The sequence below is a fragment of the Mytilus trossulus genome, chromosome 9 (assembly GCF_036588685.1).
Source record: "Mytilus trossulus isolate FHL-02 chromosome 9, PNRI_Mtr1.1.1.hap1, whole genome shotgun sequence".
Lineage (NCBI taxonomy): Eukaryota > Metazoa > Mollusca > Bivalvia > Mytilida > Mytilidae > Mytilus > Mytilus trossulus.
This window is the reverse complement of record NC_086381.1, coordinates 73,893,392-74,037,570: the sequence shown is the minus strand read 5'-3', so window position 1 is coordinate 74,037,570 and position 144,179 is coordinate 73,893,392. Positions and strand designations below refer to the sequence as shown.

The following is a 144,179-nucleotide window of genomic DNA, read 5'->3' as shown; positions in this document are numbered from 1 at the left end:
CCTCGGGATGTCAGGATTGTTCAAAGAAAGACCTCCCTCCGGTCGGTCTTTCATTTGATCAATCCTGACACCCCTCGGTGTGTTCTACGGCAAGAAAAACCTTAAAATATGCATTATCTATAACAGATTCTTACATAGTTACGGTGTCAATGTAAGAATCTATATTTATGTATTGTCATAGCATTTTATTTGTGCTTTCGCAAATAAAATATTCATTCATGCATTGAATGTATTTTCGATCTAAGAGTTTGAATATTCTTTTTGTAATATTTATTTAGATATTGCATATTGATGTTGCTTTTTGTTTCTATAATGTCACGTGCAATAGCTGTAGTTTTATGAAAATAAAGAATGAACTTTGAGGTTTGCAATCACCAAACTAATGTTTAACTGGATTATCCAGTATTCTTAATCAAATATTTAAAAATTATAAACAAATATTTGTGGATAGTAACTTTTTTATTCATATTAATTGAGACTTTTTCATATGCAGAAAGTCTGCACATTTTTAATACATGTATTAAATTATAAAACACAAACTCTATTGAGCTTTTATTAAAACAAATATAATACATACAACAATCATTCAAACAAGCATTTAAAGATCTTGTTCATCAAAAGCAATTTATGACTTTAGTTAGCACAATGAACGCTGACTTGGGACACACGTATACGATCATATAAGCTTCGGGGTTAAAAAAAAAAAGCGTTAGAAATATACTATACAGCAGGTCAGCAATATTGGGCAAGAAAAAGGCGAAAAATTAAAACACATCATCGAGGAGCATGCCAAACAAGATCATAAAAGCATCAAGGTTAGGTAATTTAAGAATTAGAAATGGTATTTAAAGCAGCAAGAACATTTGACAGGACTAAGTCGAAAACTTGAAACACATGAAACAAATAAACTTTCAAAATAATTGAAATACACAATGAGCAAAATAAAAGAGTTTTCAAGTTGGTGAAAAAAAATTATCATGCTGGTCGTACACATGCGTTTAACATGTTTAAAATATATCCTACGCATATATAAACTGAAAAATCAAAAGCAGCCAAATGCAAAGCATTAAAACATTTCAGATCAATGACATTCCACCGATTTCCAGTACTGTATATAGAACTTTTATTGGCGTATCGACATATTGATATCACGTTTCTAGCGTATATTCTGGATACTAAAACAATCAAGTACTATCGTCTGTATAAACTGTATAAAAAAATAGATCCATAATTTAATGAACAAAAATATATCGTTGGTTATACCAATATGAAAAGGGTGGTCCCCAAATTGGACCCAGTTGTGCGTTTTTGTAGGTGTAAACTTAACTACTCAGAATGCTACTTTCTTTCATTGATTGTCAATCAAAATGTAATGCCTGTACCAAGTCAGGAATATGACAGTTTTTGTCCATTCGTTTTTGATGCGTTTTGTTATTTGATTTTGCCATGTGATTATGGATTTTCCGAATTGATTTTCCTCTAAGTTCAGTATTTTTGTGATTTTACTTTTTACAATGTGACACTTTACAAGACAGAAGACAATATCTAGATTAATCATTAAAAAAATAAAAGATGTCACGGGTACGATTACCAATGAGACAACTCTCCACAAGAGAACAAATGACACAGAAATGAACAACTATAGGTAACTGTACGACCTTCGACAATGAGCCTGCCCATACCGCAAAGTCAGCTATAAAAGGCCCCGAAATGGCAATGAAAAACAATCAAAACGAGAAAACTGTCTAATGTATGTTAACAATGAGATCTCAACCCTCCTCCTATACCTCTAGCCAATGTAGTTATTAAACGCATAACAATACGCACATTAAAATACAGTTCAAGAGAAGTCCGAGTCTGATGTCAGAACATGTAACAAAAGAAAATAAAAAAATGATTATAATACATAAATAACAACAGAATACTAGCAGTTAACCGACATGCCAGCTCCAGACCTCAATTAAACTGATTGAAAGATCATGTCTTCATTATATGAATATCAGGCTCAATCCCTCCCGTTAGGGGTTTAGTATCATGCTATCATAAAATATATGAGAAGAACATAACCCGTTTGAGTTATGCATCAATGAATACATTATCTGTTTAAATGCACACCAGATGCAGTAAAAAAAAATGGTCATGAGGACCACTTGCTATATACAAACTGCTGCTGGAATTTTCCAAGGTTGAAAAATCAGAAATATATACAAATGTATATGATAACATCAATTAAGTTCCCAATACTTGTTATATATAGTGAGCTCTGTAATTTTTTAACTTTCAAGTCTCACTGTGACATAACATTGAATAAAGAATCTGAGGTGAATTTTTGTGGAATTTTCTCGGAATGTGGGAAAATCAATGGTTACATTTTTTTCCCTCTGTAAAATATATGAAAAGGGGTGTTCATTTAAAAAATTGCAATTTATTGTAGATTCTGTTTATATGATTATTTTTGCTTGTATCATTAAAGGACAATATCTTCAATAAGCTCAGTGTTGGTTGGTTAGAAGAGCTTAAATAGTGGTAAATTTCATCATTAAGGGTCAAAACTCCAATTGGAAGTCATATGTTTTGATGTAATTAACAGCAGATAGATGTCTGTATTAATAAAAGGTTTGCCCTGTCAGATTTTTATGCTACTGCAACTTAACATTAGGGGGGGGGGGGCATATTGATTTACCCCTGTTTATCTGTCCATCCATACCAATATGGGATATTCCACATAACTCCTACAGCTTGAATCCTAGGAAGTTTTTACTTTGCTGTCTGTTTGTACATATATTGAAGGTGTGCATATAGTCAAGAGTTTTTGATTTTTAATATTTTCTCTTTTTGGAGACACAATAATATCTAAAAGAAAGTCCCAGATTGACTGATGTTTTAATACAGTTACTCAGAGTCGATTGCAGGGGCATCACTTTGTCTAGTTTTCGATCTACAGCAGTTTTCAAAATAAAAGACTCAACTGGCATTTCCCCCCTACATTCTATCTTAAACAATATCAGCCATGTTGGTTTGAAGGCAAGATCAATGGACTCAATTGTCAAACATGAGAGGGACGAAAACTACCAGAGGGGCAAGACACACCAATGATGATTGTGGTCAATTTTTGGACAAATTGGTCAGGTAAATTCAAGAGAAGATTTTTATAAAGTTAACAGACCAAGATGTGCGACAGATTATGGACCCCCAGTGATTAGAAAAGCTGACAAGATATAACCAGATGCTCCGCAGGGCGTAGCTTTATACGACCGCAGAGGTTGAACCCTGAACGGTTGGGGCAAGTATGGACACAACATTCAAGCTGGATTCCGCTCTAAATTTGGATTGTGATTAAATAGTTGACACAGCATAGGTTTCTGACACAGAATGAATGTATTCAAATGAACTTATTTTTTTTGTTTTCTCTTAGAGCAATTCACTATGCTGTTGAATATTAATCCTCTCAAAAAAATGTTTGAAGAAATTTTCTTTTTATTTATGAAATTTCAAATGAGAACCAGATGCTCCGCAGGGCGTAGCTTTATAAGACCGCAGAGGTTGAACCCTGAACGGTTGGGGCAAGTATGGACACAACATTCAAGCTGGATTCAGCTCTAAATTTGGATTGTGATTAAATAGTTGACACAGCATAGGTTTCTGACACAGAATGAATGTGTTCTAATGAACTTAAAATTTTTGTTTTCTCTTAGAGCAATTCACTTTGCTGTTGAATATTAATCCTCTCAAAAAAATGTTTGAAGAAATTTTCTTTTTATTTATGAAATTTCAAATGAGAAAAATTGAACCCAATTTTTTAATCACATCCCCCTTTCCCTTATTCCAAAACTAATCTCAATTAAAATATTCTAATGGAGTTTGCAACAATAACTACTCATTTAAATACATCATAAAATATTAAGATGTAAAAAAACTGCTTGTTATCACTGAATGGTAAAGATCATTTAAATTTATCAGTTGGTAGTAAAAGGTGAATATACATTGTATATTGTATATAACAAAGATTTAAGTTGATTCTGGACAAAGAAAGATAACTCCAATTAAAAAAAAATCTTGCAATAAGATATTTCTTGCTTACTATTCTGGACAAAGAAAGATAACTCTAATTAAAAAAAAAATTTGCAATTTCACAATATTGTGAAATTAGATATTTCTTGCCATTGCACAATACTGTGCAATTGAAAAGACTTGATATTGCACAATACTTAATATAATAATTTTAGATCCTGATTTGGACCAACTTGAAAACTGGGCCCATAATCAAAAATCTAAGTACATGTTTAGATTCAACATATCAAAGAGGCCCAAGAATTTATTTTTTGTTAAAATCAAACTTAGTTTAATTATGGACCCTTTGGACCTTAATGTAGGCCAATTTGAAAACATGACTAAAAGTTAAAAATCTACATACACAGTTAGATTCGGCATATCAAAGAACACCAATTATTCAATTTTGATGAAATCAAACAAAGTTTAATTTTGGACCCTTTGGGCCCCTTTTTCCTAAACTGTTGGGACCAAAACTCCCAAAATCAATACCAACCTTCCTTTTATAGTCATAAACCTTGTGTTTAAATTTCATAGATTTCTATTTACTTATACTAACGCTATGGTGCGAAAACCAAGAAAAATGCTTATTTGGGTCCCTTTTTGGCCCCTAATTCCTAAACTGTTGGGACCGAAACTCCCAAAATCAATACCAACCTTCCTTTTGTGGTCATAAACATTGTGTTTAAATTTCATTGATTTCTATTTACTTTAACTAAAGTTATTGTGCGAAAACCAAGAATAATGCTTATTTGGGCCCTTTTTTGGCCCCTAATTCCTAAACTGTTGAAACCAAAACTCCCAAAATCAATCCCAACCTTTCTTTTGTGGTCATAAACCTTGTGTCAAAATTTCATAGATTTCAATTAACTTAAACTAAAGTTATAGTGCGAAAAACCAAGAAAATGCTTATTTGGGCCCTTTTTGGCCCCTAATTCCTAAAATGTTGGGACCAAAACTCCCAAAATCAATACCAGTCTTCCTTTTATGGTCATAAACCTAAATTTCATAGATTTCTATTCACTTTTACTTAAGTTAGAGTGCAAAAACTAAAAGTATTCGGACGACGACGACGACGACAACGACGACGACGACGCAGACGACGACGCCAACGTGATAGCAATATACGACGAAAATTTTTTCAAAATTTGCGGTCGTATAAAAAAGAAGATGAGGTATGATTGCCAATGAGACAATTCTCCATAAGAGACCAAATGGCACAGAAATTAACAACTATAGGTAACTGTACAATCTTCAACAATGAGCAAACCCATACCGCATAGTCAGCTATAAAAGGCCCCAAAATGACAATGTAAAACAATTCAAACAAGAAAACTAATGGCCTTATTTATTATATATATATAAAATTATTTTCTGTGACTGTATCTTACATTAATTTGTAGGATCTTTACTAAAGATGCCTTATATATCATGTACTGTAGTACGATGCTTGATTAAAACCGACGAGGAAAGGTAACACACGGCCACCGAAAGCTTTATTTTTGTGAAGCCCAGGTGGTTGTGTGGTCTAGTGGGACGGCTGCAGTTTAGGCGATTTGGTGTCAAAGTATCTAAGTAGCATGGGTTTGAATCCCGGCAAGGGAGGAACAAAAAATTTGCGAAAGCAAATTTACAGATCTTACATTGTTGGGTTGATGTTAAGACGAGTTGTATATATTAAAAAATGAATGAAAAACAAATAAGACTTGTTGGTGACCTTCTGCTGTTGTTTTTTCTATGGTTCGGTTGTTGTCTCTTTGATACATTCCTTATTTCCATTCTCAATTTTATGTAACACATAAACAAACGCCAACAATAAACCAGTAGGTAGAACTACATTGTATGGTGGTAATTAAGTTAGTGTGTACACAAAAATATAAATATGAAGTTGGGGTATAATTTTAAAAACATCTGGCTTTTCATTCATCGAAAAAGAAAACAACATATAATACACAAATATCTGTTTTATTATAACAGTTTTCAACATATGACAAATATGTAAGTTCTCTTATGTACATAATTATAAAAGTATTACAACACATTTTTTTCCAACCCCCCCAAAAAACAAAAAGAAAAATTCTACCTTAGCCTCACTGAATCAAGACATTTTACCTTCATCATTACAATCATTACATGATTTAAAATGAAACGAAACATAATTTAGCAACATATATCAATATATATATTTACAAATAATATGAATCAGTTATATTTCATGTGTAAGACATAAATGTTTTTGAAAGATGAAATACATGACAGTTCTGATAAATTTTAAGACAAGCACAATCAAATCAAGTGTGTCAAACCCTGTTAAATGTGATAAGTGTGGGCCAGTAAAAGTGATTAGAATTATTTTGTGTGGACTGATACATATATATCATAACAAAATGTTTGTTTTTTAGAATCTGACAATTTCATTTCTTTCGAAAAGAGATCCACCTAAATTCCATATCAATTTATGATTTTTTTCAAACCCATTATTTTTATTTCAAAAACATCACTTTGATTTGACTTAATGCCTAAAATACTTAAAATTTCTGTATTAAAAAATGGACCAGTGAGTTACAACTCATATGGTTGTTTGTAATACATTTAAATTTGTATTAACTCAAAGAATAGAAAGCCCAAATCAATGGTGTAATAACAAGGCTAAACTCAATGAATTCCTAAATATGATTCAAATATATTTTTTTTTAAAAACCTGTTGTTTAGGTAATAAAAAAATGATGATATACTCTCGATCCATTTATCTCATTTAAATAAGAGAAGATACTTAAGCTTGTATAAAATTATTTTAAAAAGTTAAAAGTAAAAATTGGGACACAATATTTTCTGTTTATTTGCTATAATACAACAACTAGGAATATATTCTACATTTTAATTTGTAAAATTAATTATATTAGTTATCTCCCATTATAAGACTGAATTGAACAAAATTTAATTCAATACAAAAATATTGTGTATTGTGAAAGTTTAAAGAAGAAATCACATAATATGTTCATGCTTACAAAAGAATTGCACAGATCTTTACAGATTCAAATCATAAAAAAATACATTTATTAAAATAAATCTGATGTTACGTATTCCATTTAAAATGCTAACATTAAAATATCAGACATCCTGACTAAAAGGATAACAACAATCTGGTTGTATCTGCTGACCGTCTAACAATATTTCTGTCCATGTTATCTTGATATTCACCAGTCCTTCCTGAAATAAAAAGAAATCATTCCCTCATTAACTGTAGTTTGTCCCTGAGTTCTAGACATAATATTATGCATTTTATTGTTGTGATTTTTTGTGTTTTGACCTGTATTTGTAAAAACATTGTTAAATATTTCATTAACAGTGTATGGTTGGCTTGGAATTTTTGTTGTCATTGTAATATCATAACAATCTGATGTTGAACAAGTTATTGTTTCAGAATCAAATGCATTCTGGGTACTGTTTCAAAATCAAATGCATTCTGGGTAATGTTTCAGAATCAAATGCATTCCGGGTATTGTTTCAGAATCAAATGCATTCTGGGTATTCTTTTAAAAAGTGTGCAGTATATTTTCATTTTTGTGTACAAATGACAAAATTCATCGCTATCAGTTTGACTTTAAAATGTTGAATTAAGCTAAGAAGACAACAGAACAAACATGGATATCCTAAAAGCAAGACATAAAAAGCAATTCTTGTGCCAGTGCTACAATGAATCAAATTAGAACCGGCTATTAATATTTCAACTTGGAATCATTTTAATTATGGAATTTGCATAAACTCTTGTGCTTGAAATTTTTAATAAATTCCATGTTTATTTTGTATCATAATGTTTTGAGCAGTGCTATACACTTATTCCAACAGCAATATTAACTTTTTAGTAATTTGATACCATAGCTACTGCAAGACATGACAAAAATTGGCTTTTTTTTCAAGAGTTACAAAACTTTAACTGTTCGATTTTCACATGCAGTACCATAACTTTCTGATGCTTACATTATTTTACATTTTTGTTTGAATTTGTGAAAGAAAGATACCTTTTGAAAGAATTAAGACCATATTTATTGACCAGAATCATTCTTCTTTCCAATAAATAACTAAAAGTTTACATTTTAACAATTTTGTAAAATTGCTATATTTTAGGGCCAAAAAGGGGTGTTACTTTTCCAATTTTTCAATTTGTCATTCTAGAGTTGTTGGTGAAACAAGGTCACGAAACTTCCATGGAATTGATGGATTTACAGAAGTACAAGCAGATATACAGGGTCAAATAATAACATGTATGAATTATGCACATTGTTGAAGGCAGCAAAGTGACCTTTAATTGTTAATTACTGTCATTTGGCCACTTGTGCTTAGTTGTGCAAAGTTGTCTCGTTGGAAATTATAGCACATCTTCTTATTCTAATATTTTATGTGTATGTGTAATGTGAACTAAATCTTTTCCTTATTTCCATTACTCCATGATGTCTACAAAATATCACTTACTTTCTGTCCACTGGTGACCTTGACCTCCTTCTGTAAGGTGAATTTGACCTACAAATAAAGAGAACAATATAAAGTCTGCTTTTATATTTTGTACTTTTGTCTTACAAGCTAATTGTGTTTCAATAGATTATGTCAAATCAAACTTCATTATAATATATTTTTAATGAAATATAATGTGAATAATCCTACCACATTTGAAAGCTTTTTGCCAGACAGACAAATACTATAACTATGTAAACAACACAGAAGAGGTTACATAATTTATGTGTGTGTTTACATTTACTGTACATGGATTCATTTGTTTTTGTAAATATTTGATTTTGTTGTTTTGCCAAAGGTCTGCGTAGAAAATGAGTTTGTTGTTTTATATTTAATATTGTGGTTCATCTTTCCAGTGAAATCCAAAAATTGGCATCACACAAAAATAAAATCTACAGTAGCTGTCTGACATGTTTTTTACAGACGGAGATTGATTACTGGTTTAAATTTCAGTTCCTGATTTTTAATATACCAACTATCTTGTGTTCAGGTTGCCGATAGATATGAGTGTAAATCCATAGAAGTTAACATAATGATGTGATACAGGGGTGGGTCCAGCAATTTTAAAAAGGGGGGGGGGGGGGGGGTTCCAGCTATATGTCCCCATTTGAATACATTGATTGTCTAAAAAAAGGGGGAGTTTCAACCCCCAGAACCCCCCCCCCTCCTGGGTCCGTCAGTGTGATAGGAGTGTAAAACCATCTTTGTACAAAAACGACATGCAATCTGAACTTGCTAGTCCACAAGGTAACAATTCACAGAAATACATGTAACAATATCAGCATACATTATTCAGACTCAGAGCCGACTAATCCTCTGCTCTTACTGTTGTACCCTTGCCTGAAAAGGGCAACATACTTTTTAAAATGCTTTGTTTGTTCTTCAGATGTATAAGCTTGAATGTAAGGACTGGAGGGGAGCATGATACCAACATGCAACCGAGAATTTCCTGATTAGTAAAATTTCAAAACATTCCAATGAATAATTATCAAACCCACCTGCTACGACTATCACTTCGTCCTCGTCTCCTTGGTGATGGTGAGTCCCTGCGTCTTGGAGGAGGAGACCTGAAAAAATATCAAACACAGCATCAATACATTATATTCATCAAGATTTAGTAGGGGAAGCTTCCTCATGAAAAAGCATTTTATTATCCCTAAAAAACACTTACCACTAAAAGGGTATTTTTAAAGGTATTTTTCTAAAATATAATTATTTAACTTTGCAAATATAGCATTGTATAGTTTAAAAGTCTATGTTCGATGTGTCAATGAGTATTCATTGTACTGTTAACCAGATAAAAATTCTTTGAATAATTTTATAACAAATATATATAAATATATGGTATAATAACAAGTTTATTTTTATGTTTGGATTCTGTTTTCCCTTTAGATATGATCATTTAATTTTCATTTGTATACATCGATGGCAATGGAGATTATTTTGTCTTACATTTATAGAGCTTTCTATGTATATTGTTACTTTCCAATTAAAAAATGGTACCTATGATGTCTTCTGTCTCCTATTATGTGGACGTGTTGGACTTCCCTTAACCAACAGTTGTGAAAAAGCAAATCTATTAACCCTCTACCTACAGGTTAAATCTGCCTGATATTACTGCACAAAACTTAACACACACTTAAACCCCTTAATTTTTTGTTTAATTTTCTTGATTATCTTGTAAACGCTCTGGATTTGAATTGAAAATTTTGAAACTCTTATTTTACTTTTTCCCTCTACTATCCATTTTGATACCCTCTGGTTTTTACAAGTTTTCCAATTGAAACAATTTATTAACTCTCTGGCTTTTTCCTCAATTAAAACATTTTAAAACTCATCTGTTCTTTTTAGCCTATCCATTGAAACATTATTGCCAACCAAAATTTATGTTTCTTAATACATTTTTTTTCCTCAAAAACAAACATGTCATATGTTTTTCATATGAAAAACAAGAGACACTGTTTTGCCTAATTTCTAATATACTCTTTAACAGTGAAAATTTACAATTTCTGGTTATTTATTTTATATTTTATACAGTTAATTCAGTCCATGTATTGCAAATAATTACATTAGATGTAAGTTTCATTATAATACGCTATTCTGATTGGCTAACATGTTATTCCGTAAACAATTGCATCAGACAATAACATTTATCATGCATGATGACACGAGGTCCCACAAAAAAGTGCACAGGTGAATTAAATAAAAATGGATAAAAATCGTGTTTTCACGATTTTAGCTAAAAAAATGTAATTATAAGTATTGAATACTTCTTTTTGAAACTTTATAGGGTTGTAAAAGCGTTGACCGTGCGTACATTTTTAGAATGAAGCGCTTCCGCGCTTCATACAAAATGTACTTCGGTCAACGCTTTTACCACCCAATAAATTTACAAAAAGAAGCATTCAATTCTTAATAATAAATTCCCCCTTTCCCATCCTTAAGTCTTTTTAAATAATTGAAGAAGAAAATATTTTTATACTGAACAGTAAAATATAGGAATCACTGAACTTAAAAAAATAATTAAAAAAGGGTATTAATTAGATAGCAAGTTAGATGTAATTCATGTGCATGTATAAATGATAGAATATTTATTAATATGAATATCAGAATATCCATAATTATCAGTATCATCTTGATCACAGATACCTTGATAATTTTCATCCAAAATACTTACAGCAAATGTACTTCAGTACAACTGCCAATATATTTAGATACACTCATGTATCCTGAATATGCCTAACTGTGAAACAAAATCATTACCCAAGCTACCAATTAATTAAGAACAAAAAAAAAGAACTGGAAAAATACTTTTTAAAAAACATAAGAATGAGACTGCCATAAATTAACTTGATGCAGATACATTGTTATAGACAAAATCCAATAGGCTACAAATAAGGTGCCATTTGACATTTTTTTTTTTTTTTAATTTGGCACATATACTGTATATTAAAATAGCTATATATAGTCTATCTTTAATATAAGTACATTACTTACATGACTTACAAATGTAATAAATTTAAAGCTTTTTGTTTTTAAGAATTTGGTAGATCTTTGAATCATTCACAAAATGTGTCAACAGGTGAATTCAAAATCTTTTAAGGTAATAAGATGTGGTATGATTGCCAATGAGACAACTTACCACGAGAGACTAAAGGACGAGAATGTATAAATTGACAGCTCACAAATGACCTTCAACATAAATATGTAAATTTATGTTGATATTTAATTATACTGTCTATTGCTAACTCCCTGACCTCTTCTTTAATTCTTTTTTTTTTTGTAAATTCTAATATATTTTTGAATAAACACTGTTTTCCTGACAAAAAATTACAATTATATTTTTTTTTATCTCTAATGTTAGCACATGGACCTATTTTATTTTAAAAAACTGACAATTTTCAATTAAAATGTACATTAAGTAAAATTGAAATCATATATTGAAATGATCTTTCACCAAACCTGCTGAAATGTTGTTTATTTTGTCCACAGAGTCAACAAATGATTCTGCATCAAGTTAATTTTAGATGGCAAATGAGTGTTAGTAAGGCAACCAAAACAGGACTAACTTTGTTAGAACACACTAAAACTTTCTTCTGCTGAAAAAATTACAATTTAAATGAACTTGGTACCCTATTCCATGATGATAATGTCAGATGACGTGACAATTTGTCGATGTTTAACCCCATGCTTAAGAGATGAAGCTGAGAGTTGATATTAGAGGTGCTTGTTGAAAAAGCGTTGGCTGAGGAGTCAGTTGTTACATGGTCTTGTTGATAGCGTTGACTCAGAGCTACGGTTGATTAGATGTCAACGTTGAGACCTGAGGAAGTTGTTTTTTGATGTGATGCCTGATGACTTGTTTGAAGACAAAGAGGGAGGCCCTGTAAAGGGTGCAGTCATCATATTAATAAATACAAAATACACATAAATTTCTACACAATTCAAGTCATGCACAGTGGTGTCAGAAAACATAAAATGTAATAGTATATTATAATTAATCAATGTGCTGAAAGAAGAGATATTACAGATTTATTACATAATATAAATTTGTTACATAATATAAATTGAATATTACAGTAGGTAGTCTGGTTTTACTGCATTTGCTTGAAAAGGGTATGAAAAGAACCTTTTTTTATGTATACATGAACTAATTTTGTAGAAAAAGATGCTCAAATAAAGAATAGATAACCGAAAATTAATGACTTCTTTTATCAATAATCGAGATAATGATAACTTCAGTCGCTGTAAAATATCAAATATTTGCTGTTTATGCCTTGATAAGAAACATTTGTTTTAAGAGTTTTACTAACAGTAAACCAGTTTGGCGGGTAATAGTTGAGTTACTGCCCCTGTTCAAGAAATGCAATCTGTAGAAATTAAATCCAATTTAATTGTGAAATTTGTTAAAGTCTTTTAAAAACTTAAACAAAATTATAAAAACCAACATAGAAATAATTCACTTTGAAGTCATGTAATAGAATTACTGTGATACAAGTAAAATAAAATATATGAAACAGTTCTAACACATATGAGTATTTAAAAAAACAAACAAGTTGAACAAAATTTTGAAATGTTATTTTGATCTGAAACAGGTTTAGGCTTCACATAAACCATTGTAAACAGTCAGTACTCAGAATTAACAAGATAAACAAATTAATTTACAAATATTTTCAATCCTATAATTCATTGACAGGAAATTTCGTTTTATCTTTGTTTGTTAATTTTAAGTACTGATTACATAAGGAATGCCGATTGGAGACCCTGACCATTTACATATATAGTATAAAAACCAAACATTTTTCGATAAAATTTCCTAAATCGTTCAAAATTTTAGTCAAAAAGTATACTTGATGTAATATTTATACAAGTAAATTTATAAATTATTATTCATAATTCCAATGTTGTATACTAAGACCATTACATCAGAATCTTTTCTTTCGTCATATTTTTTATATGAGAGGTCTCAAGATTAATGTAATTTTTTGGAACAAATATATATTTTTATTACATTTTGATGTTTGGTTTAAATACTTTCACACTTTTACATCAACAGTTCAGCAGCATGCATTCATTTAGCCCTGCAGGATATCTAAACATTGTGATGAGGCGTGTCAGATAGTATTGTTTTTTAGTTGATTTCATCAAAAAAAAATCCTTAAAATAAAGTCTAGCCTACAGGTACATTTGTGTCAGAATTTTCTGTTTAACATGACATTCTGTTATTGTATCAATTAATGAATACAATTATATTTCTGGAGTTATCTACCTTGAACGACCTCTTCCGCCACTATAACCACCTCCTCTACCTCCACCTCTGCTACCACCCTGTCTCCAGTCATCTCTGTATCCTCCTCCACGTTTAGGAGGACCATCTTTACCCCAGCGTGACTTTCCTGATGACATTTCTACTTGTACCCTTCTACCATTTACTCTCCTGTAAAATATCAAACTTGATGCAATACAATGTACATGTAGTATAGTTTCAAGTATGTAATTTAAAAATAAGAATATATGGAAAGATTGCTGATGAGACAGCAATCTACCAAAGTTTAAATGAAGTGGATGATAGCAATTGGTTTGTTTCCTCACATTAGAAAAATAGATTAGCAAAATCTTGAAAAACCACATCTTCCCAATCTGAGCCTGACTGAGTGTTACATACATGTACAATATATACATGTGCTTTTGCTTTTAATATTTGGTAAATAAAAATAGTTTTCTCCTTTGAATTGTTTTACATTAGTCATTTCAGGGCCCTATATAGCCGACTATGCAGTAAGCTTTGTTCATTGTTGAAATGTCCTATAGATGTTCATTTCTGTGTCATTTGTTCTCTTGTGGAGAGTTGTCTCATTGGCAATCGTACCACATCTTCTTTTTTATAACATGACACATATGATAATTAAGGCATTCATAATGTCATCTTTTTAACTCTATTTTTTTATATTTCCAGACATCTCTTTAAAAATTTAAGAAAAGCTTGCTCAGTCTATTGTCAGATATGCACAGTCTGTCTAATTGTGTGTTATCTACATAATTAATGAAATACTGTAAACGTAGAATACAATAATTTAAAACTAAGTTATTAGAATTCAATACACCAAAAATGACACTATTTATCTTATTTTCAAAATTATCTTACTCCAAAAACTAAATGTATCTTCTTTAAATTAACTTTAACAATTCAATCACCAATAATAATCAATCAAACAAATTTCTACCAGAAGATTCAATCAATGCCAATCAAAACTATAAGAACCACTTACGCTCAAACATTTTTTTGTCAAATGGTTGAGCAAAAAACATGTCGTCCAATACTTATCTGCCAACACATTATAAAGTGGTCCAATATGTTAAATGTGCTTAATAAAGTGGTCCATTATCAATGTGCCAATACATGTACAATATTAATGTGCTAACAAAGTGGTCCAATACTTAAATATAAATGCATAATAATACAGAACGGGTAGGGACTTATTTTTATGGATGTCTTAATCCGTCTAGTCAGATATCAATAATCGGACATTTTTATGGTAGGTAGTATGGTCATTAATCAACAAATCCAGGTGTGATTGGCAATATATTTGTCCTTTCATCTTAATCCGTGCTGCTAGAATTACGGTATACTGATTTCAGAATCAGGTTACCTGTAATTTTAACCTCTCAGTCACTTTATTGATTACATCGTTTTTGACATAAAATATTTTTACAGGTGAAGTACTGGAGAAAACTTTGTTTTAATAAAAATAGCATATTTTTTTAATTATGTTTTTTGTATTTCAACTGCTATTTATTTTCTAGTTTGTTCCTCAAAATTATTTTTGTTCTATGTTCTTTGTTGTTTATTTTTTTTTTTTTTTTTGTGTATCGGTTTCTTATTTGTTTGCATAAAATTTCAAACATAAATATTTTTACATGTATTCTATTTCTGGAAGCTTACGGTTATTTTTGTTTTACTCGTAAATCCATTAGCAGAATGCTGTCTCCGGGGTTAGTTTGACGCGGCCACATGCAAAATATTTCTATAATATGTATTTAATATTCAATTCAGTCTGTGTTGGGTCAGTTCGGAGATATAAAAAATAATTACAGTGAGCAATACTTGTATATTATTTAGTAGCTTGCTGATTCTTTGTAGTTTTTACTTTTTACTGTAAACAATTTATTGTCCGAAACTTCAAACATTGGAGATGTATCAATAAAATATAACGCAAATAATAACACTATAAGAAGATATTGATTCTTCCCGGACATAAGTTTATTTTAAGATTTCCGTGTTTGTTCATTATGTAAAATTTATATAATTGAATGATCTGCAATTGAATGTAGGGGGTAAATAGGGTCCGGATCTCGAAATCCCGGGCTTAAAAACACGAAGTCCCAAGGTCCCGAATTTAAATAAATCAAAATCCTGACATCGCGAAAAAAGAATTCCCAGATTCCGAAGTGTTAATCCCGAAATCTTGAACTTAAATTAATTGCGTAATATTAATTTACGCACAATCCATGTAAAAAAGGAAACTTGTATGTTATATATTTTTAACAGCAATTTGTTAAGAAAAATTTGCCGTAAAAAGATAATTGCATGATACACATATTAGTGATCAACAGCGTGTGCACGTGGTTGAACTTTAACTTGACTCCACTCACAATATTATTGAAGGCTAATAAAAGATGTTAAAGATCGATTTTGTCCACTGCACGAGATTCTTATATGGCGGGAAATATCGTAACAGTAAACTCAGGTGACCTTACTGAACGACCGTTGGAAAATCCATTCATGATTTAATTTGATGTGGAATGATTGACAGTATTGTGCGTTTGTTTTGAGGCTCTTGATCGATTGACCAGAATAGAAATTTAATCAATTTACATACATGTAAAATCAAAACAAGATTTAGTCTTCTTTAACTATTTTTTTTTTTATTTTTATCAGTCATTTCCCGGATTCCCAATTAAATATTCTACTTTGGAGAACTCCTTTAAACTTCGGACAACATCGATTTAAAAATTCTTACGGACTGCGCGACCTATAGAATGACTAGAAGTACGACGAAAAAGTAAAGACAGCTGATCATGAATAGTATGATTAACCTTCAACCCCATTGGGGTATAAATGTTTATTTATTCAATAAACTATATAAGGTTAAATTTTGATTTTCGTGTATCGATTCGTAAAATATATTTATATTAAAAACTCTGGCGATTTTCATAAAAGAGTCGACTGAGACATGAAAATAGAAAGGCAATATTTCGATTGTCAACTATTTTTTGTTAAATAAAAAATAGGAATCGAAATATGATCACGGCGTTATAAATATTGTATTTAAAGAAACCAATTGTTTGACTTTCAAAGAGATTAACGGGAAATATGTCAAAATAGAAAGCACGAGTGATCTGTCTGACCAAAATGTTTTACTTTCGAGAAATGATTGACAGGTGTGAATTGATGTAGAGGCTCCGACAGGGAAAGTTGTATCAAAAGGAAAATAACTTTATTCACAATGCCTATACATATTTTATAAATACTATATGTTGGCCTTATACTTAAAATTGTGTTTCTAATAATACCATCTAAAGGAACAGGACGTTAAAAGGGGGAAATAATAAAACCATCAATGAAAACTCGTATAATTTACGGGATTGATGTCTCAACAATTTGATTTCAACTTCGATTGAAAACAGTCTTGGTTGTTATTAGGCTTATTATTTTGAATTAGATGAAATATTTACGGTTTACAAATGCAAATGCAAATACAAAATAGTTTATTGGCACAAAACTATTATAATAATTGGCAACACAATATATTGTTAAAAATCGTCTTTATTTCATTTTCAAATTATAAAAAAAAAAAATCCCACATTCATGATATTCAATTTTAATTCTAATTCTAAATATTCAATTTTTAATTTAAATTCTTATATTTAATTTTAATTTCAATTCTTTCTCTTTGAATACAAAACAATATTTTACATTTATCTATTCTCCATAAATACAAATATATCTGTACAGGTAAAATTTAATTCTAATCAAGCTGGTACAGATTGATTTACGACCTTCCACTTGGATATTGCACAGCAGGTGTTTATTAACCTGGGACAACTGTCCGACCAGTCTGACATCTAGACGGATTAAGGCTTCTATAAAAATAAGTCCCTACCTGTACTGTAAGTGGACCAATACTTACGTGCCATCAAGAGCCTTTGTAGCATCTTCAGCGTCCCTGGGATCCTGAAATTCAACAAAAGCAAATCCTGGTGGGTTTCTAGCCACCCATACATTTCTTAATGGACCATATCTCTGGAATACATCTTCTATTTCTTGTTTAGCAGCACCATAACCTAAGTCACCAATATATACTTTACAGTCCAGGCGCCAATCTTTTGTTGCTCTTGCTGCCATGGTAACTACAACAAATAAAGCAATAAAAAATATGTCACTTCTTCCCTTTAGGTTATATACATGTATATTCACAAAGCTGCCAATTTCTTTCATTACTTTTCAAAAATAGAATAAGGATGCATGTGATATTTCTGGAACCAACATTTCATCATGACTGACACATGGACACTTATAAAATTAATATCAGCATGATCAGGGGCAATTAATGATTATATATGTATGTAAATTGTCATGAATTATCTGCTTCACAGCTGGGGAAATTGAACTATTGAAATAAAAAATAAAAAGTCAATTTGATAATGCAATTGATGAAATAGAAATATAAAGTTACCAATAATGTAAAAAAATAAATATATTACTTTAAGGACAGCAAAATAAAGAAAAGTAAGTAATAAGATTATAGAAGAAGATCATGAAGATAAGAATTTCATTGTCACGTTTAAAATTATTTTCTTGAAAGAAAAAAGCCACCATTAAGTATTCTGAAATGCAGTTAAAAAAACAGCTTCCATGTCAATGGGTTTAAAGTCTGTGTAATATACATGCATGGTGGTTTTAATAAAATACAAAAGGTCCCAGCAAGAACTGTTCAAAGTGGATCTTATAGGGGTCTAAGCGTGTTGTGGGATGGCCGATTTTTTGTAAGCGTGACGTGTACCTGAAAGTCAAATTATTGTGCTGTAAAAACGGGAAATGAAGTCTATCGGGACACGGCAAATATAAAAAAATGAGAATTACTTACGTACATAATGTAAGTGGGATAAGGGAATCTGACAAAAGGATAAGCGTCATCAAAGCAGCCACCCATATATTTTTTTTTTCTTCAGGTTTTATCATTTTGTGTGTGCAAGTTATTAATAATTTGACAAAAGCTTTCATTAAACTTTTCACTTTAATTACACGAAGAACAATAGATAAGTAAATTAAGTATGCGTGCCATCTTGAATCCAACACTGAAAAGGCAGTCGACCGGATTCCCAATAATTGAACAATTTCAAGCATTTGATCATTAAAAAAATATTAGCTTTGTGTTTAAAGTAAATGTATTTATTTATTTTGGTTACTTGTATTTAGAAAGATTTGTTATTTTAGTGTTTTTGGCAAAATTATTCGTGGGAATCTCACACCTGAAATATTCCGTTGCGACCTTGACCTGCAAAGAGTCGACACAATAATAAAATCAGAAAGAAAGACGTCAGCGGAAACGTTTAAATTACGGAAATCGCTGATTGAAAACATTTTTATTTTAGAGATTTGAAAAAATCTCTGAAGAGAACTGATATCGCTGATATATTTTTTTTCTAAAAATAATAATCAGAAACGTAACTCTCAATTTGTGATGAATTTGAGTTCTGTGAACTTTTATGCAGATTTTTGTACTTTTTTTTAAACATCCATGATATGGTGTTGCATGTCTGCATTTTTTGTATATCCTATCCTCTCGAGACTTTTCTGTCTTTTTACGAGGACAATGCCTACAAAATTATGCTTGAAGTGTATCATTCTCTAAAATGCCTTCCGTCATAAATGTGCATGACATATCCGTCACTGGACGTTAAGCAAACGACACTTGAAGCAATCACTCCTCATACCGTTTTAGTTCACGTGTTATGAGGCTGATGCCGCAGTCAGACACAGCTATATTCTCAGGCTGACGTATGTGTCATCCATCATGTATAATGATATATATCGATATACATCTATATCATTAAATCTAATGTTGATCAGTCATGCTACATGTAGTTGTAAATATAGCGAATCTGTGTCCGTCAACTGGCAAGAGCTAGCGTTGTTCTAGGCCAATATTTACACTTCATATAGTTATAAGGATCATGTCGGAAAAGCGACCGAAGTGTCTTTGACAAAAAGAGAAAAGTGACTACCTAGACTACCACGGAATTGGTCTGTTTATGTATAGAGAAAAGTGACTACCATGACCACCACGGAATTGCTATGCTTATGTTATAATCATTGCTTCAGCATGTTTGTAGCGTATAATTTGTCATTGAATATTTTGTAGGGATAAGCTGTTGAACTAGGTTGGTCATTTAAAAGTTTTATATTTGTTTTCTTCGATCCTTGCATCTTGCATTGTCTTCCAAAAGATTGCATAATAATGTGTTTTTTTTTTTAAATCCTCCTCGAACTCTTTTTGCTAGCAATATATCTCAGTTTAACTGACCTGATAGTTGTTGTTCAAATACTACACCCTATGAATCATAAGTAGGCTTTTAAATTTCTGTAAATCACCACGTATTTTACCTTTGGATTAAATATACATTTGGTATCATTTTTTTCTGTCGATGTTCTTTTTAAGTTTAAACCGCCAAATAGTTTTTTTCGCTGTGAACTTCAATTTTGCCGGAGGGAGTGGATATTTATTGTGATCGTCGTGCAGTTTCTTTGGATATTCTAAGACACATTCTAATATATACATGATATAACCATTCTCACTGTCATCTGCAATGTCACTTATATGTATGTTCTCCATCTTAAAACTTAAACTGGAAGTGCCTGAGACATGTCCCAATGGTCGTCTAAATTATTTGTGTCTAGGTACACATCACGGCTAGTTGGTTAGGGTTGATTTTCATCGTACTCTGGATCATGTTTATTGCTAGTTTTAGCAAGACGATAGTCATGATCAGTGGTTCCCCTTTTAAATCTTTCAACATTAACGCATCAATATCTTCGTCTCTGAATAATTCCGACTTGGCACTTGTAATTTACAAGGCAGCATATCATGCTAGACCCGGTGACATATAAAAATGTACAGCATCTAAACCATTATAGTTGAGACCGTGATATTTCGCCTAATGCATGGACATCTGATAAAACGTATAGGTCTCGATAGTGTCCTAGATTCTGTATGTTAAGGATGTTTGCTCCTCTACTTTTTGATTTTTTGCCAGATTTTCGGAATCCTCTAGTTTTATCCATGTATTACCGGTGTTGTGTAATTGCCCAGTAGTTCTAGGGGGTTTCCTCTGTCTGGTGTGATCTACTGGTAAAGAGCAGAGAGACCCGAATGGTGACGTGCATGGCCTGGTAGAAGACTGGAGAGCCCCGAATGGAGACATGACACAAGGGTCACGCTTGACCGGATACAGCCTCTTCCTGACCTTGATGATCACGGATAAACCTGAGATATACAATCCTAGATAAATCCCTGTAGAAGACCAAGCCTGAAGGTAAATATCTACACATATTTACACCTGTTATACACATAATCCTAGGGGTATACGTAGAGCCCAGCTAGACAGGCCAAGTAACACTTTACCATTAAAAAAATTGCCCACTAACCCCTACTTTCCTTTAATGTTTTATTACATATTATTTGAAAAGCTTCAAAATCTGATGAAATCCTTGTTATTTTTTTTGTTTTTTTAAACAAAAAACTGAGGTGCCAATGTTAAGTAAAAGACAAATCTAGAGAGTGTTGAACATCCTTAAACAATCATCCTACCCACATTTCAATATGGTTATACCTTATCCCGAGAGTGAACTATAAAAGGCTTCTATCGGTGGCAGTTGAAACAACAAAAGGGTCTATTACCTTTCATACATCACCAATGGACCGAAAAACTCCCCATTCTACTGACCTTATGAGTTCCCAGTCTTGATACTATATATAATATATATATAACGAAATTATTGATATTCAAGAATGTATATTTAAGATTCAGGACAGACAGGACAGTTTAAAAATTATCGAAAGAATGTGGTGATTGAAGTTGTATTTGTCAAATATTACAAGTATAAAAATAATAATTTAATGAAAATTCGCCCGTGTTCTTATTATAAACAGAGAATTTTATATCAAAGGGTTTTATATTAAAAATTCATATTATCAAGGAAATAATAAAATATTTTTTCAAATCATATTTTTTTAAGAATGAATGATATTAAAAAGTTAAACTATTAACAATGTTCCCGTTCTGTAACGAATTTTAAAAAGTAAACAGCTACAGCTTCAAATTTCATCCCTTGTATATTTACATGTAATAAATTATTTTATTCAATTAAATGTTAATATATATTTAATGATTTCCTTGGTACGTATTTAGAAAAATAGTAATGGTAGTGATATTTGAAATATTTTCACCCTTTAACTAATATTGTTGTTGTTTCCCCCCTTGCCCCCTTGGTTGAACCAGCTAATTGACAAGCCGAAACATTGTAACGGCTGTCATTCGGTATATCGAGGAAAATGATCGTGAAAGAATAAGTAATTGTTGTCAAGTATTGCGTTTGTATCTGTGGTTTTTGGATCTAGAATAGGGTCGTACATGAAGGAAATCTTATCAAGAAGACATAATGTCATGCAACTTCAGTAAATAATCTGATTTAAGTGAGAATATTGACAAATATTGTAAAAATAAAACTGTTTGTCAAAATGGTTCAACATTATGATCAGTTATCGTGAAAAATCAAGGTTTATAAGTACAACGATTTAAAAAAATAACACCGATCAAAGCAGATTCCTTAAAGGAATAATAATGTAGAAAAACATGATTTTTTAATGTGTTGATATGCATAAACTTCTTTTCTCTAATACGGTGTACCTGTTAAAAATATCGTTCAATATTATTATTCAAAATGTTAAAGTAAAAGTTGTGACCTACAGAATCACTATTTACCGGGTTTATAATAACATGAACAACACGACGGCTGCCACATGTGGATCAGGATAATTCTGCTTATCCTTCCGGGGCACCTGAGATCAACCCCAGTTTTTGGTGGGGTTCCTGTTGCTTAATCTTTGGCTTTTTATGTTGTTACTTGTTTACTTTTATTTGTCTGTTTGTTTTTTTCCTTTTTATAGCCAAGGTTTTGACAGTTTAGTTTAAACACATCTATTTATAGTGGATTGGGAAAAAAATATTGCAACTTATATTAAACCCTTTCCACATTGCAGGTGCGAGTGCTGCCTTGTAGCGGATATAGTCTGCTCTTTTTCGAAATCTACAAGGGTGCATGTCTTTTACATGTTAGATATGGCGTTGTCAGTTTATTTTCGATTGATGAGTTTGACTATCTCCCTGGTATTTTTCGGCCCTCTGTTATTGAATTTAAAAAAAAATGCGAAAATCGTGAAAACGATAATGGAAGATTTGTTGGCGATTATTCGTAACTGCAAACAATCCATGAAATCGATCAAGCCATTCTTTCAAAAACATGATGTTATCTATTTGTAATTTCCATTACAAAAGGTTGAATTTGTATGACTTTGTCCGCCTCATTTTTGTTTGCAAATAGAGCTATGAAAGTTTAATGCCAATGGATATTATTATTTGATAACACCATTCCGACTAGTTGCTTTATATCAATATATGTACTTTTCAAGTAAGGATTGTAGCATCTGATTTCTATCTTTTATGTACAGTCATATCTATAAAGCAAAGACGCCTTGTTAATTTGAAAAAAAGGTGAGAAAACAGTGTCTAAAATAACTTTTGTTAAGCTGAATGCAAAATCAAAAACAATACTGAACTCCGAGGAAAATTCAAAACGGAAAGTCCCTTATCAACAGCTAAATCATTTTTCTTATATAGAAAATGGTGGATCAAACCTGGTTTTACAGCTAGCTAAACCTCTCACTTGTATGTCAGCCGAATCAAATTCCATTTTATGACAACGATGTGTTAACAAAACAGATAAAATAGGTAACCAAGTCAAAAGTAGGAGCACAGTCAGCATTGTGTTATAATCTTATAATCACTATAAAACAAACAAATATATATTTATGTGTTTCCCTCAGTTTAAGTTTGCAACTCGGATTTGTGTTTTTCTCTATTGATTCATGACTTTTGAACAGCGGTATACTACTGTTGCCTTTATTTACCAGTTGCATACAGAGGGAGGGGGCTTCAGAAAAAGACATAATCACGAATATTTGTCACTGGCAAATTTAACCTATAAATACGGTCAAGTTCTGATTAAATGTGAAAGACTTACATGGACACCTTACACTATCTTACAAAGATTCAATGCACCAACTATACTTTGTACTTTTTAGATTTTGCATATGACAACTGAGAAGCAGACTTTGCCATGAAAATTGAACATTGAGTTACGGATTATTCATGGAATGAGGATAAGGTCATATAAACCAAGCTAGATGGGGATGAACACCGTACAATCATTCCATACTACATCAAATATAGTTGACATATTGCTCAAAGTATCTGAGATATGGACCTCACAACGAAAACTTAACCTTGAAATCTGATCCATCAGATTACAAACTAACCAGAAATCAAAGATTTAAAAGGTTTACAAAATTCATACTTTTCGGAAATAGACGCCATTGTAAAACAGGGTTTTCTCTAGTGACATACAATTAATTCACGAGTAATACACCTATGCTTGTAAAGGGAAATTTTGGGAAAACATGTTTCAGTTTCTTGTGGATAATTTCGTTTCATTTCGTAAATGGAGTCCATATGGAAAATCCTGCAGTCAGACTCCATTAGAGAATAACAAGGATGGGTAGAAATGTGTCTGCTGCAACCTACAAAAGTTGGACGCTATCTATCGTGCTTGTTAATAGTTTTTTTTTCAGTATTGCTGTACTGACGTACATGTATAGACCTTCAAATATCATTTACAAATATCGATATCTATATTAATATTAAATAAGAATGTCGTGTCATGTGAAATTACACAGTTGTAATAAAAAATAGCTTAATTCGAAAGAATGAAATTTACTAGTTGGAAATCAGAGGATTTTTTGAATTAATAAAATGATTCAGTGCATTTAATTGCGGAAATAATAGTTTTGAATATTTTCCTGTTAAAAAAATAAAATACTTCATCAATTGAATTGTTCTCAATCAACATGTGAAAGTCACATGCTTCCTTTGAAGTTCAGGACAAGAGAAATATTTCTTTTCTATGTAATAGTTTCAAATTATTTAACGACGGAATAACTACTTCGTATCTGATGTAAAGCGGGACATGCGTACTTTACAAAGCATAGGAAATAAGGAATATCAACATTTTTTTTATTGTCAAGCCATAGATGTAGTATCCATCCCAAAATTACTATCCCAAGCTTTACTGCCGAAACACTAAAATAGTGTCGGGTCCTCTAGATCTCATGCAATATGGGATGCGTGGTTCCATGGGTGTTTTATAATAACAAAATGGGTATTACATCTATGGTCAAACTAAAGATAATACCATTAAGCTGATAGTTTGATTGCTGGAATGTTCAAATGGTAATTGAATTGAAAATACACCGTTTATACTTTGAACAGAAAGATAATTTATGCAAATGATCTACCATTGGCTAATTTCGATTTAACCGAACTCGATTGTCTCAACACGAGAAGCTTTCAACGTATGAGTTTACTGTGAACCAAAGAATAAAAACGTTTTCACTTTTAACATGTTTAATTTCCTGAAAATCGACAGATTCAAATTCTCTCCTTCTTAAAGTTCTTTATTTTTTTCTCAACATTATATCGATAGCAAACGTACAATAGAAACCACGAATTGCAATTGTGTATGCCAGACACGCGTTTTGATTGAAAAAGACTCATCAGTGACGCTCGAATCAAAATAAATTAAAATGACAAAGAACATTGAGGACACAAACTTCCGAATTGTTTTGTTAAATACAGCTACGGTTATTTATTTCGGTGGTAAATTAGTCTTAGTATTGTAAACAGTACATTTTTTTTATTACTATTAATGAGTCAACACAGTAGTGGTGACTATTGGTCTGCTGATAGCACCGGGAAGAAAATCTCCACCAGCAGTGTCTTCGACCAATCGGTTGTAAATTAATCATGATAGATGCCAGAATTTATATGTTGTACGCCAGCCGCTTATTCCCTGTACAAAAGACGCATGTTGAAGAGCATTAAGGACAAATAACCTAAAAGCTTTACCAAAGAACAGCTGGGTATTCTCTTCCTGTGGTAAATAAGGCGGCTTAGCCTTTGATTTTAAAATTGCAAAGTTTTGTAAACAGTTGATACATGATTAATATTAATGTAATATCATATCGATATTTTTACCACTAAGTTTCGGTTCTTTTATTTTCAAATGAAAAATGTGTACCAATAAATTTCCTGCTTAATTGTTTGGAGAGTGAATACATATTATTACAAGAAGCAAACACTATTAACACGAACATACCTAGGTAAGAACTTAAAGGTTACCTTGTGAACGGAATTCGTTGTTTCTTTCAAAGTGCTGGACTATACAGGCTTTAGTTTTGAAGGTATGTAGAACGTCAAATTTTGTTTAACATATATGCGATGGACAAAATGTTATACAAACCATATTATTCATTTATCATATCTTTATATTTGCATTATTTAGATTATAAGAAATACTAGATCTTATTAGGGTCCACATTTTGAAAAGTCAATCATTTCTATAAAACATTCCAACCTATGCTTATTTAGGGTTAAATATATACTATTCTGAACTATTTCGGTCGAGTTTTTGGAAGACCCATGTAATGTGCATAAAATGTTATACCAATAATGTTATGATATAAAATTTGTGCAAATATTCTATTTATATAACAAAACTTAATAAAATATGTAGTGGTGTAAAAAAAAAAAGGAATACGATTTTGCAAATGACTATTACTAGTACTGTTTGCTCTTACTAAGAACAATATGAAAATCAGTTTACACGAAGAGCCTCCATTTGATCATGGAAATTAAACCGCAGGCGTTTTCTATTTATTCATTTCCAGGTACAGTACTTTTCGATTTAAGAAAAGTCAAACCCTAAGTGTTCTTAATGTTTTGAACTTTCATTGCTTTACAATATATATGAATCTCAGGAAGGAGTAAGGTTCCAATAAAAGCAATCGAAAAAAAACATCAATAAAAAAAAGTATTCGAGAATCACTGATGAGCCTTCTGTAGACCCTGTGGTGCAAATACAAATTTTCAATCCTGGTATCTATGATGAGTTTATATACACCTTCTTCAAAAAATCAAGTGTTAATACGTAAAACAAATTAAATTGTAAATAAAAATTTAACCGTGTATTAGTTTTTGTTTATTATATTAAAGCAGATGAAATAGTTCAAATTAGTAAACAATATTTGATGTTGTTTTGTGAATGATGATGAAAAATTACAATTTCTAACGTATGTCAATTTTTCTCAATTTCAACTGCAGAAACATGATTTTAATGATTTGTGTGCAATTTGTTAGTATAATGATATGGCGGACGTAATTCTGCATAAACTATCTCTCTATAATTACGTCCTGCATGGTGAACTGAACAAACGAACAAAACAATGCAAATGGTATAAATGAGCATGTTTCTACTAATTACTTTGCAAATGATTTTAGATGCTGTTTTTAAACATTAGATAAAAAGTTGATGTTAACACTGAAACTAGACAAAGGTATGGGGATGGTTAACATGGTTAAGATCTAACTAATTATGTTTAACCCCGCCACATTGTTGCGCCTTTCCAAAGTCAGGATCCTCCGCGTGCGGGATTTTCCTGCTGTGTTGACGATACATTGATGGTTTTCGGCTGTTGTCTGGTTTTTTGGTCGGGTTGTCTCTTTGACGAGTTCACCATTTCCATTCTGAATTTTATACGGTCAAATTGTAGTCAAACTTCAGCTGCCAAACGGAAATGCATAGTTCGTATTGGATCCAAGGACCAAACACAAAAATAATTCTTCTTACCAGAAAACTGTGATGCAACAACAGCGTTTCATAATGCATTCACAAAAATTTCTTTCATATAAAAACATTTCAGATATAAGTAGCAGCAATATTATTACGCGATTTTAACGTTTAATGCATTCAATGTTTGACTGTACTTCATTTAAGCCTGAATCATGCACTACATAATCAGTTTCATTCATTTTGTTTTGCATTTTTTTCTTTAATATGTGACAAGTTTGTCAATCTAGCTATTTATAAACTCATCCTAGATACAATGATTAAAGTTTGTATTAACACCTGACGCGCGTTTCGTATATAAAAGACTATTCAGTGACACTGGAATCCAAAAAAAGTTAAAAAGGTCAAATAAAGTACGAAGTTGAAGATCATTGATGACCAAAATTCCAAAACGTTTCGGCAAATTCAGCTAAAGTAATCTTCCGGGGGTTGAAAAGCCTTAGTGTTTCAAAAATTTAAAAGTTTTGTTAAAAGTTAATTTATTAATATGACCATATCAATGATGACTCATGTCAGCAAAGAAGTGCTGACTACTGGGTTGGTAATACTAGATGCTTTCTTTAAATTATACTTTCGGATTGGCTTCTGATCTAATCTGACAATAACCAATATTTTGATGTAAACATTCTAAAGATGTAAGAACTTCTTCCTAACGACAATCATAAATGTCTTCATAAAAAGGTCTTTTTCAAGTTTTTTTCTCACCTTGTTCAAAACCAAATTCATGTACTCTTTCGTTTTTTTTTAAGAAAAACATTACAACTTTCTTTGAGCTTTTTAAACCTAGCCTTCATGTTTGAATTCTTTATGGTTTTCCTGATTGAATTTGGAAATCAAACATACTGACATTGACCTAAGCAATGAAATTTGAAGCTTTATGATCATGCAAGACCGTTTGCATATGTTATTTGAAATTCAAATATTATTGCATAATGATTTCTAGTATCCCCATTGACAAACTTGTGAAAAAAGCTCATGACCAGTAAGTTGTTTGTAGAAAGCTACTGCATAAATTTATCCAGATCCAATAGCGAATAAAGATGCTAGAGTGTTTTACGGGCTTTCCGAATTGATTTTCCTCTAAGTTCAGTATTTTTGTGATTTTACTTTTTTCAATCCAGATGGGTGCTTAGTCAGGCGAACAGTGTTTATATTCCAGTAATTCACTCTGCAACACGATGTGGATGGGTACACCATTACATATATTGGTATATGCAAAGGAAACAGCACTTCGATATTATCTAAACAAAAATAAACATCCAGAGGTCACAACCTGAATATTAATTATTAGGAAAACCCCACACCATGAAGTTATTCCTAAACATGCTAAATGATTGCCACATGACCTAAGTAGCATTTTCATTTTGTATAATGTTCATTAACAATAAAATATAAATCTGCCCTAAACTAATTAATCTCACATTTTGGACGGTCACTGTTCATGAATTGAATATATACGTAATAATATTATTCCAAACATATATATACACAATATTTTAAATACACAATATTTCAAGTTTTAATTTGCGGAATTTACCGAAGTTACTATGTAGAACTGTTTAACTTTTCGTAATACTAAGGATTTGCTCATCCCAGGCACAGATTACATTAGCCGTATTTGGCACAACATTTTGAAATTTTGGGTCTTCAATGCTCTTTAACTTTGTTCTTGTTAGGCTTCATAACTATTTTGATATGAGCGTCACTGGTGAGTGTTATGTAGACTTAACGAGCGTCTGGAGTATTAAATTATAAGCATAGCATAGCTGGTAACTTTGATAACTAGTAAGTAAACTAGCTTAGAAGTCTCTCTAGTAAGAAAAGGCAAAACATCTGTTACTGAAAATGTATAAAAAATGAAATATAAGAATATGTCTTTTAGAAACAGTAAATTCGCTCGACCACGTGAGTTTATTTAAAACCCCGGAAATAAAACCATCGACACTAAGAACATCTTCATTATTATAAGAATAACAAAAAGATTCTTTCTATTTGGCGATCTGCGTGGACGCTAAATGAGAAAGGATTTTCTAGTTTGGTATAAATATATCAGTAATAAGTTGCCTCAATTTCTGGAATCAAGACCTTTGTTAAAATAAGAAAGATGAAGAAAACATAATTTAACCGATGCAGACTGGTCTGATAAGTCTGTAATGGGTTATTTCCGTAATAATGACTGTTAGTTTAAATAAAGGTAAAAAATTTGTCTAGTGTTTCGAAACATAAGTTTTACTTATGATTTCATTTTAAAACTGATAGTGAATTAAGTTGCATGTAAATATGATGCATACTCAACACTGTCTATATCATTGAAAGAAATTCATTAATAGAGACACCATGATAAGTAGGTAATGTATAATAAATAAGTCTATAGTTTTTTCATTTTGTTTTTTGTAGTTTTTACCTGATGAGAAACCAAGATGTCAAACACTCAAAAAAATATTTATACCAATAAGAGTTTCAGTGCAGAGATAATTGACCCAGATTATCTGATAGTGTTTGCGCATGAACATGACGAAGAAACGTACACAAAAATATCATCAGTTCAAAATGAAGACCATTGCAGTGATAAACACGTTACACCACCTTCTTTTCCACCAAGGCCAGCAAAAATTCATGCTTGTCACAAGTGTCAAACCCCATTGTGGTTGTTACTTCTAATCATTATTTGTTCTTTGATTGGATTAGTTATCACAGGTGTTGTCACCTTCTTCATAACAAAGACAGATTTGCAGAGAAGCAGTGTAAGTAGATATATTTTTTTGTTTAATTTTGTTATATGATCGTATGTCCTGCTACAGTTAAAAGTATTTTACTAGTGCACAAGATACGTACACCTGGAATAACTTTCATCAGATACCTTAATACAAAACAAGCATGTGCAAGAATGACCCTGTATTCACAGTTGGTGAATTAATTCAAATATTGATCTTTTAATTGCTGAATAGGCAGTATACTCCTGTTCAATACTCATATATGAATTAAACAATAACAAATTTTAACCACAAACCAAAACAAAATAGTATAGCATTCCAAGTGGGTTTATATGAACATCATGATTATTTGTCATGAACTTTTAGGGTCTTTTTTCCGTTATGCCTACAAACTCCTATTGTAGGGTTTTTCAACCAAGAGTTGTCACTCGAACTTTTCAATTCAAGTTTAAACTAAAACTGAGATGAATATGATTTTTTACCTCTTGATAGATAAATGAAAAGTATCATTCTAATGGATTGAAATTATCTTTTGGACCAAATTTCGGGAACTTAAGTGACATTTCACCCCCTTTTTGCTAATTTTGTTTCAAATAAATGCAGATTGTTGCCATGTTTAAATAAAAAAGCGGTTATATTTCACATATCTAGCTTTTGGAAATCAAATATATTAAAGTTGCTTTTTCCATATATACATGCATAACTCAAACATAAAGCCTTTTTTGTTCGATAGCCAGAGAAAGAGGGTGGTTTAAAATTATGAGTGTCAATTTTAAGTTTTTTTCCTAAATGTGTATATTCACTTCCGGAGAGTTAAAAATACCAAACTCTATAAAATTTTATTGATACGAATTTCCAGAACGTTCGATTTATAATATCTATAAATTTGTATTTGTTTAATTTTACCTAGTTTGATATTTCATACTCTCTTAATCATCAGTCATGAAAATCACGAGGAAATGAAGGCTCAGGCATATTGTTTTAACTGGGCGGTATATACTCTATACGCTTGCACGTCTGGAATGTTGCTAGATACAATTGCAAAATTCACAATTGGAAGCTGAACTCATTTCTTTTGTCGTAAACTTTTCTTCATAACCGACCTGCAAGTCGGAAATAACCAAGCACTTAAGTGAGTTCCCATCGAAGAAATTTTTTTTCTTGAAAACACGTTCTCCACACGTAACAACCATGCTCACTTGGCCCGAAGTGCAAGGTGATCGTTTCTCATCACTTGACGTCTGTCGTCCGTCGTCCAGCGTCCGTAAACTTTAATCTTCTCCTCTGAGACTTCTGGGCCAAATTTAATCAAACTTGGCCACACTCATCCTTGGGATATCTTGTTTTGAAATGTTTCCCATGACCCGGCCGTCTGGAACCAAAGCATTTAAAGCAAATCTGACTGGGTTAAAACTGTTTATCAGGCCAAGATCTATCTGCCCTGATATTTTCAGACAAATCGGACAACCCGTTGTTAAGTTGCTACCCCCGAATAAGTGATTTTAAGAAAATTTTGCTGTTTTTGGTTATTTTCTTGAATATTTCAAAAGATAGAGATGAACTGTAAACAGCAATAATGTTCAACAAAGTAAGATATACAAATAATTCAAGACGACCAAAATTGTCAGTTGACCCATTAAGGAGTTATTGTCCTTTATAGTCAATTTTTAATCATTTTTCTAAAATTTTAGTAATCTTTTTAAAAAATCTTCTCCTCTGATACTTCTCGACCAAATTTAACCAAACTTTGCCACAATCCTCCTAAGGGTATATAGATTAAACAGATGACCTGGCTAACCAACCAAGATGGCCGCCATGGATTCAAATAGAACATAGTGGTAACATGTAGATTTTGGTTTATATCTGTGAAACAATAAAAGTTTAGTGATTTTTTTGAAAAATCTTCCCCTCTGAAACTTCTTAGACAAATTAAACCAAACTTGGCAACCATCATTTTAAGGGGGTGTAGTTTTAATAATGTGACCTCGTGCACGAACCAAGATGGCGGACATGGCTAAAAATGGTACATAGGGGTAAAATGCAATTTTTTGCTTTTATAGATATAAGAAGATGTGGTGTGAGTGCCAATGAGACATTTCTCCATCCAAATAACAATTTAAAAAGTAAACCATTATAGGTTAAGGTCAAGGAACAGTAAATGGGCTATGTCGCAGATTTTGCTAAAAATTTGCATACAACCTTGGCTCGTTGAACTACAACTGAAAAAACATTTATCTCATTTATTATGTAAAAAATTGCAGATTGATTTCTTTTAATATGGCTAAATATTTGTATAGAAAGCACATAAAATCGGCGAAAAACCTTTTAAAATTTGTCTTAAAATAGCCAAATCTTTAATTCCACTCCATAGATTTTTCTTAAAAAACTATATATTGTTGACTCATAAATTTCTGTTTTAATGATATAAAATAATCAAAGGGTCACCGACTTTGTTTTTTGTCTAATAATCAATTTGTTACCTTGTTGGTAGTGAAAAACGTCAAAAATCAACGTTTTATGGCCTGCAACGCGATAACATTACGATTATTTCGGCGTTTTGTTGGATTTTTTCACAAAGAACGCAACTTTAAATGAAGTATACCGTACAAACGAAGTCGGCGACCCCATCTTTATTTTGCATCATTATATCGAAAATTTATGTATCAACAACATATAGTTTTTTAAGAAAAATCTATTGAGTATAATTAGAGATTTGGCGATTTTAAGACAAATTTTAGAAGGGTTTTCGCCGATTTTATGTGCTTTCTATACAAATGTTCACCCATTTTGTAAGAATTCAATCAATAATATTTCAAATGATAATTGAGATAAATGCAATATTTTTTCGATTTTCAGTTGAAGTTAATCGAGCCAGAGTTGTCTGCCAAATCTTACTGAAATCTGTTACATAGCCCATTTACTGTAACTTCGCCTTAAAGTACGGCCTTCAACACGGAGCCTTGGCTCACACCGAACAACAAGCTATGAAGGGCCCCAAAATTACCATTCAAACGGAAAAACCAACGGTTTATCTCTGAATTCAAAACGTTGAGAGAAAATCTCATTTATATTATGACTATTTTATTTATTGTGTCTGTTTATTTAACGCATCAATGTAAATATAACGGTATTTGATGAAACTACAATTAAAGTGATAAATAGTTATCAAAAGTACCAGGATTATAATTTTATACGCCAGACGCGCGTTTCGTCTACATAAGACTCATCAGTGACGCTCAGATCAAAATAGTTAAAAAGCCAAACAAATACAAAGTTGAAGAGCATTGAGGACCCAAAATTCCAAAAAAGTTTTGCCAAATACGGCTAAGGTAATCTACTCCTGGGGTAAAAAAATCCTTAGTTTTTCGAAAAATTCAAAGTTTTATAAACAAAAAAATTATAATATGACCATATAATTGATATTCATGTCAACACCGAAGTGCTGACTACTGGGCTGGTGATACCCTCGGGGACGAAACGTCCACCAGCAGTGGCATCGACCCAGTGGTGTAAATAGTTATCAAAAGTACCAGGATTATAATTTTATACGCCAGACGCGCGTTTCGTCTACATAAGACTCATCAGTGACGCTCAGATCAAAATAGTTAAAAAGCCAAACAAATACAAAGTTGAAGAGCATTGAGGACCCAAAATTCCAAAAAAGTTTTGCCAAATACGGCTAAGGTAATCTACTCCTGGGGTAAGAAAATCCTTAGTTTTTCGAAAAATTCAAAGTTTTATAAACAAAAAAATTATAATATGACCATATAATTGATATTCATGTCAACACCGAAGTGCTGACTACTGGGCTGGTAATACCCTCAGGACGAAACGTCCACCAGCAGTGGCATCGACCCAGTGGTGTAAATAGTTATCAAAAGTACCAGGATTATAATTTTATACGCCAGACGCGCGTTTCGTCTACATAAGACTCATCAGTGACGCTCAGATCAAAATAGTTAAAAAGCCTAACAAATACAAAGTTGAAGAGCATTGAGGACCCAAACCAGATTTAATCCACCATTTTCTACATTTGAAAATGCCTGTACCAAGTCAGGAATATGACAGTTCTTGTCCATTCGTTTTTGATGCGTTTTGTTATTTGATTTTGCCAAGTGATTATGGATTTTCCGAATTGATTTTTCTCAAAGTTCAGTATTTTTGAGATTTTACTTTTTCAGACAAATCAGGCGACCCGTTTTGGGGTTCCTGTCCCTGAATTGGTAAGTTTAAGAAAATTTTTGCAGTTTTTGGTTTTTATTTTCAATTTTATCTTAGATAAAGATAACCTGTAAGCAACACTTATGTATAGCAAAGTAAGATCTACAATAAATCCTTGACCAAAACTTATAATTGACCCCTTAAGGAGTTATTTCTCTTTATAGAAAATTTTAAACAATTTTCGTAAATTTTGGTGAATTTTTATGAACTTTTACAAAATATTTTCCTCTGAAACTACTGAGCCAAGTTCATTATAGATAGAGAAAATTGTAAACAGCAAGAATGTTCAGTAAAGTAAGATTGAAAACACATCGTCATCACCAAAACATAATTTTCTCATAAATTCTATTATCATCTATTATGTATGTCCTTTGTTTAGTATATGATCATAGACCATGGTGAGCGACACAGGCTCTTTAGAGCCTCTAGTTTTAGTTTCCCAAATAGATCCATAAATACCGGAGAGTATATATATATATAAATATCAAAATCCGTAAAGTTTTGCAGACACGAATTTCTAGATAATATAGATGTAACGTTCTAGAAATTCCAACCATCAAATTATCAGGAGTCTGGTATTTCTATTCTCCGGAAATAAAAGTATCTATTGAAATAAAATCTACTAGACTAGTATGTAGATCTTTGCACATATCAATTTTGAATCGACGATTATTTTAACATTACTTAATTCAATCATGATACCTGTTTTACAAAGCTGCAGAAACTGTTCAAACAGAGTGCAAATGGACAAGTTGGAGTCCCTGGACAGAATGTAGTATTACATGTGGTAGAGGTGTGATAATCAGAGTCAAACAACAACTTAACAACTCACAACGTTGTAATGAAACTTTCGAAACTAAGATTTGTTTACAAGAAACATGTCCAGGTATATATGAAGTTATTATATGAAACCGAATTGGAATATGCTTTAATTATGTATTGATATCTGCAAATATGTCAAAACATGGAACGCATAATAGAGACAAACACACAATAACAAAAACAAAAACATTAACAATTAAAGAACCTTAGTGAGCAGGCTCACATACTCCACGTCCCAACATTGTTACTATAGAAATAAAATAACAGTAAGAAAACAAAATTGTATAAGAACAAAATATTGCATCATAATTTCCTGTCGATATGCACATCTACATAGTATGTCCTTATTATCTACAAAGTTTCATGAAATTGTGTTGTGTGATTTCAGAGTAGTTGGGATAACAAACTGTTGCAGATGTATATTGAAGCAAATAAGTCCAAAGGGGCGTAACTCCTAGAAAAAAATTTAATCATACTTTCCTGTCGATATGCACATCTACGTAGTTAGTCCTTATTATCTACAAAGTTTCAGGAAATTCTGTTGTGTGGTTTCAGAGGAGTTGTGATGACAAACTGTTGCAATAGTATAATGAGACAAATACGTTCAAAGGGGCGTAACTCCTAGAAAAAAATTAATCATAATTATTCGCCGATATGCACATCTGCATAGTATGTTTTTATTATCTTAAAAGGTTTCATGACATTCTGTTGTGTGGTTTCATTTTTATAAATTTCCTGTTTACAAAACTTTGAATTTTTCGAAAAACTACGAATTTTCTTATCCCAGGCATAGATAACCTTAGCCGTATTTGGCACAACTTTTTGGAATTTTGATCCTCAATGCTCTTCAACTTTGTACCTGTTTGGCTTAATAATTTTTTTATATGAGCGCCACTGATGAGTCTAATGTAGACGAAACGCGCGGCTGGCGTACTAAATTATAATCCTGGTACCTTTGATAACTATTCAGAGGAGTTGCGATGACAAACTGTTGCAGTAGTATATTGAAGTAAATAAGTTCAAAGGGGCTTCACTCCTAGAAAAAAAAATGAATCGTTATTTTCTGTTGGTATGCACGTTCCCTTTTTACGAATTTGACGAAACCGAATTAGACTTTTCCCCTTTATTTGTGACATTGTTACCTATTGTTTCTGTTCGTTTTGTTCACACATCATTGTCGATCTTATTAAATTTGATGCGACTGTCGTACAAGTGAGAGGTTTAGTGCTATAAAACCAGGTTCAATCCACCATTGAAAATGCCTGTACCAAGTCAGGAATATGACAGTTGTTGCCCATTTGTTTGATGTGTTTTGTCATTTGATTTTGCCATGTGATTAGGGACTTTCCGATTGAATTTTCCTAGGAGCTCATTTGTTTTTATTAAACTTTCTACATAGTATTTCCTTATTATCTAAGAAGGTTTCATAGAATTCTGTTTTGTCGTTTCAGAGGAGTTGCGATGACAAACTGTTGCAGTAGTATATTGAAGCAAATAGGTTAAAAGGGGTGCAACTCCTAGAAAAAATATGAATCGTAATTTCTGTCGATGTACACATCTTCATAGTATGTCCTTATTATCTAAAAAGGTTTCAAGAAATTATGTTGTGTGGTTTGAGAGGAGTTGCGATGACAAGAAACCGGACTGACGGACAGACAGACAGACAGACAGACAGACGGAAAGACAGACAGACAGACAGACAGACAGACAGACAGACAGACAGACAGACAGACAGACAGACAGACAGACAGACAGACAGACAGACAGACAGACAGACAGACAGACAGACAGACAGACAGACAGACAGACAGACAGACAGACAGACAGACAGACAGACAGACAGACAGACAGACAGACAGACAGACAGACAGACAGACAGACAGACAGACAGACAGACAGACAGACAGACAGACAGACAGACAGACAGACAGACAGACAGACAGACAGACAGACAGACAGACAGACAGACAGACAGACAGACAGACAGACAGACAGACAGACAGACAGACAGACGGACGGACGGACGGACGGACGGACGGGTCGAAAACATTATACCCTCCGCAACTTCGTTCTATTTCATCCAGTTATGATTCAGTGATTCCATATATGATCAACCAAATTTTTCCAATAAACGGGGTTGCGGGCACCCTGTCTCCTATCTTAATCCGCATCTGACTACTTATATTGACTGTCTTTACTTAGTCTGATACGTAAGTGATTGATTATCGGATTGTTGTATGTGTACCCTCTATATAAAGAGATAACACATACAAACGAGTTGTGTGTGCAGATAGTGAATATTAGAAATGTAACATTTGTACAAGACCGGCGTATAATTTGTTTGCCTATTCACCAACTATGCGACTGTCTTTTCAAAACTATTTGTAAACAGCTGTCTTTTGAAAAAGCTCCTACCAGATGCCACACAAAATGTTCTCTTTTTGGAGTAGGTAAGAAATCCAACTACAGAAATTTGAAGGATACTCACAGTTATTTCAGTGTTTTGCGGAGCTTCAGGGGTTCTGCCAAAGATGAAGCCCGTGTCTGTGTAAACAAGTTAGATACAATAAAATTGAGAATGGAAATGGGGAATGTGTCAAAGAGACAACAACCCGACCATAGAACAGACAACAGCAGAATGTCACTAACAGGTCTTCTGCAGTCAGAAATTCCCGCACCCGGAGGCGTCCTTCAGCTGGCCCCTAAACAAATATATATACTAGTGCAGTGATAATGAACGCCATACTAAACTCTAAATTGTACAAAAGAAACTAAAATTAAAAATAATACTAGACTTACAAAGGCTAGATGCTCATGTCTTGGGATAGGCGCTAAAATGCGTCGGGGTTAAACATGTTAAACCTTTCTAATCAGATTTTTTTTTATTTCGCCATGATTTGAATAAAATGAACGGAAAGCAGAAAAAACACCTTGGTAAATTATTGTTTGGACCTCTTCGATTGCATTGACTTAATTGTAATTGTTAGCGGGTTATTTACTTGTTTTGCGTTTTATTAATTACATACATGAGCTTTTACCAAATATGCGATAAAGTAACAATTATTAAGGTTTTTTTATACGTTTTTGACATGAATATCAATTATATATGGTCATTTTTATAAATTTTCTGTTTACAAAACTTTGAATTTTTCGAAAAACTAAGGATTTTCTTACCCCAGGAGTAGATTACTTTAGCCGTATTTGGCACAACTTTTTGGAATTTTGGATCCTCAATGCTCTTCAACTTTGTATTTATTTGGCTTTTTAACTATTTTGATCTGAGCGTCACTGATGAGTCTTATGTAGACGAAACGCGCGTCTGGCGTATAAAATTATAATCCTGGTACTTTTGATAACTATTTACACCACTGGGTCGATGCCACTGCTGGTGGACGTTTCGTCCCCGAGGGTATCACCAGCCCAGTAGTCAGCACTTCGGTGTTGACATGAATATCAATTGTATGGTCATTTTTATAAATTTTCTGTTTACAAAACTTTGAATTTTTCGAAAAACTAAGGATTTTCTTACCCCAGGAGTAGATTACCTTAGCCGTATTTGGCACAACTTTTTGGAATTTTGGATCCTCAATGCTCTTCAACTTTGTATTTATTTGGCTTTTTAACTATTTTGATCTGAGCGTCACTGATGAGTCTTATGTAGACGAAACGCGCGTCAGGCGTATAAAATTATAATCCTGGTACTTTTGATAACTATTTACACCACTGGGTCGATGCCACTGCTGGTGGACGTTTCGTCCCCGAGGGTATCACCAGCCCAGTAGTCAGCACTTCGGTGTTGACATGAATATCAATTATATGGTCATTTTTATAAATTTTCTGTTTACAAAACTTTGAATTTTTCGAAAAACTAAGGATTTTCTTACCCCAGGAGTAGATTACCTTAGCCGTATTTGGCACAACTTTTTGGAATTTTGGATCCTCAATGCTCTTCAACTTTGTATTTATTTGGCTTTTTAACTATTTTGATCTGAGCGTCACTGATGAGTCTTATGTAGACGAAACGCGCGTCTGGCGTATAAAATTATAATCCTGGTACTTTTGATAACTATTTACACCACTGGGTCGATGCCACTGCTGGTGGACGTTTAGTCCCCGAGGGTATCACCAGCCCAGTAGTCAGTACTTCGGTGTTGACATGAATATCAATTATATGGTCATTTTTATAAATTTTCTGTTTACAAAACTTTGAATTTTTCGAAAAACTAAGGATTTTCTTACCCCAGGAGTAGATTACCTTAGCCGTATTTGGCACAACTTTTTGGAATTTTGGATCCTCAATGCTCTTCAACTTTGTATTTATTTGGCTTTTTAACTATTTTGATCTGAGCGTCACTGATGAGTCTTATGTAGACGAAACGCGCGTCTGGCGTATAAAATTATAATCCTGGTACTTTTGATAACTATTGTATCTGAAATCTAAAATTAATTGCTTTATTTATCTTTGAACTTAAAAAAATTTTTAGAAGAAAATAATATATATATATATATGCATCTTTGGCCTTATTTTATGCAAAACTGTTGCCTCATTTCCTTTTGACGACATTGATATTTCGAAAGTACTTATTTTGACGAATCCCTTGATATATTATATAGCCATATAGAATGTTTGACGATAACATTTTGAAAATATTGATTCTGGTCACCATACTAATACCGTACAGAGGGTTATTTTCGCGGGTGTAAAATTTCGCGATTATCATTAATTAGGTATACGAAATATTTTGGCGGTTATTATTTTGGCGGATTGAACACTTTTATCAATACCTTTGCATGTACACTTTTAAATTGGCGGAATTTATTTTGGCGGTTTGGTTCTATCTGTGAAAATAAGCGAAAATGTACACCCCGTGAAAATAACCCGCTATACGGTATTCTTTACTGAATTTCCGTAGCACTAGACTGTGCTGCATTAAATACACCGGGCGGCTGAGGAAACAATTTACGCTCTTTATTAACTGAAGCTCTTAACCTAGACATTTATAAATTTTCTAAAACGCAGTTCTCACATTTAATAGATGTGCGTGAAAGACAGAAAGTTTTTTAGAATAAGTAATTCTTGAGAACACTACTATTGGTACTAATTCCACTCATTTGTTTGCCAGTCTTTTTATGTTATTCTGTTGTTTATTATTCAAGTTTGTATATTCACATCTGGTGTCATTCGGCTTTTTGTGCTGTGTGATTACTGTATTTTCATCATCTCACTATACTCGTATTAAACGGTGTAAAACAGTAACTGAATCCCTTAAGTTGATATTTTGCTTGAGGTCGACAAAACAATAAACACAACCTTACTTCAAATTGGTATCGTTAAATTTGGTAGGATTAACCTTAGAATTCAACCATTCCAAATAATTTTGCTTTCTTGGAACAATTTATTTAAAAGTAGTGTCCTTCTATGTATAATGATTTAAGCAACAAGAGAGTACTATTAAATGAAAATACACATCATATTTCAAACTGATTATGTGCCTTATTTCCCAAGTCATCGAATAATTTATTTTTTATTTTTTAGCTGATGCACTGACATTTGATATGAGATTTAACCGATCAGCGTCACATCCCGATGTTTTCATATCAGATGACCTTACAATGCTAAGCAACGTTTACATAAGTGGCACCACAATCATAGATGGTGCAGAGTTAAAGAATTATAAGGGAGTAATTGCAGATACTTGTATTGAAGACAATGATATAGTTTACTATGAAGTGAACTTTTCTTACTCTATCATTAACACATTGCAAAGCTACTGGCTAGTACTAGAAATCGGTCTTGCTGAGCACAATAAAGTAGATAACTACTTTTACGTTTCGCATGAAAATGTTAGTGGGTGGGCTTTCGACATCTATCACCGGGAGTCTCACAATCAAACTTTCTTATGGGCTGACAGTCCAGATTCAAGTATACCCTTAAAAATGTTTAGCGACAACCAAGCAGGGGCCAATGTTAACGGTACACTCCTAGTTCTTGTTAACAGACAAAAACACCATGTTTCTCTCATTCAGAACAACAAGAGTCTTTACACATTTCAAAATGTTTATTCTGACCAGAGCCTTTGTCCGGTTTTTGGTATATATAATCCTAAGGATGTGCATGCACAACTTCAGATTTTGAATCCACGAAACTTTACTCTCCTTCCTCTATGGTAAATTTATAAAAAATAATCGAAAAGATATCTTCAACACTGTGTAGCACCACACCCGGAGACTAAGACTACAATGGGATGCTTTTGATATTTTTCAGGGGGAGGGGTCATTATACAGGTCTTGGGGAGACAATAAGCTTCTGTTTTAGTATTTCCAATATATCTTATGTTCGGCATATGTATATTGGCCGCATACCTTTGAGATCTAACGGATAAGCCGGGGTCATTGGAAACTTTTCAAATTAATATTTTAGAAGGGTGTTCTAAAACACATTTAAATTCATTGCCAGCAATTATTTTTAGGGAGGCAGGGGGATATTAATTTTCGCTTGATTTGTTCAATATTCAGCATCATTAAGTGTAACTTATCATATTAACCTTCATTTTTACTTATATCAGGCGCATGTCCCCTAGACCTGGCGAACGAAACCCCTGCTCAAATGGTTTAAAAGTGTTTTCTAAAATAAAAAAATTTAAAGCATTTACAGCATTATATAGGCCCTACAGAAACAATAAAGCGTAATTTTTATTAAAAGAAATAGGTCCAGTAAAGACCGATTTTGGCCTCAAATTAAGTGGCTATTTCATTTGATTCAATTAGTTTGCGTGAAAGATTTTAACTGATTCAGTCATTAAAAACGATCCGATTCAAGCTCAAATATGAAAAATCTACCAAATATGCCGAAAAATGTCACTTTTCAGATGTTTTTTGATAAATTTATAGAATATGATTATTTCCTCATTTTCGTCTGTTCTTAAAAGAAATGATTATCTTAATTGTAGCATGATTAATTATCTAGATAATCTAAATTAAGAAACTGAATGAGTCTATCAATACCCATGTTTTGTACACCAATCCAAATGTTGCACAACACTTGCCCTACCTCTATGACAAAAAGAGTACATACACAATCTAAGTATTTTTCATCTTTCAATAGTAGTATAACATTTAACTTGTCTACACTATACACAAATATAACCCATTCTAAGCTAAAAGACAAATTGAAAAAAGTTGGTATTGCTTTGTTTCATTTAAAAGAATAGCCAACATAGATAAAAGTATATTGTCTAATGGTTGGGTACTAGTAATTCTTCTTTGTAAAAAACACTCTGCTTCAAACAAATTTTTTCGGAAACTTACATTATTAAGATGCTTGATTTCATGATTGTCAACATATTGTTACGTTTGGAGAACATGTTCTTCAAAACATCGGGATTCCAAAAGAAACCACCTTTGCACTTCTTCTTGCCGTCTCTGTACATTTTTTCTTATGGGGGTGAATTCATACATTCAGTTCTTAAGAGAAAGAAAAAACGTTAGCTTTGTCTCTCAACTTCACTTTACGATATAAAGATGATGTTCTCTCACTAAATAATTCAAAATTTGATGACATTGTTGAACTCATCCATCCTATCGAATTTGCTAATTATGCTAAAATAAAAATAAGTAATAGTATGCTGGCTGTTGAACGTGGTAGATACAACAAAACAGCTTTAGAAAATAAAATATGTCCTTTATGTCATAAAGAGGTGGAAGATGAATTCCATTTTATCATAACATGTTCAGAAATTAATAAAACTAGGATCAAAACGTTTGATGAAATATCTAGAATGGTCCCCTGTTTTAATTCATTGAGTGAAGAAAACAAATTTGATTTTATATTTTTCTGCGAAGAATGTGATATTTTACTTATCATTGTTAACTACATAAGTGAAATGTATAATGAGAGAAACAATTATAATGTCAATATATGAACTGTGTAATTGATGGCTTAACTTATAATGTTATATATATTATAGCATATTTTTTGTAACATAAGCATAATATTTTAATTGATAATTTTAAAGAGGAGGTATGCTGTCAAAAATAGTATTATAATTAATACAAATAATCTAATGTTTTTGTTTTTCTTTCAATGCTACATGTTTGTAGTGTTTAATGACTATCGTTTTGTAATTAATATGCCACTCTCTGTTTGTTAGTTTTTGTTGTGTATTTTAGTAACAATCCCATTGTTTGGATTTTGGACTAATAAAATTCTTATTCTTATTCTTATCGAATTTGAGATAAAGGACACAACAGACACAATTATGTCAGTCTCATATCTTGGCTTACATCTTGAAATTGACAATGAGGGTCGGTTGAACAAACTTTTAAGACAAAAGACAAGATTTCAGCTTCCAAATTGTGAACTTTCCATTTCTATCAGCCACATCTCAGTAGCGCCTGCATACGGAGTATATATCTTCTTATTGATACGATATTCCCGGGCTTGTATTTCCTACCAGTGTACTACATAGAGATTAATACATGGCCTTTTCCATATCAGCCTGGGTATCATCCCGAGACCCCCATATCAGCCCGAGACGGAGTCGAGGCGCTGATATGGGTCGAGGGATGATACCCAGGCTGATATGGAAAAGGCCATGTATTAATCGCTTTATCATATACTTCCGACAATAGTTTTATGTAAGGCAAAAAAAACAAAACAAATGCAACAACTAAAACAGTCAAAAACTTTATAAAGAAGTTAAGTTATAAATGATCCAATATACTATAATTGTCAACCAACAGCATCACTACCTCCATATATATGTACATTGTATGGTAACATTTCCTATAGAGGCATTTTGAAACATTGAATATTTGGAAGAGTTTCATGATCATTATTACTCCATGTTTGTTGTACTATAAAATGATTCATAATTGCCAATGGCATTTGTTAGCAAGTACTAAACTATCCCCACAAAAGTTCCCGTAAATTTTGACGTCGTCATCAATATCTGACGTCACAATGGAAAAATAAACAACCGATACCGGAAACACCGGAAGTAACTTGCACGAGAAGCACTGTTATGGGTTTTTGCACGAGACGCCCCTGATATGGGTTATCAGACCGGGCTGATATGGGTTATCAGCCTGGGTGGGAAATTATGGCTTGTGTACTTCCGTTTGTTACACATATGCAAAAGCTATCATATTAATGCTAAGTATATGATAAATATCTAAAATGGTTTCATAAACTATGAAAGATGAGATACCAAGCGATTATACCACAACAATAAGTGACAGAAAACCAAAATTAAGACATGGCCTAAAAAAGCGAACCCAATGAAAGAATCAAACAACAGAAGACAATAAAACCGGATGCTCTGGAAGCACTATAGTTCAAATCTGCTTCTAAATATGAAGGAGTAGTAAATACTTTATTCATTTGATAATAAGGTAGTGATTAAATACATTATGATAGGAAATACAAGTCCTGAGGTATCGTATTACAGCGGTGATATATACTACGTATGCATGCAGGCGAGGCTGGAATATTTGGAATGCTGCATAAAAATGGAAACTTCACAATTGTGAAACTGAAATTACCTCTTTTTTTCGTAAATGTTGTTTTCAAACAAACTTCGTTATCAATTTCTAGAAATAAGTCAAGATACGAGGCAGATATAATTGTTTATTTTGTATCCTTTATCTAAATGTCGATAGGATAGATGCATTTAACATGATTGTGACATAAACGTGACATAAACGTGACACAAAAGTTCCAGTAAAAGGTTGTATGTACTAAGATATTACAACTGACATTTGTAAGTGTTAGTGTTCTATGATAATGTTGGTTTACTTGTCTTTCATTTTTGGTAATGTGCTATGTCAATATGCCTCTTTGTATTTCTTTGATACATATGACGTGGCTCTGTACTCATACGTGCCGTCATTATCTTATTGTGCTATTGAAAATTTTTGTATTCTTGTCTTTCATTTTTTCTAATAAACTTTGTCTATATGCCTTTTTATATGAGGCGCCGTTTTATTATTTATTACTTATTTTCTGATATCAAAAAATGATTTTCTAGAATTTTTGATATCAGGAATTCGACTTCTTGATATCAAGAAATAAAGCATATTTTCTGATATCAAAAATTCGAATTCCTGATATCAAAAATTCATTTCTTGATATCAGGAAATCGATTTTTTGATATCAGAAATTCGAATTTTTGATATCAGAAAATATAAATTATTTTTTGATATCAAGAAATAGATTTTCTGATATCAAAAAATGATTTTGTGATATCAAAAAATCATTTTCTGAAAATAAGAAATAAGTGAATAAATGATGGTTCCCTGTGCGTCAATAAAAGCATTCAAACTCACCCATGAGCCCTAACATCTGGAAATATTTGAAATAATGTTTCCGGGTATACGAATTATTATGTGGAATGTACCGCTACGCAATATTTGTCATTTTATGTATGGCAAAGAGTCCATTGTTACAAAAAACAAAATACTTATACCTTTCAAGTTTTATAAACATGATTTAGACTTTAAAGTCTCTAGAAAACTTGACAATATTTGAAACTGAGAACAGAATTCGATTCCGATGTACAACAAGACAATATATATTGAAGATTTTTGAAATTATTATTAAATATACCACAATATTTACTTTCGCGTCGAACAATCCCAATCGAAGGAATTAGTCGACCTAAAGTATTAACTAAATACTGGAAAATGTTTAACAAAACTTGACTTATCGAAAACAAATATTGACGTAATACACGATCTTTTCGCCTTATATATCTAATACAATGCATGGACCTACCTAAATTGAACATACTTATATTCTCAAAACGAATTGTGACTTTCTTGACTGTCGTGTAATACAAATTTGATAGACAAACGCTTTCAAAATAAAGGTATTTTAGAAAAGAAAACGTACAGCAAGCCTACATAAATTCTTCAATACTTCACAGAAAAGTCTTTTAAACTTCTTTGTTACATATTTCTAGTGATTAAAATAAGATATCACACAATGCTGACTGCTGTGTTCCTTGTTTTACATTTTTACCTATATGTCTTGTTTTGTTCACACTTCGTTGTTAATATAATGAAACTTGATTCAAATGAGTGGTTAAGCTAGCTATAAAACCAGGTTTAATCCACCATTTTAAATTTTCCTCGGAATTTTTTGTTTACTTCATAAAAACTAAGTAATTCATAAATGTTGTGTGGCATGCTACGTTACTGTTATTAAATTAGTGAGTGTCAAATTTATTCGATACCTTAAAATATTTATGTGTGTTGAAATTTTATGTATATTTTGTGATATGTCTGTAAAAGATTTGAGGAAGAAACCGAATGGACACTCAACTTCATAAGTCGAAAAATAAACTGACACCGGCATGGTTTTAAAAAGATAAGACCAACAGACAAATAAAAAAAAAACGGGGGTGATTTCATGTACTATTGAAGGATAAGCAGATCACCCTCCATATGCTGCACCCGGCGTGGTGCTCACACATGTACAAGTTGAACTGCTTTTTGGAAATAAAGTATTATTATGATTGTTATTAAAAGACAATAGCAATCCAAACCAAGGAGTAAACAAAGACTCACAAAACCAAAGGGTATTTACCTGAACAGTATAAATAATAAATATGAAACAACACGAATAATATACTAGCTATCTCTAGTATGCAGTAAATTCTTAAATATTTCGTGTTGGAAAGATTGTCATGCAGCATGGAACATAAAAAGTATTCTGCGGGTATTGCATGGCAAAACTAACTAGTAAATAGGTTCCCTACCCATTAAAAATTCATAGTACGGGAACAAGATGCGAACTTAATCTATAACTTGTCTTGGTGTAAACTATGTAACAAGGTCAATATATTCAAGCATAACGAAAAAGAGTGTGGAAAACTATTCTTTGAGTGATTTTTTTAAGTCCAAGGACCATAACTCTGCATAAAATCATCAGACCGACCTTGATTTGTATTATGCCATAATAGTATATACCATATATCAAATAAATATTTTCTAGCTTGACCACAAAATAATCAGGGTGTATTTTTTAATATCAAGGACCATAACTCTGTTCAAAATCATCAGATCAAAACTAAAACGTCCTTTTATCTCATTTTTTTTTTTCAATTTCAATTTTAATTTTGGTAGTGATTCTTTTTTATGTGTTAATAAAAAAATTCAATTTTTGATAGGACTAAGTCTTGGTCATGATATATTTGTTCAGTTATGGTATAACCAAATAAAGATGCATATATGTAATTTCATATTATTTATAAGGATTTTTCTAAAAATTATATAACGTTCAAGATTGCATGTTGGTTCTGTAAGTGTATCACTGTTTGGGATGTCCTGTAGTATCTGTCGTTGAAAGAAAATATTGTTGTTGTTCAGCGGTTTGCCTGTTATGTCGACTATTATATATTATTTGTTTGTGCATTTCTCTGTGATGAATAATAAAGGCAACAGTAGTATACCGCTGTTCAAAACTCATAAATCCATGGACAAAAAACAAAATCGGGGCAACAAACCAAAACTAAGGGAAACGCATTAAATATAAGAGGAGAACAACGACACAACACCGAAACGCAACAGCACACAGAAACGGATCAAGCAACAGACAATACACCACGAGAATAACAAATATAACATCAAAACCAAATACATGAATATGGGATAGACAAGTACCGTGCAACGTCTTATCTAAAAAATAAGAGAAAACAGAAACGAACAATATTATAACAATGGCCATCTTCCTGACTTGGTACAGGACACTTTTAAAGGGGAATAAAAGTGGTGGGTTGAACCTGGTTTTAAGGCATGCCAAACCTCGCACTTTAATGGCACAGTTAAATATAAAATTGAAATGAAAACAAAAAATTACAGGACTACAATACAAATAAAAAGCAGAACATATTAGACAAAGAAAAGAATGATTAATAGATAACAAAAAGCATCAGGTTTAAAATTCAATACGCTAAAAACGCGTCTAGTCCACACGAGACTCACCAGTGACGAAAAAAATACAAAATTGTACAGCACTGAAGATCAAAAGATGAAAAGGTTTTGCCAAATACGGCATTGTTTGTATGCCCAGGATAAGAACATTCATATTATATAAAACAATTCACACTATTGCAAACAGTAAATTTTAACAAATGAATATGAAAGAGATATACATAATGAAATTGAAGTAAAAACTAATTACAGAAAACTAAACCCGAATACATAACGCCCAGATATACAAGATCGAAAGTGAAAAAAGTACAAAGTTGTACAGCACTGAAGATCAAAAGTTGAAAAGGTTTTGCTAAATACGGCATTGTATGAATGTTCTTGTGCTGTATTTCGGTCATAAAGTGTTACATTTTAGCGGTATTTTTTAACATTGTCATAAAGCTGGAGGTTTGATAAACAATGAGACAAGGTTCAACCCACAATTTTTCCTTTAGATGTCCTGTACCTATTTGGGAATATGAGTTGTTATGAAATAGTTCGTTTATATGTATGGTAGCATTTGTTTTTGTTGCACTTCAGTGTTTCTGTTGTTCCTTTGTTTTGCTCTTATAGTTTGGTTGTTTCCCTCAGTTTCAGTTTGTCACTCAGATTTAATTTTCTCACTCCATTTAAGACTTTTGAACACTGATATACTACTGCTGTTAGAGATAATGCCATTCAAACAATTATATCAAAAGATATAAGAAACCAATTTGAAATTTGTATCTTTTTGCTGCATCGCTAAAAAACTGAACATTTCTTCCAAGCACTGCAAAGTACTTGATACTATTTAAATGAAACGTGTGAAACTTCCTTAATTACATCGTGCATGACATGAACTTCATTAAGACATGCTTCCAAATGAATTTTTTTTTTATAATTTTCACAAGCATTCTGAGAGTATTGAATGGCAGTTCACAGCCAAAAATTCATTGTAATGGAATGAAATTCTAACTTGATCTTTAACTTATTATGGTGTATCTAAACACAAAAAAAATATCAAGTCAATATCTTCAATCATGACCAAAAAAAAATCTCATCCTAGAATTCAAAGTTCATATGCACTAAAAAAAATCAAAGGTCAAAATATAGGGCTGTGCAGCATATTTTCAACGTTAATATGCCCTGAACTTTTCAGAGTTAAAACTAACACTAGTTTTTCTAACTACCCCTACCTTAAATGAAGGGTTACCACAAATTTCAATTTAAACAATATGCACATGTATATTTACTGGTAACATTTCCAAGTTATGTCCCTCTGACATGGAACACAGAGAGCATAACTGGGAACCAGTATGAAAACAAAATTATTTTTTATGAATGTTCTAAATCTCCCCAAAATAGGTGTGGTTTAAAAAACAGCTGTATTTACAAAGTGCAACCTGCAAGGTTCAACCTCTGAGGTCAAATCAAGCTGTGCCCTGTGGAGAATTTTATTAAAAGATATTTTTATTAATGATAAATGACATTTTGAATTGGTTCCCTTTTCTATGGTAAATTGTTTAAAGAATTTAGTAGTAGGTTTCCCCCAAAGCATTTAATTCTGGAAACAGACTCTTTCACTGTTTTTCAAGGGATATGATATTTTTCTACTCAAAATAAACTAAATTTCAATATAAAATAGGATTTTGAAACCAAACAATAAAAAAATCATAAAATTTTACTCTCACAAGCAAACATGCATATCTTTTTCGTTGTAGTGGGAGAATCTCAAACAACATGAACATGTTAATATTCAAAGGTACAATGCTTTAGTGTATTGTTAAGAGTGTTTATAACCTTTTGCAGAATTGCTGAAAATCAAATTTTAACATATTCTAGTTGGATTTCATTTTATTTTTCTAAGGTAAAGATCTTTCTTCATCATAAACACAATTGTATGCAAATGAAAGTTATAGCACTTTATGATACAGTTTCTTTTGTGAGTTATGTGTAAAATACATTTATAAGACTATAAGCATCCACTCCAAACCTCAAATATTTTCCATTTACTTATCTATACACAATATCAGTTTAAAACAGCTGACATCATTTGTTAATAAATTTACACAATACAGCTGATAACTCTTGTTAATAAATGTATGCTTATATCATTACAGCTAATTTCATAATGCATGTAAAGCAAAACGTCACTTGCTTTGTTTGTATATTGTACAATCATATTAGGATAACACCCAATTAAATTCAAATATAATATATACAGGCTAAACTATGCCTATATATATTGTTTAAAGATGTCAATCTTGTTTACAAAGCTTGTATAAACAATTGTACACACAAAGCAAGCAAGCCAAACAAATTTTACTTTGCAAGCATTAGGAAATCAGCTGTTATACAAAATGACACACAATGTTCTGTCTCTCTCCTTTTAGAAGTTTTTAAACTTTAATCATTTTCTGAAGGTTTGTTGACTGGTTCATTTTCTCCTTGGCTGTCCAAACTTTCAAAGCTTTGATCAGAACTTTGGTCTGTTTGTGCTGACTTATCATCAGATTCTGTTGCTTTAACATTGTCCAAAATTTTTTGTTTTGCTGTAGTGCATACTTCTAATATTTCCCGTAATCCATTATTTTCTAGCTGGAGTTGAGTCAGTTTTTCATGATCATGGGCAGACAACTGATCATCAACAGAAGCAGCTTTCTGCATTACTGCAGCCATTTCACTAATTTTGTCAATAAGTTGTTCAATTTCCTGGAAAAAATATATAAAACATGTTATTCAAAGAGCCTGTAATTCAGATGATTCTGATGTTTTTAGCTAAATTTGGCTGGTTTTTTTGTTTTGTTAAATGTCTCATTTCGTCATTTTTAAAGAGCGAAGCTGCTTACTATATGCATGGTAGTGGTTTTCCTCATTGTTGAAGACCTTTCATTGCCCTTATAGTAGTTTGCATTCTTATCATTATGTCTCTGGTGGATATGCTGTCTCATTTGCAATCATATTACATCTTATATTTTATTGTCTTTACAATATATATACATAAGAGTACAGATAACAAAGGAAGGATGTCCTCAATCTTCATATTTGCTATTAACATCCCACTCTTATAATTACAAACCTGTTAAGATGTTAAGCTACACTCATGCTACAGCAGTTAATCATATTGTAAGCTTAACCACTGTGTGTGAGCTGAGCAGTGGTAAATCATACTGAAACCTTAACAACTATGTGTAAACGACATCTTACCCTATTTTTCTGATCCTGTCTTGTTTTAATTGATTTTTCTACTCTGTTGCTTTGTAATAGTTTCATTATTTGTTCCCGATATTTCTGCATGATAAGTTCTAATGCTGACTGATGTTCTTCTAGTGACAGACATAGTTCTTTGTTCTCTTGTTGTAGTTCTCTGATCTGACGATTCTCTTGTGCTATTCCTAACACTAATGTAGAACGGGGTCTGTGTCGAGCAATCTCATTCAGTTCGTTGATGTCGTCTTGATACTGAGAAAAAAACAAGACAAAGTTTTAAAATAAAGTTTTTTCTTAATGATTTAGAATATGAAGCATACAACTTAAGAAGTAATGATTGATAAAAATTAAGCATACACTACAAAATACTAGCTACATGTATCGTATTACAATCATTAAATGTCTATAAGGTCATAAAACTAGAGGCTCTCAAGAGCCTGTGTCGCTCACCTTGGTTTATTTGCATATTAAACAATGGACACAGATAAATTCATAACAAAATTGTGTTTTGGTGATGGTGATGTGTTTGTAGATCTTACTTTACTGGACATTCTTGTTGCTACAATTATCTCTATCTAGAATGAAGTGACCCAGTAATTACAGTGGAAAATATTTTCTAAAAATCTACCAAAAATTTATGAAAAATGTAAAAAATTGACTATAAAGGGCAATAACTCCAAAAGAGGTCAACTGACCATATCAGTCGTGTTGACTTATTTGTAAATCTTACTTTGCTGAACATTATTGCTGTTTACTGTTTATCTCTATCTATAATATTATTCAAGATAATAACCAAAAACAGCAAAATTTCCTTAAAATTACCATTTCAGAGGCAGCAACCCAACAACGAGTTGTTCTATTCATCTGAAACTTTCAAGGCAGATAGATCTTGATCTGATAAACAATTTAACTCCATGCCAGATTTGCTCTTTATGCTTTGGTTTTTGAGTTATAAGCCAAAAACTACATTTTACCCAAATGTTCTATTTTGAGCCATGGCGGCCATCTTGGTTGGTTGCCTGGTTCAATGGACACAATTTTTAAACTAGATACCCCAATGATGATTATGGGCAAGTTTGGTTTAATTTGGCCCAGTAGTTTCAGAGGAGAAGATTTTTGTAAAAGATTACTAAGATTTACGAAAAATGGTTAAAAATTGACTAAAAAGGGCAATAAATCCTAAAGGGGTCAACTGACCATTTTGGTCATGTTGACTTATTTGTAAATCTTATTTTGCTGAACATTATTGCAGTTTACAGTTTATCTCTATCTATAATATTATTCAAGATAATAACCAAAAACCGCAAAATTCATTTAAAATTACTAATTCAGGGGCAGCAACCCAACAACCAGTTGTTAGATTCATCTGAAACTTTCAGGGCAGATAGATCTTCACCTGATAAACAATTTAAATTCATGCCAGATTTGCTCTATATGCTTTGGTTTTTGAGTTATAAGCCAAAAACTGCATTTTACCCATATGTTCTATTTTTAGCCATGGTGGCCATCTTGGTTGGTTGACCGGGTCAACGGACACAATTTCTTAACTAGATACCCCAATGATGATTGTGGGCAAGTTTGGTTTAATTTGGCCCAGTAGTTTCAGAGGAGAAGATTTTTGGAAAAGATTACTAAGATTTACGAAAAATGGTTAAAACTTGACTATAAAGGGCAATAACTCCTAAAGGGGTCAACTGACCATTTGGTCATGTTGACTTATTTATAAATCTTATTTTGCTGAACATTTTTGCCATCTACAGTTTATCTCTATCTATAATACTATTCAAGATAATAACCAAAAACAGCAAAATTTTCTTAAAATTACCAATTCAGGGGCAGCAACCCAACAACGGTTGTTCGATTCATCTGAAATTTTTACAGCAGTTAGATCTTGACCTGATAAACAATTGTACCCCTTGTCAGATTTGCTCTAATTGCTTTGGTTTTTGAGTTATTAGCCAAAAACTGCATTTTACCCCTATGTTCTATTTTTAGCCATGGCGGCCATCTTGGATGGTTGACTGGGTCACCGGACACAATTTTTAAACAAGATACCCTAATGATGATTGTGGCCAAGTTTGGTTTGATTTGGCCCAGTAGTTTCAGAGGAGAAGATTTTTGTAAAAGTTAACGACGACGCCGGACGACGCCGGACGCAAAGTGATGGGAAAAGCTCACTTGGCCCTTCGGGCCAGGTGAGCTAAAAAGAATAGGTTTGTCTGTTTTAACCCTACCTACCCAGGAAATAGCTGCCTACTCAAAATCTTATATTGTCCTGCTGTGTATTTTTTTTTTCAGAAAGACATGAAAACTAATAAACAACTGATACTTAAATTTCTCTTTGCCAAAAAAAAAAGAAAATGCCTACCTACCTACCCACAGTTTTGATGTTTGGGTAGGGTTTGGGCAAACCAAAATATTTTTAAGTGTGGCCTAATGTATTGCATAAGGAAAATTGTGTATACCTGTTTCATTGAGTCTATTCTGTTATGAAGAGTCTGTGTTTGGGCAATGATGACATCTGCTGAGCTGTCATGGGTCTTCAACCGAGTTACCAAAATCTTGGCATCATTCAGTAACTTCTCAAAATTAAGAGCCATCTACAAAATAAAAATAACTCTGTTGATATTTTAATTTCATTCATTACAGCATTAATATGTTCATCTTACAAATATGCCAGTAATATTAATATTTATGATTATAATGATGTTTTCAGCATTTCTAGCCTTCCTAATTTTGTACTTTACAGAAATGACAGACTGTTTATAATATTCTATATGTTCAATGATTTAATCATAATCATATTTTTTTTTATATTTCTATGGTTCAGTATCATATAGTCATGATAATCATGATAGTGGACAGGTTAGGGAAATTTCATGTAGGAAATCACACTATACATGCTATACATATATACATAGCAGGGTTAAAGAACATCAGTTGTTTAACCTGTTACTCAAATGCGTTTTGTTTAAATATACTTTTTCACTTTTTTGGTCTTTTGGAAAATGTTGTTTGTGCTGTTTTTAGACCCTTCTACAACGAAATTTGTTTCACATGCACACGTATAAAAATTCATTATTGCGGTTTTTATCCAACGCAATCATAGATTTGAACGTAGTTTTCAATTTAGACTCATGTATCATATATATATAAATAAGTATGTCTGAGCCAGTGACAACTCTACAAAAGATTTATCCATCAGATTACCAGCAGTGATGGTGATACATGGCTGTGTACATTAATTTTCTCCCAAGAACAGACATCCAAACCAGTAACCTTTATGCTAGTAGTCAAATGGTCCATCTGATGAGTTAAGCCTTTATCAACTGATTTTAACCCCACCACATTATATATATGTATTTGCCTGTTTCAAGTCAGGAGCCTGTTATTCAGTGGTTGTCGTTTGTTTATGGGTTACATATTTGTATTTTTTTTGTTCATTGTTTGTAGAATAAATATTAAGGTCGTTACTTTTCTCGTTTGAATTGTTTTACATTGTCATTTTGGGGCCATTTATAGCTGACTACATTGTATGTGTTATAGGGTACAAATCAAAACACAGCTGTAAAATGTCATCTTTGCCTTTGGTTAAACTGGCCCTAATTCTATCATGTCTATTTTCACCTTTTTTCTTTCATTTTTATTTGAGAATAATTGTTTGCAAATTTACAAGTGTAGAGGGTCATTTCATCATGTTCATACATTTTTTAAAACTCAGCACATGTACATTATATGTGTAATCAACATGAAGAATGCACATTGACAATTATCAGTTGGCTATCAGTTTGATGTTTTCTTGATAACATGTATAATATTAATATTTTTTAATTGGTTATCCCATTAACTTGTATGAATTTAACTTACATGTATATATGAGTATGTATATATGAGTACGTCTGAGTCAGTGACAACCCTACAACAGATGTATCCATCGGATTGCCATCAATGATGGTGATACATGGCTGTGTACATAAGGCCATAGTTATTATATTTTTAGTTTACGAAATTTTTTGACAAAACCAATGGGTAGGTGGACGAAAAAAAAAACAAAAAAAAAACTGCTGCTGCTGATATACCAACCGTCAATATCAAATTTTTTTTTTTTTATTTCACCAGAAGATTTTCTACTAGTGTAACAACTTTTTTTTTTTCTTGACAAGGTTTGAATTGAAAATCAATGTGCAACAACTTACTAAATCACCAAGAGCATAAATTTAGATTCTTTCATGCAGTTATGAACTAAAATTTATTTTTTTTACATGAAAAAACATTGGGTCGGCGGAGAAAAAAAAATAAAAATCAACATTTTTAATTTTATTTTTTTTCCTATTTGGCAAAAATTAGGGTAGGAGGTTTCCTAAAACTAAAAATAAAAAAACTACGGCCTAATGTATATACAACTCGTCTAAACATCAACCCAACAATGTTAGATCTGTAAATTTGCTTTCGCAAATTTTTGGTTCTTCCCTCGCCGGGATTCGAACCCATGCTACTGTGATATTGTGACACCAAATTGCCTGCACTGCAGCCGTCCCGCTAGACCATTGACAACAATAACATTTTCATGCCTTATATACTATGTATATAGAAAACTTTTATACACATAATTTTTAAATAAAGACTTTAACTTTGAAGCAGTATATTTGGTTTTTAACATATTCCACTATATTTTATAATCCTTTTTTTATAAGCAAGTACATAAAGGTAAAGATATTTTTAGATTGGCTAACAAAAAATAAGAAAATATTTTGACTTATTATTACCACAAATTTAATTTAATTAGTATAAAAGACATTTAAAATTATACACCTGTTTGACACTTAAAATGATACAGTAGACCGGAAATATAATTCTTTATTACTTCAACCTTTACCTGTCAGGTATTCCAATTACCCTATCAGTCGTGTGCCGGTAGAGATCAAAGTAGGATAAGGGCAATTAATTCCTCGGTGTAGAGAGTGAGCTCGCTATCACAATAAACAATTACCTGATTTTGGGAGAGATTACTCCCAAATTCCTCCCAACATTTTGGGAGGATTATCGGAGTTTTTCGGAGTGACTCCTACATTTTCCTTGGTGTAGGGTGTGGGAGAGTTGGTCCTCTTGAATGATACTGTATCATGTACTGTAGTACGCCGCTAGATTAAAACTGACGCGGAAAGGTAACACATGCCCACCGAAAGCTCTTTTTTAGAGAGCCCAGGTGGTCGTGTGGTCTAGCGGGACGGCTGCAGGGCAGGCAATTTGGTGTCACGATATCACAGTAGCATGGGTTCGAATCCAGGCGAGGGAAGAACCAAAAATTTGAGAAAGCAAATTTACAGATCTAACATTGTTGGGTTGATGTTTAGACGAGTTGTATATATATACATGTATATTGTAGTTTGTACATGTACATGATGTATCAATTACAAACAATAACCTCTTTTAGCCTTTGTCATGTTTGTTGCTTTAACAATTTTCAAGTCCATGGGTCACAGATGATGCCCACGCTTGCATGTGAAGTTATAAAGGGACATAACTCAAGAACCGTAAAAGTAGCCAAATTTGTATTCTGCAGTGTTCTCCTTTTTTCACTAAGGTAAGGTGGGTGTTTTGACAAAAACACTTGCAACCGGTTGATTTTTTTTAATATTTTCAACCTGGTTGATTTTTACTGTGGGTTGGGGTCACAAATAGAAGGATAAGAATTGTATTCACATTTAATGGAATTGAACCATTCTTCTGCTATCACTGCTAACCTTTCATTAAAGGATTTGACAAATTAGTTTTGTGCATCTCGAATAGCAGATCATAATGGCTTTGGCAGGACTCCCTCTTCCTACGAAGTCTGCTAATGCATGGCCTATCCAACCAAGTTTCTGTCCTGTTCCTCGCTTTAGTGCGGTATTTTTGGCACACAGAACAGTATTATCCTTCTATGACGATTATACATTTTAAAGTCCTGTTCATATTTATCACCGACCCTCATATGGGGGTAATCTTTCAATGTAATGGCTATCCCTTTTATGAGGGGTTCATTGTACATTTAAAGAGAAACAGATGAGGGGTAACCTCTCAATGTAATGACTATCTCTTTTAAGAGGGGTACATTCAAAGAGACGTTGATAGTGGGTCTTCCAATGGATAGAAACAAGTGCCTGTGTTATGGACAATCTTTTAGAAAAGTTGTATCAAATAAAACGATTTCCCCCTTTTAAGATAATAAATCTAAGTTTTTCTTTATCTTTTCTTAAACAGTTATATGACCCATTGCCTGATGGACAGTCCCTAATTTTAGGGATATCCCCCATTTTGAGATTGTTCCCAACCTGTTTATCTTCGCGATCGCCTGTGTACCTTTTCTGTTGTTTTGATACTTTTTTATTTAAATTTCAACAATTTCAATTCAACTATCCGTTTTAGATGAATTATATGGCTTAGAATTTTCCTTAGCACCATGGTCATCTGCCTTTCCATTCTCCCGATTAATAAAAGAAAACATTGAAATTTGACGATCCGCCATTTTTGTCATTGAAAAACAAACTTCAAGGCGTGATTAGTATTTAAAATTTTACGGTGCGGAACCGGAAAAAAATCCGGAATTTGAAAAAAAAGCCGACCACCTCCTGAAATGGAAAGGTGGTCGGCTTTGAAAAGAAGGTGGTCGGCACACCCGGCTTAAATGGCGAATGGAAAACACTGTTCTGACTAAGTTTTGTTGTACAGTAGTATGCATGATAAGTTTTATAACATTTAGCATGTTTAGTCAAGGCAACTTACTTGACATTACTTAAGTTAGGGAACAGAAACAAAAAAATCAGCATTTTTTCCATTAATAAAGGGCATACAGTCAAAATAACACCTTCAAATTTCAAACTTGATCTTCGCTTTTTGTTAATTAGCATTGTGAATAAGTTTCATAACATTTGGTTGATGCAAATTAAAATTAAAGTTGAAGAACAAAAACAAATATTTCAGCAGACAATGGCAGAGAAATATTTTGGTAGGTGAAAATATAATACACAAGAATATGTTGGAATGTAGCTTGATCCCCTCTCTAAAATGTCCAGTATTTCTTCGAATATACAAATATTAGTAATTACACTGTATTGCTATTTGTCCGCCATTACTGGATATCACACAGGTTCCTGTATAATTTTGATGTCTGTAAATCAAAATATCTGACTCCACAATAAAAAGTGATTGTTGTATGCGTCAAAAGTTCAAGTGGCTGGGTCAGACGGGATTAGCAATAAGGTGTATTGTCAAGCATTTCAATAACTTCCAGGAAACAGTCTAGTTGAAATGCTACTGTAATACACATTCCAAGGCAAGGTCATGAAAGTTAAATACACAAAAGTAGTACAAATGTATGGCAGTTGACAGAGCTATAAAACGATATTTGTTGACAAATGCAGGGCTAGTGATTTCTTTTGGGCTGTCAATGTAAGGAAACCCAAGCCCAAACCTGGGAACAGTATATCTATCTATAATAAACTTGGTTTTTTATATAGGAAAGCGATCGCCATTGACAGTAAAACCTCGTCTGACCCACTAAACAAGAGTTCAACATGAACAAGCTTCTGTGCCCAAACCAATGCAAAATTATGCTATTAAATTATGGCAATAATGACAATTTTGAATAGTGGCCAACTCTAAAATGCAAGTATTTTTGTACAAAAACAAATTTCAGAGATTCGACAAATACCTAAAATGTTGTAAGTAAATTGCGTGAGAGTTGTGATTGAATAAGTTGTTTTCAAAACATCTTTTTTTACCTTCTGTCAAAATAAACAACAGGAAGTTGATCATAGGATATCATAAAACCTTAGTATACGATCCCGATATTATTTTTTTTTAAATGAGATGAGATACACTACATTATACTGATTTCTGTTAAAACACAAATATTTTTAAATACAATAAGCTTCTAGCGGATTATAAAAGTTCCCACTGGAAAATTTAAATAACAGTTTTGTTGGTCATCCTATAATGAATCCGGGTCCGTTCGCGCCCATTCACGTTCGCACCCACTCATATTCGCCCCCTTTCACTTTCGCACCCCACATGTTCGCACCCAAAGTCTGTTCGCACCCTACATGTTCGCGCCCAATTTTAATTGGTTTTGTGTTTTATAACTTTGCAATCAAGTTTTGGCAAGTAGTATTATTAAAAGTATAATTGATTTCATTGTCTCAAAATAAAGCGAGACAGCATTTTTTAAGTGTTGAATAAATCTTAATCATGTTTTTTTAGAGCGTATTGTTAAAAAATAAAAACAGAGACATATAATACATTTATATGTCTCTGATAATAATATTCCTTTCTATAATTAAAGTGGGATTCTGTCAACGTTTTATTTTGTGTTGAATAACACTTAATCATGTTTTGTTTAGTGTATTGCCTATAACTTTGTTTCATTGACTTGTTTCAAAATGAAGTGAGATTCTGACTACGTTTTTTTTTTGTGAGTTGAATAAATTTAATCATGTTTTGGTTTAGATAATAGTGTATTGCTATATTTCATCATTTCATTGTTTCAGATCAAAAGGACCAAGCTGTTATTAAAAACAATTATCTTTTGGGTTTAATTTATCAGTTAAAGATCTTTCTTAAAATATTCAATCTTTTACTCATACCAAGCTATAAATACATTCAGTATTTACGTCAAAGCAATAAAAAACAACAATCCTGATTTTCCAAATATTCAACTGGAATTTGAATTAAAATTGGGCGCGAACGTGTAGAGTGCGAACGGACCTTGGGTGCGAACGTGCGAGGTGCGAACGTGTCGGGTGCGAAAGTATATTGGGCGCGAACGGACCTGACAAAGCCGTTTATTTAGTATGTGCTATCCTGAGACTACTATATGTGTTATAGTAGTCTCAGGCGTATCTAACAAGGTCTTCATGACCGTCTGACAGTTTCCATTTGACCTAGACCTCATTTCATGGATCAGTGACCACTGTTACGTTTTTGTGGTCAAGTCCATATATCCGCACGGATACTTTCAGCAATGGGTCTAATATGTTTGATGTATTGAATGCTTCAGTGGTTGTCGTTTGTTTATGTTTTACATATTTGTTTTTCGTTCATTTATTTTAGATAAACAAGGCCGTTAGTTTTCTCGTTTGAATTGTTTTACATTGTCTTATCGGGGCCTTTTATAGCTGACTATGCGGTATGGGCTGTGCTTATTGTTGAAGGCCGTACGGTGACCTATAGTTGTTAATGTTTGTGTCATTTTAGTCTTTTTGTGGGTAGTTGTCTCATTGGCAATAATACCACATCTTCTTTTATATATTTGTTTAAACGTCCAACTTGTAGGTGTCATCTGTGACATGTACAAATAAAGCAAAAATGAATTTGTATACCTGTTATTTGTACAATAGTAGGCTGATTGCGGGATAAAGCTTTATATTTATGTCTTTCAACGTGAAATCGATGGTGAGTAGAGAAGGCAATAAATTTCAGCGTGTGCACTCTTGTCATTCTTTGCAAATATCACAAAATTAAAAGCAATAACAAAACAAAAACAATCCATAACTTTATCAATTGTTGATTTTCATGAAGATCGAGGTGGAGAAACCAAAGTTATCGCAAAAATGCAAAACAAATTGTGTCAAATCAGCTATGAGAGGCAATAATTCATATACTGAGGCTACTGAAGATTCCGATCACATCAAGTTATTTGTATATCCTATAAATCTAGCGAATGGGTTTTAGGGGTTTGGGAATCTATCAATTGTTTGGATTTTTTTTTTAATTTTAACAAACACCGCAAAAAAAGAAAATAGATCTCTATTCAAGATTTTTCACGATGGTCGATAACATCTGTAAAGGGTATATTTACAATTTCTGTCAATTTGATATACGAGTGAGGTTGTATTAATGATAATCAAATTGTTTTCTTCATAATAGTTTTGAAGAAAACAGCCAAAACATTGCGCAATTCGCTAACTATTGACATCCAAAGAGCGATAACTCAAAAATGCATGGTCATCCGATTTTTCAGAAAAATTAATCGTAATATCATGACTGCTTTTAATTTATAATCTATATTTTTTCCGCTTTCCTCGCTTACAATTTTCAAAACTGCATTAAAATTCATGGAATATAAACATCACCGCGGATCATATTTACAAAGCGTTTCTTTCCGTCGCGAAGTAAGGAGAAAATTAGTGACGACTTCGATTAACGTCGGACGTCATAATATCTTCAGTAGCAACGTTGTTGTCGAGCGAAACAGTTTATATTTATTTTATGTACAGAGAACGAGGAGGAGAAAAGAAAGAATAGCGCACAATCTAGGAGATGAATCAGGAAATTAAAGAATTGAGTAAGTATTAGTTATTCTTATGTTAGAAATTTAATTATTGCATTTGGGATATATCTTGATACTAAATTTATTTAAGACATTTTATTACTGCATGTCAACTGCGTCTTTTTGGAATATATGTTTTTCGACATATGCAATCGAAACTTGTCATGATTGAGAATGTCACAAGATGCATTCAACATTTTTCGATTGTTCGTTATTCAAAATATGTACTTTTATATAATGATTGGTTTCAAATGTATAGTTTGTTTGTGTGCGCTTCAGCTTTGCGCATACGGTAGGAAAATATCAGCGTTAAACTATATATTTATTCATATGGTTGAACAACCTTTCCCCGTTTTCACCTCGGCCGTCTATGCGGCTTTTTACTTAACCCGATACTGTATATGACGATTTAGTTTTGCATTTAATGTTTTATGGATATATGAAAAACCTTTACAATTACTAGTATTATAAATAATCGGCATTAAAAAGAATGTGATCTTTGTTGGTATTTTAGGAAAATTTTGACGTCTAACATAATTAGGGTTTTACTCTGGATTTAAGGCAAAACAAGTTATTAGGCTCAAATTATTTTCATTTTTGATGTTAACAATGAAAAAATAAATTAAAAAAACGGAACTTAGCGGTAAAGTTTGGCGGTTAAGAACTCCTACTCGGCACCATAGAGCAAACACGCTTTCATGGATACTTCTGTATATATATATAAGAATAAATGAAGTGGAAAATTTTCTGATATACTATAACGAAAATGCTGGAAATATGGAATATAAAATTATACTGAAATTTTGTTTGGATAAGCCGACTTGGATAATCGAACCTTGACTATTGACATGGGACAATCAAACCCTTAGTTCAAGTTGTGTTTTATTATGTTGGGCTTTTTTTTGCCGTCAGTATGGCCTTTAATATATCGTTGTGCCATTTTCAGGTATGGATGAAGATAACGCGATCTTTGAACGCAACTTGAGCGGATTTATCTTATCTGTATTACATGCTGCTTGCAGCGAAACGGAATCAGATGCAGTGTCAGTTCAACAAGCATTGGACACAGACACAGCGAGTGAAGAGGAAAGAGAAGCTTTCTTTGGAAATGCCAGAACCAAAGAGATTGAGAGACTTACTGCAACAATGACAGAACAAAATGCTGAAGCAGAGAACACAGAAACAGCGAGTGAAGAGGAAAGAAATGCTTTCTTTGGAAATGCCAGAACCAAAGAGTTTGAGAGACTTACTGCAACAATGAAAGAACAAAACAATGAAGCAGAGAACACAGAAACAGCGAGTGAAGAGGAAATAATTGCTTTCTTTGGAAATGCCAGAACCAAAGAGTTTGATAGACTTACTGCAACAATGAAAGAACAAAACACTAGAGCAGAGAACACAGAAACAGCGAGTGAAGAGGAAAGAATTGCTTTCTTTGGAGATGCCAGAACCAAAGAGTTTGATAGACTAACTGCAACCACAAATAAACAAAACGCTGAAGCAGAGAACACAGAAACGGAGAGTGAAGAGGAAACAATCGCTTTCTTTGGAGAAGCCAGACGTAAAGAGCTTGATAGACTTACTGCAACACTGAACACACAAGTCGACGAAGTAATGTCAGCACTGAACACACAAGTCTACAAAGTAGACAATCAGAACATTCAAGCTAAACCAAAAATTATTACACAGGAGATTTCTTACAATCAGGTCGAAACAGAGGCACTAACAGAAGAAACAGCTAGTGAAAAGGACCGTGTAGCGTTCTTCCAATCGGTTAGGGATGCAGAGCGACAAAAACTTGTTGAAGCATTCGAAAGAGAGAAAAAATGGAAAGAAGAAAGAGAGGAGAGACGAGAGAAAAAAATACAGGAACAGATCAGAAAGATGTTTGAAGATTTTCATAGTCCAGCAGTGTGTCCTTTATCGGCCTCATGTGAACCAGGTGGATCAAAAGAGCAGTACCATCTGGTAATTAAAAAATATACTATAATTTTGAATCCTTTTTAAAAAATATAAATAAATAACGAAATTAATAAATCAGTATGTATTGGTACGAAGTCCTAAATTTGAATCATTAATAATTGTTCCATGAGCTCGTATCCGTGAGGCGAGTCATTGTTGGTGTTGGTAATGTCAAGTTTTTAGATTTTATAATACATGTACAAAATGTTTGTAAATTGTTAAAAAGTTAATTCATGATGACTAGGTATATTCACTTGATTTGTCGAAAGTTTGTTTCGATTTTGTAGAAAAGAAAAGTGACTAGTGTATTACACAATATCAATGCTAAATTATTGGTTTGTTTATTTTAAAGTATCCAAGTAGTAGCAATACTGAATACAACATAATGCTGAAATCCTCAGTCTCAAAACTTCACGAGAGAGTGAAAGCTTTCACCGAAGAACAAAAAGATCTCCAGCGAAAACTTGAACTATCACATGCCATAAAACATAGAGCTGATACAGATGAAAATAAAGAAAATAGTAAGTTTATAATAAATATTGATTGATTATGCGTTATACTATATATTATTATCATTTATGATAAGAAAACCGAAAAGCTTAGCTAACTATAAGCAGACGAGATGAGTCCCCGGGAAACTTAATACAAATTTAAAAGTTGTTTGAACAAACAAATTCATCAACTCCCTATATACGTATCAACAAAGGGTACTAAGTAAAAGCAAAAGGAGATTCGACCGAAAAAATATGAATTCGACCAGATCCTCTCTTGATTTTAATTTCTCTCTTTTAAACCATGTAACTAATATTATGCTTTAAGATCCTTTCAGAACATGTGACCAAAAATGCCAAGGCTGAAGTACTTTAAAAACTATAACAATATATTTAATAGGACACAACAGCATAAGAGCAAGAAGTGATGCAGAAATACTAAAGGCCGACAGAACAAATGACGTAAAGAAAACAGGCTCTGTCAGACGCTTTGTAAGCAGGATATTCAAGGTAAAGATATTTGCATTCTCAATTTTATTATTATATTTCTAGTTATATTATATTGTTTTGTAGCTTTTTTTTTATTGTTGTATACCCCCCGTATCTCATTTTATTGTCGTTCATATCCCGTATCTCATTTCACTGCTTTAATTATCCCGTATCTCAGTTCACTACGTATCTCTGTTCACTATTGCATACACTCCGTATCTCTGTTCACTATTGCATACACTCCGTATCTCTGTTCACTACTGTATACACTCCGTATCTCTGTTCACTACTGTATATATCCCGTATCTCTGTTCACTACTGTATATATCCCGTATCTCTGTTCACTATTACATACACTCCGTATCTCTGTTCACTACTGTATATATCCCGTATCTCTATTCACTATTGCATACACTCCGTATCTCTGTTCACTATTGCATACACTCCGTATCTCTGTTCACTACTGTATATACCCAGTACCTCTGTTCACTATTGCATACACTCCGTATCTCTGTTCACTACTGTATATACCCCGTGTCTCTGTTCACTACTGCATATATCCCGTATCGCTGTTCACTACTGTATATTTCCCGTATCTTTGTTCACTATTGCATACACTCCGTATCTCTTTTCACTATTGTATATACCCTGTATCTCTGTTCACTACGTACTATATATGCATCGTATACGTCTTCTGTATATGCAACGTATCTCAGTTCACTACTGTATATTTCCCGTATCTCTGTTCACTATTGCCTACACTCCGTATCTCTGTTTATTCATATGATTTACATCTTCTTACCTTGGCATTGACAATTCACCTTTTTTTTACATTCAAAACACTATTGATATTTTTTTTGATGAAAAATAGTATTTAAATTGATTTTTTTTTATTTCCAGAGAAGCAAATCGACGACAGCTGATTTAAGTGCTAAGCAGATAGACCCAGAAGAATTGAAGCTAGATTTGACATTTTTGAACGATAAAAAAGAGGATGACCATGAACATGACGAAGATGAAGGTAATAACCTCAGTCAAACTACAATTATTTCACTTTATAACTTGTCTTTTTCGTCGTTGTTGTTCTTCTTTTTGTTTACGTTATACAGGTTGTCAAGAACACACATTCTCTTGTTTGTTGTTCGTCTTGTTTGTTGTTGTCCTCTTGTTTGTTGTTCTTCTTGTTTGTTATTCCTCTTGTTTGTTGTTCCTCTTGTTGTTGTTGTTGTTGTTGTTGAATCTGATATGGGAATTCGAAAACACAATATACCAATTAATTTGAGGTGCGCAAATTGAATATTTAAAGAAAGGGGGATCCAACTTATCATTTGTCTTCCAAGACTAAAAGATGTAGTTTTTAATAACAACAACAGTGGTTTAACTATTACTTTTCTCAATAAGTTCATTGAGCAAAATAGCAAGATCAGAAAGGAGAACCGTAATTGGCTATTATGATACTAACAATGCTTCAACAGATACGTCAAGCGTATCTGATGAAGCACGCACAGCTATAAACGAAATGTCAGTACATCAGGGTACTCTCCATCCAAAAAGGACGTAATCACTAGTTTTACGACTCGATTAAATCAATATTGCATTTTATGCATGCGTCGTAATAAATCATGGTTGCACTAATATAGATTAAAAAAATAATAATTGTTATGTTGCTCATCTTTTTGAATTTTTTATTTCGCCTGTCAAACTTCTGGTCTTAAGCGTATTATTGTTGATCCAGAAACATTTGCGATGCATGTGGTCTATAAAGGATCGGTAACTTTGTATTAGGCAGCAACCATTTGATTTTCGGGGAGAGGGGGGGGGGGGCTGTGGATTTTTTTCTGGACAAACTTTTTTGTTCGCCTTCGGCGAAAGTCAATCAATTTTTTTGGCGACAAGTCGGAAACATTTTTTTTTAATTGTAGCAGTACATATAGTGGCAGCTGAGGGTGGAACAAACAATTTTTTTTTTCTCAGGGTCAAAAACAAATTATTTTTTTCTCCAAAAACTGGAAACAAACAGTTTTTTCCAAAAAAAATCCATGGTTGCTGCCTTACCGGTAATTAAAATACAACAAAACTTAATGTTAAAACTTTTTCTTCTTATTATTCTTTGATTTAGACCAACTTGATACAGCAAGAACATCAAACAGTGAATGGTTCACACTGAGTGATATCGAGGAACCACCTAGGCCAAGACTTAAGCCATTTTTTACTCCATTAAAAGAAACACATGATGCAACAAAATCAAAGTCTACCAGTCATAAAGCCGCTGAATCAGTCAACACACTTCTGTTAAATGAACCAAACAAACCAGTTCGCAAACACAGTGATTCTACCAATGCAAGCCCTCTAAGTAGATTTCATCGTTTAAGTAAATGGTTCAAACGACTTTGCTGCTGTTGCTGTAGCCAGAATACTGAAGACAGGGATACAGTTTGTTCTTGATTTAATGAGATATGGTTTTTTTTATCACATATTTTTTTGTTTATTTTTTCATTTGTTCACTTTGTTGATTGTTTTTTTTTTTGTTCACTTAGTTATAATTGTTTATAATTTTTGTTATTAAAATTTTGTTTTGTTTTAACCCGGTGTTGTTTTATAGTGTTTATGCATATCTATATTGAAAAATAGTCTCTGTATTTAAAATCAAAATACAACTAAAAAATTACAAATAAGATATACTAAGGGTAGTATTATATTAGAATTAGAAGAATGGTCACATCATTCAGAAAACACATTAGTCTCTTTTTTAAATGTTTTAATCAAGAATGTACGGGTTATTGCGCTAATGTGCGATCGTGATGTACACATTACCCCACAAGAGACAAATCGAAAATGTCCTCATTTAATTAAATGTGATTGAAGTGGATGAATAAAAAAAAAAAAATTGAAAAGTTCCTTCTTAAAAAATTATGATACCTTTTACAAACATATATGGCCTTAAATGTTTGTCCCTAATACTTTATAAACTGTGCATTTGCATTCAAATATTGCAGATCAAATTTATTCGTTAATAGTTTAATAATTTACGCTTTTTTATTGAGTTAAGCCTGCCAATTGATATTTTACCGTGTGTTTTTCTATGTTATGATGTTATGCTATTGTCTCAGAAAAAGGGAGACGGTTTGGATCCATTAAAACGTTTAATCCCGCTGCAAATGTTTGCACCTGTCCTAAGTCAGGAATCTGATGTACAGTAGTTGTCGTTTGTTTATGTAATTTATACGTGTTTCTCTTTTCTCGTTTTTTTTTTATATAGATTAGACCGTTGGTTTTCCCGTTTGAATGGTTAGTACACTCGTAAATTTTGGGGCCCTTTTTTAATATATTGTGGAGAGTTGTCTCATTGGCAAACATACCACATCTTCTTTTTTATATCTACATATAATAAGATTGGTGCAAGAAACCGTCAAGATTAGTTTGTCTGCTTTCAACTTAGCCTAATCATAAAAATAATAGAATGATCTATGAACCATGAAAATGAGGTCAAGTTCAGTTGAGTTCTAACAGACATTTACTTGTATACGTTATTTTTATTTATACATTATTGAAGGCCGTATATATAGTGTCCTACAGTTGCAGACATCTATAGGTAAATTGGTCTCTGGTGGATAGTGGATACCTGACGGACACAGACACAAGTAAATCTTACCTAACGGACACATACACAAGTAAATCCTACCTTTCGGACACATACACAAGTAAATCTTAACTGACGTACACATAATCAAGTAAATCTTACCTGACGGACACATACAGAAGTAAATCCTACCTGACGGACACAGACACAAGTAAATCCTACCTGACGGACAAACACACAATTGAATATTACCTGACGAACACATACACAAGTAAATCCTAAATGACGGACACATACACCAGTAAATCTTACCTGACGGACACACACACTAGTAAATCCTACCTGACGGACACATACACTAGTAAATCTTACCTGACGCACACATACACAAGTAAATCTTACCTGACGGACACGTACACTAGTAAATCCTACCTGACGAACACATTCACAAGTAAATCCTACCTGACGGACAAATACGCTAGACTAAGTAAATCTCATCTGATGGACACATGCACTAGTAAATTCTACCTGAAGGACACATATACTAGTAAGTCCTACCTGACGGACACATTTACAAGTAAGTCCTACCTGACGGACACATACACTAGCAATCATTCTATACAACACACATAGTTCACTTATTACTCATGCATAGTAACTGAGAAACAGACGTAATCACAATTTTTTTTTTTGTAAAAAAACAAAACCATGAATATTAGGTTACAATCAATTGATTTTTGCCAGACGGACATATATATCCTACACTTGATCATTCTTGTTAACCGTCAATCCATCCATCCGTTACATGAACCATGACGATTCGTCGCATCTTTCTCAGAACACCACTATAAGAATTTCTGAAATTTGCTTTCAGGGTTTATATAAGTCAGCTACAGCGTGTTATGCGTTTTCAGAATCATCACTCAGCAACTTCCGGTTTACCGAAATATTAGGCGGGGTAATCAGTGAGCAGACGCTCTCAGTTTCATTTTATTAGTAACTGAGAAATGGACCTAAATATGAACAGAAATCTATATCATTACCTAGATTGAGATATTTCAGATTAGCACGGTACTTCTTATTAAAATCAAATTATATTCCAGCTCGTTCGCAATGCTAGGATCGTGTCTGTACCATGAAGCTATAACATTCGATAAACGTAATATCAGCCATAATTTGATGAAGATGAAGCTATCAAAAAGGGCTTTTTATAGCTGACTATGTGGAATGGGCTTTGCTCATTGTCGAAGGCCGTACGGCGACCTATAGTTGTTAATTTCTGTGTCATTTTAGTCTCTTGTGGAGAGTTGTCTCATTGGCAATCATACCACGTCTATCTTTTTTTTATATGTTATCTATGTATCACGGTTTTATGACTTTGTCAGCGGTTTTGTAACCACCAATTACTTTAGGTACAACCTTTATTTAATTTCTTTATAGATAAAATCTGTTTTTGCAAGACATTTGATTGTATCCGTAGAAAAAAATCTTAGAAACCGAATATCCCAACACAGATTTTAAAGTGATGTTGTTTACAAAGCTCTTACTTTTGGGTATGAACAATGTAAACTCGTTGATCCTGTTTCTCGTTCTAAAATGACATAAATTCAACATCGTATTTTGTTTAAATCGGTATGAACATTAATAACTCAATCACATTAATCAATCCAAATATAACTAATAAATTTTACAGCTATGGACATTATGTGCAATACAGTATGTCAATCCGTATATATGTTGGCATTACACAATATCGTGCATGAATTTTCTAGCTGACTGTTAATGACGATATAATTGCTAACTTGTATGTCATTTTGTCTCTGTTGGAAAGTTCTATCTTTGGCAGTTATATGTATACCACATCTTCTTAATTTCATATTAATTTTATTGAGTAGCAGCAGATAAATTTGTGAATCAGATTCTCAATCGACCATTCGATTAAATAGGAAAATGTTTGTTGTGCGTGAACTTGAAAGAGATGAAAAGTCAAACAGCCAAAGAATTTGTTGCACTCCAAAAATAAAATTGAGAATGGAAATGTGGAATGTGTCAAAGAGACAACAACCCGACCATAGAACAGACAACAGCAGGAGGTCGGCAATAGGTCTTCAATGCAGCGAGAAATTCCCGCATCCGGAGGCGTCCTTTGGCTGTCCCTAACCAAATATATATGCTAGTTCAGTTATAATGAACTCCATAATAAAATCAAAATCATACACAAGAAACTGAAATTAAAAATACATGTAATACAAGACTAACAGAGGCTCCTGACTTTGGACAGGCGCAAAAATGCGGCGGGGTTAAACAAATTTGTGAGATCTCTTCTAATGTCAGAAGGTGTAACAAAAAAAAACCCACAAATGACAATAAACATAAATAACAGCAGACTACTAGCAGTTAACTGACATGTCAGCTCCTTTATTTGATTCCACTATTTCCATATGCTGTATTTTAAGTTCTACTCATTTATTAAAACATTCAAGTCGCCACTTAATCATCGTATGTTTATAGAATGTAAAGACTTGTTGCACAATAAGCACGTGGCAATTGTTTTCAAACAATTTTTACATTCACACGTGATCATGTTATACAGGGGCGGATCCAGTCATTTTAAAAAGGGGGGTCCCAATCCTGGACACAAGGGGTGTCAAACTATATGTCCCCATTTAAATGCATTGAACGTCCAAAAGACGGGTGTTCCAACCCTCGGAACCCTCACCCTGGATCCGCCACTGTTATAGGCGCTTTTTTATTGGATGCAGCGAATTTTGACTGCAACAAATAAAAATCCTTACCTTGTGTCTCCGAAATTGTATCTCAATCCGCCAAGGGTGAAGAGAACGGGAGTGGATTGTAACCCTTGGCTAGCGAAGATGGTAGACGCCATACTTAGCTCAAAATTATACAAAAGAAACTAAAACTGAAAATCAAACAAGACTAACAAAGGCTAGAGGCTCCTGACTTGGGACAGGCGCAAAAATGCGGCGGGGTTAAACATGTTTTTAAGATCTCACCCCCTCATTATACTATAAAGTAAAATAACATTTTTGTGAAACACATTTTTAGCTCACCAATCCCAAAGAGCCAAGTGAAATTTTCTTATCACTTAGCGTCCGGCGTCTTGCTAATAGTTTTCACTTGACCTCAACCTCATTTCATGAATCAGTTTTGGTGTCAAGTCCATAGTAGGCAATAGGTCTAGTATATTTGGTGTATGGAAGGACTTTAAGTTGTACATGTCCAACTGGCATGTGTCCTCTGACCTTGACCTCATTTCCATGGTTCAGTGGTTATAGTGAAGTTATTGTTTTTATGCCCCACCTACGATTGTAGAGGGCATTATGTTTTCTGGTCTTTGCGTCCGTTCGTCCCGTTTCAGATTAAAGTTTAAAAATTTTTGGTCAATGTATTTTTTGATGAAGTTGAAATCCTATCAACTTCAAACTTATGTCACATGTTCCCTATGATATGATCATTCTAAATTTTAATGCCAAATTAGATTTTCACCCCAATTTCACGGTCCACTGCTGACTTATATAAACCCTGAAACCAAATTTTTTGATGTGTTTATATATATATATATATAGTTTTCACTTGACCTCAACCTAATTTCATGGATCAGTTTTGGTGTCAAGTCCATAGTAGGCAATAGGTCTACTATATTTGGTTTTTGGAATGATTGTAAGTCTGACATGGTTCATCTGACCTTGGCCTCATTTTCATGGTTCATTGGTCAATGTTTAGTTTTATTGGTCAATGTGAAGTTTATGTTATAGTTGTAATAAAGCTTTATATTTAGGACTATCAATGTAATATCAATTATTACTACAGAAGGCGAGACATTCCAGCGTGTGCACTCTTGTTTTAAGGAAATTTTGCCGTTCTTTTGCTATTATCTTAAATATTATTATAGATAGAGATAAACTGTTAACAGCAATAACATTCAGCAAAGTAAGATCTACAAATAAGTCAGCATGACTAAAATGGTCATAGACGTTACTCATATATAGTTTCAACTGAAGATTGTTAAAAGAAAAAACATGAACGTACTTGTGAAATAAAACTATTCATACCGGAAATGTTGGATTTCATAGTAATCTACATAAATTTCTAAACACAAGAACATTTATTATTGTGATCTTTATATATATATATATATAAGTAAACTAACAGTCCCCTTTCTTGAGCTCTATTAATGGTTGGTTGTTTAACGTCCAGTGGCAAATATTTGAAGTATGTTTAGGACGAATGTATAAAAAAGATCAATTGGCAGGAAAATATTTTAAAGTATAGATAAGATTTAAACCAAAAAATATAAGATATAGAAGTATAGGAACGATATTCTGACCCCCCCCCCCCTTCTTTTTTGCAAACAAAAATAACCCCCACTCACAGTCGCATATATCATCCGATTTTAGAAAACTAATCGTAAGATTACGCATTAAATGATTTGACTGCTTTAATACTTTATATTTTTTCCGCTTTCCTCACTTAAAATTTTCGAAATTGAATTAAAATTTATTGAAAATATTCATCACCATCGATTTCTTATTCAATATACATTTAGCGTTTCTTTCCGTCGCGAAGTAAGGAGAAAATTAGTGACGACTTTGATTGACGTCGGACGTCATAATATCTTCAGTATAGCAACGTTGTTGTCGAGCGAAACAGTTTATATTTATTTTATGCACAGAGAACGAGGAGTAGAAAACAAAGAATAGCGTACAATCTAGGTGATGAATCGGGAAATTAAAGAGTTGAGTAAGTAGTAGTTATTCTTATTTAAGAAATTTTATTATAGCATGTCAACTGCGTCTTTTTTTTTCGACATATGCAATCGAAACTTGTCATGATTGCGAATGTCACAAGATGTATTCAACAGCTTTCGATTGTTCGTGCTTCAAAATATGTACTTCTATATTACGATTGGTTTCAAATGTATGATTTGTTTGTGTGCTCTTCAGCTTTGCGCATACGGTAGGAAAATATCAGGGGTAAACAAAGAATAACTTGTATAGTTGCACACCTTTTCCCCGTTTACACCTCGGTCGTCTAAGCGGCTTTTAACGTTTAGTGATACGATACTGTATATGATGATTTAGTTTTGCATTAAATGTTTTATGGAGATATGAAAAACCTTTACAATTACTAGTACTATAAATAAGTGGCATTAAAAAGAATATGATCTTTGTTGGTATTTCAGGAACGTTTGAACCCCTAATACTAGTATAATGAAGGCCTTACAAATACTCTTGATTTTAGGGCAATACAAGACAATGTTAGACTTAAATTAAATCCATTTTTAACGTTAACAATGAAAAAAAAATCAATCTAAAAAACGGAACTTAACGGTGGTTTAAAGATCGGCGGTCACAGAATTTCTTTTCGACACCATAGAGCAAACCCGCTTTAGATTGATACTTCTGTATATAAGGAAAATTTTCTGATATTCTATTTAGGAAATGCTGGAAAAATGGAATATAAAACTAAACTGAAATTTTGTTTGGATAAGCCGACTTGGACATCGAACCTCGTCAATTGACATGGGACAATCAAACCCTTAGTTCAAGTTGTGTTATAATACGTTGTTTTTTTTTGCCGTCAGCCTGGCCTTTAATATATCGTTGTGCTGTTTTCAGGTATGGATGAAGATAACGCAACCTTTGAACGCAACTTGAGCGGATTTATCTTATCTGTATTACATGCTGCTTGCAGCGAAACGGAATCAGATGCAGTGTTATTTCAACAAACAATGGACACAGACACAGCGAGTAAAGAGGAAAGAGTAGCTTTCTTTGGAAATGCCAGAGCCAAAGAGTTTGAGAGACTTACTGCAACAATGAAAGAACAAAACGCTGAAGCATTGGACACAGACACAGCGAGTGAAGAGGAAAGAATTGCTTTCTTTGGAGATGCCAGAACCAAAGAGTTGGAGAGACTTACTGCAACAATGAAAGAACAAAACACTAGAACAGAGAACACAGAAACAGCGAGTGAAGAGGAAAGAAATGCTTTCTTTGGAAATGCCAGAACCAAAGAGTTTGAGAGACTTACTGCAACCACAAAAGAACAAAACGCTGAAGCAGAGAACACAGAAACAGCGAGTGAAGAGGACATAATTGCTTTCTTTGGAAATGCCAGAACCAAAGAGTTTGAGAGACTTACTGCAACCACAAAAGAACAAAACGCTGAAGCAGAGAACACAGAAACAGCGAGTGAAGACGAAATAATTGCTTTCTTTGGAAATGCCAGAACCAAAGAGTTTGAGAGACTTACTGACACAATGAAAGAACAAAACGCTGAAGCAGAGAACACAGAAACAGCGAGTGAAGAGGAAAGAATTGCTTTCTTTGGAAATGCCAGAGCCAAAGAGTTTGAGAGACTTACTGCAACAATGAAAGAACAAAACGCTGAAGCATTGGACACAGACACAGCGAGTGAAGAGGAAAGAATTGCTTTCTTTGGAGATGCCAGAACCAAAGAGTTGGAGAGACTAACTGCAACAATGAAAGAACAAAACACTAGAGCAGAGAACACAGAAACAGCGAGTGAAGAGGAAAGAAATGCTTTCTTTGGAAATGCCAGAGCCAAAGAGTTTGAGAGACTTACTGCAACCACAAAAGAACAAAACGCTGAAGCAGAGAACACAGAAACAGCGAGTGAAGAGGAAATAATTGCTTTCTTTGGAAATGCCAGAACCAAAGAGTTTGAGAGACTTACTGCAACCACAAAAGAACAAAACGCTGAAGCAGAGAACACAGAAACAGCGAGTGAAGACGAAATAATTGCTTTCTTTGGAAATGCCAGAACCAAAGAGTTTGAGAGACTTACTGACACAATGAAAGAACAAAACGCTGAAGCAGAGAACACAGAAACAGCGAGTGAAGACGAAATAATTGCTTTCTTTGGAAATGCCAGAACCAAAGAGTTTGAGAGACTTACTGACACAATGAAAGAACAAAACGCTGAAGCAGAGAACACAGAAACAGCGAGTGAAGAGGAAAGAATTGCTTTCTTTGGAGGTGCCAGAACCAAAGAGTTTGATAGACTTACTGCAACCACAAAAGAACAAAACGCTGAAGCAGAGAACATAGAAACGGAGAGTGAAGACGAAATAATCGCTTTCTTTGGAGAAGCCAGACGTAAAGAGCTTGATAGACTTACTGCAACACTGAACACACAAGTCGACGAAGTAATGTCAACACTGAACACACAAGTCTACAAAGTAGACATTCAGAACGGTCAAGCCAAACCAAAGATTATTACACAGGAGATTTCTTACAAGCAGGTCGAAACAGAGACACTAACAGAAGAAACAGCTAGTGAAAAGGACCGTGTAGCGTTCTTCCAATCGGTTAGGGATGCAGAGCGACAAAAACTTGTTGAAGCATTCGAAAGAGAGAAAAAATGGAAAGAAGAAAGAGAGGAGAGACGAGAAAAAAAAAGACAGGAACAGATCAGAAAGATGTTTGAGGATTTTCATAATCCAGCAGTGTGTCCATTATCGGCCTCATGTGAACCAGGTGGATCAATAGAGCAGTACCATCTGGTAATTAAAAAATATACTATAATTTTGCATCCTTTTTGAAAAATATAAATAAATAACGAAAATAATAAATCAGTATGTATTGTTACGAAGTCCTAAATTTGAATCATTAATAATTGTTCCATGAGATCGTATCCAGGCGAGTCATTGTTTGTGTTGGTAATGTCAAGTTTTTAGATTTTATAATACATGTACAAAATGTATGTAAATTGTTAAAAAGTATATTCACTTGATTTGTCGAAAGTTTGTTTCGATTTTGTAGAAAAGAAAATGACAAGTTTATTACACAATATTAATGCTAAATTATTGGTTTGTTTATTTTAAAGTATCCAAGCAGCAGCAATACTGAATATAATATAATGCTGAAATCCTCAGTCTCAAAACTTCACGAGAGAGTGAAAGCTTTCACCGAAGAACAAAAAGAGCTCCAGCGAAAACTTGAACTATCACATGCCATAAAATCCAGAGCTGATACAGATGAAAATAAAGAAAATAGTAAGTTTATAATGAGATATTCTTCGGCAATCCTCGGTAGAATCCGCTACTCTCCTTCTATCGTTAGATGAGGGTACGGAATCAGCCGAGTTGAGACGAATGAAATATGTCTCATTCGGCAATCCTCGGTAGAATCCGCTACTCTCCTTCTATCGTTAGATGAGGGTACGGAATCAGCCGAGTTGAGACGAATGAAATATGTCTCATTCGGCAATCCTCGGTAGAATCCGCTACTCTCCTTCTATCCGTTAGATGAGGGTACGGAATCAGCCGAGTTGAGACGAATGAAATATGTCTCATTCGGCAATCCTCGGTAGAATCCGCTACTCTCCTTCTATCGTTAGATGAGGGTACGGAATCAGCCGAGTTGAGACGAATGAAATATGTCTCATTCGGCAATCCTCGGTAGAATCCGCTACTCTCCTTCTATCCATTAGATGAGGGTACGGAATCAGCCGAGTTGAGACGAATGAAATATGTCTCATTCGGCAATCCTCGGTAGAATCCGCTACTCTCCTTCTTTCGTTAGATGAGGGTACGGAATCAGCCGAGTTGAGACAAATGAAATATGTCTCATTCGGCAATCCTCGGTAGAATCCACTTCTCTCCTTCTATCGTTAGATGAGGGTACGGAATTAGCCGAGTTGAGACGAATGAAATATGTCTCATTCGGCAATCCTCGGTAGAATCCGCTACTCTCCTTCTATCCGTTAGATGAGGGTACGGAATCAGCCGAGTTGAGACGAATGAAATATGTCTCATTCGGCAATCCTCGGTAGAATCCGCTACTCTCCTTCTATCCGTTAGATGAGGGTACGGAATCAGCCGAGTTGAGACGAATGAAATATGTCTCATTCGGCAATCCTCGGTAGAATCCGCTACTCTCCTTCTATCGTTAGATGAGGGTACGGAATCAGCCGAGTTGAGACGAATGAAATATGTCTCATTCGGCAATCCTCGGTAGAATCCGCTACTCTCCTTCTATCCGTTAGATGAGGGTACGGAATCAGCCGAGTTGAGACGAATGAAATATGTCTCATTCGGCAATCCTCGGTAGAATCCGCTACTCTCCTTCTATCGTTAGATAAGGGTACGGAATTAGCCGAGTTGAGACGAATGAAATATGTCTCTTTCGGCAATCCTCGGTAGAATCCGCTACTCTCCTTCTATCCGTTAGATGAGGGTACGGAATCAACCGAGTTGAGACGAATGAAATATGTCTCATTCGGCAATCCTCGGTAGAATCCGCTACTCTCCTTCTATCCGTTAGATGAGGGTACGGAATCAGCCGAGTTGAGACGAATGAAATATGTCTCATTCGGCAATCCTCGGTAGAATCCGCTACTCTCCTTCTATCCGTTAGATGAGGGTACGGAATCAGCCGAGTTGAGACGAATGAAATATGTCTCATTCGGCAATCCTCGGTAGAATCCGCTACTCTCCTTCTATCCGTTAGATGAGGGTACGGAATCAGCCGAGTTGAGACAAATGAAATATGTCTCATTCGGCAATCCTCGGTAGAATCCGCTACTCTCCTTCTATCGTTAGATAAGGGTACGGAATTAGCCGAGTTGAGACGAATGAAATATGTCTCATTCGGCAATCCTCGGTAGAATCCGCTACTCTCCTTCTATCGTTAGATGAGGGTACGGAATCAGCCGAGTTGAGACGAATGAAATATGTCTCATTCGGCAATCCTCGGTAGAATCCGCTACTCTCCTTCTATCGTTAGATGAGGGTACGGAAACAGCCGAGTTGAGACGAATGAAATATGTCTCATTCGGCAATCCTCGGTAGAATCCGCTACTCTCCTTCTATCGTTAGATGAGGGTACGGAAACAGCCGAGTTGAGACGAATGAAATATGTCTCATTCGGCAATCCTCGGTAGAATCTGCTACTCTCCTTCTTTCGTTAGATGAGGGTACGGAATCAGCCGAGTTGAGACAAATGAAATATGTCTCATTCGGCAATCCTCGGTAGAATCCGCTACTCTCCTTCTATCGTTAGATAAGGGTACGGAATTAGCCGAGTTGAGACGAATGAAATATGTCTCTTTCGGCAATCCTCGGTAGAATCCGCTACTCTCCTTCTATCCGTTAGATGAGGGTACGGAATCAACCGAGTTGAGACGAATGAAATATGTCTCATTCGGCAATCCTCGGTAGAATCCGCTACTCTCCTTCTATCCGTTAGATGAGGGTACGGAATCAGCCGAGTTGAGACGAATGAAATATGTCTCATTCGGCAATCCTCGGTAGAATCCGCTACTCTCCTTCTATCCGTTAGATGAGGGTACGGAATCAGCCGAGTTGAGACGAATGAAATATGTCTCATTCGGCAATCCTCGGTAGAATCCGCTACTCTCCTTCTATCCGTTAGATGAGGGTACGGAATCAGCCGAGTTGAGACAAATGAAATATGTCTCATTCGGCAATCCTCGGTAGAATCCGCTACTCTCCTTCTATCGTTAGATAAGGGTACGGAATTAGCCGAGTTGAGACGAATGAAATATGTCTCATTCGGCAATCCTCGGTAGAATCCGCTACTCTCCTTCTATCGTTAGATGAGGGTACGGAATCAGCCGAGTTGAGACGAATGAAATATGTCTCATTCGGCAATCCTCGGTAGAATCCGCTACTCTCCTTCTATCGTTAGATAAGGGTACGGAATTAGCCGAGTTGAGACGAATGAAATATGTCTCTTTCGGCAATCCTCGGTAGAATCCGCTACTCTCCTTCTATCCGTTAGATGAGGGTACGGAATCAACCGAGTTGAGACGAATGAAATATGTCTCATTCGGCAATCCTCGGTAGAATCCGCTACTCTCCTTCTATCCGTTAGATGAGGGTACGGAATCAGCCGAGTTGAGACGAATGAAATATGTCTCATTCGGCAATCCTCGGTAGAATCCGCTACTCTCCTTCTATCCGTTAGATGAGGGTACGGAATCGGCCGAGTTGAGACGAATGAAATATGTCTCATTCGGCAATCCTCGGTAGAATCCGCTACTCTCCTTCTATCCGTTAGATGAGGGTACGGAATCAGCCGAGTTGAGACAAATGAAATATGTCTCATTCGGCAATCCTCGGTAGAATCCGCTACTCTCCTTCTATCGTTAGATAAGGGTACGGAATTAGCCGAGTTGAGACGAATGAAATATGTCTCATTCGGCAATCCTCGGTAGAATCCGCTACTCTCCTTCTATCGTTAGATGAGGGTACGGAATCAGCCGAGTTGAGACGAATGAAATATGTCTCATTCGGCAATCCTCGGTAGAATCCGCTACTCTCCTTCTATCCGTTAGATGAGGGTACGGAATCAGCCGAGTTGAGACGAATGAAATATGTCTCATTCGGCAATCCTCGGTAGAATCCGCTACTCTCCTTCTATCGTTAGATGAGGGTACGGAATAAGCCGAGTTGAGACGAATGAAATATGTCTCATTCGGCAATCCTCGGTAGAATCCGCTACTCTCCTTCTATCGTTAGATGAGGGTACGGAAACAGCCGAGTTGAGACGAATGAAATATGTCTCATTCGGCAATCCTCGGTAGAATCTGCTACTCTCCTTCTTTCGTTAGATGAGGGTACGGAATCAGCCGAGTTGAGACAAATGAAATATGTCTCATTCGGCAATCCTCGGTAGAATCCGCTACTCTCCTTCTATCGTTAGATAAGGGTACGGAATTAGCCGAGTTGAGACGAATGAAATATGTCTCTTTCGGCAATCCTCGGTAGAATCCGCTACTCTCCTTCTATCCGTTAGATGAGGGTACGGAATCAGCCGAGTTGAGACGAATGAAATATGTCTCATTCGGCAATCCTCGGTAGAATCCGCTACTCTCCTTCTATCCGTTAGATGAGGGTACGGAATCAGCCGAGTTGAGACGAATGAAATATGTCTCATTCGGCAATCCTCGGTAGAATCCGCTACTCTCCTTCTATCCGTTAGATGAGGGTACGGAATCAGCCGAGTTGAGACGAATGAAATATGTCTCATTCGGCAATCCTCGGTAGAATCCGCTACTCTCCTTCTATCCGTTAGATGAGGGTACGGAATCAGCCGAGTTGAGACGAATGAAATATGTCTCATTCGGCAATCCTCGGTAGAATCCGCTACTCTCCTTCTATCCGTTAGATGAGGGTACGGAATCAGCCGAGTTGAGACGAATGAAATATGTCTCATTCAGCAATCCTCGGTAGAATCCGCTACTCTCCTTCTATCGTTAGATGAGGGTACGGAATCAGCCGAGTTGAGACGAATGAAATATGTCTCATTCGGCAATCCTCGGTAGAATCCGCTACTCTCCTTCTATCGTTAGATGAGGGTACGGAAACAGCCGAGTTGAGACGAATGAAATATGTCTCATTCGGCAATCCTCGGTAGAATCTGCTACTCTCCTTCTTTCGTTAGATGAGGGTACGGAATCAGCCGAGTTGAGACAAATGAAATATGTCTCATTCGGCAATCCTCGGTAGAATCCGCTACTCTCCTTCTATCGTTAGATAAGGGTACGGAATTAGCCGAGTTGAGACGAATGAAATATGTCTCTTTCGGCAATCCTCGGTAGAATCCTCTACTCTCCTTCTATCCGTTAGATGAGGGTACGGAATCAGCCGAGTTGAGACGAATGAAATATGTCTCATTCGGCAATCCTCGGTAGAATCCGCTACTCTCCTTCTATCCGTTAGATGAGGGTACGGAATCAGCCGAGTTGAGACGAATGAAATATGTCTCATTCGGCAATCCTCGGTAGAATCCGCTACTCTCCTTCTATCGTTAGATGAGGGTACGGAATCGGCCGAGTTGAGACGAATGATAAGATATTTGTGAATAGTAATATTGAAAGTAAAGACGTGTATTATGACACCATGAAAACAAAAGACTAAAGAGGCTGTAAATTGTTTTTATTTTATTTCGGCAACAACTTTAGTTTGAAAATTATGATAATATGTCCATACGCTAAATATTTCAGTAAATTCGAAGACCATTTTATTCTTTTCAGTTGAGATGAAATTCGGAGATTCTGCCGTGTTGAATACTTTCTTTGTTTTTTGTGTTTTGTATTCACCTTTCCTTCACAAGTTGTTTTACTTCTTTATTAACATCGTACTAATCTATCTAATTGTCTCTTTTTCTCGATATATTAAGTAAACTTAATTGTATCTTTATAATTTCATTAATTTAAGCCGTTATAATTAATATAATTACAAGTGCAACTAATACCGTATATTTGTCATTTGGAAAAAAGAAACCTGTTGAGTATTAGAAAAAGAAGGAAACAAACTCAAAATTGAAAAGCAAGCTTATTTAACTGCTTTCAAATCAGCTACCGTCATGCATCAAATAATGTTATTGTATTTCATTGTTTATTTCTATTCATCATGATAACTTGGCAGGAAAATTCTTCTGTGCGATAAACTTGTGAAAAGTTATACGATTTGCTGACTGACTTCCTATATTGACGTATCAATAAAGCCCCGGGGTACTGAGAAAAAGCAAAAGGAGATTCAACTGAAAATATGAATTCGACGAGATCCTCTTTCGATTTTAATTTCCCTCTTTGAACGGCAAGGGGCTAGTCGCAAACCATATAACTAATGTTATGCTTTAAGATCCTTTAACCCGTGACCAAAATACTAAGGCTAAAGAAACTCTTACAATTAATATATTTAATAGGACACATCAGCATAAGAACAAGAAGTGATGCAGAAATACTTAAGGCCGACAGAACCAATGACGTTAAGAGAACAAGCTCTATCAGACGATTTGTAAGCAGGATATTTAAGGTAAAGATATTATTTCACTGTAGTAATTATCCCGTATCTCAGTTCACTACTGTTTATTTGCCGTATCTCTGTTCACTACTGTTATTTGCCGTATCTCTGTTCACTAGTGAATTCATATCTCGTATCTCTGTTCACTACTGTATATATCGGATCCCGTATTCGCATTGCCAATTAGAACTTTTCTAAAAATTAAAACACAATTGACATTTTGTTTTAATGAAGAAATAGTATTCAAATTAAAGTTTTTTTTTTTATTTTCAGAGAAGCAAATCAACGACAGCTGATATAAGTTCTAAGCCAGTAGATCCAAAAGAATTAAAGTTAGATCTAACATTGTTGGACGAGAACAAAGAGAAAGACCGTGAAGAAGAAGGTAATAACCTCAATAATAAACATTTCACTGAACAACTCTTCAATAACATCCATCCGCTCTCGTTTGTTGTTGCTGTCGAAACATTCCATGAGCCTATGGTTGTTTGTACAGTTTGAAAAAGTTACCTTTTGCACAGATACCAATACTGCAAAAAAAGTATTTTCCTTTTTTTCTTTTTAAAGATTATCTAAATAACACACTGCTTTTTTTTGTGTTTTTTTGCAGTTTGAAAAACGTTTATGGTTAAGCTTATTCTTCAAAAGTTTTGTACGTCCATGCAAAACTAACGGAATGGCATTGTCTAGTGCCTTCATGGTACTCTTCATCCAAAAGAAACTTTTGCGTTTAAAGCATGACTTAAGTTTATAAATTATGCGTTGTAATAAAATCATGGTTGCAAGTCCTTACACTAAAGAAAAACTGATGATGCTGTCCATGTTTGGGGATTTGATGATCTGAAAATTTTAATTCCGCCTGTCAAACTTTGGTCTTATTAGTTGTAATAAATAACTTAGCTATTCGTGGCCCTTTAATTGGAATAAAAATATCTTATCTTAACTCATTATTAATCGATTATTCAGAACCATTTGCCATGTGATCTAGGATCGACCAAAAACTTTGTATTGATTCAAATACAAAACAACTTAATATAACTAATTCTTATCATTTTTCTTTAGACCAACCAGATACAGCAAGAACATCGAACAGTGAGTGGTACACACTCAGTGATACTGAAGAACCACCTAGGCCAAGACTTAAGCCATTTTTTACTCCATTAAAAGAAACAAATAAGACAACAATATCAAAGTCTACCAGTCATAAAGTTGCTGAATCAATGAACCAGTTCCTGCTCAATGAACCAACCAAATCAGATCCGACTGAAATACCAGTTCACAATGGTTCTATCGGTAGATTTCAGCGTTTTAGGAAACAGTTCAAACGACTTTTCTGCTGCTGTTGTAACCAGAATGTTAAAGACAGGGATACAGTTTGTTCTTGATTTTTTATGAGATTCGATTTTTTTTTTGTTCACCTATTTATTTGTTCAATTTTCTTTTGTTCACTTTGTTAATTGTTTATTTTTTTCTTTTGTTCACTTAGTTATTGATTATATTTTTTGTTATTAAAATTTTGTTTTGTTTTAACCCGGTGTTGATTTATAGTGTTTATGCATATCTATAGAAATAGTTTCTATATTCAAAAACAAAATGCAACAATTTAAAAAAAAATACAATTAAGGACATATCTTGAAATTAAAATTAGAATTAGGAGAATGATGACATCATGCAGACAAAGTTTTTGTGTCATTTTGTGCTACACAAAGCTCCATTCGCAATTCGAAATATCGGATAAACGGAAGCCAGCAGGAAGCAGGAAGCAGGACATATATTTTAAAACATTTCCTTAATTGACTGTGAAGCAGATGAATAGAAAATAATATTTATTTGAACTACATCAATTTGTAAAAAAAACGGATCCAGAATTTTCATAAGAATATATACTGAGCCACAACAATGACCAAGCCCATACTATTTGGTCAGCTTTTAAAGAACCCGAAATCACCAATGTAAAACAATTCAAACGAGAAAACTATAGTTGTTAATTTCTGTTTCATTTGGTCTCTTATAGAGACTTGTCTCATTGGCAATCATACCACATCTTCTTTTTTTTTTATTTTATATTATTTCAAATCAAATCAAATATTGTATTGTCATATAAACTTTACAGTTTGTAACCAACATATATTAACACAATAAACATACATATTAATTACACAATAATGATCAAACAATGAACGAAAAAACAAAACAAATGTGTAACGCAACAACAAACGACCACCACTGAGATACAGGCTCATGACTTGGGATAGGCACATATATACAGAATGTGGCGGAGTCAAGTTAAACATTTTATGGAGATCCCAACCCTCCTCTAACCTGGGACAGTGGTGTAACAGTACAAAATAGGAACGATCTAGCATAATCAATTGAAAAAGGTTCCACTTAATAGATAGGTACAAATAGAAATACATCTAACAAAAATACAGACTGGACGTGGTCAGTGACATCCAAACAACAAAAAGACACTAAGTAATGATCTGAGAGTAATCGGAGTTATTGACAGCTAGTTCAACGACAATAACAACTATAATAAAGACTAAATAATAAATCAACATCCATCTGGTGCGATGAATTAGTTGTTAATGTCTGTGTCATTTTGGTCTTTTGTGGATAGCTGGCAATCATACCATATCTTCTTTTTTATATTTAATGCAAAAACGTCATAAGCAGTCTAAAAAACATGACAGTAACTTTGTGCGATGCCAAGAGTTAATCTATAATGTCTAGAAATTTTGTCTACTTTCAACTTGACCTTAGCATTAAAAGATAAGCTGATCTATGAACCCTTTAAATTAGGCCAAGGTCAAGGTCATTTACTCCGGCGTTTCTGTGGAAAAAAATTGGTTGATTATATAGGGAATCATTGAAGCATGACCGGAGCGGGTCCCCACATATGAAAATTTCTGGATCCGCCACTGATATTCCTTAATTCCAAATGATTTAAAACAAGTACACGGATGCCCCATCCGCCCTGTCATTTTCTATGTTTAATGAACCGTGAAAATGGGGGGAAATCTCTAATTTGGCATTAAACTTAGAAAGATCATATCAGAAGGAACATCTGTAGAAAGTTTCAAGTTGATTGGACTTCAACTTCATCAAAAACTTTAAGCTAAAGCGAGACGGACGAACGGACGCATGGGCGCACAGGCCAGAAAACAAATGGAAAACATAATGCCCATTTAAATGGAGGCGGGGCAAATGAAGTGAAAGTGAAAGTAGACTCCTTACATCCGTAAAAAAGATATCAGCAAAATGCACAAATATTTAAAAAGAATGTTAAGTGATGAACTTTTATGCAATATTCCATATTAATTTGTTGGTATAGTTCTAAAAGAACAGATAAAAACTCTAAGCGAGTTCCGTAAGGTTTTATTATTATTTTCTATAACGTAAGCGGCTATATTCAGTCAGCAACCAGTTACCATGACCTAAAGATACATTTTCTTTAAAAAAAGGCCTGAAAATGGCTTCAATTTTAAAAAACCAAATTCTTAAGCATCTTTCAAAGTAAGTTTATCTGACAACATAAAAAACCCTGCATAAAAAGACCCAGAATATGACTTTATAAACAGTGGACTGTAGTCCGTATCACAGGAATCAGAAATTGACATATATAAATATTTATTGGAAATTATTCTGAGTTTCCCTTTGATTCGATAAGACTTTTTATCAATTTTTATACTTCATTTTCGTCATTTCTAGTGTAGAATTGAATATATTATCAACGAACACTTAAACATGTACAATTTTTTTTATGTCCACGGTTCTTGTGGTGTGATGATGCACCAATGTCCTAGTTTTGTATCGGTTAAACAGTGTTATCACATTTTGTGTATGTAGACTGTCCGCCAGATTTCAACCTTTTATACTACTTCAAATTCTTGATACAGTAAAACCTGTATAAACTGGTCGGCTACAGGACTATGAAAAAGGGCCGGTTTGGACAGTGAGCCGGTTTATTCAGGTTTCCGTTTTGACCCGAAGTTTATGACTTGTAACGTTCGACATTTTGCATGTACAAGTTCTCTCTGATTGTAAATTATATCTGATAAATTAAAATAATTTCACTTCGTTTTTCAATGTTTGCATTTGCATCATAATGCTGGCGTTGTTTGGATTGCAAGACGAAAGTTTCGATTTACTCCCATGATCAATAATTTGAAATGTTGGAATGGCCGATTAAAAAGCCAGAATATTATCAAACGTAATTTCATCACCATGATCACTTTCGAAACGTTGTCGTACAGTGTACAATATCCATTGATTGTTGTCATCCGGGTGTTTTTCATTATCAAGGTCATTTGTTTAGGAATTCACAACAGGTAACTCAGGATTTCGAAATCACGATGTGTCCTTTAGTTTAATTGACACATTTTTAATGTTTTAATAAATAATACAGCTCACAACTGTACGATTGTAGGTTCACAGTTTGACACCTGACTAATTGATCATCACGAAAAGCCATATTGTATAAAAAAAAATATGTTTTGATTGCATATCAATCATTGAAATTAATTAGACAAACTGGTTTTAACAGGTAATAATTAATGTAATTAAGAGCATTGGGACTTCATAATTAGACCGGAATTCGGAATACACAGGGTCCAGTTTACAAAGGGTGTTTTAACAAAGACTTTGAATGTTAAAATATGGGACTTTCATTTCGGCCGGAATGGACAGGAAACCGGTTTATTCAGGGTCCGGTTTAATCAGGTTTAACTATACAAGATTATAAATCTTGACATGTAAGGCAGACAACTCTTTCGTGTTTATCTATAAGTAGTTTTATGTGAACCTGTTCTACTTTTAATAAATTTACCGGAAAAATGAAGATTCACTTTCTGTGAAGACAGTCTTTGATTAATAGTAGGCTCCTTGAAAATCATACCATCTCCTTAAATGTATATTGTACCTTGATTGCAATTGATATGTTTTGTTTAAAAGTATTGTGGTATGATATACATGTAGATGTAGCTGACATCCGTTTATTGTTTATGTACCTTTACTGTAAAAAATAACCACCAAGAGGGGTTTTAAAATAAGTCACTTTGTGTGTTCTGTAACAATAACATAATGTTTGTTTAAGAATTACAATGTACATGTATTTAGTTTGTAATTGAAAACAATTTTCTTGCATTTTTTAATCACATTGTGACATTAGGCATGAACATGATGATAGGAATTGACAGTTGTATAGAATGACCAACCAGACTTAAGTTACTTAAGTCAAGGGAGACAACCCCATTTATTATTTTACAAACATAGGTTAAACATATTTATTTACAATGGATTCAATGTAAAACAAGCTCTAACAACTAATATTAATCCCTTTCCACTATGTGGGTGCATGTGTTGCTTTGTAGTAGCATTAGCCTGCTCTTTTTTTTAATTTTTAAATCTACAAGGATGTCTTTTATGTGCAAGACATATTGCTCTCTCTTAACACAGGTCAACCATTTATCAGACAGACTGTCATCGTTTCTCAAAACCATACTCACAAATGGTGTCAAGGGCGAGCTGAAAAATCAGACCCTGAAATATTCTCCCTGGAATGGGTATCAAACCAGGAACCTTTGTGTTAGTAATCATATGTGCTAACCACTACATCCATGACATCACGGCTCTCCTAAAAGATGATAAGCTTAAAAAGACTTTATGCATGTTGTTTTTTACAGATTTACAAAGAATTTATCTCCTGACAAGATCAACCTTAGTACACTTAAGGGTGAGGGAGAGTTATCTAACCTTGAATTAGATGAAGCCATTTTAATGGAATTGTTGGATCTTCCAACATGGATGAGATTAAAACGAGCTGTGTGTAATAAAGTGTCAATTAAGGTCAGTACAAAATGCATTTTAAGACATGTACATGTAATGTATGGTTATTTGATGTACATGTCGCTTTTTTATGTTTTACATATTTGTTTTTCGTTCATTTATTTTACAAAATTAAGGCCGTTAGTTTTCTCGTTTGAATTGTTTTACATTGTCTTATCGGGGCCTTTAATAGCTGACTATGCTGTATGACCTTTGCTCATTGTTGAAGGCCGTACAGTGACCTAAAGTTGTTAATGTTTGTGTCATTTTGGTCTTTTGTGGATAGTTGTCTCATTGGCAATCATACCACATCTTCTTTTTTATGTGTATATAACTAATCACTATAAGTGCATTTTGACAAATGGTTCATTAATTAATATGTAAGGTTTATCTGTGCAGCCAGATTTGGATTTAAGATTCTGAAAATTGGAGGCCTTAATTAAACAAAAATGTTAATCCATATGTATATTTTATTAACATGACTAAGGAGAGTGTAATGAGCAATATGGTTGACTATTCCTTTTTAGGGGGTTAATCTGTGAATTTCATGTCTCATCCAAAGCTTTATTACTTGCAAAGCTAGCAAAAATCTTCAAAAGATGTATTAAATCTCTCTTTAGGATTCCTTTTAACTGTTTGGAATTGCTGACATATTATATACAGAAGATAAACATAGATACCACTTTGAAGCTATTGATTGTATATTTTATTTAAAAAAATGCAAAACATAATAAAAATATTATTATCCTAATTGTTAGTAGAAAAAAAAAATATCAAGCTAGCTTTCTTGCTTTTATTGCTAATGACTTTAAATTATATACATCTGTCACATGTCATCTAAATGTACATTTTAAATGAATGAACATACTTTTTTTTTACACATTCATGTATAAAAAATGATATTGTTATATTTTAACATTTCAGATCCAGTGGACAAACTTAAAATCCAAACCAATATGTCTGGTAAGAAAAGTAATTTATATCTGTATGCTAAGTTTTGTTTGAAATTTTATTTATTGAATATACATCATGTTTATATGCAATAAATAAAACAATTCCTTTATAAACAAAATATGTCCTTCTCTTGCAATGATAGTATTTGGGAGACAAAAAATTATACAATACAAGAAATCTGATTAAAAAAAGAAAAGCCAAGGAGTCAACAGTCAAACAACACAAAAGACAACGCTATGACCATTAGTAATAACCACATTTTCTACAAAAGAAAGGTTGAAATCAGCTGTAAATATAAAAAAGAAGATGTGGTATGATTGCCAATGAGACAACTATCCACAAAAGACCAAAATGACACAACATTAACAAGTGTAGGTCTCCATACGACCTTCAACAATGAGCAAAGCCCATACCGAATAGTCAGCTATAAAAGGTAAGAATATCTTATTTTCAAATACATGTACATATAAGTTCAGCTGTCAGAGATGCCTTAAGGGCATACGATACAGTTACAGAGGAGGTTATGACGTTGCTAACATAAAATGTTATTTTCGCGACGTCAAACTGTGACATATAGGGAAAAGATGCATTTTCGACTGATTTTTATCATTCAAACTGATTTAATTTGAAAACGAGTTCATGGACCCTTATTTTTCAAAACAGCAATTTGTTTCATTTTGCAGGGAGATTATGTGACCCAAATTTTATAAAACTGTAAATAGAGGATTTTTTTTTATTTTGATAAACATGCAGCAAAAAATGACGTATTTTCCTCAATTCATGAACATTTGATAAATATGAGTTATTTCTGAATAAAAATTGCAAATTTTTTTAGACTACTTATAAACTACAGAAATTACCGATTATTTAACAAAAAACAATTTGTGTTTATCTTTTATCTTTTCTTTCAAAAAAGAAATTACGGCCACAAATCTGAATTTTGAGCAAATATACAAATTTCAACCTCATTTTACTCAAAAAGTAGCACATGGAGGTTTTTTGTTACATATTTGATTTAATCAGGTTAGAAATAGCCTATATGCAAATTTTCACGAACTTGTAAATACAGGATCTAAACTGTATTGTATGCCCTTAAATGTGAAAACTGGTAATGATAATCAATTTCTAAAATCAACATTTCAAAAAATGGATACAAACTTCAACAAATGTGATTCATATTTCTCATAGACACAAAAAGATGGTAAATATCAATTACATTGTATGAAGCTAATAAATCTAGCATCTTGCTTATTACGATGATGAAGTGTAGAGGATTAATAAAACACAGTTATTTAATGAACAAAGTTTTTTAATTAGCATCTTACTTGTCTGCACTAGTAGCACGATTTCAGTCTGAAACGGTCATTTTGGTCTGATCACATCTTGATTGACTGTATTTACCGCTAGAGGAAATCGTCGAGACTTTTTAGACCGTTTAAGACTCCGTTACGATCGATAGTCACATCAGGTAAATCAGTCCGTTAAGGCATGTCAAGATTATCAAGACTGAATCTCCTAGCGAGCTGTTAAGATCCGTTACGCCAGTGTCAGACCGAAACAGACCATGGATACAAAATTACGTTAAGATGTTGTCAGACCGTGTTTAGTCGTGTTCAGATTTTATTAATTTGGGCAGAAAACGGGTAAAACTTTCCCAGTGTTTATCAGGGGTTGCTCCCCTTTTAAGAATAAAATTAAAATTAAAAAGAAGACGGTTTATGTTAACTAAAAGTCTGCCATGTTTTAATTTAATAAAGAAAATAATCAATTCTAATTCATACCTCTTCCTATTTAATTATTTAACATTTTCTATATTAAAAAAAACATAAGTGGTTCAAAGTCATACTGCTGCGCAAACCGTGGTTGCCGAAATTATATTTAATAATTATTCATTGAATATACACATCAAAAACTTTATATTTAATGGTTTACAAGTGATTGTAAATAAATATTTATGCAATTACAGACTGGTGCCGTGGGGGAAAATGTGTCAACTTGACGTTACAGATAATTTGTATACCCTTAAAAATTACGGATGTCGGGATTAACACTTGAAAACGTAATCTAAATATGTTTATCTAAATATGTTTAATTTATTAAATTGTTGATGTTACTTTTCTTTAATATTGTAAATAATATGCATTATCATTTAACTTTTCATGTTTTCTATATAAATTTCATTTAAGTTATTGTAAATTTAAGACAGGGAAAAACTATAACAGTACTATGTATGTCTTTTGTCGTTTTCTGTTTATTGTCATAGCATTGTCCGTTCATTTTTGTCAGACTTGTGAATTTGATTTCCATATTTTTTTTATTGTGTCTATAATCCAAAAATCATTTATAACTTTCATACATACCAGATTTAGAGGCGTTCGTTAAAAAATAAAGGTTAAATATTATTGCAAAAGTCTGTGAATTATTGAAAATATGACGTTCCGAAAACACAAGTCGCTATATCAAATGCTTGTAAATCTCCATTACATGTGGTGCGCTTTTATTCAAATACCTTTCTGTTACATAAAAAAAGTGTAAAAACAGTTATTGAAATCCAGCTGAAAAAAAGGGAAAACGAATAGTGTCTATCTAACTTATTTTTCAAATATATCGAATACACAAATAAATCTCTAACCATCAACGCTTGCAATTTTTTACAAAGTTTTTACTGACAGGTGTCTGCTGGCATTCGATTGGATATCAGTTTTATGTAGGCGTAACAATTCATCACACTTATCCAATCAGCTGTCTTGTGTGCGATCACATAAGGTCAACATAGTTTAGTTTTTTATACATGTAATGGTAGCGATAAAAAATATTCGTGCAGAATATACATATACTATGAAACAAACAATATCCTGTCCAAAAATGACTTACGTGACACCATATTATACCAAATAACTATTTAAAAACTGAGACAGCATACATACATGTATAAACTATTATCATTCATAACAATTACTATTTAAAAGTGAAATATTTTACTATTAGTATCATGGTCCTAGCAATTTAAAAAAAAATATCATAAAAGGACGTTGTTGCAATGGTGTGACAGGGACTTAACGGTGCGTCTAAAAACAACCTTGGCCGCCGTGGTGCACTAAGGTCTCGAAACTGCACTAAGACCATGATGGAACACTATAGCGAACTTTCTATACTTATGAAATGTCCATGTGTGGAAAAGAGATCTTACTATACACTGTACGGACATTTAGACTTATTCACTAGCTGTGTACAGCAAAAGATTTAGCAAGGATAGCAAGGATACAAAAATTACGATTTTAATAATGCTAGAAATTAAAAGGAAAGTGTACGGAATTCGCAAAAAAAAACGTATTTTAGAATCACGAAATAATTGAAATCGAATTTAGATTAGATTTGTGATCGTTGGAATTTATTAAGACTGTTTAAAATATCGATCTCTTTATAATTATCTTGTTTAGATCGAAATTAATGAGGTTCATAATATCATATATATATATATAAGTATATATTAGTATTGAATTGGTCTATACTCATGCAAATAACCCTTTCAATAAAAATACTTATAAACTGATTTTAAAGTAATCAAACGGAACATATACTACAGGAGATGTGGGATATATTTCAATTTGACAGCAACCAAACGACAAAAAACATAGATGAATCAAGAGCGCATGTTTATTCTTCAACAAGAAACAGGTGTCTATGCAAAAGGTCACGGTCTGAATGATCAATCGTCATAAGTTTGTATAAAATTTGTAAATACAATAAATAAAAACAATTATATGAAATAGTCTTAACAACTTAATATCCATTATTTACACAAGTTCGAATGATCTAAATAATCTACATTGTTTTTATCGTTAGAGACACGTTTGTAAAGCTCATTTTCTGTTCTCTTAATTTTTTTTACGGTCTTCTCTTTTTTCATTTATAACCCACAAAAGTTGCTCAACCTTTCATTCTGACAGCGTGAAAGACCAGAACCAAGGTAACACACTAATATAAGTTTTCACAAACCAGTAATTTCTTCGCCCAGGGATATGAATTTGACATTTAAAGTCCCTCAACAGCTTTACAATACCCGGCCGTGTCACTTCCGCGTATATTGTAGATGGAACGGATAATATACACAATGAATTTCATACACCAGAAATACTAATACAGGGGAATTTTACCTTTTTGGAGGACTCCGAAGAGGTGGTGCATTGCATGTGCGCTAATTTTGAACAAAAATCCAAATTTTTATTTGGGGTACGTCTAAACACCGGTAATGACCTCCTTAGTGCACTCAGGACTTACAATGTGCACTCAGGATCCTTCATATTCATCCTATTTGCACACGGGACGGGATGGGTGAATATATTCATTACACGCTGCTTATTTAAGAGTATAATAGATTTTTTTTTATATAAGATGACCGATAGTGCTGTCTCAATTCAGAGATTGAACATTAAAAAACATGATTAAGTATATATATAGTACAGAATAGTATAGAACGTGAAAGCGATTCATTTGATATAAAATTTGCAGCAATTATCCAGTATAAAATGTCTGTCTATCTATAGCTACATCCAACGCTTTACATGTCATGATATAATGATATTCGTCAACTCTCAATCATTTTTTACAGCCTTTTTTATCATAATATAACTTATATAATAACTTTATGGAATTATACTGAATATAAAAGGGAATTTAACGTATGAATTTTTCAAATTGTTGAAGGCCGTACGTGGCTATAGATGTTAATTTCTGTTTCAGTAAAGTTAATCTCTTTTCGTGCTTTTAGAGAGTTGTCTCTTTGGCAATCGTACCACATCTCGATCTTTTTTTTTATATATATATTTAAAGTGAGACTTCAACCCCCCCCCCCCCATTTTTCATGAAACTCCTCATAGATTTATAATAGATAGCTTACATGATTCGAAGTGATCAGACTATCGCTAGGCCATTTCAACTCAAAATATATAAAAATATCGTTGCATCGGTAAAACTTTGAATCTATTTTGACAAAACTATTAGAATTTAAGGCTGCCCTGCTTTTATAATAACTGTTATCTTGTATTCATTTCAATGAATATCAAGTTATATTTGTCGATGAACGGTTGTTGAGTTAATGCACGGTATTGTGATTTTTTTTCACAATTGAATTTATAGAACCTTTTGTTAAGATTCATTGTCCTATGTATCAAATTAAAATAGATTTCTATTATCAGTTCTTTGGCGTTGCAACACCACTGCATGGTCATCCAATGAAAAAAGGAAAGTCATAATATTTATTTTATTAATAATATAAAACTTTTATTTGTAAGCAATACAACTTACAGAAAATAATTATTACAAATATTCAATTACATCAGTGAAATATATTTATATTAGTCAAATATTCATATAAGTAAGTATACCCATTTATATAACAGTACAGCACAGTATATTCAAATATAACACATTTTCAAATGAATTTAATTTTGTGCCTTCACAGTCAAAAATAAAAATTTCCCTTTAATTGTTAAGTTGCTTTACATAATGAACAGATACTGGTGAGCATCCAGCTACTTTAAAACGGGGTCACAACCGAGCATCAAAAAAAGGGACGAACTATATGTCCCTATTCAAATGTATTGATCGTCTAAAAAGTCTAAGATTCGACGGTTTTCTTCAACAATATGGTTTGATAAATTTCTTTAGAAAACTCATTATACTTTTCACATACTAAAATAAAATGATATTCATCTCCAAATACTTGTTTAATCACACATATTACAAAATTTTTGATATCTCTCAATATTTTAAAATCGACAAGTTTCTATATTCAAACGGTGAGCAGATGTATGCGGTATTTTCAAATAAATGATTCTATAAATATAATTTTAATACAGCATGACCTAAATAAAATTGTTGGGGTCAAATACATCTATGCAACAAACATTTAGGCGAGTCTTCAAAAAATTAGTTCTTTTCACTATTAAGGCTACCGTTTAATCTATCTTTTAATTCAATTAATAACAAATTCACATTTTTTTACACCCTGATGTAACCGTACTTTTAAAGCGTAGTCATCCGTATCAATAAATTGTTTAATATAAATTGAAGTGCATGAGTATTATTAACGTCTGGGATGAGTGTGAGAAATCTCTGTTGATGGGAATAAACAAAATTTAGCTGAATTTGTATTATTCAAATTAATGAAAAGGCAAGCTAGTGTGTGTTTAAAATGATATTGTTGGAATGGATTTATAACATGAAAAATATGTGTAACCGATTTAACGTTGACTTGGACTGCGAATTTGAAAATAATAAATTTGTGAAATCACATTCTACAAGATGACATATTTTGTAAGTACTTTAACCTTTGATTCTAATAATTCTAATACTAGTATCTTTGACATGCATTTTATAGCTGACTATGCGGTATGGGCTTTGCTCAATGTTGACGGCCGTACGGTGACATATAGTTGTAAATGTCTGTGTCATTTTGGTCTCTTGTGGACAGTTGTCTCATTCGCAATCATACCACATCTTCTCTTTTATATTTATATAGCTATTACTTAAAACTGTCACATGTACATGTTCCAGGCTCGTGCCGCTGAAAGAGGTCTCCTTTCAAGTTTGAAAATATGTTAATAGGTCGGAAAAACTATCAGAAATATATATGATAAAAAAAATCAGTAAAGTTCCCAATACTCTTTTTGTGAACTTTCTTGCTATTCCCGAGTGTGTTTTAATCGAAGAATTTTCTCTCTAATGACACGATGGTTATGTTAACCAGGATTTCAATTTAATATTTACGGAAGACTTGCGTTTCGTCTTAAAAAAAGGCTCATTAGACTAGTGCGCTCGAATCAAAAAATTAAAAAAAGGCAAAATAAAGTACGAAGTTGAAGAGAATTGAGGACCAACATACCTAAAAGTTTTCCCAATTTCATCCTCCGTAAGGTTATCTATTCCTGAGATAAAAAGCCTTAGTGTTTCAAAAATACAAAATTTTGTTAACTATAAATTTATAATTATGAACATATCAATGATAACTCTTCCATCCTTCAATTGCAAACCACATAAAACCTAAACAATTCAAGTGCACTTATAAATTAAATGATGAAATGATGTAAAGCAAGGCTTAAGTTAGCGTGCTTGCTTTGGTTTTTTTTTTATTGTACAATCATTATGATAACACCAAATTTAATTCAAATATAATAATTATATAAATACAGGTTAAACTATGCCGATACATATTGTTTAAAGATGTCAATCTTATTAACAAAATTTGTATAAACAATTATACAAACAAAGCAAGCAAATAAACCAAAGTTTTGCTTTACATCCATTAGGAAACTAGCTGTAACGCCTTAATTTAGCCGACTTGCTCAAACAATAGATTAAGTAAGAGACGGATTTGATAAAATTTAACACATGGAGGAAAGTTTGGGTTTAAAACACTCTAAATAAATTCAATAGAAATTTCATTTATTTCAAATGTATTCCATTTAATTTCTTATAAATCGTATAGGGATCTTTATCCTTGTTTTTTTTTATCCATTTCCATATCCTTGTATTTTTTTTATCCATTTCCATATCCTTGTATTTTTTTTATCCATTTCCATGACACTTCACCACTAATTACGTACATCTTGATATAGATTGAATCGTTGGTTTTCCCGTTTAAAAGGTTTTACACTGGGGCCCTTTATAATTTGCTGTTCGGTGTCAGCCAAGACTCCATGTTGAAGACCGTATTTTGACTTATTTTTATTATATACTATTATAAATTGTGACTCGGATGGAGAGTTGTCTCATTGTCACATACGACATCTTATCTATCTATGGCTCAAACCGAAACGAAACGGGACAAAAAGGGATAAAAACACACTTTTTTGATATATTTATAATGGGCTTAATATGAGTCAGAAAAGAGTAGAATAGTGAGTCGCGTTGGGGTATAAGCGTGACGCTGAATTGCCGATTGTTTTTGTAAGCGTGACACGTGAAAGTTTAATGATTGTGTCGTGAAAACGAGAAATAAAGTATAGCAGGACACGGAAAATTTCAAAAAATCAGATCTGCATAGTATAAGCGGGATACGGGAATCTGACAAAGCAGTAAGCGGGATCAGGTATCAGACCCCCCCCCCCCCAATGATACCCCAGAATAAGATATTTATTTATCTTCATCATATTGTTACAGTCATGCCTTCAATAACAAATGTATCCCATGCATGCATTTTCATATTTTTGGTCCCTTTTTCAAGTTTGTGGTCTTCAAATTTATAGACAAAAGTCCTTATGGATATTTGGGGTTCTCTGACATGCTGAATCTAACCGTGTATCCAGTTTAGGGATCTTTTGCCAAGTTACCGAAATAGCCCACATAGAGGTCCAAAGGGTCTAAGATCATCAAACATGAATTGTAGCATGCATGTCGTGTACAATTACCCAAATGTGCATTGTTTGACCTCTGTGGTACTGAGTATCCACTCGCGGATTTAGAAATTTTCATAAGTAGGGCCCAATAACTGCCTAAGAGGGGGCCCGCTCCAGTGATTCTATAAAAGTAACCAAATGTTTTCCCAAAAAGGGGGCAACCCCCTGCCCCCCTTAATCCCCCCGTCGAAATTTACGAACATATATGCTTTTCAAGTGTGAAAAAATGTATACATAATCGGGAATGTCTTTAACAGAATAGTCTCACACCGTAACTATATCGGGCCCAACTATATATAATACTTTAACTACTTGACCAACAATGTATAAAAAAAACCAGAACGAATTTAATGTCATCTTTCCCTATTGTTTAATGTTATAAGTCTGTTTCAACTGGCAAGAATACCCATAAAGCGGACAAGCAGTTTGTTCTTTAAATTGCTGTCATTAAATATCAAGAAAGAAAATAAATCCCGAAATTGATTTGAAACTTGGATACTCTATAGTTTTCCTGGAAAATATTCACATCCCTTATGGATTATTAGTGTACGTCCAGTTGCGTACATATAACATGTATGTCGGAACAATTGTGATGATGACGAATTTCTTCCTTTATTCGAGAACAATCTAATTGATATATAAATGTCCATAAATGAGCCAAAGAAAGTTTTATATCGACCTGTATTTAAATCTCTTCTTCTTCTTTTGGTATACAATAGTCTTTCGACATTTGATGATTACATACTGTTGGCATACGTGGACTAGTCTACTACATGTAACAAAACTTTTACCCCAATTCACACAAAATGTATGTTTCTTTCTTATGTACAATGTATACATGTATATATTTGAATTTGCGCTATAGTTCCGTAACTTTTTATCCTGGCGTATATACGAATGGTCGACAAGTGCGTACAATTTTTTTAATCAAAATTTCTGGTAAAGTCTGATCTGTCCTTCACCATTGACAAAAAATATGTATATAGATTTTTATTTCATCAAATCTGTTGTTTATTTTTAGGTATTATCTATATTTTTATAAATAATTTTCTTTACATCAGAAATGTTATTCATAAACAAGCGTATGAGTTTAGTATGACCAGGTTGTTGGTCACCTCTGTCATGTTCATTAGTTTCGGGGGAAACTAGCGGTAGTTTAGATAAAGTCCAAGTCGCTGGAAAGTTTACATATTTATTTCACGTCCATATATTTCAAATATCAAAACATAACTGAATAACAACATAAAAACAAATATAAAATACAAATTCAAAAGACTGATTGATATACGGAAAAGGAACCAATCAAATATCTTTTTATTAAATAATTAATTCGCGTTTTGCCGAAAGCGGGGATTACAGATTAAAAACATGCTTTGTCAAGAATGGCTTTCGGCAGTTATCACTTAGTGTCAATTTATCTATATTCTTTCTTACAGAACCTTTTATCATAAAGACGGATATAAATCTTTGATAATTAATCTGAATGAAAGGATTATAGTTAAGTGTAAAATACAAGTAACTTTTGAATAGCGTAAAATACAATAAACTAATCCACCTTATGACCAGGTTGTTGGTCACCTCTGTCATGTTCATTAGTTTCTGGGGAAACTAGCGGTAGTTTAGATAAAGTCCAAGTCGCTGGAAAGTTTACATATTTATTTCACGTCCATATATTTCAAATATCAAAACATAACTGAATAACAACATAAAAACAAATATAAAATACAAATTCAAAAGACTGATTGATATACGGAAAAGGAACCAATCAAATATCTTTTTATTAAATAATTAATTCGCGTTTTGCCGAAAGCGGGGATTACAGATTAAAAACATGCTTTGTCAAGAATGGCTTTCGGCAGTTATCACTTAGTGTCAATTTATCTACCGGTATATTCTTTCTTACAGAACCTTTTATCATAAAGACGGATATAAATCTTTGATAATTAATCTGAATGAAAGGATTATAGTTAAGTGTAAAATACAAGTAACTTTTGAATAGCGTAAAATACAATAAACTAATAAATTATTAAAACGCAATGAGGACTCGGAATAATTGATAAAAAGCAAATATTATAAAAATATACAAAATCCTAAGTGTGAACTTTGAACGAACAATTGTCGGGTCATATTAGTAATGACTAGTATATATAATATCACTTTCGGACACACAAGATAGAGATGCATATTATACGAATGTAGGAAAAAAAGTCACAGGAAAAAAAGTCACGGGAAAAAAAGTCACAGGAAATATATATTTTTTGCATGAAATAGTCATAGGGTCTGCACATACATGTATTAACAGGAGAAACATTCCCAATTTGTATTTTTTTTCTTATGGAAATGGTCATAAGGCCGCACATATAATATATATGGATATATTAGCGAAACATTCCCAATAGATATTTGTTTGGAAATAGACATTTGTTAATTCATTTTATACGACTAGCTTTGGAAATTTAGATATAAATTGCAAATCATTTAAATGGAACATGTTCATGCTGGTGTACTAGATTGATACATGTTTTCAAAGATTTGATGTAATTATTTTTGTTTTATATCTCTTAGAGATGTGAGTTTAACAGCAACAATTTCCCCTAATTTTAATAAAAGTTAGAAGTTCAGTATATAACTTGACCACATGTTTTTTGGATTTTTATAAAGATAAGTATTCTGTAATTTAGTGTTAAACAAACAACTCATTGCCATTAATAATAGCTTAGCATTTTATACATATATATCTAGGGACTGTTGATATTGATGTGTGGCTTCTTGTGGCACCTCCCCCCTTTGTAGACCTTTTATTTCTTGTCTTGGTAGGAAGCCATATCAATGAAATACAACTTATGCTCAATATTAAATAAAAGGACACAATCAGTTTTCCCTGTTAGTTAAAAAAGTCAATTTTGAAAAAAAGAAAATGATTTATTCAGATACACTTTTATTAGTATATATATCACGTATATAATTCCTTTATAGTTTTAAAAAATTAATCCGATACAAATATATATTGACTTTTTCAATGCTTTCGAAAACTACAGTTTAATTATTTATTGCATACATGTACATAGTGACTTTTTCACATGCATTCCAACATATTTCTGACAAATAAGTTTACTTAAACAAATTGTGACTTTTTTTCCTGCGACTTTTTTTCTTGTGACTTTTTTTCCTGTGACTTTATTTCCTAGGGATATTGTGACTTTTTTCCTGTGACTTTTTTCCCGTTATACACCTAATAGTTCAAAATGGAAAGTTATAAGTTACAGGCCGTTGACACTGACCAATACCCTAAGACGTGAAACGATGCATGAATTTGCAAGCTCGACAGGAAATCGCCTGAATACCTGGACGTGTCACATAATTTTTACTATTTAACTTATTCCAATATTATCATTATTGTTAAAAATAACAGATCATGGTTATTAAAAAAAAAAGATAAGATTTTTCCGTATCAACATAGTTTGTATAGTTAACTAGTCGGATAAAACAACCGTACGATTGACAAGATATCGACACGCAATTACGACTACATCGGGTGTCTGTAGTTTTGTTCCTTAGACATATCTTGGGTGCAAAGCGGAGAAGGTAACAAAATGGCCGACCGGAGAGAATTGATACTCTAAATTCAAAATCGATGGTGATCTCTTATCTAGCAGAATTAAACTTTAATATTCATGCATTTGAGCATTTTTATACAGAATGAACATAATATCAATTTTTGATTTTTTTGCGAAGTTTCCCTTTAATGAAAATTCCCAATCATCACAATAAAAAGGGTGAAACAGCTTGTATACTTTGAGCTTTCGAACTAAATGGTAACCCCAACCCCCAACATAGAATGGTTCAAATTTTGAGTTGGAGCCGTTAGACCGCTCTATAATTTGATATAATTTGTCTCGGTGGATCCAGGGGGGTTCCGGGGGTTGGACCCCCTTTTTTTGGCCGATCAATGCATTTGAATAGAGCATATACTTGGCCCCCCCCTTTTACTCTGGGTTGGGACCCCCTTTTTTTAATATGGCTGGATCCGCGCCTGATTGCAGTACACTGCACTGTGAGTATTTGTTAGATAATCACGCGCGATTTTATCATTTAAAGGAAATGCTTCACGAAATAACTAAGATCAGTTTATGTGTACTCGTAACACAAAGAAGAAAAGATTGGGCTGCCTCTCTTCAATTGTGTCTAGTTACCAAAGTAAAATCAAAATTTATAATTCTCTGACAATGCACCTGGTGATATATTGTATATGTCATTCCAACACTTACACTTGTTCTTTTATTTGTGTGGTTATATAATGACCATTTTAATTCAAAGCTTGGTCAGTTGGATTTGCATCCTTCATTTTCCAGTACTCCAGAATTTCTACATACATATCACAGTAAGTAATTAAAGTTGTGTGTTAAACGTCAATGCAAAAGCAAAAAATCCATAATTTTTTTTAGAGGGCACATATGTTTCTTTCGTCTGACAGCAGGTATACACCACAGTTATCGTAAATATTAAAAACATATATAAAAAAAATCGAAAAGAAACCATTATTTTTTTTAACACAAAACAGAGAAAAGAACTGATAAGTGCGGGGAATCCATGCGCCTTTCCTCCCTGATGTTTCGATATTTTAAAAAATAATTATTCTTTTATCCATGTTAACACGTGAAAACTACACCAGTGAGTTCCATATATGTCATAAACTTACAGCTGGTCCTGAATATGCATGAAGTATTTGCCACTGGACTTTAAACAACCAACAATCAATCACACTATATATACAACTTATAGTATATATAGTTGTGAAATACAAAATGTATATTATAATTATACAATTATAGCCAAATAAATAGAATACAATGATACACACTACTTTATATACTAAGTAACTGACATAATTTAAAGGAATAATCTCTAAACTATACAAGTAGAGAAGCGAAAAGTTTCTTTTGAATAGTAAACAAACTTCCGAACAGTACATGTTTTTTAATGATTTTCCCTACGGCGCTCAAATATTTTGCATGGTCTTTTAGTGTTTAGACATATGACATTGTAAGAACCCTTAACGTATAATAGATTCAAATTCGTTATTTTGTTCAATATAAGAAAAACAAAGACATGTATATTAAAAACTGACGGTCAGACATCACTATTTAAATACGTGTATACACAAATTCATTAGTTCTTTATTAACGTTTAGCCCTACGGCACCTTTTTATTAAGAATGATGATGAGAGTAATTGTAAAATATAATAGGCATGTTCTTTCTTACGTTATGGATCATTGATTTTGTTACCTGTTGACCCGGTTGATTACTAGCACGTGCCATTGAACTGGACCATTTTAACTAACACAGATTTTTTTTTAAATTAACGCCATACATATATACTAAGTACTATAGATATAGGAAGATGTGGTGTGAGTGCCAATGATACAACTCTCCATCCAAATAACAATTTAAAAATTAAACCATTATAGGTTAAAGTACGGCCTTCAACACGGAGCCTTGGCTCACACCGAACAACAAGCTATAAAGGGCCCCAAAATTACTAGTGTAAAACCATTCAAACGGGAAAACCAACGGTCTAATCTACATATTATATGAATTAGAAAATAAATTTTATAAGGATACAACATTGTTTGAATGAACATTTTTATACGGTGATACTTTAACACAGTCCCGACAGAGACTGAATGCAGTATCATGATCAGCTTTCGGGATTCGGGAAGTCTTTTTTTTGAATTTCCGGATGTCGAGAATATTTTTTTCCAAGTTTAATAGAGTATTAACTCGCACGAAAAAAACATAAAAAAGCAACAGCTTCCACGGTAAACTATGACATATATCAACAGATAACGAATTAAAGCAACTGTAATACATAAAACAAAAATATGCATGTGTTAATTTGCCTCCGTTGCATTTCTGTGGATTGTCTCATTGGCAATCATACAACATTTCCTTAACTTTTTAAGGTAACGTTTAGGATTTTCTGTTACTTTTTAATCTTCAAATACGAAAGACATTTTCACCGGTGTTCCCATTTTAAGGTTAAATTGATGGCATACATTTTGGTGTGTATACAATAAACATACGTCCTTGCATTTAATTATCAATATATATATTCATATAAACTAACATTTATTAAAAAATTAACAATTATATAGACGAATAATTTAGTAGTTCCTCAACAAAACAAGAAAAGAAATAAAGAATCAACAGAAGATTTAATCCTTATTTATCTTTTAATTAACCAAAATATACTTCAAATTATAATTATATTAAAATACATGTATATTAATCTAAAATGCATTATCGATTAGAAGGGGCGCAACTCGTGGTATCAAACCGATATACTGAACGGATCTAAACAGGGTCTGAAAATTTTGAACGTAATTTTGTATCCATGGTCTGTTTTGGTCTGACACTGTCTTAACGAGTCTAAACAGCCCGCTAGACGATTCAGTCTTTTCCGTCTGGACATGCCTTAACGAACTGATTTACCTGATGCGGCTATCGATCGTAACGCAGTCTTAACGGTCTAAAATGTCTCGACGATTTCCTCTAGCGGTAAATCCAGTCAATCAAGATGTGATCAGACCAAAATGACCGTTTCAAACTGAAATCGTGCTACTAGTGCTGTTAGCAAAGATACCACATCACCTCGGCTAAAAAATTTACAAATGACGTCAGATTTGCAGACTTTATTTCAATCAAAGTCGTTCTAACTTTTCATAGTAATGTTGTCATTTTGGAATTTGATTTTCAAATATTGTACCTATTCACTAACTATACCAGTCTGTGCCAAACTGTTTTAGGCTGAAAAAGAAATTTGAATTTTTCTTCTATATATTCAACCAAAAATTCCTAAACATTCTGTCTGACAAAATGATTTTTTGTCTGACATTTTGTCAGTCAGACAGAGTTTGGGATACACTGTATACTCTCATATATATATATAACAGGCTTTTATTTGAACTTGGAATTAATTAAAAATTTCAATAACAAGAAATCAAGCAAACTCCATAATTTAAAAAAAATAAATTTAAATTGATACTTGTTTATTTCAAATACATATTTTTTTATATGACAATGAGTGAAAAAAGGAATATCTTTCTAAAATGTAATACTAATTCCATAATTAAAAATAATTCCAAGTTCAAATAATAGCCTGTTATATTCTTTCTACTTCTGATTGCAGTATCTGGATGAAGTAATTTTAGAAATTGAAACTTGTGAAGAACCAAGACCGCCGAGTAATCCAGCTCATTTAGCTAGCTATAGGTATGATATTTAAACAAAAGCCAATTCATTATCTGGTCGATTAACCAATTAAGATGTTTTAATCTAGACTATCTAATTCTTTTTTTTCATTTAGTTTGATACCAAATTCAGACCTTTAAATTTTTGGTCCATTTTTGTCTAATACATGTAAGAAGAAAAAAAAGCAAAAAAGAAAATGTGGTATGACTTGACAAACAAAAATTATAAATAATCCAGTTTAGTTAAGGTAGGTGTTATTTCAAAATATTTTATTTTTCATAAAAGGTAGACATTTTACACATTGAACACTTATACCTTTCCATAACTGGAGTTATTGGTTTGACGAATTATTGTTTCAAAAAGCATAATTCCTGATTAAAAAATGGAAACTGATCTAAAACAATGTAAACAAAACAAATTTTTCTATGATTTACTTTTTTCAGGTCTGGAGGAAAATATGGCTTTGTTGATAGAGTTATTGATGGCATCTATGTCCAGATAAATTCTGTGTCTGTCAAGTTTATTTCACGTCAGTTCAATGCTACATTACAGGTAACTATTTATTTACACTTGCATACCGTTAGCTTGTTCTGATTTAGTTTTATATTATAGTTTCTTGTTATAGTATACACACATTTCTGTTTATTAATTACAAATAAAATGTCAGTTTACACAAATACAGTGAAGAAACCACAATACACAAAGAGATAAAAATAAAGACTAGATTGCAAAACAACCAAACTCCATGTTATTTGTTGGTAGTTCATCGAAAACTCTTCTGAGATTTCTATTTTTTTCTTAACTGACTTTTGTCAGCTCTTTCCTGTTCTTCTTTACAGTGGTAAATAAAGCATACAAGAAAAATTTTTCACAGTAGATTTATCAATGATCTAAAATAGTTGAACTTATAATTTTGAAATAAGGTATTTCTTAGTTTAAATCAGAGAGCAAAAGGTTGGAATGAATTGCAAAATAACTTTAAAAAAAATAGATTAGTCATCAGAGCAAAAAAAGGAAACTTTTATTTACAAATAGTTTCAAACATGTGATATATTTTGTTTCTAAAGTTATCCAGAGTGCAAGTAGGAAGTGTTACACCAACGTGGCAAAAGACTAGTCACCTTGGCAACACCAAGTTAAAAGATCCAGATAGAGGAGAAATTCTATTATTCAAAGAAGTTGAATGGCAGACGACACGAATTGAAGCCACAGCAGTTGAAGGAGAATCTAGTGAACAGTTTGTAACCACACCCCTCAGATTTATAGCCAACCAATCAAAAATCAGAATTGCTATCAAGAAAAAATTAAGTGGTAGGTTAAAATAGGCATTTAGATTTGTCTATGTAAACAGTAATTAAATTTTTGTCACTAATCTGACCGTCCTGGCCTTATATACCTTGCTTGGGTTTAAGCTTAGGCTCTGTGTTGAAGATGTGCTTTGGCATCATTGAAATTACCTTATCTGATATGTGGTATTGAAAATTTGTAACAAACATTAGGCTTTCGCCACTATGTTTTAAATTCTTATTATATAAAACCTAGATCTTAAAAATATTGCCATTTTTATCTGGGATATATATATATTTATCATATGTTTAGTAGTAAATACAGAAGTTTTGCATATTTGATAAATAGCCTGCTGTTTAATCCATATCGCGCAACTTTGATGTGCACCATTTATCGCATACCCTTTATCACACCCTTACCCTTTATGGCATATCCTTTATCCAACCCCTACTGCAACTATAAAAAATACAAAACACACAAATAAATACAATAATAAATAAAAGATTTTTAAAACAACAGCACGCAAATTGTAAGGTAACCCAGGTGCTTCAGATAAGTAATTGAGCAGTTCTTTTAAGACCTTTGAAACAAGACAAAAGTAGATCTGAAGGTAACCCAGTGCTATGGATCAGAAAACAGTTCATATAATATAATACTCTTCTTTGTTGAAATATATGATAAAGCGTATAATACATGGCAAAATCCGTATCACATGCAGTATCACCCTCGACCAATATCATCCCTCAGGCCTAAAGGCCCTTGGGCTGATATTGATGTCTTGGGATGATACGACATATGATACAGATTTTGCCATGTATTATTCTCTATATAAATATATTTACTTGCATTTTCCAGGTTTGAAAATGACATCTATTGCTGAGGCTTGTAACTCAACAAATCACACATTAGAAAAGTCCATTTGAGTTGTCTCCCCTGAACCAATAAACTTACTGTTAAAAAAAATGTTACTTGAAGTTGAAATTTTAAAAAGTCCTGCAGATAATTTTACCTTTTATATTGCAGATTGTTCCATTATATCGACCAGACTGATGCTATATTTAGATGACCTCTTATGGGTGTTAACGGACACACAATTAAAGGCTGCAGTATTATATGCCAACTCACTGAAGGAAACAATAGAAAAATCAAGAAGACAAAGTAAAAACTTAGCTGCTGAAAAACTACAGGTGATAGATAAAAAAAATGTTGTCCCCTTAAAAATATTTTCTCTATAGTTTAGAGTGAACAAATCTTTTTTTTATTCATATAACTTGCAAATTATAAAGATCTGTTAATGTTAACATCCTCTCCTCACTCAACCAAACAAAATGTTACTAATTAAAGATTTTCCTGTGAACGTAGAATGTTAGTAAAAATTGTTTTACAAAAGTTTTTCACCTATTGGTCCTACTTTTCTTGCATAGTGCTGCTATTTCCTGGGTCTTTTATATTTTGTAGTTTGTGTGAAAATCTTTTATCCTCCAGATTTTTATCATGTACAAAATGTATTAATAATTAGATATAAACTATGTTCATCAAATTGATAATGTGACACAGTTATTTATTTTATACAATTAGACTTTCTCTACAAATTTGTATCAATGTTAAATAGATGGTGTCCATAACAGCAATATTTTAAAAACAAAGTCCGTTTTTCAAAAATATAAAGTTATTATTAAAAAAAAGAAATATTTTGATAGCACTGCAGAATAAAAAATTGAATAGTGAATTCTAAATACAAAATCAGTAGATACTGAAAAAAAATTAAAGAAAAACTCCAAAGTAACTGATTATTTTGTTTACAGAGACAAGGTCATGCTGGGAATACACCAGCTGTACAACAGCCTCAGCAGACGTCTGCACACTTCAGTAGGTTTGATGTGCAGACGACATCATACCACCTGATCACCAGCAGGATTGACCTTCACCTTTGTGATGACAGCTCACCAGATTCAGGTTCAAATAATTTATGAATCTCAATACTGTTTTTCTTGATAACTGTGAATTCTTTCTTTTTGCAATATTTTATTGAGCATCAATTAAGTTATATATAAATTAAATCTATAAGAATCATTTTTGTTTACAGAAAAGTAAAGGCTGGATTATCTCCCTTGTTAGAAAGTGTATTTATTTCACTTTAATTATTTACTTGTAATACAGATCACTAGATAGTTTGTCTTGATTTTGTTGGTTTTGTCAAGTTGCAGATGCAAATTTTATGCACATAGCTTTAGATAACAATCTTGAGTGTTGTTAAAAATACATGCTGATATGAATTTGAGTATGGAAAGCCTTTGATTTTGACCTCGCTTAAAGTTCAACTATCCTAAAATACTTCTTATGGTAGTGTTTAATGAAACTTATTTCATATTCCCTACTAGACAGTTTAAACATATGGCCAAATCAATACTTGAAATGTAAAAATTTGTTTATAAGGAAATATTTAATATAATGGATATCTTTTACAGTTCATGGTGCCGACCACAATAAACAAATAGAAGGCGGAGCTATGCAGGTTACAATACACAAGCTGTCAGTAGATATATACCCCTACAATACAGCTGGTAAGTTAATCATAACATGCTTGTCTCCCTTGGCTTACATCCTGTCATTTGTGGTCTATGCATAGCATTCATTGAGTTTTTTGCTTTTTTTGCAAATTTACGTTCTTGCTTTCTATGTTGTTTGATATTGCTGACTGTTTAGTTTCTAAAAAAAAAGTAATATAACAACAACAATATTTTCTTTTTTTTTATTTAGAGGGAAATATTTTTAAAAACCAGTATTGAGAAAGTAGAAGGTATAATGATAGGGACACATTTGTCATCTTTTGAATAAGAAACTAAAAAAGAATTATATATCTATCAAAAAAAATCCTTCAAAATAAACCACTAACTATACCAGGCTTAATTTGAACAGAAAACTTGCATTTTGTCTACACAAGACCAATCAGTGACTCTTGAATAAAAAAAAAATTAAAAGGTTGAAGTAAGTACCAACTTGAAAACTATTGAGAACAAACCATTCACAAGACATTAGTTTTCCAGATATAATTAAATATTTTATGTTAAATTGTGTTCCTGAAGGGTTATTAAATGTTCTTGCTTTTGATACTAAATAGTATTTGTTTGAAATCTAGAATATGAGCCTAAAAGATGATCAGATATTTTTTTTGCATTTTAGGGGTCTAAAAATGGCCCTAATTTTACTCCCTTTGTCCTGGTATACCTTTTTAGTTGTTAAATTCTTTAGTTTAAATGTGCACTTATTTTTTCTCTCACTTAAATACAAATTTTTTAACAGTTAAAAATGCAGCAAGGGAAACAAACTTGTTAATGATTAAGGATGACATTCATATTTTTTCAATGAAACAAAACATCTTTCAGACATGGATTTGATAACAACCCGTGGTGAGTTACAGCATGTTACTATGGCAATCAGACAATAATAAAGTCATTTTCATATTTTCAACGTTTTTCGAACTAGAATCATTGTTTACAAATACCATTAAACATTTGATAGAGATATTTAAGATTATGCCCCTTACTTTTCTTTAATCTATTCTCCTATTAGACATTGATTTAAGATTATGCCCCTTACTTTTCTTTAATCTATTCTCCTATTAGACATTGATTTAAGATTATGCCCCTTACTTTTCTTTAATCTATTCTCCTATTAGACATTGATTTAAGATTATGCCCCTTACTTTTCTTTAATCTATTCTCCTATTAGACATTGATTTAAGATTATGCCCCTTACTTTTCTTTAATCTATTCTCCTATTAGACATTGATTTAAGATTATGCCCCTTACTTTTCTTTAATCTATTCTCCTATTAGACATTGATTTAAGATTATGCCCCTTACTTTTCTTTAATCTATTCTGCTATTAGACATTGATTTAAGATTATGCCCCTTACTTTTCTTTAATCTATTCTCCTATAAGACATTGATTTAAGATTATGCCCCTTACTTTTCTTTAATCTATTCTCCTATTAGACATTGATTTAAGATTATGCCCCTTACTTTTCTTTAATCTATTCTCCTATTAGACATTGATTTAAGATTATGCCCCTTACTTTTCTTTAATCTATTCTCCTATTAGACATTGATTTAAGATTATGCCCCTTACTTTTCTTTAATCTATTCTCCTATTAGACATTGATTTAAGATTATGCCCCTTACTTTTCTTTAATCTATTCTCCTATTAGACATTGATTTAAGATTATGCCCCTTACTTTTCTTTAATCTATTCTCCTATTAGACATTGATTTAAGATTATGCCCCTTACTTTTCTTTAATCTATGCTCCTATTAGACATTGATTTAAGATTATGCCCCTTACTTTTCTTTAATCTATTCTTCTATTAGACATTGATTTAAGATTATGCCCCTTACTTTTCTTTAATCTATTCTTCTATTAGACATTGATTTAAGATTATGCCCCTTACTTTTCTTTAATCTATTCTCCTATTAGACATTAATTTAAGATTATGCCCCTTACTTTTCTTTAATCTATTCTCCTATTTCTAAAGGGGGCCCGTTAATTGTGTATTTACTTTAAGATAGCATATGATTGATAATGTTTACTATTTATGATAAGCAAAATACTATTTCAAAGACTGATTCTCTAATTTTGAAGGTAGCACACAAAGCTGTGCATTAACCAAGCCTTTGACTGAAAACTTTACATTTGAAATTATGCAAACTTTTCGTAAATTTATTCCACAATTCCAAAATATATTTCAGTTTATGCAACAAAATTACTTTGGTTTTATGATCAATTATTGAATGACTTTTCAGTATTGTGATTTTAAAAAGAATGGAAATAACTTAAACACTGCATGTTAGACATCACATCACTCATTTAAAAAAGAAGCTTAAACTTTTTTTTAATTTTTAAATTATGTTTTGGCTCAAGAGGCCCACAGGCTCTATTGAGATATTGCCATCACTTTTTTATCATGGAATATGTCACATATAAACCTTTTTTTCCCCTATTTATGGGCATTATGTTTTTTGGTCTGTGCTTCCATTCATTCGTCTGTCTGTCTTTCCGTCTGTTCATCTGTTTGTCTGGCTGTCCCGCTTCAGGTTTAATTTTTTGGTCGAGGTAGTTTTTGATGAAGTTAAAGTTGAAGTCCAATCAACTTGAAACTTAGTACACATGTTCCCTTTGATATTTTCTTTCTAGAGCTTTTACCCCATTTTAACAGTCCACTGAACATAGAAAATGATAGTGGGGATGGGGCATACGTGTACCGTGAACACATTCTTGTTTGTTTTTTTTAAAGTTCTTCTCCTGCCAAGCTACTTAACTAATGCAAACCAAACTTTACACTATTGATCTTAAAGGTGTTTTAATCATAGTAAATTTTGTTGAGATCCAGCAACCAAGATGGCTGTCATGGCTGAAATTAGAACTATTATGGATAAAGAAAATCTTATTGGCTGTACTTATTAATAATGTTAACATATACCCACCTTCTACCTAATTTATTTGATAAAATTTTTATTGCCCTTAATGACAATGTTCCTCTGTTTTAATTGTTTTCATGTTGTCTTTGAAATTATAACAGATAAACAGAAGCTTATTTTTTATAAGAGTTATTTCCCTTTAAATGAATTTTGTTTTAGCCATGATTGGCATTTCTGTTTCAAAAATCTTCACATCTTAGAATACTAAACCAAGGTTGACATTAATGATTTCTATTCAGTGTTTTTTTTTGTGAATAACATCAAAAATCATATTCACAATTGACACCACTTTATACACTTGTTAATAGTTGGTAATCCCCCTCCCCCCCCCCCCCCCCCCTTTTTTTGTTTCTGGCAAAAATTATGTTTTTTACATTTTCATATTGCTTGCTAGATTATTAGATCATGTATATTTGACACAGTTTACATTTACTTGAATCTGGTTAAAAATTGTAAAGCATCTGTTATCATTGACTTTTCTTGTGTTCACATTTGACGAAACTCATTTTTTTGTCGATTTTGCTGACAGTAAAAAAGTTATAAGCATTAACTGTTTATCTCCTGATCTGAATTATATATGAAAACTAATTTTTGTACCTCTGCAGCTTTAGGCATTTTTTTGTATATTTATTTTTCAAAGAATAAAATTGAATCGTAATTTTTACTTTCTATTTTAATAGCATGTTTGGAAATAGTTATTTTACATTTATTGATTTTTATGTATTTTGACGTTCAAAAGTCAAATTTGATTATACATCATTGTTGGGTTGCTGTCTTTATGATCACTACCCCACACCTCTTTTTAATTGTCTGCTATTTTCACATTTTAGCAAGCAGCTCAATATTCCAAATATAACTGACATTTAGCTTATAAAACTACTTTTATGCATGAATTTTATCTCGGTGTGCTTTAGTGCTAATGCATATTTTGGAAAAGGGAATGTTATAAATGTTATAAAAACAGACTTTTAAGATACTTCTAAAGATATTAATTGAAGTTTTTAGTGTAAAATATTCAGCTGTAAGAAATCCAATGTAAGTGGTATTACAAAATGTATATGGAGGTTAAATTTTCGTGAGGGTTTTAATTTTTTGGATATATTCTTTCCACGAAATAAACGAAATAAAATCCTCCACCAAATTTTTGCTTTTACAGTATACAACTAACAAATATGTAATAGATCAAATGTTAATTCCCTCTCTGTCAAGAGAATCATTTGGTAGTTCCCTCAGTGTCACAAAATCAAATGTTAATTGCCCTGGCTGTTTTTAGAGAATGAAAAAGTAATTTTCTTCTTATCAAGAGAATCAAATGGTAGTTCCCTCTATGTCAAGATAATCAAACAGTTATTTCCTTTGTGTCAACATGGTCAAGGAAATATAATGGAAATTCCCAGTGTGTCAGAATAATAAAATGGTCATTTTCTTTGTGTCAAGGGAATCAAAGAGTAATTCCCTTTATACCAGTAAAATCAAATGGTAGTTTCTCCTTGTAATGAGAACCAAATGATGATTAAGATACTCTAACTGTGTTTGATTTAACTCATCTATATTGTATTAGAATTAGTTTTTTCGAATCAAAATCAGTGACAGTCCATAGAAAAAGGCAATCATAAGAATTTCCCTGAACTATGAAGAAAGTGCTTTGCTCATTGTTGAAGGCCATACAGTGACCTTTAGATATTAATTTCTGCGTCATTTTGGTCTCTTGTGGAAAGCTGTCTCATTGGCAATCATTCCACATCTTCTTTTTTTATGGATAAAAAAGACAGCAACAGTGAGGCAAACATTATTTGGTACATAGTGATAAATAAAAAAACAGACAAAGGGCAATAACATATTTCACATTTGTAGTGAAGGAATATTGATTGTTTTGATAAGCATTCAAAGAGCATAACATTTTAATTTTCTCATTTTGTAGGTGGCGAAAGAAAACATTGGTTTTCTTATAGTGATAATCAAGGATCTCGTAATCATTGGGTACAACAACTGTTTAATGCATTCAAGAAAGAAGTGGGAAAAGCTAGAGAGACATGTTTTGCTAATTCACCTACTCAGTCACCTGCCCATCAACCAACCAATCAGAGAACACCAGAAAGAAGTTCAACCAATCAGAAGACTCCAGAAAAGATGTCTTCTGCTGCTAGTCAAAACCAACCAAAACCCAATGCATCACCTCAACCAACCAGAAAAACATCTCATTCTACCCCAAAACCAAGAACAACCAAACTTTTAGAAAGCTGTATTGTTTTGAAGATTGAAGAGTTTACAATTTACCAGGTGTCGACTGCTGATAATACACGTAATACACCAAAAAAGTTTCTGTCATCTGATAAAAAGCAGCTCCATCTACCTTCAGATACATCCATTCTCCATGCAGAATACACAGAGTATTTCTTCCCAGAAGGCATTGATTATCCAGGTAACATTTCTGTCACTTTCTAATACTTCTCTCTGTAAGCTTATATAATGTTTGACCTTTACAATATCCTGGAGCTTAATTTGATTATCTTCCTTTTATTCTGAAATTATGATAATTTTGACTCAACTATTATCTTAGAAATTAAGACTTGTCTTTTCAGTACTTTATTTGGCAACAGCATGTTAAAATTTTGAGGTAGGCTTTTGGATAAAGTTTTTAGAACATATCTTTTTGTCATAGAATCATGTGATAACTTTATTTAGAGCAAACAAGTAGAATATTACATGTTTTCCTTATGGACCAACAGAAATAGAGTAAGAAAATCACCAGGAGAGCAAGACTAGCTATAGTATACTTCAAAAGAAGCCATTCTCAATTTTACTTGAAAAACTCAAACTACCGTAATAGTAGGTTTTTTTTTGGCTCACCTGGCCCGAAGGGCCAAGTGAGCTTTTCCCATCACTTTGGGTCCGGCGTCCATCGTCGTCCCGCGTCCATCGTCGTCCCACGTCCATCGTCGTCCGGCGTCCATCATCGTCCGTCAACGTTAACTTTTACAAAAATCTTCTCCTCTGAAACTACTGGGCCATATTTAACCAGCCACTATCATCATTGGGGTATCTCGTTTAAAAAATGTGTCCGATGACCCGGTCAACCAATCAAGATGGCTGCCATGGCTAATAATAGAACATAGGGGTAAAATGCAGTTTTTGGCTTATAACTCAAAAACCAAAGCATTTAGTGCAAATCTGACATGGGGTAAAATTGTTCATCAGGTGAAGATCTATCTGCTCTAAAATTTTCAGATGAATTGGACAACCCGTTGTTGGGTTGCTGCCCCTGAATTGGTAATTTAAAGGAAATTTTGCTGTTTTTGGTTATTATCTTGAATATTATTTTAGATAGAGATAAACTGTAAAAGCAATAAATGTCACCAAAGTAAGATCTACAAATAAGGGACCGAAATGGTCAGTTAACCCCTTTAGGAGTTATTGCCCTTTATAGTCAATTTTTAACCATTTTTCGTAAATCTTAGTTATCTTTTACAAAATCTTCTCCTCTGAAACTACTGGGCCAAGTTAATTATAGATAGAGATAATTGTAAGCAGCAAGAATGTTCAGTAAAGTAAGATGAACAAACACACCACCATCATCAAAACACAATTTTGTCATGAATCTATCTTCATCCTTTGTTTAATATTCACATAGACCAAGCCGAGCGAAACAGGCTCTTTAGAGCCTCTAGTTACCAATTCCCTTAATTGACCTTGTAATTAAAGATCCCTTTTGTAGTTGTCACCCTTGTGAGGCACATTTTTTTTGGTTTATAATGGAGAGCTAGGGTAAAGAGCAAATGTATCCACAGGTACCTTTAAGTTTTTCAAATCATTTATTAATATTAATTTTGGTGTTATGCTAAATACTTTTGATACAAAGAGTTAGTTATCAATAAATATTTGTAAAAGTGCTGATGCTGATGTATCACTTTCAACTTATCTACTTTGAGTGGACAAAAGCCAAATTTGTCTGGTATTGAACCGGTTTACAATTGACAAAGAGAAGTAATTTGTTGAAAAAGTGTGTAATAACAGAATCAAATCAGTAATTGCCATGGAGACTATTGTCTGGTATTGGGACTATTTATCTTACTATTTGATTATTTATTACCATGTAAAATTAAATTGAGAGTAAGAGATTAATATTTAATTTTAATTTTTATTAGTTAAAAAATTTCTAATTTCTCATATGTCTCTGTGTGGAAAGTTTGGATTTAAATTATTTGCAAAAGTTACTATTCATGATATTTGATTGAGTCAAAGTGACTGTAACATTGTTTCATGATGAAATGACACATTAACTTTTGTTCCAAATGGCAAATTTAACTATTCAAATAATATTGGTTTTTTACTCTAATAATGATCCAACTTTTTTTATGAAATTGAGATAAATTTGACTTTAAATGGTTTAAAATGTCATAGTTAGAAATTATGTATGACCAAATTGTATAGTTTTACTAGATCTGAATCAGAGAAGGATTTAATATGGTTGTGTATATAGACTAGAAAGATAGGGCAATGGCTGCTCGATTAAATCAACAAAATGCTTTGTGTGGGTAGTGTAAATTGTGGTTTTATAACCTAATTTTTTTTCAAACTTGTGTTGACTTGTTTTGGTTGATTTCATTTCAGCACTAATTTATGTACTAAGATTTATGAAAAATGGTAAAAAAATTGACTACCAAGGGCAATAACTCTGTAACGGGTCAACTGACCATTTCGGTCATGCTGACTTATTTGTAAATCTTACTTTGCTGAACATTATTGCTGTTTACAGTTTATCTCGATCTATAATAATCAGTCAAACTTAAACAAGTAACAATTAAAATAACCTATACAAGTAATGTTGAAAACAAGGCTAATTTAAATATAACTTATATAAGTTATTTTTCTGAATATTATTTTTAAAGGTGTCCAATAATACAGATTTTGCTAGCTTTAAATAATTTTCACAGTCATCTGGTTATTTTTCCCTTGATATATAAAAACTAATTCTTTTGAAACACTTATTAACTTTCTGACGCACCTATCTTTCATACCGATGCTTCTTGGTCAAAGATTGGTCTCTTGGGACTATTAAATTATCATTTTTATCTAAAATCTTGAAGTTAGACTGATATAAATAGATAGATACTTGTGAATTAATTAAGACCTGAAGTTATTTATAATTTGTAACCCAAATCAATTACATATGTGCCTTAGATAAGTGTAATTGCGATTTTTTTCAAAAATGTATAAAATAACTCATTCAAGTAATATTTTTGTTATTATTTTTAAAGTAACCATTTATCTCTATACTCCTCTCAAATCTTATAAATTCTTTATTTTATGATATAAAATGTTGTTTTAAAACATGAAAACTACATTTAGTCTATGTTTCCATTTAAAATTAAACTAACTCTATTAAGTAATTTTATTATTTTTAAAAACAAAAATTGCTTATATAAGTAACTAAAAAAAATAACTTGTTTAAGTAATGCCCCTGACTGATAATATTCAAGATAATAACCAAAAACAGCAAAATTTCCTTAAAATTACAACACTATCACTGTTTGTTTTGGTTTTTCATTTCAGCAGTCAACATTAAAGACCAGGTCGTGAAATACAAACATTTTAAATTTATTCATGTAAAGCTAGATGAAAAAGATAAAATAAAATATGCTGTGAAATATATATAGGACAGTATTTCTATAAAAAAGTAAAATTATTGTCCAGCAGCCTACTGTAGGGGGTACCATTAGGAGGATCTTATCCTGGATCCTACTTATTGTTAAGTGAGAATCCTGTGTCCCGCTTCCCGTTGCCTTAATAGCGCATGTAATTTTCAATGTCCTGCTGGACTTCGTTTCCTGTTTTCACGCTTAATTATTGGACTTTTACGTGTCAATAATGCTTAATAAAAATTGGCTAATCCTGTGTCCCCGTATAGACCCCATTGAGATGTACGTACCCACACTGTAAGGCACAACTCATGTTAACTGTTGAATATTTATTAACAGTCAACTATTAGCTTGTAGTTAAAAACAATAATTTTACAATTGCAGATACTTATTTAATGTAAGGTTTAAATATAATCTAAGCTCAGAGGCATCAATGAATGATAATTTCCTGTCCAACTTGTGCATGTAGTGTAAAATATCAAATTTAGAATAATTTTAAGTGGAAGATCCTTATTAAAGTATAAAGTTCAAATTTCTCTTATTTCAGAGTATGTGAAACTTTTTGAATCATTTGGAAATTGGATTGTCAATTATGTCAAAGTAACCATAGTATGTTTAACTATATGAATTAAAGTTATTATAATTTTATAAAAAAAAAATATTTTGTTATAAATGTCAATTTGAACTATGTCATTGTAAGTAAATTAAATTAATGGAAAAGATTACCCTAATTATAAAAATTATCACCACCTCTTTTATATGAAGTTGAGAAAAAATTGACACTAAAATTGTTTTTAATTTCGTATATTATACAAATTATATATTTTTGACTTTTAAACTTTTAATATCTGCTCCAGTGAATGGTAGAAGATCGGTTCACTGTTTATGCAGTATTAAAATTTGCTCCTTTTCACAGAGGATGGTGCTTTTCATGGTCTCATATTATATATCATGTATATTGGTTGAAATATTATTGAATTCTCCACTTCAACAGGTGACAACAAGATTGCTTTTGTGTTTTCAATCTGTCTGTTACAAACGTATGTGAAATAAAATCTTTTTCAGTTCATATTAGAATTCATGTTGCATAAAATATTATTATTAGCTACTGGATGGTGGGCAATCTATATAAATCATTCTTATCTTGTACATTTTTATCTCCATATAATTTTGAGGGTGTCCTATAGTCAACTATAACACTTTGACATGTTTTTTGCAAAGGTTATTGTGGATCTTCCAGCGCATAATACTAAAAGACATGCTTCTTGTGTTATTGTGTGAAATATAATACTTTTTTTCTATTTCAAATAATGAACATTAAAGATTTCATCCTACTAAAATATGAACACTCTAAAAGTTTTAACAATCAGCGTTTGAATTTTCCTTTGCATAATGTATAATTAGTATGTAAAATGTTTAACAAGGATACTTATGTTCATGAACCAAGTCAGGAATATTACAGTTGTTATTATATCCTTTGGTCTGATGTGTTAAAACTTTTGAATTGAAATCCTCAAAGTTTGGTGTAATTTTACATTTTATTATGTTTAATGTCAAGTGCTACATGTACACACTTTTCCATTTGGCATCCCTTCCCCACTGTAAGCATCATAGGGATTGCATGGAACTTGTTTCCACAATTTCTTTAATCTAATTTTTAATGGTGCAATAGTCCATTTGTCAATTTGATTCTGTTATTACACACTTTTTAAACAAATTACTTCCCTTTGTCAATCGTAGACTTGTTCCATACCGGACAAAAATTGCTTTTACCAATGCAAAACATGATGAATTGAAAGTGATGTATCGGCGGTTTAACTAATTTTTCATATAAAATAATTTCTGATGTCAAAAGTATTTAGCTTAACAACAAATTAATGCAATTAAAAGATTTGAAAACCTTAAAGATTACGCACAGGTAAATTTGCTCTTTCTTCTAGCTCTCCATTGAAAATAAAAAAATTATGTCCTTCATAAGGGAGACAACTTAAAGAAGGGATCTCTTATTCATTGTAATTACAGGGTCAATTACGGGAATTGGCAAATAGCCTATTAACATCAAATTTTTATTACTGTTAATTTTTAGAACAATAATCAAACATCAACAAATACATTTGTACCATTTTTTTAATTTCAATATCTGAAAGTATCATATTTAAATTTTACCCAACACATTTTGCCTCGTTACTGCTATAATATTAATGATAATTTTATACAATCTCTATTACTATGTTCAAATTACAAAGTTGTAAAGTGTATTTAAATACATTTTTCGATAACATCTTTTTACACTAATTGATTGAAAATTGAAAGTTAGTATGTCATTTGAAGTACTAAACACGATACTGTGATGATTTGACCAGTATTTATTGAAAGATGTTTCCTTTAATTGAAATACAAGATACACGATCACGCTATTATTAGTTTGGATTGATATTTGCTTCGTTTGTTTCAATATTTGTGTCAATTCACTTTGGGTTTTACACTTATAAAGTTATTTGATGAGTATAATTAAAACTTGACCAATTCATTCACAAGCTTATAATTAAGTAAATGTTATAAAACAAATATCCTAAAATAGTGTTTAGTCATTATAATTTTTATACAATCAAAAACTGTGCTTAGGATTAAAAGAAGGTGTCATCCCAAATTTCTAGAAAACAATGATTGATGAATCCCTAATTCCTGAAAAAGTAAAACATTCTTTTCAGGATAATATACTTTTATCAGTCACAGTTTATTGACTTTCATTATTTTGCATAGTTGAATTTAGAAATACTGTGAGTTCTGAAATTAAATTATTACAGTATTTTAAAGCAGCAAAGCAATATTTTGTAAACAACTTCTTTCTTTAATAAGAAATTATAACATCTTCATTACAAGTAGAAATAACAATTATTATGTTCTTTGTGAAGCTACAACATTAATTTGTACATCCAATGTATGGTGAGTTTGAGCAAAAATCTCATTTTTTACCTTCAGACAAAAGAGTTTTTTCAATGCTGTCTGTATGTGTTGATTAAAGACTGCATAAATAATGGGGTTACACAACAAATGTACCCATGCAATATAAACAGTAACTAGGTGTATTCTGATGTCGTACTTAACAGCATCTGGGTCTGTTCCTTGTACAAAAATGAAAGGTAAATACAAAACTCCAAACGTTGTCAAGATAAAGATGATCATGAATGGCATTCTTTTTGGACGTCTGCTAGCATGAGTATCACTAACCTTGTTGAGCTTATTACGAGTGGAATTCACTTTCCGGATTATTCCTACGTAACAGAAAACTAAGGGTGGCGCTGTACTTCCAACAGAGAAGTAGGCAATGAATTTTGAAAAGCTGTCTCCGTATAAAAATGGCTGACATAGAAATCTGTTTTTATCATAAATCATTTTGCCCCATATTTCAGTTGTAGGAAGCAGAAATAGCACAAAGTATAAAAGCCAAGATAGAAATAACATTATTAAAACATTGCTTCGTTTTCCATAAATAGCATTATATTTTTCCATGTACACTATTAAACAGTAACGATTAAATGAAATTAAACAAAGGGCAGTTAACTCTGCTCCCGAAATTGTGTAAGTTATAAATCCAAAAGCCCTACAAATCATAGGATTCAATGAATCACTGTTATAAATTGTAAATGAATTATAAGCGATGTATGCCACAGAAAATCCGCTTGAAATACAGTATAACACAGAAAGATTTACGATAAACACAATTACTGTTTGTTTGTATAGTCTGTACCTTAGGATTGCCAGTAAAATTATCAAATTCAGAATGATGCCAAAAATAGAAACAGTTGTTGCGAGAACATTGTGAATCAGTCGAACATCCTTCGGTATTGTTGCTGAGGAGGAATTATTACTCATAACTTTACTATGAGTTCAAAATCATAAGCCAAATTAACTACATCATAAGTACCAAATTTTAAAACTTCCTCAGTATCACATAAATAAATTCCAGGAATCCTGTCATTAGATATATGATGGTTTTTCTCTAATTACTTTGAGTCAATTTCCATTTTCTGTACTATCCAATAATGTTCAGGTAAATTGCTGATTTGATCATAGAGAAATGTTCTATATACCATATATTTAGCAGGTGAAAAATAAATCAACTTGTCCAGCTATATGAAATATTTGAGTAATGCCTTATGTTGAATTGTATTTTTTAACTGCATATTTGTGTAGCATCTTCCATGATGAATAGTTGAGTTTGAACTATATCCATATGCTCTTATGCAACAGGAATCCATGCTCCTGATTTACTGTTATTACCTGGCCTTATTTATAGTTTTTGTCATTAATTAAGACTAACTATAATGTTTAATACAATATTTAACGGTATTCATATTTTTGCTATTCTATAATTATCTATAAAGGGATCACATTTTAAAATCTTTTTTCTCCACAATGGTATTCCACAAAACTATAATGTTTAATACGATTCAACTAAAATCATTTTGTACAATCATTATGCAGAAATTCTATGATTATAAATAAATGAATAACATATATGAATTTTAATCACATATTAATTGTTTCTCCACATAGGTATTTCACGGATCTACAATATTTAACTGTATTCATATTTTTGCTATTCTATAATTATCAATAAAGGGATCACATTTTAAAATCTTTTTTCTCCACAATGGTATTCCACAAAACTATAATGTTTAATACAATTCAACTAAAATCATTTTGTACAATCATTATGCAGAAATTCTTTGATTATAAATAAATGAATAACATATATGAATTTTAATCACATTTTAAATGTTTCTCTGCATAGGTATTTCATGGATCTACAACGATCTCGATGTTTTACAGATTTTGCAATTTGGATATCTTCATTATCTTAATGTCTCTATCAAAATTCAATCAATTCATTTAGCTAAATTTTACATATATATTTAATTTGTTTCTAGGTAATTAACCTGATTCCTTTACAAGGTAGCAGAACACTATGAACAGCTGGTGTCCTAAAGTTATATGGCCGATATTTCCCGAGGTTTCTCAGTAATTGACCTGATTCCTAAATATGCTCTCAGAACACTAGGCACAGCAGTTGTCCTAAAGTTATATTGATGATGTTTTCCGACGTTTCTGAAGTAATTCACCTGATTCCTGTATGAGCTATGTGAATATCAGGCACTACAGGTGTCATAAAGTTATATTGCCGATATTTTCTGAGGTCTCTCAATTCCGTAGTTAGTTAACATGTTTTTTTCTCTCTTAATTGCTTCCTCATTGGTTCATTAATCTAAAAAAATCGTCATTTGGTTCTGAGTAGTTAGTGTGATTCCTGATTAAAAGCTTACTTTATTTCACTTATGACATCTTTATGTGTTTATTTTTAGAAGATAAAACTTTTAAAATTACTTTTTGTGTGGGTTTACATAAACATATTACAATATTAATCAATAAATAGTTACCATTATAACTATTGAGGTATAGATATACAGCTTTTAAAAAAAAAAAATTGATTTAAAAGAACTTCCATTATTCTTTTTTTTTCTTTTCAAAAATACTTTGAAAAGAATAATCTAAATTTTACAATTTTTCATCATGAAATTGAGTGTCACAACCATTCTTTCAAGCTTTATTTATTATAAGTATCAAATGGCAACTGACAACGACTTTACACAAATAAAAAAACACTTTTAATCTATTCTCAGAAAAAAATCAATCTTATGGTTATTTTTTTCAAAAGAATAAAATGAACATTCCAATAAAGTTTTTCTGTAAACATTCTTTTTAATATAAAGTGTGATAAATATTTAATCTAAAAGTTACAATATATATATGCGATTGTTATATTAATGTCAAATTCAAATTAAGTCATTTAACCGTATTTTCTTACAACACAAACATACATCCATTTCCCATTTGTTTTTTCATAGAAGATTACTTTGTTGCATAGGAATCCCAGAACATGGTCCTATTCAAGGTGGTACCCAACACTTTAACTAAAATAAATTTGGCTCTTAATTTTCTTAAAATTTTGACAAAGTATTTTCTTTGACCTTTTGACAAAAATTTAAGAATTTCAAAAAATTTGAACCAACCGGTTTATCAGAAAAATTACACAGGTTATATAGCAGTTTGACAAAGACTCATCTTGATCATTGAGAAGCCTAATATTCCTTAAACAACACAACATAATTAAAACGTTTAGCTGATTTTACAGAGTTATCTCCCTGTAGTGTTAGGTACCACCTTAAGTTGTGTTATATCCATCTTTCCATACTCTTTGAAGTTTTCTCAATTATTTGCCCAATCCATCTAATCAAAATTTAACTTGATCTGGACCATAATGTTTAATGTTATATGAAAATAAGGAGATGTGGTAATATTGCTAATTCAACAACTACCTACAACAGATCATAGGAATAGAATGTAAAGAACTGTAGGTCCCTATATGTAACAATGAACAAGTCTGATAAAATTGAGAAAGGAAATGGTGAATATGTCAAAGCGACAACCACCCGACCATAGAGCAAACAACAGCCAAGGCAACCAATGGGTCTTCAATGCAGCGAGAATTCCTGCACCCGTAGGTGTCCTTCAGCTGGCCCCTAAAATATGCATAATAGTACAGTGATAATGGACGTCATACTAAACTCCGAATTATACACAAGAAACTTAAATTTAAAATCATACAAGACTAACAAAGGCCAGAGGCTCCTGACTTGGGACAGGCGCAAAATTGCGGCGGGGTTAAACATGTTTATGAGATCTCAACCCTCCCCCTATACCTCTAGCCAATGTAGAAAAGTAAAAGAATAACAATACGCACATTAAAATTCAGTTCAAGAGAAGTCCGAGTCCGATGTCAAAAGATACCTTATTATAAAAGATTCCTCCAGCATAAAATTGTCCTGAATATACATGAGATATTTGCCACTGGACGTTAAACAACCAACAATCAAAAGGCATAACAAATTGTAAAACAATTCTATGAGGAGAACCAATGAATTGACTTATGTTAAAACACAAATAAGGGCAGACAGCAACCAAAGAGTAAACTACATGTATATTGTACTATGTAGTTTATAATACATTGCTGTTATTATTCAAAAATGAATTATTTTTATAGCGAAGAAGACACTTAGACATTGCCATTGGTATTCATTAATTAGTTTGAAAAATTTCAATATGAAAAATTACGAGGTGATGTGGAATGATTGCCAATGAGATAACTACAGATCCACCTAAGTTCATATGAAGAGGGTGTAAGCAAAATCAATACCTAAAGTTGGCTATAAAAGGGCCAACATGAAAAATATGAAATGATTCAATTGTGAAAACTTAGGCCTAATTTATAACAAAACAATTAAAAAGAAACAAATATAACATACATGAACAAACAACAACCACTGAACTACAGGCTCACGATTTGGGACAGACACATATAGAATGTGGCGGGGTTTAACATGTTTGTGAGCACTCAACCCTCCCCCTAACCTGGGACAGTGTTGTAATAGTACAACATAAGAACAAACTATAAAACTCTATATATAAGCAATTTTAAGAGATCTTTAATTTTTAAAAAGCTTGTGTAACAACTAGTTCAAATAGAATGGAAACTTGTTAATACAATGATGAAAGCTTATGTCAGATGTAATTTGCCTATGTTGACAATTAAAGGGTAACTTAGCAACAAATTTTACACAAAGGAATGTGAAAGAAAATTACATCTCTATCCAAATATGAAAGTTAATTTGATGAGGTGTTTTACCTTTTTTTATACAAGTATTGATGATATAGCATTTTGATTGATTGAAGTGTTTCATTTTACATGTCAGTTTTTAAGATGAATTCAAAATTGAATTATGTTTGAAAACTGTTTTTCTTATGCTTCATAAAATTTAATAAATTTTAGGTTAATCAATCATTCATGAAAATATTTTTGCCAGGCTTTATTCTGATTAAAAGAAAAAAAGATGAAATTACATACAATTTCTTAATCCTGTTTGTTTGTTAATTTTCATTTATACCAGGTAGAATTATTCAAGATAATTGCTGACTAGTTTTTTTATCAGAAATAATGAAGTAGATGAAAATTTCTTAGATCTGCATCAGACATCATCGACATGATTTAAGGCCAGACTTGTTTGATAATAGTCTAATATAATAATTTCACACATATTAAGTTAAAGAAATATTAAATGATTAAAAATTTCAGAAAAAATATAAAAAAAAAACACACAAAAAACAACATTTAGCATGTTTAGATATAGAATTAGCCATCTTCAGATTGTTGTCCAATTAACCTTAGGAATAATGACACTAAATGTTTTAAAATTGGCTTAACAATTAATGTAAAGACATTGAAAAAAATCATTTCTTGGTTCTGCTGCATATGAAAAAAAATAAAATTCAATGAGTTTTCATGTTTTTGCTTGTGAAAGATTTTTTTATGTATTGATGCATGATTAAGAGCCAAAAAATTATTTCTTATTTACATTTATTACCTGGCCCTGTTTTGGAAATCGTTTTGAATTAATGAAATTTATGTATCTTCCACATACTTTGAGCTCTGTTTCATTGTGAGGGTTTAGTATTTTGTTGTAAATATCAGCTCTTAGCAATTTTTTAAAGTTTTTTATTGACTGTTTTTGGTGACAAGTAATATTATTATTATTGAATTACATAGTAAAATTTATGCCATTTAATATTATTCTAAAACTGCAGTGGTTAATTATATCTAAGTTTTAAAGCTTTGACTTCGGCAATATCAAACAAATTAGTTTTATTGTTTGGCCTCAGATTCGTGATGAAATTTTAGATTTCATTAGAATGATAATGAAGAAAAGTTGATTAGAACTTTTATTTTTACCTATCTTAATTGTCATCTGACATATGGGGACTGCTTTAATATCATATTGATATTTGTATAACTGTTTTGTATTTGTATATTAACTTTCTTGGGAATAGAAAGGTCTTTGAACTAAGCAAACATTTTTATACCGAGGGTTATAAAAAAAAATCACAATTTCATTATCCTGGTAAAAACTTATTGAAGGTGCATGGGTGTTATTCCTACTAAAATTATCATTCTATCTATATCTATTTATGTAACCATTCTTGCCATTTAATACGCCAAATATCAAAGCATAGAAGATGACAACTAGAGTTTTCATGGCATTGTATTGATATATCATTGTAAAATATTTGCTGTCTGTCCGTCTGTTTGTTAGTTGGAGAAAAAAAATAGTTTCCAGATAATGATTTGAGTATCCCTTTAATAAAAATTGGAATGTATTTTAGGTGTAAAATTTGGGAAGTTACAGAAGCCTTTTGATTTTTTGGTTAAAAGGTTACAGATCAAAGATCAAGGTCACTTTTACTATAACTACATTTCATAAGAAAAAATGGTTAAACTAGAGTTTTTATACAACCGCAAAAATTGAAAATTTTTTGGTCGTATATTGGTATCATGTTGGCGTCGTCGTCATCGTCGTCCGAAGACATTTGGTTTTCGCACTTTAACTTTAATTAAGTAAATAGAAATCTATGAAATTTTAACACAAGGTTTATGACCACAAAAAAAATTGATTTTGGGAGTTTTGGTCCAAACAGTTTAGGAATTAGGGGCCAAAAAGGGCCCAAATAAGCATTTTCTTGGTTTTCGCACTACAAATGTATAACTTAGTTTAAGTAAATAGAAATCTATAAAATTTTGACACAAGGTTTATGACCACAAAAGGAATGTTGGGATTGATTTTGGGAGTTTTGGTTCCAACAGTGTAGGAATTAGGGGTAAAAAAAGGGCCCAAATAAGCATTTTCTTGGTTTTCGCACTACAAATGTATAACTTAGTTTAAGTAAATAGAAATCAATGAAATTTAAACACAAGGCTTATGACCACAAAAGGAAGGTTGGGATTGATTTTGGGAGTTTAGTTCCCAACAGTTTAGGAATGAGGGGCCAAAATTAAACTTAGTTTGATTTTAACAAAATTGAATCCTTGTGGGGTTCTTTGATATGCTGAATCTTAAAATGTACTAAGATTTTTGATTATTGGCCCAGTTTTCAAGTTGGTGCAAATCAGGGTCCAAAATTAAACTTTGTTTGATTTCATCAAAAATTGAATAATTGGGGTTCTTTGATATGCCAAATCTAACTGTGTATGTAGATTCTTAATTTTTGGTCCCGTTTTCAAATTGGTCTACATTAAAGTCCAAAGGGTCCAAAATTAAACTAAGTTTGATTTTAACAAAAATTGATTCTTGGGCTTCTTTGATATGCTGAATCTAAACATGTACTTAGATTTTTGACTATGGGCCCAGTTTTCAAGTTGGTCCAAATCAGGATCCAAAATTTTTATATTAAGTATTGTGCAATAGCAAGAAATTTTCAATTGCACGGTATTCAGCAATAGCAAGAAATCTTCAATTGCACAGTATTGTGCAATAGCAAGAAAATTTCAATTGCACAGTATTGCGCAATAGCAAGAAATCTTCAATTGCACAGTATTGTGCAATAGCAAGTATTTTCAATTGCACAGTATTGCGCAATAGCAAGAAATATCAAATTGCACAATATTGCACAGTAGCAAGAAATTTTCAATTGGAGTTTCCTTTCTTTGTCCAGACTAGTAGTTGAATCAACTTAAATCATTGTTTTATACAATATACAATGTATATTCACTTTTACTACCAACTGATAAATTATAACAATCTTTACCATTCAGTGATAACAAGCAGTTTTTTTTACATTTTAATATTTTATGATGTATTTAAATTAGTAGTTATTGTTGCAAACTCCATTAGAAATTTGAATTGAGATCAGTTTTGGAATAAGGGAAAGGGGGATGTGAAAAAAAAATTGTGGGGAGGGGGGGGTCAATTTTTCTCATTTCAGATTTCATAAATAAAAAGAATATTTCTTCAAACATTTTTTTGAGAGGATTAATATTCAACAGCATAGTGATTTGCTCAAAGGCAAAACAAAAATTTTAAGTTCATTAGACCACATTCATTCTGTGTCAGAAACCTATGCTGTGTCAACTTTTTAATCACAATCCAAATTTAGAGCTGAATCCAGCTTGAATGTTGTGTCCATACTTGCCCCAACCGTTCAGGGTTCAACCTCCGTGGTCGTATAAAGCTGCGCCCTGCGGAGCATCTGGTTCCTGCTTGCATTTGAATTGCAATTTATAGAGGGAAGATATAGGAAACTTAAAGTAGTCCTTTGATCTTTAAGGCTCAATATATTAAAGGTCAAGGTCACTGTTTCTCCGATGCATGCAAGCAAATGTAGAACACTTGACATACTGGATAACAATATTGGTGGATTGTGGAAACCTTGCATTTTCATGGATATTCGATTTCCTGGTTCTGCCAAAGTCTGGAAACTAACTACTTAATAGAAACTTGTATTTTGTTCAAACTTTTAAATTCATGGTTCACATGGACCCACAAAACCCATGAAGATTGGTATCCAATGAATAATAATAAATCCACAGTTTGAGACAAATCCTTAATCAAAAAAAAAAAATTGAGAATGGAAATGGGGAATGTGTCAAAGAGGCAACAACCCGACCAAATAAAAAACCACAGCAGAAGGTCACCAACAGGTCTTCAATGTAGCGAGAAATTCCCGCACCCGGAGGCGTCCTTCAGCTGGCCCCTAAACAAATATATACTAGTTCAGTGATAATGAACGCCATACTAATTTCCAAATTGTACACAAGAAACTAATATAAAAATAATTTTATTTCAATTTAATTTTTAATTTTTGGGGACATATAACCTTTAAAATGCTGTGATTGAGAAATTAACTAAATGCTGTGATTGAGGAATTAACCTATTTTTTGTATTGTAAATTAAGCTAATTTTATAAAATTTTTGTTAGCCATTAAGTTTTTGATATTTATTCCTTATTAGAGACTAATAGACAGTAATAGTCTTTGTCATTCTATACTTTTTAAGATTTTTTTTAAAGTATACTTTTGCTATCTGCAGACATGTTTTTTTGAAAACAGTACTTTTGCTATTGGTAGATTTTTTAATAAAATTTAAACTTCTTTTTATATTTATATATAAGCAGTATTTTTTTTTCAAGCAGAAGAGAATCAGTGACTATTGAATTAAGATTTTGTATTGATTACATTTAGAAATGAAATGATCCCATGATATTTCAAATGTAAGGTATATATAATTGTTGACACATCGGTAAATTTAGCCTGCAGTATTTATCATTACAATTTTCATTATCGCCAAAGGTCATATTTTTGCTTTACTTCAGGAAACAAAAGGTGCAAGATCACATGTTTCACTGCAAAGTGCATTCTATATTTAAAAAAATCTTTATTTCTCTTAGATTTATAATATCATGCAGTCATGCTTGAATACAAACTCGTCTGTAACAGCATGAAGATGAAAATATAAAAAATTCTTAAACAAATTAAGCAATACATAAATCTTATTGTTCAGGTGTAAGAATCTGTAGAGAAGTTTCCTGTGATTCCTTGAAATTCATTAATCAAATTCAAGAAACCTGATGTTTTGACTCTGCTATGACATAATCATTCATCTTATAAAGTTTATAAATAGCATTCCAATCACCATAACCTACATTTTTAAATAAGGGCTGCATCTGATAAAATAAAATATGCAAATGAATATATCAAACATTTGTTACTGTGGATTCATTATTTTTCGTTGGATACCAATTCTTATTGGGTTTCGTGGATACAGGTGAACCACAAATTTAAATGTTCAACGAACAACATTTTTTCAATAGACTTTGTATACAGAGATTGCCATAAACCTTAAAAACCAAATATCAACAAAAATGCATGTCAGCAATCCACGAAAATTGATACCCACGAAAATAAATGAATCCACAGTATTTCAGGTTGAATTTTTTTTAATGCAAAGTATGTACATTGTAACTGTTTAAAAACTGAGTACTATGAGAACACTACAAAACAGACCAAAATTCATCTTTTATTTGATATTTGAATGTTCCAAAATTAATACATTTAAGTCTTAAACATATGTACATGTATACATGCATAAGGTCCATTCCTATTCAACACATCTCATATTATAAAATTTAAAATCACCTATGGTTTAAATAAAGGTGAAACAGTATACTACGTAAGAAAGTTTCCATCATATAGTTAGTTAGAAAATGTCAGAACTTTGCCATAGTCAGGTCCAGTATCTCTGAGTTTCTGGTTCCGCATTTTAGACTGTTTTGGATTTTGGAATATTTCATTTCATAGCAACAACAAAATGTAGGGAAACAGGGAATTTCTACATCAGATATTAAAGTTTTCATATTCAAGTTTCTTGGTAAAAATTTTAAATTTATTTTTTTATAGTGGCAACTGTCAGAGAAATCTTATAATTTTTCTTTAAACTAGGATGGACATGGACCGTTGGACGGGACTTGTACTTATCCAATAACAAGGCAGTTTTATTTTGACCAAGTTTTTTATGGAAAACTTTTAATAGTGACAACCTATGGCTAAGACCAAGCATTCCAAGTCCAAGATTTCTTTATACAGGCTTTTGACCAAGTTTTAAGAAATACTCTTCTATAGTGACAACCAGGCTGAATTAAGTATTACTTTATATTTTTCTGTGTTTCATCGATGCCTACTTTGAATTTCAATCATTTTTTTTTCAGTGCCACATGCTAACCTATATATTTTGATCAACCCAATTAGACTGATGGTGGATTATCTAACTTTGTTGTGGACTAACTACTTCCTGTTAAACCTGGCTCAAAGTATGGTAAGTCAGTTGTACCAACTATTTTGTGATATTTTTATTTGATTAAATTCCGTGTGGTGAACCAACGCCTGTGAAATCGTTTTGGTAGAGTCCCTGAAGTGGATACCTTGGTATGCCGGGTTGTCAAATAATGCAAATGAATGCAATCCTTAAATAATAATTAAAATTGACAACAACACTTCAAAGGATCTGCAATTTTATTATCTATGTCAACATGTTTCACCTGCAAGGCAGGCGTCTTCAGGACTTTTATTTGATTAGATACTTTAATATAAAGATAAAAACTACAATTTTTAAAAAAGAAGATGTGGTATGATTGCCAATGAGCTGACTCTCCACAAGAGACCAAAATGACACAGAAATTAACAACTATATAAGTCAATGCACAGCCTTCAACAATGAGCAATTAGCCCATACCCCATAGTCAGCTATTAAAGGTCCTTAAATGACAATGTGAAACAATTCAAACGAGAAAACTAACGGCCTAATTAGTTAGTTGAATCACCAAAATTAACTTTTAATACAAAATGGTACAAGTGCCAAGGAGACAAATAGGTCAAAATATGGCTTGCAACATGTAGTATAGGCTCATGCTTAACTGCAAGCTATATGGGGCCCCAAAATGACAGATGTAAAAAAATTCAATCAGGAAAACCAATGGTCAATGAGAAACACCTATGAACCACACCAACAAACGAAAACCACTAAACAAGAGACTCCTATAAAAATGCAGTGGGTTTGAATGTTTTATCCACCAACCTTCACATTAACCTTAAACACTAGTGTAACATAAAAAAGCACTATAAAATATCAATTGAAGTGACTTATTACAGAGATCACAAAGACATGAAAACAAAAGCATACACTAAAGGTATATTCAAAGATCTTATTGCAACATTAATAATAGGTTACATTTTTTTTTAAAGTTTCTTCAATGAGTTGTTGCCTTTAACTGCTGATATTTTACCTTTTTATCAGAACAAGTGAACACTGAACACAACTGAATTTTTGTAAATGACAATTAAAAGCATTCTTGCTTTAGTTTGCTATCATTGCTTTCTTGAAAACTACAAAAGATAAAGATAAATTAAGCAGTAATATCATTAGCAAAATATGATCTACTTATAAGTCAACATGATAGAATTTGTTGATCAACTTCATCACTATAAGGTTTTAGATATAACCCACTTTTATTATGCCACCCACTGTTTAGTTATCTATGTTGTGTTTTGTGTACTGTTGTTGGTCTGTTGGTCTTTTTCTTTTTTAGCCTTGGCTTTGTCTGTTTATTTTGGACTGATGAGTTTGATTATGTCCTTTTGAAATCTTTCGCCTCTCTTTAATAGTTATCTATATTCTGAATATTGTACTAGTCTGAACGTTGAATCAAACTTTTTATTCTCTTTTTGTTCTTTGTCTAACATGGATAAATAATCCTTTCTTGTATAAAAAAAAAACAAACATAAAAGTAAACAAGCTTCAGTACAAACATTGATTGGGTTTCCTTTATCAATTGTTTATTAGCTGGAACTTTTAATGACATATTTACAAGTTCAGTTGGTACTATGAATTAGTATTTTGATAAATCAGTTGTACTGATAGGATATAATTATAAACAGTCTGCATTTAATTTGCTATTTGCATGTATTTCACTTTTCTGAATTTCCTTTTTTTGTTAGTTTAATCATTGAACTGGTTACTCAATCACGGTTATGGAAAGTAATAGAGTTTATAAAGTTTACCGCTGAAGAATATATATCTTAATTTAAAGTTCTTACAATCGCCCTTAAGAAGTTTGAGATTATGTTTGCCCAGTGAAAATGTGGGATCAGGGGGTAATGTAAGCTTTGCACATACGTGTCTTCAATTAAAGCTTAAATTATCTGTGAATTTATTTTTTTGAATTTTAAGTGATAGATACATTTTCTTGCATCAGATGATAAAAAATGTAACCAAATTTTTAATTAAGATTCTTTAAATACACCATTCATTAATTAACCTATATGCTAATTAACTTAATTGTGGGTGAACTTTAGGAATAAAATTACAAAAAATGTAATGATTATTTTTGCAATTTTTCCAAAAAAAACAACTCTTTGGAATTAAAGGGTAGTGTGTATCTTATTTTATTCTTCACAACTCTGTACATAGAAAATTAAGCAAATCTTGCTTGTTAAATAAACTTAATGCATATACCTAATCAAGTTTTACAATACTTAAGCTAATCAGCATGAACTAACATACTTTAATCTTCTCTGATCCTGTTCAATATTCATCTAATGAAAATTCTTTTGTGAAATCTTTTATCAAATGCTTTCAAATGGTTCACTGTGGAAAAGATGATAATGTCAAACTCTTTGCAGTCTTGGTTTTTAAACATGCTAACTTAATTACGTCTTTATGTAAATTTAAACTTATGTAATAATGCTAATTAAGCTACCTTATAGTGATTTTAAAAGCTTGATATAGAATGTAAATTGTCTACAGTGTCTGTACTGAATGTAAGCATGGTCAAATAATTCATGGATTTGTATTTATTCAGTACAATCAGTTCATGAGAAATATGTCAAACATTTACTGTTTAAATGGGATTTGAGTTCGATACAACTTGCACTCATATTTTAATTCTGGTAAGGTAATTCCTTTCTTTCATCACAATTCACTTAAATACCACAGGAAAATAAGTTTCCCTTGAAATAAAATAAATTTTAATGCCCCACCTACAATAGTAAAGGGGCATTATGTTTTCTGGTCTGTGCGTCTGTTTGTTCATTCACTGTTCGTTCGTTCGTTCGTCTGTCTGTCCTGCTTCAGGTTAAAGTTTTTGGTCAAGGTAGTTTATGATGAAGTCTAATCAAGTTGAAACTTAGTACACATGTTCCCTATGATATGATCTTTCTAAATTTAATTCTTCCTAGATTAGTCAGGTTTGTTGTAGGTATTTAGCACCATTTTCAGTAATATTAGCTATTTTCATTGTAGTCAGTTTTTATTGGTGTAGAGAGTTTTAAAGCACCAAGAGTACAACTGAATTGAGGAAGGAAAATTGGCAATCTTTTTCAATCAATATCACAGTTGAACTGGTAGACAGAATGGAAAATCTTAAAATTTTCATAAACTGTACCGTGTGAAAATATTTTTATGCCCCATTTTTATGCATTATGTTTTCTGGTCTGTGCACCTGATGGCTCGTCCAATGGTTTGTTAGTTTGTCCATTCGTTCATCCTTCTGTCCGGCTTCAGGTTAAAAATTTTGGTTGAGATTGTTTTTGATGAAACTGAAGTCTAACGAATCTACTTGAAACTTAGTTCACATGTTCCCTATGCTATAATATTTCTAATTTTAATGCCAAATTGGAGTTTTTACTCCATTTTCACGTCCACTGAAGATAGAAAAGGGTAGAGCGGACAGGGCATTTCTACACATTCTTGTTGAAATTTGATTACAGAATAAAATAAGATTTTTACAGGTGTGATTTATAAGAAGGGGTGTTTGAAATTTTTTCTCTGTTTGATTTTTTGGCATGCAAGAGTAAAACTGAGCAGGGATTCTCTTTAATATTTCTAGGTTTCGCCTTGATGGAGTCAAAAAGGCAATATAATTTATTAATGAAGTTAATACATTTATTCATTTCAGAATGCAGAACAAGACAGTCAGAAACCACCAGAACATATTGATATCAAACTGGAATCGGTGATGCCAAGAGTAAGTTATTTTTTTTATAAGGGTAATAGAGGGGCAAAAGATACCAGAGGGACATTCAAACTCATATGTCAAAAATGAACAGACAACGCCATGACTAGAAAAAAAAAGACCAATAGACACACAAAAGTACACAAAATTTCACAACATAGAAAACTAAAGTCTAAATGACATGAACCCAAAGAAAGTTTGAGGGTGATCTCAGATTAACTATGGCAACATTTTGTGATACAAGTATATGCAGTCTTTATAGAAAATAATAGCTATTTAAACCATTTTGTCAAAAAATGTACAGCCATGCTTTTCATAATGGAAACTCTTTGTCCTTGATTTTTATTTTTTTTTACATTTATAGTTGATAGTCCGTATTGATGAAAAACTGGGAACAGAATCTGACTGTCCAGCAGGAATGCAGATACAGATTTCTAAACTAACTGGTTCCAATACACGTGTAGAGGAAGGAGATACTTTAAAGGACTTGTCAGATCTCATAAACAATTATAGCGGAGCAAATTTATTTAACAGTGATTCATTCCCAAATGAACAAAATCCCATTGTTACCATTCCAAAACATTTTGAAAATCATGCCAAGATGGCCGACAATGCATTTATTTGTCAGTATGCAAAAGACTTGCTCACTCCAAAACAAACACTTTCTGATATATCCCCAGGACTTGAGATGGGTAAGGAAGCTTTATCTAAACTGCTGAACACTAATACATTAAAACGTAATGCTAATCTGGATTTTTGGAGTTTTACTGCAGATCAAGTTTGGATAGATTTTATTGGTATTGCTAAATCTCGACCTCTACCATTTGTGCAAGCTATTCCTTTAAAGTTTTGGATATGTCGACCACTGACGGTAGATCAATGGTCCCATACATCTAGTCATTTTAAACTTGTGCCAAACGAACAAAGAGACAATAGAACTTTGACAAGTCCAGAGCGTGAAACACGCAAGGCAAGAATGCTTTTGAAGCAATACTATAATGAGGATAAGAAGTCGTGCAATGATGATCTAGAAAACAATAAGGAAAACAAATCTTGTGACAATCCGGAGGGGCGGAGCAATAGTACGGGTGCCAATGGGCATGTGCAATCGAAATTTTTATGTGATATCAATCTATTGGTTCATGTTGGTGGACCAATCAAAGCTCAGATGACTCATTTCCAGTATTTATGTTTACTACGTATCATGGACTCTTTTACAGTCTTTCAGTCCCAGTTAGCAGCCGATATGAACTATTTTGATCAAAGTTCAGCTGCTCCTGTGTTTAGGTTTGCGGTACCAATAATGATTCAGGAATTGGAATTTGCGATGATTTGTCCCTCCATTGTTCAGGCATTGCCTAGCAACCAAGTGGAAATATCAACAGATGATATGTCTACTAATGATAGCAGTTCAATATCAGAAGAAAAATGTAGTTCCCAGCAGCCTCTACCAGGTGAGATCAAAGGTCATATGCATGCTACTGAAATATTTAAGAGATATGTTAGTTTTCCACAGTATTATTGTGTCTTAGTTAGAAATGCCAAACTTTATAAATATTTGATGGTTCCATGAGGAAAATGTTTTATTTTTAAGTTATGAAAAGGGACAAAACTCTAGAATATGCTATAAATAATGAATTAAAGGAAATGTGGAATGTGTCTAACATGTCTATGAGAGAAAAAAACGATCAAAGAGCAGGAAACAGCTGACGGCCACCATTGATTGTATACAGACAAACTGACGTAATAAACATCCCCAAATAAAGGAATCGAATATTCTGAAACAATTTGTTATATAAAAAACTAGATTTCCTAAACCCATAAACATCCTGCTAGTGAAAACAAATTTGCATTAAAAATGAACATATAAAATTGCTAAATGAATTTGTCTGTCATGCATAACAACAGTATTTTTTTTTTCTTTCAGATAATCAGGGTTTAGGTATTGACTTTTATCCTAATGAAGACACATCACTACAAGTTCATCCTGTGATAACCAAATCTCTTAGTGATTCAACAATACAGTGTCACATGTTAGAGGGTAACATTCAAGGTCAAATACCAGAGATTGAAGTTACCCAGAATCTAAATGTTTATTCAAACTCAGAAGTGAACTTGACTACTCAAGGTCATAGTTACAGTTCTACACGAACAAATGATTCAGGTTACGGTTCAGAAAATAAGTTTAGGCCAACTGCAGGCAAAGCAAATAAAATGAAAAAGTCCTTTGCAACAGCCATGTTTAGCTTGACAGACAAAATAAAAAATCTTGCAGACGACAGCAGCTCAAATGCTGATGAAGATACACTGTCGATAAAAACTGATAATTCAGATGATGACACAGATTTTGAAATGTTAACTTTTGATGAGAATGAGTTTCCAGTATTCTCACATCATAAAAACAGGTCAGAAACCGGGTCAGAGACAGACACTCAGGATGGTATGTCAACCATGGGAGCAGAACTGGATGCTGCTGTTGCTAAAGGCAGAGAACAGGTAAAAAGTTATAAAAAATAAATGTTTTTTTCCTTCCTCAACTTTACTACTATATAAATAATGTGCATTACCAACAACTGTAAAGATGAGTGAATTTATAATACAAGGATTATATTTTGATAGAATTAATAACCTAATTTAATAAACAATAGATAAAAGAAAGTATGATATGAGTGCCTATGAGAAATCTTTGCATCCAAGTCACGTTTTGTAAAAGTAAACCATAATGATTATAGGTCAAAGTACGGTTATATACAGCAATCAGCATGCTATAAAGGGCCCCAAAACTGACAAGTGTTAAACTGTTCAAATTTGGAAAACCAACAGTCTAATCTATATAAAAAACAAGAAACATTTATGAACCAGACAAACAACAACTACTGGACATCAGATTCCTGACTTAGGACATTGGCAAACAAATGTAGAGCGTTGAAATATTTTTAAATATTTTTTTATGATGAATGAATTTTATTGTTTATGTAATGAAACTTGAGGCTTTAGGATGCTCTGATAAGAATGATATGAACACTTAAAAATGACAATATAATGTCTAAAAAATGTAATTAGTATCAACTTTTATCTGAACTCACTATAAGTAAACTTTTATAAATACCATATGCCATCTTGAGGATATTTTAAGTAGCATCTGTATATATTAACAATGTAAGAATATGATCTTGTTTAATGTTTATGTAACATTTTGAAATGTAACTAAATAATTTCCTGTGTTTTCAGATTTCTGTGATACTATATAAATTGTGTCAGCTCGAACTGATACTTCAAAGTGATGGGTTGGATACTACAGCAAGGATACAGTCACAGAAACTGCTAACCACTCAGCCTGGTAACATGTGTTACGAAAAGTTCTTTTCTACTTTTGTATCAAGGAAAGGTATGTAGGAGAAACTAACTCTCTAACCACACAGCCTGGAAACATGTATATGTATGTATGTTCTATATCTCCCTTCTTTTATAGGAGAACCACCAAGGAGAACATTTAATGCACTGTTATGAAAACATGGACTTTTGTTTCAAGAAAAGCATATTATAGAAGCTTTGAGGCCACATCAGTTTAAAACTTAGTACACATGTTCATTATGATTAGGACTTACATGTAGTAAAATATATTCTTAATTAAAGTTTGGCCCAGATTTCACAGTTCAATGAACATGGAAATGTGATAGCGTAAAGTCTGTTCATTCTCAGGTTCAAGTTTTTTGTTAAGGAAGTTTACCATCAAGTTGTGGTCATATCTACTTGAAACTTCATGATATGATTACATGTTCTTTTTTAACAAGCAAAATTATATATTCGTTTGTCATGATCAACAGACTTGAATTGACCTTAAAAGGGAAAAATTATATTTCATATTTTTCAGGTTTTATGCATACTATGGCAGACAATACAGATGATACTTCTAAATCATCATTTCCTGTCAGATTCAAACTGGTTTCTGGTCCCTCTGTACCAGAAGCTTGTCTACAGCATGGGATACCTAAACCTACAGTGGAAACCAGTTTAATGGATGTCAGGGCTCAGAATTTTGGACTGAAGTTTACAATGTCAGGCCTTACTAGCATGATGACCTTTATAGAGGACACGGTCAGCTCTGTTGCCACGCCGATGCATGTAGATGTTGACAGATTCTTATTGACATTACAGGTAATAATGTTTTAGGATTAAGCAAATAACATTAAGGGGCAATGTTTTAAATTGTATGTACTGTTATGCCCTTGCTGCGGCTTATGTCACAAATTTTTGTTATCCTTACCTTGAGCTTGCCTCAACCAAATCTTATTAAACTTAATAATAGAGCTTATTAATACAAAACACAGATCAAGTTGTGTTCCTTTTACCATAAGGGAGATGTTAAAAAGATTAAACAGGAATGCTCTATTTTGCCTCTAAGGTTTTTCAATAGTGTCACCCAACATTCTCCAAGTTGATAAAAAGTCAACATGAACTGTAAAAACATTCTACTTATAATCAACTTTTTCATTATGGCAGGATGATGCAGTGCCGGTCATTCAGGAGTCTGAAGTTCCACCCGTCACAGAACTCATGATTAGTAGGCTGAAAATAACCAGAGGTCAGGATGGAGTGCTCCATCTCAAAGGTAATCCATTCTGCTTAAGATAAAATAAAGTAGGTGTCTTATGACGCACAACTTGCATTGACTTTTTGAATCTTTACAATTGACCATGTGGTCACCTAAATGATTGAGTGTTAAAGCAAATGTAAATTTGGTATATTTTGGATTTCTCCTGCAAAATTCAGAAACAACGTATTAATGAATATTTTATACAGTTGAATTCTTTTGTTACCAATAATATAGCTGTTCACATAAGGTTTCATGTTAACTTGTCAAAATATATTCCATTTTGTTGGAAATACTATGAAAATACTTTTGTTTGTTGATGCCAGGATTTGTTTGTTAGTGAAAGTTCTGAAAAATTGAGAACAAAATTTAATATTGATGGCCACTAGTAAGAAAGGTCATAAGGGACAAACAATATTTAGGTGAAAGAACCTGGATTCCTTGTTGTTCTAATGAAATTAGAACTGCATCTGAAGTTGCTGTTATTTGTAAATTATAGATTCTGTCCAGAAATAATGACAATAAATATAACAACATGGTAAACTGTAGACCAAATTCAGGATACTTTATTACGCATTAAGCCTTTTTTATCCCAATTCATAGTGGTTTTATTGTGCAATTTTCAAATATATTTGATGTAGTTGGACCATATTTCCAATTTTTTTTCTTGTGTTATTCCCTTATTGTAAAAGTCATGAAAGTTATTTGATTTTACAGTATATAAAAAAGAAGATGTGGTATGATTGCCAATGAGACAACTATCCACAAAAGACCAAAATGACACAAACATTAACAACTATAGGTCACCGTATGGCCTTCAACAATGAGCAAAGCCCATACTGCATAATTCAGATTTCAAGATTACAAATGAAAAGCAATAGAATTTTGTTTTACCACTGTTTGACAAGTAATACAATTTAACCTTTTGTTGCTATTTCAGCTTTTTCCAGAAAATAAACTGCCTACTTTTGATTAAATTTTTTAATTTTTGTGTAGGTCAAACAAAAGGTGAAGACAATATAAAGGAAACAGCAAAACTCACAGAAGATGCAGAAGTTGAAAGGAATAATCATGCAGACGACAACATTGATCAAAAATGGAAAACAATTTCAGAAGAAAATAGAGACCTTAAAATTTTATTGGACGAAATGTCATTGCAAAAATTAAAATTGCAAGAAAAAGTTGATGCAATATCTATGGAACTAACAACAAAATGTGACACTCTTCAAGAAGAGAACAAATCACTTGAGGAACATTTAACAAAAATGTCACAGCTGACAAACTCTAAGATTGAAATGGGCATTAGTGGTATTGAGAATGAAAATTTGAAATTACAAGAAAGAGTGATGTCTTTAGAAGATGAAGTGAAGCATGTAAATCAGGAAAAAGAATCTTTGATCTCTACTTTAAAACTCATGCAAGATGAGTTGATGCAGTCAGAACAGCTGCACCATAAACGCACATTGTCAAATACGTCATAGCATAGTAGAATTACATTCCAAAAACGAGTTTGTACTTACGGTTTTATTCATGTGGCATTACACTAATTTATCCATATCTGCTTCATTTATAATTTATTTTGTACAGTATTGGTATATAATAGCATAAAAAAACACTTTGAGTGAAATAGCCATAAAAAAATCAGTGACTTTTTAAATTGATTTTCATTCATTTAAAAAAAAAAAAGGAAATTTGCACAATTTGTTTTTCTGTATATTGATATTCAATCACATAAAGGGAGAAAACGATAGCAATAATTTGTATTTCAATTTTAGAGGCTTTAATAAAGTAGGGAAGCTCTTTTTATAAGGCACATTTAGTATAAAATCTCCATATCTATGGAAACACAAAATTAAATATACACAGTCACAATTTGATAAAAGTTATCCTTTTCTTATTATTCCCAAACTAGAAAAAAAAACTGACATAGAAGTTGAGAAACTTTTTGTCAGGATTTTTTTATTTATTTATCTGAAATATTGATAAGCATTAAAGTGAAATAAGATTACATTTAAATATGTATTAGGAGTGGTTCATAGCATTTAGTCAAAGCACCTATTCTGTTGCAGGTGATTTTTTTTTGCTTCAGTAAATTGTTAATATAGCCAAAACCAAACCTCATTTTCAGAGGGAAACTTGGTTAGCTTATACTCATAGAAAAAAACCCAGGTTTTATAAAATTATAAACACAATAAACACTTACACGATATACATTATAAAATTGAGACTGGAAATACTTTTCAGAATGAAAAATAATATGCAATATGTGTTTAATAATTATTATATATTATTTTAATTAATGTATAAAATATGTAAATCATATTTAATAATTTTATAACAGTATTAATGTAAATGTAGTCTACAAAATATATAGTATTTGTTTACCTTTGCAGAACAAATATAGTGATTTTTTTTCCATTTTGTTCTCATTTTCTTCAGTATGTTTGTTTTGTTATCTGTGAAATTATTTATTAATTGCAATTACTGATTGTGTGTGTTGCCAATATAAGAGATATATGTAACAGGAAACAAATCCTTGGTAAGAACTATATACTTGACTATACAAGGCAAATTGGAATAGTTTGTATTGGCATATTGTGTTGGGTCTAACAATATTACGACTCAGTAAACTCATAGTTATATTGTATTCACCCTGTAAGGGCTAGTTTAGTGTTATGTTTTACAGACTGTTTAGGGTTAGAATTTATTAGTATAGCTCTGTATCAGTTAGGAACCTTTAGATAAAAGTAGAAATTATACATGCTATGCTGAAAATAATGAGTGCCATATCAGGAAGCAGGGCATGTTTATCCACCAGAGAACATACATACAATCCTACGCTTTAGAGTTCATGTTGCTTAGTCAGTAATTTTCTGTGTGATCGTTTGTGGATCATTGTTTGTCCTTTTTCGTGTAGAATATTGTGAATGTTTTAATTTGGCTTTTGTATTTTCTGCCTCGCTTTCAGTTCTGATTATTGTTGCCCTCATGATTTTCTTACTTTTAGTTTCTATATATTTGTTAATTTGTCAGTAAGGAGCAATCAATTATAGTTTAACATAGGGAGATGTCCAATTATCAATGTTACAACAATCAATCCGTGACTAATGGAGATGGATGTAAACAACATCAGGTCTTCAACAATGATCACTGACATCACTACATGTAAAACAATTAAAACAGTAAATCACCAGCCTGATTTATGCTAAAATAATGAACGAAACAAACATGATAGACAGCAATCAACACCATAAAACACATTACAGTCTCATTACTTTGGACAGACATACACAGAATTTGGCTTTGTTAGACATGTTTGTGAGCTTGCAACCTTCAACCTAATCTTGTACGGTTGAATAACAGCAAATAATGAGAACACACTGCAACAGTTTGAGTCAACAGATTGGCATAAAGCAAAAATGAACAACCAATAAAAAGACACACAAAGTACCTATCTAAGATCCCTATTAGTTACTGAATTTTAGCCTGGAAAAATTAAAACTATTAACTATTATATATTTCTAAAATAAAGAATCAATCAATACACATCCAATAGATTAAGTGCAAAGACTTCATAAACAGACTCAGAAAAGTTTGATCTTTTGCAATACAAAAACTAAGTATCAACTGGATGTAGGAAGTATTGTCACTTTAAATAACACTTTATTGATAATTATATAGTGTTATAGGATTAGTCTAGTTTCATTGCTCAACAATAATTTATCAGAAGTCTCATACTTGTTTTATCTGTGATATTTGGTTGTAGGCCATAGACATTAATGTTCAGGTTCTTGATGTAGGGTAGGTTTTCTATTAAAATGATGTATGTTATGTGGAAATGCTTTTCCAACTGATTTTAAATTATTTTCCTATATGCTAACTATAAAATGATTGCATTAGTATTGGCAAATAATGTTCTAACATATCATAACATATAAACAATACTTGAACTTACCATAATAAATTGTTCAAAATTTATTAAGATTTATGGATTATCTATTATCTGAAAATAAAAGCGAGTTTCTCTTCTACAATTTCTGTGAAGAGCAGTTCACATGATTTTGGTACAAAATTCATCTTCTTAGCTTAAGAAATTCTTCTATTTATGAGCCTTTTCTTTTAATCTTTCTTTAAAAAGTTCCATTTAGAATTTATGGTAGTTCAAGTTTGTTGGTCAATTTATCATTTATAGCTTTTAATGTTACACATATAAAAAATTAGTTTAATTGTTATATTTTCACCTCTTTGACCTTTCATCCTTAATATAAATTGTGTATATCTGTACACATTGACATATTTTAAAGGTGTAATACAGTTGCTTTTCATACAACCATTGTTCATGGATTTGTTTTTTGGTTTGTAAAATGATCTCTATATTTCATATCATTGTAATTTCATTAGATATATGTACTGTGTACACTGGATATTATAACCTTGTTTCATATTTAATATGTAAGTTTAGTGTAATAATTTGTAAACAATTTGTTATTTGATGTAAATATCTTAACTGTTAGCTTTCTTAGATATACATAAGACATTGTTGCTGCTTAGTTCAAGCTGAAGTTAGTTTATAGATAAGTGCTAGTCCGAGTAAAGCTGATTGATTAATTGATTGGTGTTTACTGTATAGATAGTAACTCATATATCATATAAATTTATAGGAATTTCAGTGGCTGGAAGGTTTAAGTAGTGGAACTACTGAATCACCATAGGCGGATCCAGGGGGTCCCCCTTTTGTGGGAAAAATTTGGTTGATTATATAGGGAATCACTGAAGCGGGCCCCCTTTGGTCAGTCAGTGCCCCCCCCCTTAGGTCAAGTTCTGGATCCGCCACTGATCACTAGCCTTTCAACAATAAGGTTGTGAATTTCAATCCTGCATGTAGCAGGTGCACTCAACATCAATCTTCAATAATTGGATTGTTAGATTTCCTACCAAAGGTTGGTTGTTCTCTCAAGGCTTTACAGCTTCCTCCATAGAAACATTAAACTGATGCTATGAAATAGCAAAATAGTTTTGAAAGGGATGTTAAACACCAATTAATTAATCAATCAATGCATATTCATGTTGACCCAATAAGAATTG

General features: G+C 32.4%; 6 protein-coding genes across 7 annotated transcripts; 4 read left to right on the top strand and 2 right to left on the bottom strand.

Moving 5' to 3' along the window:
- Nucleotides 1-7,074: 7,074 nt before the first annotated feature.
- LOC134683403 (RNA-binding protein 1-like) lies at nucleotides 7,075-17,995 on the bottom strand. Its single transcript, XM_063542684.1, has 5 exons — nucleotides 17,754-17,995; nucleotides 13,832-13,999; nucleotides 9,561-9,629; nucleotides 8,524-8,571; nucleotides 7,075-7,260 (listed from the first exon to the last, which is right to left on the bottom strand). The coding sequence occupies exons 1-5, from the start codon at nucleotides 17,966-17,968 to the stop codon at nucleotides 7,248-7,250; spliced, it is 513 nt and encodes a 170-aa protein (XP_063398754.1). The 5' UTR covers nucleotides 17,969-17,995; the 3' UTR covers nucleotides 7,075-7,247.
- Nucleotides 17,996-30,218: 12,223 nt separating this feature from the next.
- LOC134684200 (uncharacterized) lies at nucleotides 30,219-42,056 on the top strand. Its single transcript, XM_063543474.1, has 3 exons — nucleotides 30,219-30,390; nucleotides 35,297-35,467; nucleotides 40,940-42,056. The coding sequence occupies exon 3, from the start codon at nucleotides 40,960-40,962 to the stop codon at nucleotides 41,572-41,574; it is 615 nt and encodes a 204-aa protein (XP_063399544.1). The 5' UTR covers nucleotides 30,219-30,390; nucleotides 35,297-35,467; nucleotides 40,940-40,959; the 3' UTR covers nucleotides 41,575-42,056.
- An 8,134-nt stretch (nucleotides 42,057-50,190) lies between these two features.
- LOC134683400 (FGFR1 oncogene partner 2 homolog) lies at nucleotides 50,191-59,426 on the bottom strand. Of its 2 annotated transcripts, none has more exons than XM_063542682.1 (4): nucleotides 59,328-59,426; nucleotides 54,030-54,164; nucleotides 51,562-51,816; nucleotides 50,191-51,066 (listed from the first exon to the last, which is right to left on the bottom strand). In XM_063542682.1, exons 2-4 carry the CDS (start codon nucleotides 54,162-54,164, stop codon nucleotides 50,761-50,763), a joined length of 696 nt encoding a protein of 231 aa, XP_063398752.1. In that variant the 5' UTR covers nucleotides 59,328-59,426; the 3' UTR covers nucleotides 50,191-50,760. The 2 variants fall into 2 exon arrangements, with proteins under 2 accessions (XP_063398752.1, XP_063398753.1); XM_063542683.1 differs by having other exon boundaries at nucleotides 59,258-59,345.
- A 3,395-nt stretch (nucleotides 59,427-62,821) lies between these two features.
- Nucleotides 62,822-67,294, top strand: LOC134684925 (trichohyalin-like). The gene is made up of 5 exons (XM_063544242.1): nucleotides 62,822-63,841; nucleotides 64,188-64,356; nucleotides 64,727-64,836; nucleotides 65,716-65,836; nucleotides 66,935-67,294. Exons 1-5 carry the CDS (start codon nucleotides 62,822-62,824, stop codon nucleotides 67,258-67,260), a joined length of 1,746 nt encoding a protein of 581 aa, XP_063400312.1. The 3' UTR covers nucleotides 67,261-67,294.
- Nucleotides 67,295-73,037: 5,743 nt separating this feature from the next.
- LOC134683399 (trichohyalin-like) lies at nucleotides 73,038-83,687 on the top strand. The gene is made up of 6 exons (XM_063542681.1): nucleotides 73,038-73,156; nucleotides 74,035-75,944; nucleotides 76,268-76,436; nucleotides 82,117-82,226; nucleotides 82,488-82,599; nucleotides 83,277-83,687. Exons 1-6 carry the CDS (start codon nucleotides 73,132-73,134, stop codon nucleotides 83,597-83,599), a joined length of 2,649 nt encoding a protein of 882 aa, XP_063398751.1. The 5' UTR covers nucleotides 73,038-73,131; the 3' UTR covers nucleotides 83,600-83,687.
- Nucleotides 83,688-85,617: 1,930 nt separating this feature from the next.
- Nucleotides 85,618-140,977, top strand: LOC134683398 (bridge-like lipid transfer protein family member 3B). The gene is made up of 18 exons (XM_063542680.1): nucleotides 85,618-85,730; nucleotides 87,899-88,061; nucleotides 88,965-89,003; nucleotides 104,584-104,666; nucleotides 105,089-105,197; nucleotides 105,713-105,956; nucleotides 106,956-107,119; nucleotides 107,738-107,888; nucleotides 108,401-108,496; nucleotides 113,329-113,829; nucleotides 130,700-130,806; nucleotides 134,444-134,512; nucleotides 134,865-135,954; nucleotides 136,428-136,996; nucleotides 137,732-137,888; nucleotides 138,375-138,658; nucleotides 139,004-139,112; nucleotides 140,091-140,977. The coding sequence occupies exons 1-18, from the start codon at nucleotides 85,687-85,689 to the stop codon at nucleotides 140,573-140,575; spliced, it is 4,464 nt and encodes a 1,487-aa protein (XP_063398750.1). The 5' UTR covers nucleotides 85,618-85,686; the 3' UTR covers nucleotides 140,576-140,977.
- Nucleotides 140,978-144,179: the final 3,202 nt, after the last annotated feature.

Coding starts and splice junctions, on each gene's coding strand:
- LOC134684925 (XM_063544242.1), top strand. CDS start 62,822: ATGGATGAAGATAACGCGATCTTTGAACGCAACTTGAGCGGATTTATC. Junction 64,357..64,726: donor AGATGAAAATAAAGAAAATA/GTAAGTTTATAA, acceptor TATATTTAATAG/GACACAACAGCATAAGAGCA. Junction 64,837..65,715: donor TTGTAAGCAGGATATTCAAG/GTAAAGATATTT, acceptor TTTTATTTCCAG/AGAAGCAAATCGACGACAGC.
- LOC134683400 (XM_063542682.1), bottom strand. CDS start 54,164: ATGGCTCTTAATTTTGAGAAGTTACTGAATGATGCCAAGATTTTGGTA. Junction 51,817..54,029: donor GAATAGACTCAATGAAACAG/GTATACACAATT, acceptor TTTTTTTCTCAG/TATCAAGACGACATCAACGA. Junction 51,067..51,561: donor GACAGGATCAGAAAAATAGG/GTAAGATGTCGT, acceptor TATTTTTTCCAG/GAAATTGAACAACTTATTGA.
- LOC134683403 (XM_063542684.1), bottom strand. CDS start 17,968: ATGGCAGCAAGAGCAACAAAAGATTGGCGCCTGGACTGTAAAGTATAT. Junction 14,000..17,753: donor ACAAAGGCTCTTGATGGCAC/GTAAGTATTGGT, acceptor GATATTTTACAG/GAGAGTAAATGGTAGAAGGG. Junction 9,630..13,831: donor GGCGGAAGAGGTCGTTCAAG/GTAGATAACTCC, acceptor ATATTTTTTCAG/GTCTCCTCCTCCAAGACGCA.
- LOC134684200 (XM_063543474.1), top strand. CDS start 40,960: ATGAGATTTAACCGATCAGCGTCACATCCCGATGTTTTCATATCAGAT.
- LOC134683399 (XM_063542681.1), top strand. CDS start 73,132: ATGAATCGGGAAATTAAAGAGTTGA. Junction 73,157..74,034: donor TCGGGAAATTAAAGAGTTGA/GTAAGTAGTAGT, acceptor TGCTGTTTTCAG/GTATGGATGAAGATAACGCA. Junction 82,600..83,276: donor GAAAGACCGTGAAGAAGAAG/GTAATAACCTCA, acceptor ATTTTTCTTTAG/ACCAACCAGATACAGCAAGA.
- LOC134683398 (XM_063542680.1), top strand. CDS start 85,687: ATGGCTTCAATTTTAAAAAACCAAATTCTTAAGCATCTTTCAAA. Junction 88,062..88,964: donor GTAATAAAGTGTCAATTAAG/GTCAGTACAAAA, acceptor TTAACATTTCAG/ATCCAGTGGACAAACTTAAA. Junction 105,198..105,712: donor AGTTCAATGCTACATTACAG/GTAACTATTTAT, acceptor TTGTTTCTAAAG/TTATCCAGAGTGCAAGTAGG.